Source organism: Silurus meridionalis, chromosome 11, assembly GCF_014805685.1.
Source record: "Silurus meridionalis isolate SWU-2019-XX chromosome 11, ASM1480568v1, whole genome shotgun sequence".
Taxonomy (NCBI): Eukaryota; Metazoa; Chordata; class Actinopteri; order Siluriformes; family Siluridae; genus Silurus; species Silurus meridionalis.
Genome location: NC_060894.1, coordinates 18,472,836 through 18,594,731, shown reverse-complemented (window position 1 = coordinate 18,594,731; position 121,896 = coordinate 18,472,836). Strand labels below are relative to the sequence as shown.

The 121,896-nt window shown below is 36.7% G+C and overlaps 7 protein-coding genes across 12 annotated transcripts in view; 2 read left to right on the top strand and 5 right to left on the bottom strand.

Moving 5' to 3' along the window:
* The first annotated feature begins 1,042 nt into the window (after positions 1-1,042).
* On the top strand, positions 1,043-6,102 carry stoml3b (stomatin (EPB72)-like 3b). The gene is made up of 7 exons (XM_046862045.1): positions 1,043-1,158; positions 2,796-2,899; positions 3,563-3,635; positions 4,110-4,192; positions 5,022-5,225; positions 5,386-5,520; positions 5,724-6,102. Exons 1-7 carry the CDS (start codon positions 1,104-1,106, stop codon positions 5,910-5,912), a joined length of 843 nt encoding a protein of 280 aa, XP_046718001.1. The 5' UTR covers positions 1,043-1,103; the 3' UTR covers positions 5,913-6,102.
* Positions 6,103-6,422: 320 nt separating this feature from the next.
* On the bottom strand, positions 6,423-11,102 carry LOC124393958 (solute carrier family 46 member 3). Of its 3 annotated transcripts, XM_046862042.1 has the most exons (7): positions 10,915-11,102; positions 10,591-10,802; positions 9,529-10,215; positions 8,944-9,190; positions 8,372-8,455; positions 7,467-7,623; positions 6,423-6,771 (listed from the first exon to the last, which is right to left on the bottom strand). In XM_046862042.1, exons 2-7 carry the CDS (start codon positions 10,774-10,776, stop codon positions 6,669-6,671), a joined length of 1,464 nt encoding a protein of 487 aa, XP_046717998.1. In that variant the 5' UTR covers positions 10,777-10,802; positions 10,915-11,102; the 3' UTR covers positions 6,423-6,668. The 3 variants fall into 3 exon arrangements, with proteins under 3 accessions (XP_046717998.1, XP_046718000.1, XP_046717999.1); XM_046862044.1 differs by lacking the exon at positions 7,467-7,623; XM_046862043.1 differs by lacking the exon at positions 10,915-11,102 and having other exon boundaries at positions 9,529-10,250; positions 10,591-10,684.
* Positions 11,103-11,348: 246 nt separating this feature from the next.
* mtus2a (microtubule associated tumor suppressor candidate 2a) lies at positions 11,349-65,866 on the bottom strand. Of its 2 annotated transcripts, none has more exons than XM_046862072.1 (15): positions 65,791-65,866; positions 45,564-47,614; positions 44,609-44,879; positions 40,347-40,553; positions 29,389-29,547; positions 26,700-26,798; positions 23,866-24,155; positions 22,430-22,496; positions 21,369-21,583; positions 18,987-19,092; positions 18,636-18,709; positions 18,389-18,487; positions 18,193-18,312; positions 17,876-17,976; positions 11,349-16,758 (listed from the first exon to the last, which is right to left on the bottom strand). In XM_046862072.1, the coding sequence occupies exons 2-15, from the start codon at positions 47,367-47,369 to the stop codon at positions 16,410-16,412; spliced, it is 3,963 nt and encodes a 1,320-aa protein (XP_046718028.1). In that variant the 5' UTR covers positions 47,370-47,614; positions 65,791-65,866; the 3' UTR covers positions 11,349-16,409. The 2 variants fall into 2 exon arrangements, with proteins under 2 accessions (XP_046718028.1, XP_046718030.1); XM_046862074.1 differs by having other exon boundaries at positions 17,876-17,973.
* Positions 65,867-67,195: 1,329 nt separating this feature from the next.
* Positions 67,196-72,685, bottom strand: LOC124393677 (piggyBac transposable element-derived protein 4-like). 2 transcript variants are annotated; one of them, XM_046861653.1, is made up of 4 exons: positions 72,567-72,685; positions 68,784-69,190; positions 67,754-68,686; positions 67,196-67,624 (listed from the first exon to the last, which is right to left on the bottom strand). In XM_046861653.1, exons 2-4 carry the CDS (start codon positions 69,102-69,104, stop codon positions 67,208-67,210), a joined length of 1,671 nt encoding a protein of 556 aa, XP_046717609.1. In that variant the 5' UTR covers positions 69,105-69,190; positions 72,567-72,685; the 3' UTR covers positions 67,196-67,207. The 2 variants fall into 2 exon arrangements, with proteins under 2 accessions (XP_046717609.1, XP_046717608.1); XM_046861652.1 differs by lacking the exon at positions 72,567-72,685 and having other exon boundaries at positions 68,784-69,351.
* A 1,396-nt stretch (positions 72,686-74,081) lies between these two features.
* slc7a1a (solute carrier family 7 member 1a) lies at positions 74,082-90,404 on the bottom strand. 2 transcript variants are annotated; one of them, XM_046861835.1, is made up of 13 exons: positions 90,273-90,404; positions 85,681-85,756; positions 84,181-84,608; positions 83,494-83,652; positions 83,162-83,333; positions 82,324-82,457; positions 80,878-81,100; positions 79,935-80,074; positions 78,592-78,694; positions 78,067-78,272; positions 77,770-77,921; positions 77,041-77,149; positions 74,082-76,392 (listed from the first exon to the last, which is right to left on the bottom strand). In XM_046861835.1, exons 3-13 carry the CDS (start codon positions 84,548-84,550, stop codon positions 76,205-76,207), a joined length of 1,956 nt encoding a protein of 651 aa, XP_046717791.1. In that variant the 5' UTR covers positions 84,551-84,608; positions 85,681-85,756; positions 90,273-90,404; the 3' UTR covers positions 74,082-76,204. The 2 variants fall into 2 exon arrangements, with proteins under 2 accessions (XP_046717791.1, XP_046717792.1); XM_046861836.1 differs by lacking the exon at positions 79,935-80,074 and adding an exon at positions 79,404-79,540 and having other exon boundaries at positions 90,273-90,403.
* A 1,152-nt stretch (positions 90,405-91,556) lies between these two features.
* paxbp1 (PAX3 and PAX7 binding protein 1) lies at positions 91,557-104,823 on the bottom strand. Its single transcript, XM_046861733.1, has 18 exons — positions 104,368-104,823; positions 102,449-102,571; positions 102,101-102,280; positions 101,784-102,002; positions 101,447-101,550; positions 100,449-100,666; positions 99,842-100,031; positions 97,810-97,933; positions 97,163-97,265; positions 96,382-96,497; positions 95,787-95,986; positions 95,401-95,548; positions 94,923-95,044; positions 94,146-94,222; positions 93,976-94,042; positions 93,057-93,203; positions 92,789-92,943; positions 91,557-92,283 (listed from the first exon to the last, which is right to left on the bottom strand). The coding sequence occupies exons 1-18, from the start codon at positions 104,657-104,659 to the stop codon at positions 92,166-92,168; spliced, it is 2,703 nt and encodes a 900-aa protein (XP_046717689.1). The 5' UTR covers positions 104,660-104,823; the 3' UTR covers positions 91,557-92,165.
* Positions 104,824-108,304: 3,481 nt separating this feature from the next.
* Positions 108,305-121,896, top strand: part of hephl1b (hephaestin-like 1b) — a 17,558-nt gene continuing 3,966 nt past the window's right edge. Inside the window, exons 1-16 of the mRNA XM_046861443.1 lie at positions 108,305-108,497; positions 109,250-109,494; positions 111,857-112,069; positions 113,151-113,375; positions 113,470-113,724; positions 114,106-114,277; positions 114,389-114,519; positions 114,727-114,858; positions 115,674-115,879; positions 116,038-116,182; positions 116,402-116,614; positions 119,040-119,247; positions 119,833-119,972; positions 120,099-120,227; positions 120,541-120,647; positions 121,872-121,896. The exon at positions 121,872-121,896 is cut by the window's right edge and continues 195 nt beyond it. Coding sequence (XP_046717399.1) covers positions 108,325-108,497; positions 109,250-109,494; positions 111,857-112,069; positions 113,151-113,375; positions 113,470-113,724; positions 114,106-114,277; positions 114,389-114,519; positions 114,727-114,858; positions 115,674-115,879; positions 116,038-116,182; positions 116,402-116,614; positions 119,040-119,247; positions 119,833-119,972; positions 120,099-120,227; positions 120,541-120,647; positions 121,872-121,896 — 2,719 coding nt within the window. The 5' untranslated portion in view covers positions 108,305-108,324. The remainder of the gene's footprint in view (positions 108,498-109,249; positions 109,495-111,856; positions 112,070-113,150; positions 113,376-113,469; positions 113,725-114,105; positions 114,278-114,388; positions 114,520-114,726; positions 114,859-115,673; positions 115,880-116,037; positions 116,183-116,401; positions 116,615-119,039; positions 119,248-119,832; positions 119,973-120,098; positions 120,228-120,540; positions 120,648-121,871) is intronic.

Sequence of the window (121,896 nt, the reverse complement as noted above, 5' to 3'; positions counted from 1 at the left end):
TGCTCTGACCCAGTCGTCTAGACATCACAATTCAGCCCTCTTCGAACTCACTCTAATCCTTACGCTTGCCCATTTTTTCTGCTTTTAACACATCAACTTTGAGGACAAAATATTCGCTTGCTGCCTAAAAAATCCTGCCCACTAGCAGGTGCCACGATGAAGAGATAATCAGTGTTTTTCTGCAAACCACAGTTGTAAAGAGTGCTTATTTAAGTATAGTATAAACTTTCTGTCAACTTAAACCAGTCTGGCTTCTTGTAGGGGCTACTCTAACAACGTCTTACTGTAACTGATTAAACTACCTGTGTGTGAGAAAATACTATAAATGGTTAAATAGTTGTGTATGTGGACAACTGACCATAAAACATTTTTTGTAGGACATCCCATTACAAAACTATAGGCATTAATATTCACATTGTGGTCATTTGCACATAAATGAAAATCCCAAAGCTGTTCAATGGGGTCAGGGATCTTTACAGGTCACTTTGAAATGGTCCAACCCTGGCAAACCATGTTTTCATCAACGTTGCTTTGTGCACAGGAGTATTATTTCCAATAAAAGGAAATTGTAAAGCTACAGCCATAAAAAAAAATGTGACATTGTGGCAATGTTTTGAGGAAGAAATACAATTAGGCGATTGATGATCATGTGTCTGCATGTGACTACTTTTGTGCTTATGGTGCAACTACAAAATAAAATCTAAAATATTTCAAATATATAAGCTATCTTCCTTGCATTTTATCTAGGTATTAGTGACTAGGTAAGTAAACAATTAACATCCTTTTGATTGGTCAGAATTTGGGAGGCATTAAGATACTAGGATTGGAAGGGAAGTCACAGGAAGGAGGGATGATTTTTATTGCTTTAATGAGTAATCGATGGATAATTAACATACATAATTTAGCAATTCAAACAAGAGTCTAAATTCATATCTCCAGCAGTATTAGAGTAAAGTCACAAGGCTGTTTTCTCTATCTCTATCTGATATGTTTCGTAATAGCACTCCATCCATAAAGCCACACCTCTTCAGCACATAATGTTTTAAAGCAAGAACCACTTCCCTACCTCTACTCATACAAAACCTCTACGGGGACACTGCTTTATGAAAATGGAGGGCCAAATAGAAAGAGGAAATGCAAGCAAGCAAGATCTGATTAGTAAGTCGATATGTCATTTTCTATTTTACTTTTCACTCTTTTTCATTTAATCTCATTTTGTCACCATTTGACCTTGCATGACAATATGAACATCTATTATGAAAATTTGAATCATGCCATGTTTAATTTGTTTTAAAAGCCGCTCTGGGAACCTGTTCCCTACTTATTCCTTTCTACACCGTTTAAGTTTGTATTTACTCAGCTCAGGAGTGTCAATAATGTGATTGTGATGAGTTTGATTGGAGACTGTGCCATTGCACCTGCACACAAATTCAATAAAGCAGCTCAGAAATCACAAGAAGTAGAAAACGTATATAGTTTTTAACATTATATATCTAGTATATGCTTATTTATATACATTTCTTTTATACTTACAATTAAAACGCATAAACAATTTTCTTTAAATTTTATACTGAATACTTTTATACTGTGTTTCTTAATAATTAAAAGTTGACAGAACTAAATTCTAACTACACAGAAAATGTTTAACCATAGAACAAATAAAATTGGATTGTTACTAAATATCAGGTTGGAAAAGCAGCGTGTAGAGCAAACACTGCACAGGAAAGGGTTAGATATCTAAAAAGCACAGCAGTGGTCTTCATCAGACCTACCCTATTTATGATTTTACTATGTACTGAGCAAACAGTGATTTTTTCTAGGCCACTGCCTTAGAAACTTTACTCCCACACGTAAATATGCACATGAACCGTGAACCCTCTTTTGTTGCCCTGGTTGCATGTTTTAAAAAAGAGGGTAAGGTACAATAGAAGGAAATACCACTGTAATTGAAACCTAAGAGCTTGGAAACACATAGATGGAAATGATATTGAGAGCAAAAAATTCAATACTGTACAAAAATACAATTTCCTAATTATTTATTTTAGTACAAAAATTATATATAAATCTTTAACTCCAGTCTTTTATTATAAAGATTCAACCCTAAAAGTCTGACCACAGTTTATATGGCTCTCCTGTGTTCAGATGAATACATGAATATAAAATCTTGGACAATTCACAATTATTGCACTGAATATGAGAAAGGAAACAAAGCTTTAGCAGTGCTTTTTAAAACACACCCTCTTTGTCATATCCTGCACACAAAGAGTGCAATGCTCTGTCTGTATCAGAACATGATATAAACAACTACCAGAAATCAGTGCGTATTAAAAGGAAACTCTCACAGGATGTGAATTGCTCTGTAACCAGAACACGTTTAAGTCTTGTGACTCAGCCAAGGTTCCTAATATTCACTTAGTTGTGAAAGGAAAAAGTAAAATACAAATCTTATAATCGTATTATCTTAAAGTACATTTTCCATAAATAAGTTTTGTCACTAATATTAAAACTAAATGTATTCAAAACAGATACTGCAGAGAGAAATTGGCATCAAAAAGACAGAAAGAAAATGTTTGGAAAAGTGTACAAGTTCTTCCAGGATAAATGCCACTGACCCATCAGAAATTAACTTAAAAAATGTATTTGTATTATATTTTAGAAATGAAGTCTTTGTGAAAGCTTTATTTAACTATTCTGTGTAGTGTAAATGTAAATAGTATGAATGCAATCGTCACTGAACTCTCTCTCTCTCTCTCTCTCTCTCTCTCTCTTTCTCTCTCTCATTTTCTTGGTTATAGATGAAAATAAACGGGGCCTTGGTGTCTGTGGATGGATCCTTGTTGCTCTGTCTACTTTCTTCACAGTGCTTTTTTTCCCAATCACAATCTTTATTAGTCTCAAGGTACAAAAACAAACAGATTTAATTCCACGAGGAATTGACTGTGTATGTTCAATGTATCTGACAAAATATCAAAAAGTACAGGCACAGAGTTGGTATTTTAAGGCTTGGCTATTCACTCAAGATGTGGTTATGGATGATAATCAGCATCAATTTTGTCAGCTTCAGAAATGGTACACAATGGTATTTATTGTAAAAGAAACATGAAATTGAAACATTTCTCATATTGCTTAAAAATATTTTTATTAAGGAATCTCTTTATATATATAAAGTTTTAGCATTCTGAAACAGATCAAAAGGGCTAGGAAGAATGATGCATGAGCATACTACACTTCTGCACAATGATGATCAGAGTTGTAAAAGTCAAAACTGATTGATTTAAAGCTTCATCATCCATAATAACAAGCTTATTGGAATGCTTGTAAGAGAAAAAGCTCTTTCTGAGGGCGTCCCAAAAAATGTATAACCTGAACTTTAGCAAGCATCATTAGAACAGAAATAAATACAATAATAAATCATGACGATGTATCCATACCTACACAACTGTCACCTTTAGAACTACCAAATAATTTTTACTTATTAAAGAACATAGTAATTTTTTTAATGATAACCAATTCCAATATGCAATATCAGCAATTCCAATAATGTTCTATTACACTTTTACAGATTGTTAAAGAATATGAACGAGCTGTAATATTCAGACTTGGCCGCATTACAGCTAGAAGGCCAAAAGGACCAGGTAAGCCTACTACTTTTCCATGATTTCATGCCTTTCAGTGTTCGGTTAAACTATTTACTGTAGTTAATGCTGCTTTTAGATGATTGGATGAAGAACTCTCCATAATTTATTTCCAGTGACAAAATTAAAGGAAAATATAACATAAAATGTCACATATTCAGAATCTTTTATACATGGGCTGAAAACCATAGCAAATGATTTTATTTATATTAATTTCATTTTCATCAGTGATTTAGTGTACAAAATCAGTGACATTACCTTCATGGAACAAGAAATTATCACAATAACTTTACATTGATTTCTATTTATTTTTGCCTTTGAAAGGATGAGTTTGATATTAAATATGCAAAAAGAAAAAAAAAACCTTTTCCCCCCGATTTTAATTTTCTTCTCAAATGTTAATATTAAAATTAATGTGCAATAAAAAACATACATAAATAAATACCTGTGTCTGTTTCCCCCCGTCATTTCTAGGTATCTTCTTCATCCTTCCCTGCACTGACAGCTTTATAAAGGTTGACATGAGAACAGTATCATTTGACATTCCTCCTCAAGAGGTATGCAAAATCAAATTCATAATATAATATATACTGTACAGTCATTTACATTTAGAGATTTAACATAGGATGTATACACTATATAGACAAAAAGCTGTTACCACAAAGTCAGAAGCACAATTTAATTGGGTGTCTTCATGCAAGTAAATGCAAACCTGTTCCAGCATGACAATGCCCCCTTGTGCACAAAGCCAGCTTCATGAAGATTTACAAGGTTTGCATGGGTTGGATTGGAAGATCTTGAGTGGCCTGCTTTAGAGCTCCTCATTCTACACCAGTACCTGATTTTATAAAGGATAAATGAGCAAAGATCTCCTCAAGCACACTCCAAAATCTAGTGCAACATCTTTACAGAAGAGTGAAGATTAATATAATAGCAAATAGGGACTAATTGTAGGGAATGGTCAATAAAGCATGTACGATTCTTATGCTTAGGTGTTCACAAACCTTTTCCATATAGTGCCCTTTATGACATTATACAGTATATACACTGACGTTATAACAATGATAGCATCAACGACACGAAGAAAATCGGCATCTGGCATCAGAGCCAATATCCATAGTGTGGAATGAGACCTATTCCTATTACCTGTTGGCAGAGTCATGGCAAAAAAGGCAGTAGAGAGAGAGCTCATTGTATTTCAGACTGGAGAAGTGTGTTGATTGCTAAAAGGCAGACATTTGAATCAATGAAATACACAAACTGTTAAATACAGTGTTTATTTAAATCTTTTGTTAAAAAAAACCCCACTAGTAATCTTTAACTTAAGCACATACATTTTGTATTTTAATGTTACTTTTCTCCCTCATCAACCCTCTTTTTTTATAGATTTTGACAAAGGACTCTGTGACAGTAAGTGTGGACGGAGTGGTGTATTTCCGAGTGAGCGATCCCATCGCCTCAGTGGCAAATGTCACCAATGCTGATCAGTCCACACGTCTGCTTGCCCAGACAACACTAAGGAACGTCCTGGGCACCAAAAACCTAGCTGAGGTTCTGTCAGACCGTGAGGGTATCTCTCACAGCATGCAGGTAGAAAAAAAGGGCACAGATGTAGTACATAAGTAAATAACTTGTAGTCCATTGTCAAATTTTTATCCATTTACTGTGACTAAGAAAAGATTACTGATGTCTAATGTCTTTAATAACATTTTTATAATCCCACCTAATGCAACCCACTCACTTTCTGCAGTCTTCTTTGGACGAGGCAACGGACTCTTGGGGCATTAAGGTGGAGCGTGTGGAGATGAAGGACGTGAAACTTCCTCAACAGCTTCAGAGGGCTATGGCAGCCGAGGCTGAGGCAGCCCGTGAGGCTAGAGCTAAGGTCAGAGTCTTCAACCAGCAAGTGTTCTAATTATTTTTACACGCGAACATTTTGGTTCTGTAATATTCTGATAGGATATTTGCCTTTTATACAAACCTCCAAAGTATCTGAAATTGTTGATAACAGTTTATAAATCACTACAAATATGAAGTGAATTGCTCTTATTTTTTCTGAAATTTTAAACTACGTCTTTTGTTGTACAGGTGATCGCAGCAGAGGGAGAGATGAACGCTTCCCGTGCTCTGAAAGAAGCTTCTCTGGTGATCGCTGAATCACCCTCTGCCCTACAGCTACGCTATTTGCAGACCCTCGGCACCATCGCTACTGAGAAGAACTCCACTATCATCTTCCCCCTGCCCATAGATATCATGGGTCATTTCATGAAAAAGTGAAGTCCAGATAATCGCAAATAGAAATGTTTACATTTTACCTATTGATTGAGATCACAATTTAGTACTTGCTTTAATTGCAAAAAAAAAATGACATCTTAATGACTGCAATGCTGTATATTATTGCTGGAATTGTGTATTATTCTGTGTAAAAAGGCATACAAAAAACAATAAGCAGTTGAATTATATCTACCATATTGCAGTGTTCATTGGAAGTGTTATAATGGGGAGGGGCAATTCTTTTGAGTGTGCAGTTCCATTACTTCTGAAAGGCATATATTTTACAATATAACAATAAGTAAGTACTGGTTCTTGGCAGATAACAGATTTACTGTATATTACAATGAATTATTGTAATATGTGATACATAACAGTTTGAACAATGTTTTAAAAATAAGAATTATATATTTTATATATATATATATATATATATATATATATATATATATATATATATATATATATATATATATATATATATATATAGAATATGTTTTAATTTGTCTTAAATGTTTTTAATGACATCATATCTAATTGGATAGCTTGATACATTAATAAAATATATAAAAAGCTTCTAATAATTCATTATTTTAAAACATTAAGTGACAGTATTATGTCACAATAAAAAAATGAAAAATTACAAAGTTACAAACTAAGGTGTAAAACATACTAAAACACATAGTATGTTAACATCATTAATGCTGTGCCTATTTCACTAAGTGCACTACACTGTAGACAACTGTCTCAATAATAATGTAGTTAATAGTGAGATATCTCAGATCCTGTGCTGTCCACACTGTCATCTTCAGAGGTCAGGATTTTGGTCTCCTCCACATTGTCCAGCCGTAGGCAGAGCATAACACTAAAGAACAAATATTAAGGAACATTTGGTATGAAGAATGCTGATGCTGTTTTAGATAGAAAGGGATAAAACGTGTGGAGTGCTGTGCAGTGATGGTGCAGTGAGAGGTGGTCAGATACTCTTAAACCAAAGTTGATTATTTTCCAGTAACATTACATCCTGAAGTATTTTATTCTTGTTATAGCACAGCTATTTGCCAAAAAGTAAAAAAAAATGTACTATTGAATGCCATGTCAGGTTTAAGCATCACTAGTTAGATGGAAAAGTAATTGTCTCACCAACTTGTAAAAAGAGAGATAAAAAAAGCTTTTCTTTTTGAAAAGAAAAAAAAAACAGAAAGCACAAAGTCCTGACTCCTGAGTAAAGACTTTCTAGAAGAAAAAAAAAACACTTCTGTTTCCAAAGTGGAGACCCCTTCTCTAAAAATATTCTATTCTATTCTATTCTATTCTATTCTATTCTATTCTATTCTATTCTATTCTATTCTATTCTATTCTATTCTTGTGATAATATAATACTACATTTCATTGTTGAATAACAATTATATTATCTGTCTATTATTAGCCTTTAAATGGATTGAATTCATGATAAAAATGACTGATATTATTTAGGCTTGAGAACAGTCCTAATTAGAATTAGAAAAGGCTCAGGGAGCTAATTGGCGGTTAGAACTATTAAAATTAAATTTAACTCACCCCATGAGTAATGCAGGTATTAAGGTAAGACAAGCAGCTAGAAGGAACGTGAACCCAGAAAACCATGAGATGGAAGCAGCATAGATGCTACTAAACACTGGGAATGCCACCCCCATACTTAGCATTTCCACAAAGGCCACACATGCAAACACAGCACCTATAGATGTGTTCGAGAGAGAGGAAGAAAAACACATGATCTTTTTTTGCCTGTTTGTCACATTGTTTCTGCAAATTATTAGTGCCATTTAGTGATTAAAGCTGGAAAACAAAATCAAATTTGGTCTTTTTTGCCTGTTACTTCTTTTAAAGATAGATATTTTGATATTCAATAGATTAAAATGTCAATAAACTTTAACAGTGTATAGAAAATGCTGATATATCATTTATTTTACAAGTTTTTCTGTTTTTTGGGGGATTCTGTTGATTATCAGTGTAATATTCATTGGCCATTCTCAAAATGTGATTTGGTTTTTCTCAGTTTATGAAATAACCATGCAATAAGAACAAAATATCTTCTAAATATTAATTAAAAATAAAAAAATACAGTAAACAGTGGAATACTCTGGGAAATGGAGTGGAAAAATATTTAGTAATATACATAGTCATATTTAGGCATTGTTGTATAGACCTACTGCATCTCATATAGTAAAGATTTGTTGTATTAGTGCAATGCCTACTTTCAAACAAGAGACTTTTAGTCATTTATTCATTCAACATGTGTAGCCACTTGACCTCAATTCTAGTGGTTCCAATGCCAAATTCTCCAATACTCGGTGCATAGCAGGAGAATTCACATCAGACATTGCAGGGTACCATGCACATACTCATTTACTCCTAAAGCATAACCAATATGCCTATCTGGTTAATACGAGGAAACTTGAAATGAACCCAGGAAACCTTGTTACCTTGTTCAGAGCTCAGCACCAGTTTGGACAACATAGACCGCAACACAGGAGCAGGCATGATGGACAGGAGAAGAGGAAGGCGCACTGCAAAGCCACAACACATTAAGGCTGAACGCTTTTTGCATTTCATGCACTTATACACTTTTCTGTATAGTTATCTATTTCTTTAATTAATATTTTGGATTAATTGTAATAGAACATTAGCTTTTATACAAACAAAAAAAACCATCATTGGTGATCATTCAATCATTGGTGAACTTAGAAAAACCAACAAATTTTATGGAACAGTTTTCATGCTGTTAACGAGAACGCTATTATATATAACTAAAGAACCGAAGAAAAAATAAAGCGAAAATGAATGTTAGTAATAAGGAAAATCAGTTTGCTTGGTACATAGCATGCAAAAACCCTAGTCCAGGCAGTTATTTAGCAGAAAGTCCATTTTACAACAGAAGTAACAGCAGAAACAATAAGCTAGTGTGTTCTTACTGCTTTCAAAAATTATTTTTTAAACTCACGAAATCCTTCTATCTATCTATCTTCTATCTTGCTCACTAGTTCATTTTACTTACCCAAAAACATAAGCAGGGTGGTCTTTGCAAAAGAGGCCATTAAGAAGCCAGTGGCCACGCTTAACAGCCCAAGCAGAATGATATGGGCATCAGGCAGCCATCGTGAGAGCAAGGACACACCAGCATAACTGCTCAGGTAGATCAGAGTGTTAAGAGCAGAGCCACAACCAATGAGCACCTCACTCCAACACAATGGTGGATTCAGCTCATACAGGAGAAAGCTGGACATGCCACCTAATTTGCACACCTGAGAAATAATAGCCATATTAATAGTAATATTTACATTAATGCCACTGGTAAACATTTTGCAGCAGTGCTTTACTATTTTAGTGTGTTACCCTCTGACTGACACAATTAATTTTGAATATGAGATTTATATAGTTATACAATAATGTTAAAAGGTTGTTTCAACATTTTGTACACCACCCTTACTCTTTTACCTTCAACACACTTTTAATTTTCTATGACACAGTTTATTGAATTGGAACTATTTTAGTTAAATTGTGCTATTTCTTTTGTATGCATAAAATCAACTGTGTACCTATCATGAAATGCAAACAAAATGTAGATAATTTTTTTCATTACCTTGTAGAAGACAAAAGCACTGAGGATAAGCAGCAGCCGGACATTTCTTCTCTTTGTAGAAGCTGCAAAAAGCAGGTAGATGCCATGAAAGCGTCCGGTCAAGACCTGAAACCTAGCTAGATGAGGAGATTCATCAACTGCCCTATGGCTAGAAGAGTTCTGATTAGTGGTCAGGTTTTGAACTGAAGGAACCTGGGGCTCCTTCAGGATGACCAGCACATAAACCAGATCGACCAGATGAAGTATGGATGCTGAGAGGAATGGCCAGCTGAATCCAGTGGCTTGAATATAAAACCCAGTGCAAAGAGAGCCTAAACCAGACAACAAACCAAGGACCATGTCTAGCCGGGCCATTCGAACAGTCTTCTCTCTTTGTCTCTTTTCACTCAGGTCTTGTCCACAGCAGTCAGCCACATAGGAGAAACAGCCTCCAATCAGAGTGCTTGTACCCCCCATAAAACCAGTGAAAAAAGCAGAACCCAGTAGGTAGCTGAGGCTGAGGGAGTATTTGCTCACTATGAAGTTTGTGAGTGTGAAGAGAGCACTGCCCACCAAAGGGGGCACCATGGCCACCTTGCGGCCATGGGAGTCACTGTATGAAACCAAAAACAGTGAGGACACCAAGCTGGGAAAGAGGAAGTAAAGCTCAATCTGGATAAGGAAGTGTGATGTCTCTCTCTGCACAGCCTGCCATTCAAACAAGTGCATTGTGTTAGCTGAGACTGGAAACAGATCAAATGACAGATAATTATGACAAAAAAAGAGTTTTTTTTAAATGATTCAAAAGATTAGATTGAATGACAAAAACTTAGCTTTCCTGTTTTGAAATAAAAGGTGTTTATGAGCAGTTCCTGGACATAAAATTTTGCTTTCCATTGAAATCGTGATTATTTTGGTGTCTAAAATTTCATTTTATGTACTCATGATAAACCATGTAATAGTGCAAAACAGTCCCTGTTCATCTTCTACCCATATATAAAAGTTAACAATATGACAAAGCAAACTTCGTAACTATAATCTTAGATTAGAGAAAGCCAAGGCGTGTACATGTATGAAACGTACCTGATGAATACTCAGATTAGTGAAGTTGTTGGAGCAGTGAGACTGGTTTATACTGACTGGATACGGAGAACCACTGAGCTGTTCCCAAAGCCTTCTATAGACATACTGCTCTAATAGCGGGTAGGTCATAAACATGGCAAAGGCATGCAGACCCACCACAGGCTCGATCACAGTCCAACATCCCATCTCACTTCATGCTCTGCGCTCTGGTACTGTGTAGTGACAAGCAGGAAAATTCAATTGCTTCATAAAGGAATATAATGCATCAGAGATTAATCCAATCCAGACCAAGGAAACATAAGAAGGCATCCCAGCGATTCTTACCTGATGAAACTAGATTGAGATTCAATTCCAGCCATTTCCACTGTTCAGTTAATTCTTCACCATACGCTTTCCTTCAGAATTTAGAACCTCTGTGTGTCCCTTTTTTGTTTCTTTTCTTGTGACATAAATGACTGTCTCTTTAAAAAGGTGAACATCGAGAGCTAACCAAAGCAAACACCTGCACTGAAGCTCTGACGCTTTGTGTAGAGGTAGCCCATCCCCAAAGAAATACTCCTTTGTGTGTGTGTGTGTATGTGTGTGTGTGTGTGTGTGTGTGTGTGTGTATACAGTACATGTATATGAGGTATACCAATGTACAAATGGTTCAGCATAAAGGATGAGTAAAAGACGTCTACATACATTGAAAATTTATTACACATTTATAAGCAATAAATCATTTTTTACATGTAAAGCTGAAAGTAATGTGTGTTTTCTATACAGATTTCATGTTTCTTCTTTCTTTAACAGGGTATCCTTGGTTCCATTATTTGTTTTCCTTTCTCTCTCCCTTAAGAATGTGAGGAACAGATATAGAGATATCAAGGGAAAATGTTTTTGGCAAATGAGATTCTATTACTCACTTCTTTATTCATAAACTGGTTGCCAGAATGTACTGTGTTTCGATTCCCATAATGGACACAAAAATACATTTAATATTGTAACATCTTGCACTGGTCTTAATTAATATAATATTCTATATATTTTTTTGTTTCTTCTATTGTTTCTGTTCTAAAGCTCTTAGCATTGAATTGGCTTTTGTGTGTGTGTGTGTGTGCATATCTTAGTGTTATATAGCATATATAAAAATAATGTACATCACACATATTTGTGCTTCTGGCCCCATAAACACACACCAACTCTTTCTGATTTACTACTGTACCATTTTATTTAATATCCACCCATCCCAAAAGTGCATACAAATGCTTTTAGATATAAATACTTTCCATTCCTTAAGATTACTAGTAACTAAGCTACAGTTACAGATACAGTTACAGTGTTGACTATCACAAAAGAAAGATACAAAAAAAGAAAAAAAAGCACATACACAGAAGTGAGATGATCTGTGCAGACAAACATGCACTGCTGATTCCTATGATGATAAATATTATGTACATAAACGGTAAGATTGTCCACAAACATGGAGTCTGTGGGCAGTGATGTTTTTGTTCATGAGATTTAAGTTTCAGTTCTGTAGAAAAGCGTCAGTCCCTGATCCAGTTTTTACCCATGATGCAGTAGCAAAAGGTTGTCAGTAGTCAGAAACTGAGGTAATCATAACCCCTTAAACTTTTAGTGTAATAATCAGTTGAATTTTTTAAAGAACTATGAATTAATTAGTAAAACTAATAAGGAGGGCTAGGATTGTGCGTTTGTACAAATTAACATGTCCTGGAGTTTAAGGGGTTAAAATATTAATAAAAAATACTTACAGCATTCCGTTTGGATTTTATATTTAATAACATTTATAACTGTAGACAATATTATGTAACGTATATCCAGGTTTTGTCTAGCTGAAGCTCAAATGTCAATGGTAGTATGCTCCTAAAGTGCAAATCAGGATGTTTTGAACAATTTTTTGGAGTAATATTAATTTTATATATTTCACATCACAGCTTGTTGGTGTTGAAGGTAGAAATGTTTCTTTGTTCAATACTGATATTCTGAACCATTCATTAATTTCTAGTCATAAACAGAGATTTTGAAATATGTAGCTGATCTCTAAAAAACATTTTGATTCAAGAGTTAAAATATGTTGTTTAGGTTCTGGAGAGACTTACAATATAAGAGGCAGAACAAATTCTCTGAATGTTCATATGTGTGAAGTAATGAAAACAAATTAACTTAATGAGCAGTGATAATCATAAAACATTCAAAGAACTGCAGTCATATCACTGTTAAAAACCTCCTCTGTTTTTGCTGTGAGACAGTAAATAAAGGCACATTAATCCAATGTCTATTAGATTAAACTGTTCTTGTTTTATGTCTTCTAATATTGATTTTTAATAATCCATATGCTGGTATAACAGCTGTTATGTAAGAAAAAGTATATTGCATTCAATATACAAAATTTTGAAAGAAATTTACTTAACCGTTTTCAGAAATGTCTTTTAAATGCTACCTGTAATGTTAATAGATAAAATTATAGGTCCTTTTGTAATGTTTGATGTAACCTTGTAATCTGTGATAACTGGGTTGTATTAGCAAAAAACAGAGGATTTTAAACAACAGGTTTTAACAACAGAGATAAACTACGTTACTGACAAAACATTGTAAAAATAAAATGAACAAGTCAAGCCACGATACAACATGCAGTTGTACAATTTCAAACGCAAAACCAATACAATTCAAAAAATTTCCATATAAGGTAAAAAAATATTCTCTAACCAAAGCCGTTCCCATTCCCAAAAAAGTGTGCTTATCAACAAATCAACATTGTTAAGAAATAATAAGTAGTGTACGCTGTTTTTAAGAAAGCAAAAAAGGAAACAGCTTTTCATTCTTGCTAGCTGTCCTCTGATTTTACCTATGAAAAGCACCATCAGACATTGAGATTCTAGAAAAAATACCGGTAAACATTCTTTAAATGCAGTATCAAAATTGATATCAGAAACTGGAATACCTTTGAAACAGGTAAATATATGACCAAACACTGGATCTTAAAAAAATTCCAATTTTAAAAATTGTGTGGTGTCAGTTATCAAAAAATGAATAGATGAATTTATTTTTTCTCGCTTAATGTTCTGTTTTGAAATACAATCTTTACAGTTCCCACTGTGAAATATTTTGTTGAATTATTTGCTCAGTCTTCGTGAATTATATTCAATTACTTTTCATCACTACTTGGAATTTTATTGCTATAAAAAAATGGACTAGGGCAATAGTGAATCAATTGTCAGTAAGTTATTACTAAAAAACATTCTGGGTATATTTCTATATCTAATGAAACATGCTTTTTCATTATAAATAAATAAAAACCCACCATTATTAAAAAAAATCCCTGAAAGATAAAGTTACAATGGCATTTTAAGACATTTTTAGGCTACATTCTCTTCTAGTTCTATTTATTCAGAGAGGATCATTTCTATAAGTAATGCTACTCTACACAGTTAATAATAAGGGTTAATATAAGTACAGATAAAAAGAGCTTCAACTGGTCAACATTACAATAAAAACAAATGAATTAGCCTGTCATTCTCAATTGACTGTGTTTCGCCAGTGAAGAACAACACGTTTACTGTCTCGTTGGTAAAACAGCAGTACACATAAAAAGTGTTTTTGGGTAACTACTGAAGTGTAGTTCATTCCTAATTTTATGTATATGGAAGCTTTTGGACCAGAGTCTTAGTATCTGTATTTACTACAATCCCAATATTTCACAAAAGAAAGCCTGGACGGCTTTAAACAACACATGCACATTAGCAAAATTCCATTACAACACCCTACAAATATTACTATCAAAAATGACTAATAGCAACATTTACATGAAAATCTTGTAGTGTCTTTATGCGCTGCCTGTGTGCTGTGTGGTGTGGTTACCACATACCGAGAGACAGAACTTATGTGCAGCCTGTAAGAAAGTAGATGTGTACATGGTGACTTAGGGTCATGACCCTGAGAGGCAGCCATTACAGAAAAGACTGGAAGACCAGAGAAAATGTTTAAATATTAGCTTATTGGGTTGTTTGAGGTTAAACAAAATTGACGTTACCAGGCCAAACTGTTGACCTCCAATGATCACGCAAACAAACGGCAACCAGTTACAATGTTCTAAAACCTCAGATTCTAAGTTTGTTTGTTGGAGCATGATGTCATAGACCTCCGGCAGGCCAATATGAAGACCTGGATACACCACGGGTAAAATCAACATATTTTTGAGTATTATACAAAAACATTTTAATTTCAGTGCAGTAAGCGTTATGAAGAATATTTAATATAATACTAGTGTTCATTCTGACTGGCTGTTGTGGGACCTTAACTGACTGGGAATGTACATTTATATGTTTTAAAGTATTTGTCTGTCTCCTTATGTTTGAGATGTTGGAATTTTTGGAAGTTATTTAAAGATGAATAGGAGGTCCCTGGTGGTCTAGTGGTTAGGATGCGGCGCTCTCACCACTGTGGCCCGCGTTCAATCCCTGGTCAGGGAACCAACCCCAGCCACTTTCAGTGCCGGTCCCAAGCCCGGATAAATGGGGAGGGTTGCGTTAGGAAGGACATCCAGGGTAAAAACATGTCCCAATTCAAACGTGCGGAGGATCCGCTGTGGCGACCCCTAATGGGAGAAGCCGAAAGAAAGTTATTAAAAGATGAATAGAAATAACAAATGCTTAGCCATCCATTATTTCAGAAATGTCTTTCTTCCTGTCTTCTGTTTTTATTGATCTGTTTTGAAGATGTGCTTCGTTTCAGCCAGACCAGAGATGATCAGCTCCACCCAATCAATTATACAGTATAGCGTCAACAGAGGGTTTTCAGCAAAATTGTATTAACAAACGTCAAATGTGTAAACAAATGTGTACTGTATATTAAACATTTTTCTGAAACTAAGTCGATTACCATATTTACGTTTGTTTCATACTATAACATTTTGTTGAAAAGACTATTGCTTCATACCATGTTATCTGCAATCACTATCATTATGCTCACTTGTTTTTCCATCAGCTTCTTTTTCAGCATTTTTAGATGGTACACTGAGTGATTTATTATAGTATTTAAAGGCAATAATTATATAGAAAGCATATGAGCACTACTTTTTGTAAAGGTTTTTAGATGTGCTTCATATGCAGCACCAGAATTATTACCCAGTGTTCTATTGACTGACTCAGGTTTTAGGGTTTTCAGGTGCACAGGCCTATAGAAATAAGGCAGCAAGGTACATTTAGCCTACTTGCACTGTACATTGACACCTAAGACTCCATCTTTTCCTCCACCAGTGCATCCAGACTTTAAGGCCTGCCAGAGACCTGAACCATGACCCATGCAAAACTGTACAGTCTTAATATAAAAGCACAGTAATGATAGAGTCTATGATTACATATTGAGATCAAAACGTACAGAATGTTCTTGTTTTGTTGATAACCTGCTGGTGTGCTGATCACTAAGAAAGCTGAGAAAGTGTGGGTTTGGATTAAACATTTTTTTAGCTGTAGTATAGTGTTATGCTTGGCCCCTCTGTGTCCTGCCTTAGTATTAGCAGGCTGTAGGACTGAAATGCACTGCAAAGTGCTATAGAACAATCAGTACAATCAGAAGTGATGCATGTACACTGGTTTAAAAGTTGACATATTGAAAAACTTTCAGAAGAAACAGACAGGGTCAGAACCTCTATCTGGTCTCTTAACTCAGACGGAGACGTTTTTCTAGTCAAAATCATTGAGCAACAATAATCTTTAACATCACACAAGTACAGCACTTTAAAAAGACTGAAAGACAATAAGGAGTGATGTAACAGGAAATATTAATAACAGCTGATATGCTCGTTGTTGCCAGAGAGCTTATCTAGATAGTGTCTTGGCATTAGGGACTCGTGCTGGGGAGCTCCTGGCTGATGGCGAGGCTCTGTGAGTTGGAGTACCTGGGCCAGGAGAATTCACTTTATGTGCAGGAGTGCAGGGTCCAGAGGAATAAGAGTGTGTGGGAGTTCCAGGGCTGGGGGAACCAGGGAAGGGGGGATTGTCAAACCCTGCGAAGAACACCCTGTGGCTAGGGGAGGAGGATGGAGAGAGATGAGGACTGGTTTGCAGAAGCCACAGCAGCTCTTCGTTGTTACGGCTCAGGCGCTTCTTTTCATTGGACTCTCTCTCGACATGCTCCTGCAGGTTAGCATTCTCCTCCGAAAGCTGCCTAGGATAGGCATCACATACACACAGTCTCAATCACACAATACATTTCATCACTCTGATGTTCTCTCTCTCTCTCTCTCTCTCTCTCTCTCTCTCTCTCTCTCTCTCTCTCTCTCAGCTCACATGTGTACAACATTGTCTACTTTTTTTAACAAGAAGCCTTCAACATTTACAGAGTAATAAAATGTTCAAAGCTGTAAATGTATTCAGCCATTTAAATTCAGGTAGATATGTAAACAGATCCACAATTATCCACATTTGGAATTGTGTTGTCGAAGGTGATTTCTTTCGTTATCACACCACATATTAGAGAAGGTAAGATTCACGTATTCGCTTTGGTGCATCGGCATAAAAGTTAACGATGTGATGCGTCAAATTAAAAACAAATTCATCGGATAGAAGTTTGCATTTGTATCGCAATGCATCCTTTTTTAACATATTTGCATCGTAAAAAACGATTTATTTTTAAATAATCATTAGTAGATGCAATATAATTGTATTAGTTCCAAAGTGACCAATCATTTATGACCAATATTTTATATGTAGATAGATTTCTCCGCGCTGTCTCAGCAGCGTATTGTTACTATGTAAATATAATGTATCACAACACTACGAAAAACGAGGCGTGTCCTGATAGTCACATAGAATACAGATTAACATGGCAGAGGTAGAGCTGCATCTTCCTGCAGACAGAACAGGAAAAATAACGTCTAGTTTTTATTTACATAATCTTTGGTCTTTTTTTTGCACTGGAAAGGCCTGTTTGTGAAAGGACCATGCGTTATAAGCTAGAAGGCACTTAAGTATATTTTTTATTTGTTGTCTGTCTGAACCAAATAAATAAAAGTACCATATAACTATCTGTACCATATTGAATTGCATAGCATCATATTTTTTCCATTGCATCGTATTGCATTGAAGCACATTGTATTTAATCAAATCGAAATCAGATCACACTGCATCATAATAGTGGTGAATCATATCGCATCGCATCAGTGGTTGCTACAAGCTTTTGCATTTATGTACTAATTGTTTTAGAATCTATTACAAAAAAATGCATGCTTGATTATTGAAAAAGGAGCTTTCTACAAAAAAAAAGGAAACCTGGTGAGGATTACCTCGACAGGGCAACTTTGCAGTCAATGCGGGCCTTCAGATCCTCATTTTGCTGTTGGAGAACCTGCACCTTCTCCTCCAGATATATGTTCTTTTGGGCCTGCTCAAATGATCAGATAACCACAGGGCTCCCCATTAAATTCTTACACACTTCATTCACATCCACTGTTTCATAGAACACTGTTATTAGAGAAGTGTTATTTGTGCCATCACAACCTTTTAAATCTGCATATCCTCACAGCATAAACTAAACCCCCTGACCTTCCTAAGAGATCAACATAGAAATGGGCTGATATAGGAATTTTACTTCAGAACTTACCACTTTCTCCAGGTGACAGATCTTCCTCTCCTGGTCATGTATCTGCTGGTTTTTCATCTCAAGAACCTCCTTCAGACTCTTAAGGTCTTGCTCAATGTGCTGGTATGGGGCGAGAGCATCCTAAAAACAGATGAATAAACCCAATTATAAACACACCCAAATGATTTAAATGTAACATTTTGCAAATAAAATGTACCAATATCTGCTCATCTGCACTCTTCCTTAGTGCCTCTTCAAAGCGTTTGGCTTTGTCTTGTAAGGCTCGGTTTTGAAATGTCAGCATGTCAACTTGATCCTAAAACACATGCACATTTCAGAGTAAACACCTGAAATGGTTTCTGTTCGAGGCCAACCTGTCTTAATGCCATGATGTCACTATATTAATCGATCTAATATTTATGTAAAAAATCGAAAGCTTGTCGTTTAACTGCATGAGGCCTTACCTGAAGGGCGCGTTTATGTGTTTCAAAATCATTCTGTAGAGTAGCTTTCTGTTTTTCATGGGCTTTCCTTAGGTCTGAAATCAGAACATAATACAAGACGAAACAAAAGTATTATGGTATTCTGCCTACATTTGTAAACACCAAGTAAAAGTACTCTTATTTCAATAAAGTTGTACTTAAACACATGTAAACAAGTACGTAAGTAATTACAATACGTCAAACAAAACATACTTTAGTAAAAGTAAAATTATAGATTTTAAAAACTATTTTAAAAAGTAAAATTACACAAAAAAAATTACTGAACAACAACTAATGCAAGTAAATGTGGTAAACACATATGAACATACACACCTCTCATGGCCCTGGCATGTTCCTCCTGCAGACTTGACATGGTCATGTTGTGCATGGTTCTTAGGTCATCTAAGGTTGACTCATGCTGAGCAGTTAACTCTTCAATCTGCAAAAAAAAAGACTTTAGTCCTGAGAACTGGTGTTATATATATATATATATATATATTAGGACTGTCAATCTATTAGAATATTTAATTGTGATTAAGCGCACAATGGCTCCCTTCCAAACGAGCTGAACAGCTTCTACGCCTGTTTGGAAGAGCAGAACAAAGACCATCCTTCCTCCCAACAACCAGGTACTTTGTCTCTCCAATGCTGACTTGAGGAAAGCTCGAAGCAGAGTCAACTCATGTAAAGCTGCAAGACCAGACAAAATTCCTGGCGGAGTGCTCATAGGATGTGCAGACCAACTGGCAAATGTTCTCACCGACATGTTCAACACCTCTCTGAGCAGCGCTGTTGTCCCAAAGTGCTTCAAGACAACAGCCATTGTCCCCATGCCGAAGAAACCATCTGTGTCCTGCCTCAATGACTACTGTCTCTTTGTATTTATTCCTATCATCATGAAGTGCTTCGAAAGGCTCGTCATGAAACACATAAAGACCCTTCATGTTTGGGAACTGTACCATCTCGGATCGGAAGACCCTACAGAGGACAGTGAGAACGGCTGAGAAGATCATCAGGGTTTTTCTTCCTTCCATCATGGACATGTATACCACATGCTGCATCCGTAAAGCCACCAGCATTGTGGCCACACACACACCCTCACACACTCTTTACTCTCCTGCCATTTGGAAAAAGGTACATGATCATTCGGACTCTCACATCCAAACAGTTTTTCCCACAAGCCATTCGACTTCTCAACATAAAGGAACTGCACTGATACACAAACAAAATCAACAACAACAAAAAAAAAAACAATAAAAAAATACCTGCACAAACTGCTGTTTGCACACTTCTGATGAAAGAAAAATTTACATCCAGCCAAATGTTTACATGTACAGTATTTTTCTTGATTTGTATATGGACAATCCCTTTTGCACAACCTCTGTAGTGTTTTTTTGCACACAACCTCACGTTCTTCCTGTATATGGACAATCCTTCTCACACAACCAACTGTACTGGTCAGCACTACTATGTTACTGTTTTTCCCTGTGTTGTCTCTTGTGCTTTTTGGGTTTTTTGCACATAATGTTGCACATTAGCACTTTGTGTTGTTTGTTTAGACTAATGTGTACTTCTGTGTTCCTTGTATTCCTTTTTGCTAATTTATGTTGTTGCTGTAGCACCTTGATCTTGGGGAAACCTTGTTTAGTTTTACTGTGTATTGTACTGTGTATGGTTGAAATGACAATAAAGCCGACTTGACTTGACTTGACTTGACTTGACTTAGTTGACATGAGTGAACTCGATTAGTGAAAACGATTAATCTCAACCTTATCACACATTTTTTTCTGTTCTAAAGGTACCTTAAATTAATACTTTTCAAGTTTTTAATACTTAAATCAACATGGCCATGGACAATAATGGATGCTTTATGCAAATGTGAAACCAAACTTAACATAAAGAATGAACATCAGGAAAGAAAAAAAAACATTAATGGAATAACCTGGTCATTCAGCATATTCAAGTAGTCAGCTGACCTCATTCTTTGGGTACATAATGTTGCTGAACTGAGACCTGGCCAACTGCAGCAGCCCCAGAGTACTGCCCCCATGGGTATATATATACACACTGCCCAGCCAAAAAAAAAAGTATATACAGTATATATAGTGTGTGTGATGTACATTTTCCTTTTCTATTATTAGCTGTGCCCTTTCCTTTGGGAGAAGGCAAAAAATAAAATAAAACAGGATCAGCATTTTAAGGCCAAATTCTTTGGCTGGAGAACTGCTTAGAACTGCATACCTCCCAAAAGCTTTCTTTACATTTTTTTTAAGTCCGAATGTCTCATAACAGAAACTGATTTCCAATTATTACATTCCATCTTACGATGATATTGTTCAGGGCTTATTCACCTAAAGATAAGAAGGGCTAAAAACATGCACTGTATTTCAGTTATAAAGTGGGAACTCCTGATTAGGGGCAATTTTTTTTTTTTTTTTGTTACAATACTTTATAAATCCCATGGGGAAATTGTTATTTCGTCACATATCCCAGCAATGTAGGAAACGGGGATCAAAGTGCAGGGTCAGCCATCTTACAGTACTCCTGGAGCCAAAGGGTTACGAGTCTTTCACACGGCCCCCAAGACTGGTAGCTTAGAAATACCGGGGCTTGAACCTCCCCTAAATCTCGTTTTTATTTCCATAAATACTATGTTGACAATGAAAGGGTTAAACAGCTGTACTGGTGGCCTTACACACCCGCACCCGCACACACCTGCTCCTGTTGCTGGGTTCGCAGTTCCTCCACGTGTGACTGGTGCTCGGCTCTCAAGTGGTCTGTGTCGGAGGCATGCCGTGTTCTGAGTTCTTCCTCCAGAGTGGCGAGCTCAGCCTCCTGCTGCTCCTGGAGCTCTTTCAGCTGCAGATTGAAACTCTGCTCCAGTGCAGACTTTTCCTGCTGTAGAAGCTCCCATCGTGTTGCCGTGCAAACTGTGGCCATGAGAAAGCATGTTTTCTTTTTATTTAACAAATCCTGTTTCAGACCAGGAAAGTGGTAAATAACATGGTAATTTCTGTGATATTATGATTTTTGGCGAGAGTAGGGAGGTTGGAATGAGCCTGGAGAAGTGGAGGTACATGCTGGAGAGAAGTGGAATGAAAGTCAGTAGGAGTAAGATGTGAGGGAAAACATGCAGGTGGTTGGTTTAAAAGATGCAGATGCAGAGGACAGGGTGACATGGAGATGATTATCAGCTATGGTGACCCCTAAGAACATTTTTAGATGAGTCACTTTTGTGCGAACAGTTTTTCAATGAAAATCAGTTCTGCTACAGTATTTTTGAGTGTTTAGTTGATCAGCTACTTTGCTTGGCCCACATATGGACTACAGTCCCACATATGGACTACAGTGCCCCAGGCATATGAAACCCCACCCATCAAATCTCTTCAAACATTCATAACAATTCATAAGAACAGTCATGAATTTAAGAGGGTAAATTTATGAATAATACAAAATTGTATGTTTTGAGAATCTAAAGGCAGATATGTATTTTTTTATGTTTTATCAAATGTCAAACCTTTTTCTATCCTGATAATAAAAGTGAGGCTGCTTACCATATTTATGTATTTTTTGTTTCATACTGTAATGGTGACAAGAATATTGATTCAAACTATGCTATCTTTAAAGTCACCTCTATCATTATACTCATCTTTCCATCAGCTTCTTTTTCAGCGAGTCCAAAGTTCAACGAGGTCAAAGGTTTTAACTCACATATGTTTACAAACGATTAAAGGTACAGGTGTGGGTTTTTTTTTTTATAATTAGGCAGACCTTACCCACTTCCTCCTGAATCTGGCAGAGCTCCAGAGACAACTCCTTCTCCTTCTGCTCAGCATTTTCACTCTGGAATGCAAACAAACACCTCAACATATCTTATCATCCTGAGCAACACCTACTCACTTTCCAGTTGATTACTATAGTGTCATGGCCTGAACAATGAAAGCATATTTTAAGTATATTTCATTATACAATATTTACTGTACTATACACTAGACAGACAGACAGACAGACAGACAAACAGACAGACAGACAGACAGACAGACAGACAGACAGACAGACAGACAGATAGACAGATAGATAGATAGATAGATAGATAGATAGATAGATAGATAGATGATATAAATGATAGAATTGTGCAAAGTTCTGATAAATATGCAAATATATGTGTAGCATCTAATCTATATATGTAAATATATAATATATTATAATATTTTTTGTAAAAAAAAAAACTAATTAGTCTTGATTACTTCACATTAAAAATGTTTGTCACAAAATATACCTTCATTATTATCTACACCAATATTTGGCAAGAGTTTAATTTTATTCTTATTTTTGGTCATATGGAAATGGCCTAATTACTTAATAGTTATATGCATTTATAATTGTTTAGTATGATGCTCTAGTGAATTAGAAATATAAATTGTCAGTGTGTATGTCTACCTAGATCTGCTGGTGTGTGTGTGTGTGTGTGTGTGTGTGTGTGTGTGTGTGTGTTTATATTGACATGTCTGCCATCTTACTTAATAAGGCACCTCATTAGCAAAAAAAATAAAAATTGTTGAAAAATTAATTATAAGGACACTGTAAAGGCACATACTTTCAGAGATGAGTTTTTCTTTATCTATCACATCAAATAAGTCCGTGAAACTCTTAACAATTATCTTATGAGCTGAATCAAATATGTGGCTCTTGAGGATCAACACCTCGGAAAAAACAATACAAAGAGCTAAGGAAGAACTAAATTATTCAAACTGCACTATCCTTTGTTGACACCAGGGGGCACTTTGTAAAAGTCAGCCTATATGGATTCTGCCAAATTGAGTTCAAATCAGATTTTTTTATTGAAAATATTATCTGCTTAGCAAAGTAAGTTTTTGATATTCTTTACAGGGAGTTTATTTCAATGTTAAAACAAATAATTTGAGCTAAATTTGTGTGCAGTCTAAACTGAGCAAGATACTTAAAGATATAGTGGAGAACAGGTTTACCATTTTGTTTCTAATAATGTCTGGAAGAATATCTGACCTTAATATAACAAACCGCCTTTGTGCAAGCATTATTTGTACTATTATTATATACCGAAGAGCTCTCTTAAAAACTGTACAATGCCACTGCAGCATACAACCCAGACAAAATGACATGCTTATACAATAAATAATTCATCTAATTTACTGAGTTCGTTACTTTTCATGCTGAATTCTACTCTCAATACCTTCAGACAGAAGTGCTGGCTGCAGATTGCCAAGACATCCAAACTCAACATGGTCTTTTTCAGCTCAGCCCGGAGAGCCAGAAGTTGTTCATTCTGCTCCTTGCATTGAGACTGCAGCTGCAACACCTCCTCTTCTCGCTTCTCCTGCTCCTCTCGCTCTTTTTCCTTTCTCTGTGCCTCTTCTTTTTTCTTTTCCAAGCTTGGGGACACGCTGCGTCCTGTAACTGGCACGCTTGAACCCCCAGGAACTCCAGGGACTCGTGCTGCTGCTGCCCTCTGTCTCTGCAGAACTGGAGAAAAAAAGACCGGGTTTCATGCAGAAGTTAAAAGAAGTGTCACAGATCATAAACTGGGTTTCTCTCTGAGGACCTGATGAGTTCAGTTTAACACAGCTTTTTTTCGTTTGTTAGATATGAGCAGTGGGGGATGAATTACACAAACCATGTGGTACAGTTACAGTATTCCTCTCAAAATGTTCTGGTTGCTGTTAAACTGATGCTGAACTGTATGTTGGTGATAAGTAGATACCAGCAAGCTGCAATCAAAACAAGTTCAAAACAGAGAATATACTGTACAAACCCCTATTGTGACGTGTGTGTGTGTCCAAAATGCTAAATGACACAAAGGCAATTTTGTGACATCACTGATTTCTGTCTGTTCAGCTAAGAGCAGGCAGCAAGAAATCTGTCTAGCAGCTTTTTTTTTTCAATTACTTTTTTACTGACTGATAAACATGCTGACCGATTACAGGAGCACAAGTCAGAGAGACATAAAGTGCTGCCAGAGAGATCATGTTTTTAAATCGCTAATTACTCACACACCCACATCCACCACATTGTTCATACACACACATGACCAAATGCATGTGTATGTGATTCACGCAACCAGAATGGTTTTCCCTATAGACATGGAGACATCGCTATGACAACAGAAGAAAAGTCTTGGTATTAAAGCAGGTCTAATAAAAGGGTAGAGAATGTTTCTCACAACTCAGAGGTGACAGAAGCTTTTAAGCAAAGAGATGCCACTCATGGGAGAGAGAATGACAAAGAGAGAGAGAAAGAAATCATCTGTAGGTTCATCTGCAGGTCAGCCTATTGTATGTTACTGTATGTGTTTTCACTTTTACAGATTTATACACTAATTTATTGTAATATACAAACACAAGTAGCACTTAATGGTATGTATATGTATGTAAATGTGCAGAATCAGGATCATACCGCAGCTACAGTAGATTTCAAGGAACAGAACCCATCTAAAATCTCTTTAATATATACTTTATAATAGAATAAATCCCCTCAAATATAATGTACACACCCCTATAGTAACATGCAGTGGTGGACGAAATACACAAAGCATGTACTTGAGTAAAAGTAGATTATAGTAAACTATGACTCCAGTAAAAGTAAAAATTCTCCCTTTAAACTTTCACTTGAGTAAACGTACAAAGGTATTTGCCTTCAAATGTACTTAAGTATCCAAAGTACTATGATGTATTATGGCTATAATGTCTAATAATCGATATCACAAGACTCTTAGCTTAATCATCTCAGTTTAAGTGAAAAGACTCTTATGTTGCTCTCAGCACACCAAACTATTAATGGAATGATATTAATGAGACAACCACTGATTGATATCTGTTAAAATGATCACAAACCCAAAACCTTCTTTTCAATAACTTGGCCACAGTTGCTGAGTCAGGAGTTTCTTTCATCATGTATTCCTCCCAAAATGCTTGATGTTGAACTGATGCTAAACTGTATGTTTGTGCTAAGTAGATACCATCAACCTGGCAATGGTGGTTCTAGCTTGAATGATGCCCTATGTTAAACACACCATGACCCAATTCTCCCTCAAAAGTCGAATTGATTTGGTTCAGCTTTGAAAAGCTCCTCTCTGCTCCAGATACTGTAACTGGATGAGTAAGCCATATTCTCAGAGCAGTACACAAATGTGGACGAGTTGGAAAGGCACACAGCTGTATATAAAAGGTCCCACAGTTAACAGTGCATGTCAGAGCACAAACCGAGCCATGAAGTCCAAGGAATTGTCTGTAGACCTCCGAGACAGGATTGTTTCGAGACACAGATCTGGGGAATGGTAAAGAATAAATTCTACAGCATTGAAGGTCTCAGTGAGCACAGTGGTCACCGTCATCCATAAGTGAAAGAAGTTTGGAACCACCAGGACTTTTCCTAGAGCAGGTCACAATCAGGGGAGAAGTGTCTTTGTCAGGGAGGTGACCAAGAACCCAATGATCACTCTGTGTATCTCTGTGAAGAGAGGAACCTTACAGGAGAATAACCATCTCTGCAGCACTCGACCAATCCGGCCTGTATGGTAGAGTGGCCAGACGGAAGCCACTCCTCAGTAAAAGGCACCTGACAGCACGCTTAGAGTTTGCCAGAAGGCACATGAAGAACTCTCATACCATAATTCTTTAGTCTGATGAAACAGAGATTGAACTACTGCTTCTAGGTAGGAGTTTTAAGGCCTATTGTTAATTATTTAGCCAGAAATCATTATCTTGACTTAATAGTTTGGTCATTTAAAGAGAGTATGCAGAATGATCTATGATGCATGTAATATATTTTTTGTTAGGTTTGTTACCTGTAATCTACATAAGGCATAAAGTCTTTAATCAGCAATTTTATGTACTTCTTGTGAAATGTACATTTTCATTGGAAATCTGATTTGAGTTTATTAAAATATTCTTCCTTTAATCAATCCTTTTTATTGTCAAACATATCCTGGCAAGATATCATTTAATATCAAATGCTGATCACAGAAAAAGTTGAATGATGAAGTTGCTACTGTAAAACATCTTTTCTTACCTGGTGATTGAGGTTTGGGTGAAACAACAGCCAGACGCTTTGGGGACGAGAGTGCCGAATGAGAGCCTTCAGAAGTCTTTTGAAAGTCTTTGCGAGAACCTAATTATACATAAACAGTAAACAGTAAATGAATAATTAGTGAAATGCAATTAGTGACAGAAGAGGGTACTATGCTATACTGGCCACATACAGTAAATGTGTCAGAGAGCTATAGTTCTATAAACATGCTTCCTTTTTTATCTCCTTCTATGGGTTACTTGTTGGCTGTGATACCATGGAGAAAGATCAATTTCAATAAGGTGCAGTCAGGCACTAAATGAGCCAGTCTCACGCTTCTTTAATACCATAGCCTAGCTGGAATGACACGCTATGACCCTGACACACACTAGTGCACCCTAATGCGTCTCTCTACCTGCACTCGTTGTGCCGATTCCACAAAATCTCCTATGAAATTGCATCAAACGAAATGCAGTGTGGCATTTCCTAGTACCCTTTATCATTAAATTTAAACTGAATTCAAGTTCAAATAAATCTAATAATATTATTTTACAAGATACTTGTGATGATACTGATCTAGTCATTATTAACAATTAATAATAATAATAACCACAGTATAATAAAGCATCATATAAACCATCTAATTTTGGGTCCTAAAACTCCGAACACATCTCTACATGAAGTAAACAACCACACAACTAGGCCCCCAGGTGCGATAGCACTAAATCCAGATGCTCCCAAACCCCTAACGTCATCATGTATACTCCACACCATCCTCTCAAAATAAATCCCAACACTTGAGGCAAGAAACCGGTGTGAATTTAAGTACTAGAGCAATTACTTCATTCTGTCCTTTTTTAGAAGCATTGTCTATACTAGAGACTTTAAAAGAGTTCTGTACTAATTATTGCCAAAAGCCACCAACAGGAGCTCCTGCTAAGATTTAAACCCATTTTAAGACTCCCACTGGGTTAGTAGCTTTGGCAGCCCTCAGCAGACCTGACTTTATGCTCCTATATGGCTACATGCACTGAAGGAAGAGGAAACTGTGTTTAAATATTTATGAGCTGAAGAGTGAGAGTGGCACAAGCCTGTTAAAAGTATAGGATCCAGGTCATGTTTTTGCTATCGAAGACTTTTGTATGTCATTGCTCATAATGTAGAAAAGCAAGTGAACATTTTGTCCTCAAAGTTGATGTTGATGCTCGATGGGTCAGGACTGTTTTGGCAGCAAAAGGGGGACCAAAACGATATTAGGCAAGTGTTCATAATGTCATGCCTAATCAGTGTATATTCTATACACATTTGATTCCAAGATTGCATGCAAGCTTAATAATCATTTTATATGAAAATATGACAAAGATGGATTGCTTAACAACTAATGCAGGCAATTTTAGTATATCAGAAATATGTAGATGACCATTTTTTTTGGTGAAGATAGTGTGTAAACAACCTGTCATAAAAATATCTTTCACTTTATTTACAGGTTCTAGTTGGATCAATGTTCATTAGATCATATGTAGTCTACCAGCTCTTCTCTGCTTCTGTCAATTTCAGAATCGGTTCTACTTGCACATTCTGTGACATGATGTTGAAAGTTAGATAAACATTCTCTGGCATGCTTTGCATATACCCCTGTTGCCTGGTGTGTTGCCGATGCCTGATCCTGACACACTTCTCCTGGTCCTCTCACCCTGGGACCTGTCTGATTCATCCTGATGCTCTACTTCTGATTCTCTGGAGGTTTCTTTACTTTTAACTTCATCACCACTGCTGTGGATGGTCCCAGATGGATACTCTTGGTTTTACATTTCCAAAAAACAATGTATACCCATGACTCATTTTTTTCATCTTACCTTATGAATGTAGACTTAAGAATCGCTGCTGTAATAATAGAGATTGTGAGACCCATGGAAAACGTGCTTTTAACACAATTCTATTAGCTTTTAGTCCCCTACTATAGACTGATTTGTAGTCCTACTACTTGGTGTCACCCAGAAGAGGATGGAGCTCAGATTTTGCATCTGAGTGTTTTCCCTAAGGGTTATCTTCCTTAGGGGCATTTTTACCCTTCAATGCCACCTCTGGCTTGCTCATTAGGGATCTAAATATAAATCTTCTATATTGCCAAATGTCTATAAGGCTGCTTTGTGAGTGCAGTTTCAGGAATTAATATTGTATTGAATTAAAATGCTTTTGAGAAACAGCTGATAGACTTGCGAATTACAGTCTAAAGATGATTAAAAAGGAGATAACGTGTTGGCCCAGATTTAATCTCTTTAGTTGTGGAAAATTAACGCTTCACAGCCCAGCAGGTATACACCATTGTTTATTCCTCCCACTTCAATGCCTGCTAGATTAATGACATCATGGTTGCTGTGGTCACTGAAGTCATTATTCATGCTTGACAATCTGTCCTTACTCCTCAGCTTGACACTTAGTGACAATGATGTGCCTCAATAACAGAAGCTCCCATGGGTTTTAAAATCTCCCATCCGCAGGGAAACTTTGTTGACCTTATACAGTGGTTAGGGCTTTATCTTGAAACAATGATACACTATTGCTTTAGTATAGATTTGGAGTGGAGGTCTGTTCATTGGATAAACTGAAGTAAGTCTGGTTGTGTGGATTTCTTTTTTCATCATAATATCGTGGAAAATAATAGATTCTCAGACTCTTTTTATGTTCTTACCGACTGGGGAGCCTGGTGGAGGAGGTAGCAGTGGGCGGCGGGTGGGAACAGGAGTGCTGGGGGGCTGTGGGCTGCTGCGGCATGGCACTCTCTGCCCCTCTCCACATGAAGCTGTAATCACCCTGTGGAAAGGGGGGTCGTCGGTGACACTGCCTGGACCTATTACCAAACAAAAAAACAAATCTCTTAGCACATTATTAACAATAAAAGGCAAGCAGTCTGATCATGATTTCCTTAAACCTGCTTTTAGTGTCAGTAACTCCATAGCTTTCATCTAAGCAAGCATCTAGCCTTTTCTTTTCTTGTTTGATTAGCATTTTTGCTCTTGAAATCATACAGTGCACCTCAGTAACCTCTGTTACCCTACCTAGCTTGTACCCTGTCTGAAGTAAGCCTCAATATTTGTAATAAATTGCAGCTGCTTTTGTGTCATGGTGCTGCTCTGATGTCTTTATTATACATCACCATGGCAGCAGGTTTCCTAGCAAGATTAAGGAGAAGGAGAGGATCACCTTGACCTGCTGGTTACTCAAAATCAAGAAAATAAAGCAGGTGTACCAATGCCATGTCAGCCCATGCTACTAGGTAGGATGTATCCTTTTAAAACATCAGCATGTGTCACCTTCTGGAACTGAACACTGAGGCAAAGAGCATTGGTGGCACAGAAATATTCTGTGTAAGTATATAAATGATAGAGAAATACTGTATACAGAACACCAAGGACAACAAGCACACCCCTCTAGAACACTGCAGGAAGAATAAGGGATGATTGTTCGAACACAAAATGAGCTGCCATCTAGTTATCTGGCATATGAGTTCTGTGATCTTGAGACAAGAGTTTAATTTCCTGTCATAATATTTCCCAATTACACACTCCAAATTATGCACAATATGTAAATGTGTAAAGAGCTGTGCACCAGCCAGTGGCTTAATAAATGTTGGCACACATAACAAACAGTACCACAAAGAGCCAACCTCTTTCTCCTAGAAGAGAAAATGAAATCCTTAATTAACCTTAAACTTATACACACATGTGTACTTATACACTTGAAGAATACAAGTTCTGAAGAGAACCAACTGCAGAGATGACTTTACTTCTAATAAATGCAGTGTTGACATTTTCCTTATAACGAAGACAAATGCACAACTGAGTAAACACACACGATTCTGTTTCTGACTCGAAAAGATGGCATTTTAAGGAAATCAAAAACATGTAATTTGATTTCATGGAAATCAGAGAAGGAAATTAAGCCATCAGCATTTTTTGTCTCAGGTAGAAGCATTTAGAGAACACACAGGGTGGCAGAACAAAAGAAAGCAGTATCTTGGGAGCGGGACGGAGGGGGAAGGGGAAAGAAAGAGAAAGATGAGGTTTTGTGGTGGGGTGAGGATGAGGGGTGTCATGATGTAAATGTAAACCGTTGTAGAAGAAATTATGAGAAGTTGCTATACAGAGACAAGAAAGAAGAGGGCTACAGGGATAAATAGTCTATGAAGAGGATATAGACTGTGAGAGAAAGCAGCAACTAAAGGGTAAAAGAAAGAAAAAATTATGGTAAGAAAGTCAATAAAACAAGAGAAGGAAAGAGGAGATTTAAGATACAACTGACAAATAAAACAAATGAAAACTGGCCAGACTTTCAAAGAGAATCTGTAATTCTTTTTTTCAACACAGCGAGTATTCCAGTATGGCAAACACACCACAGAAGTGCCACCATAATGAAATAGGCTGCAATGCATTATTAACCATGAACCATCAAGCCAACGCCCATCTTGCAATGACAGTGGCTGCAGGACTGTAAAGATTATGCAAAGCAATCCATCTACTGCCACATGTCAACACCAGCCAGTAGAGTGGAAAGGAGAGCATCAAGCCCCCCAGAATGTCAATCAAATACTTCGGTCCAAGTCAGGGCAAACTGACAGACAACCAAGTAGTCATTTTTATTAAAGGTATAAGCAGAATCATCAAATTAAAGAGAAATTGAGTAAAAAAAGACAGAAATATAGGATTGGAATGCCGCTGAAAAACTCCATAAACAGCTCACATACTTTATGGTGCCAATGTTCCTTCACAGTAAGCTAAAAGCCAAATAATGGACCCTATACAAAACACATTGAACTGAGTAAAAGTACTGGTGGTGTATTAATGATTCACTTGCATAACTTTTTTTTATGTATTAAAACTACAATTGGCACAACAGTTCTGAAAATCTTTTTTTTAACAATTATTACAATAACAATAACCAACTTGACTGTATGTAAGTAAAGTAAATGTAGCTGAATAACTAACTTGGCTAAATGCTCTAGAAGTTTTAGTAGAATGCTAAGTTTGATAGCTTACATCTTAATTTGCTAATATTTTTTAACTACATAGTTATCTATTGGGCTAAAGTAACACTTAAATATATATATATATATATATATATATATATATATATATATATATATATATATATTTCTTTTTATAGCCTTTATTTGTTACATATATATTACAGCACAGTGAAATGTTTCTTCGCATATCCCAGTTTTGCTTGGAAACTGGGGTCAGAGCACAGGGTCAGCCATGATACAGCACCCCTGGAGCACAGAGGGTTAAGGGCCTTGCTCAAGGGCCCAAGAGTGGCAACTTGGCAATACCAGGGCTTGAACCCCCGACCTTCCGATCAGTAATCTAGCGCCTTAACCACTGGAGCTACCACTCCCATATTTACTAACTCAACAGGTGATTGCTACCAAACATGGAAGTTTATTACAAATCTTTCATCTTGCAAACATTTACAAATTTGCTAGCTAATCTGGCTTGCTTAGCAAGCCAATGGCCTACTTGTGTAGGTTTCCAAAAGTTGAACATTAAGCTATAAACTATAAGATATATTGGCTGTAAAAAAAACTGAGATTTTTGGGTAAGGAAACATATAATTTGCAGATCATTATAAATCTGTTCACTTTAAAAACTGTAAAACTTTGAAAATGCCTTCTGGGCCATGGATGCTCATTATACTCACTGTCTCAGACATTGCTACTTGAAGCATTAGGTAACTGAAGAGTGGACTTTACTTTGATTGTTTTGAAGATTTGTATAAACTATATTTCTAATATGGCTTACAATCTTTTCTCTTGCTTAATCACTCTTTCATTTTAAAGCACAATCTTAGTAAATGTTGCACTCAAATACACATAGTTTGTTACTTGTAACATAACAGAAAGGAGCATGTTTAGGACACTTAGCAGGTGAAACTCATATGCCAGAGAATTGGGGGAAAAAATATGGCGGGAGAAACAATACATGTCAAGGTAACATTCTTAGAGACAAAAAGTGTAGATCCACCGGAGTATAGCACAGCTCCGCTCTGGCAGACTGACAGAGACGGACAGTCTCAGTGGTACAAATTGAGGAAGCAGCAGAACGGGGTATCGTCAGTGGCTTTGCAACTGGCATAAAAACAGCTGACATGCAAGGGGTTAAGCACAAAAGCTGTGGGGGTCTGAATGGTGAAAAATCTTTATTACAAAAAATAATTTTTAGAAGAAAATAGTACATACTCTTGAGATATATACATGATACTCTTGCATTTTGTAGCAATCTACATTAATCCAGTGTAGACCTGCATACAGAACAACAAATAGAAATAACCATAACTGTTTAACAGAGGATAGTTGACTAACATACTTGCAATTGAAAGGCTACCACTCCACAGCTGGTTTTAGCCACTGAACATACAACACTCAACCAAGTGGAGAATATACCTACTTAATTCTAGGCTAATTCTCTACAGAAAAAGTAGGACTATATTAAAACTGGTTACCTAACTAAACCAAGAGATTGGCAACAATGTGTCGCTTATCTTCAAAGCTCCTAAAGGATAACGTTTGGTACGTCCATCACCTTGTGAATTATATTTCAGATGAGAAGCCTTTTTTCTCATCTGAGAAGTGAGTACAAATAACTCACGGCTCAGCTGGTGGAGGATATTATCTTACATCGCACTCAACTGTAAAATATGGGCATTCCTAGTGACATTCCTATTCGTCTAGCAATTATTCATTTTGGATAGCGTAATTATTGTTTACAATCCCAAGTGATGAGTAAAAAGGAAAGCAGGGATCAGTGAACTTCTAGTGGTGAGAATTTCTATAATATATGATTAATCTACTTTATATGTATTTCTTAATCCCAATATAATTTGAAAAAGCATGCCGATACCCAAACTGCAACAATTCACAGACCCACACAAAAGTAATGTATGTAAAGAGGAGAAGGAATTGAGGATGACTAGTCATGCAAGACTTTAAAACATACAAGCAGGACATGTTTGACAAGTGGACTCAGATTGGTATCCAGTCGCTGTTTAAACTGGAGCAGTGAGATCTGATATTTCACTATATGGATGGACTTTGGCATCATTAGAGCTTAGATGGAATTTCAATAAAATTTTATTACAGCTATCGATAAGAGGGAGTTGAAGAGGACCAGCATTTCAGCACCATATGATTTATTTGTGCAGGTGGGCAACATCTTCAGCATGTGGGAGACTCTCTCATGAAGCCCGTTCATTTCGGACTAAAACTTTAATATAGAAGCGCAGTAGAAACACCTGCGCAAAATATATTTTGGCTTTTAAAGTTGTAGAACTCTGGATTTTCACATTTCAGGCAGTGTGTGTGTGTGTGTGTGTGTGTGTGTGTGTGTGTGTGTGTGTGTGTGTGTTTGTGTGTGTATATGTGTGTGTGAAGTTAGCTATAGGCTCCAAAGGCTGTTAAAATTTGCTTACAGCCCAGGAATTGGAGGAAAGTAATTATTTAGCAAGTTTATGATTTTTCAAAAGGATTCCACTTCACACAGGCTGTTGCTGAGCAGCATTTCCAATAGACCACCATGCACCATGAATTAAGTGACTCACTATAGTGAGAATCTTATAATCGACTTCTGATATTTAACATGGGCATGTAACACTTAGCACTATGATTCTGATAGGACGATATAAAAATGCAGTGTTGACTGAGCTGCCTTGTGTGAGCTTGTGCATGTGTGTGTGTGTGTGTGTGTGTGTGTGCGTTTGTGTGTGGGGGGTTGGGGCGATTGAGGTGTTGCCCTTGAAGAACCATCTGCTCTCATAACTAACAATGGCTCACACAACCAAGTGTGTGATAACATTTCCATTCTCATTGAACATTAAAACTGGCAATCCCATTAAAACTGGCAATCCTCACACAAATATTTTCCTCACTTTTCATCGCTTGCAGCATGATTTCTTACTCTTTTCACTCCTTCACTATTCTTATACCTCACCGGTTTGTTCTCTCTTCCAGATGATTTCTCTGAGATGTAATATGCTGAACCGCTACATTTCACTGTGCACTCAATCATAGCTTGGCAATTGGAAAGGTTGGGCTTGGACAGCATAAATACTCATTTACTCTAGACATGAAGAAGTGCTAATGTGATTAAAACTTAAACCCATATTCGTATTTTAAAAAAGTCATTTAAATGAAACTCGTGTCCAATAAAGATATCCATCACCAGACTCTTCACCATGGTCTTCTCCACTTCGGTTTTTATTTTATGAATGATAGCCACAAAGCCACCTGGGAGTTTTAGTTAACAGACAGTCAATATCTTTATAGAATGACTGTCGGGCCCAATGGTGTGTGAGCACATGTAGACGATCTGTGCACACTCTGAAACACACACTTCCTTGAAAATCAATCAAAATTGTATCACCTTGACTCAAGGCCATTTTTTAATGTCTGGGTGTGTGAATATAAGAGAAAATCCACCTACTGTATCAGTGGCGATGCTGTGCCACAGAACTTTAGAATGCAAACTTTTTTTTAAATAACCGTGCTAATTAGCACAAGCACAATAATCCGTCAATTGTGCTACTTGAAATCTAAAGTTATTTTTTTGTCAATTGTCCATCAGTACATTTACCCAGACTACAGTATCAAAGGCTTCAGCCTGCAAATGGTTGATACCTCAAAAAGTAAACAAATGTGCACAAATGTCTTGTAATACTGTAATGTTCATAATGCCTGTTTTGCCTAAGTGCATTATCAACATAAAGTGTATTATAATGCATAAGGGCAGACATAGGGCACAACTATGACTAGCACAGATTAATTAAATATATTTATTTAAAACACAAATTGGCCTAATGAAAGCACATTATCTGCACACATTACAATTTCAAGATCTCGAAAATGCCATTTAAAAATTGTCAATATGCCATGTTGTGTTGTGTTAACTTTTCAATAGTGTCAAAAAAACCCAAATTAGTGCTATATATATATATGTGCTAAATCACCACTAAATGATATATTTATATTGTTTTTAATATTGATTAATATTGATGAATTTTAAAAACCCGTCCAACAATTTTTGTCAATAATTTGACCGATATTAGCTAATTATTCAGTCAGGCAGAGAAAGAAAAAGGTTGGTGCAGTTGATCCAGCAGAAAATAATAATAGTTTTCTTGAACAATTTGGAGACAAAAAACTAGAATGTTAACCTTTTCCGGTTTCCCACACATACACATATGCGCCTTTGTTTGAATTATTTATCATCCATTGGAAAAACAGACATTTTTAGGACATTGTCAAATTAAAAAGAACTCCACTAATATAAATATTTTTATTTAGGCCAAGTTATGAAATCCGTTCAAAATGTAGAAGGAAATAAAATGAATTACAAAAATATATATATTGTAGGTGTCTTACAGCCTGACAAGAATCATAGCAACAGTACAAAGTGAATAAAAGAGTCACCTTTATATCTCACGACACTCATGACTAGATCCTTACTAGTGCAATATCAACTTACATAGCGAACACTGTGTGCCCAGTAACACAGAATAAGAGAATACAATACCTGCCAGCCATTTGTTCACTCCCCTGACAGAAAAACAGTAATAGAAAACTTTCCTACCCATCAGTCCTGCACACTCACTGACTGCTTATATCTAAAGAAGAAAATAACACTAAAAGGGAAGTATAAAATAAAGCAAAATGATTGTCTTATGCACAGAAAATAAGATGAAAACTGCACCCTGAACATTTTTAAGAGTCAAGATGCAGCACATCATTTTTCTTTCCTTTCCTACACACACAAACAGTGGGGGTGTGTCTTCCACCATTGCATAAAAGCTTCTGTTACCAGAGGATTCGTTAAGGTCAAACGATGCTGGAGCCTTTTAACATCTCACTGCAAGAGACCAGCTTCAAACAGAATCAACAGAGTAGACATTTAACCCTAGCGAACTAAGTCTTTTATTATTTATTCACCAAAACTGTAAATGCAGAAACTGTTCACAGAACATGCACATACAAGTTCATATTACAGAGATCAACAACTAAACAACACTGGTTAAGTTTGATAAATGGCAACTAAATATATCCAAAAAAGTATATATTTTTGCTAAATGCACAATAAATTTGTATATATACATTTCAATCATGTATTCAATTCAATCGTGTATATATATATATATACATATATATATATATATATATATATATATATATATATATATATATATATATTGTTAGCAATTATCAACAATAATTGCTAACAATAAACCATCATAAACCATTAGACAAAAATAAATAAGCTATATACTACATAGTAGATATACCATTCAGATATGATTCTTGGGTTAAATATATACTGTACCTAGCTTGGTGTAATTCCACCTTCCCATTCAAAATCTACCATCTTGTGCAATGATAGAAACATAGAAGAATTATTCATTTGAAATTAAGAAAAGCAACATTCAGAACCTATAATGTATTTGTACAGACAAACAGCAGGCACTATGTTAAAATAAAAAAAAAAGTGTGGGATAACTTCTTTAGTGTGCTGGTAAGTGTGATGATATTCATGATAAACTTGATAGGCATGATAATGTAAACAGTGAGGAAAATGATATGTCACTGTACAGTATGTGTGGATGTGAACATGAATGAAAATCTGTTAAAAGAAAAGAGGCGATGAAAAACTGACCTGATTTAACTTAAGAGTACTAAATAGCCATTATGATTATGGGTAGCACCATAGCACAGTTGTAATGATGGCAGTTAATGGTAAAATATTGAGGATATTGTTGGTGAAAGACTATGACCCTGATTGCTATATCTGGGTGACAATATAGAATAAAAGTCAGTGGGTTAGTTAGTATGTTTGCAAGTAATGAAGTAATATATGATTTGGGATCACTCTGTGGCTGGAAATGATAAAAAAAAGTGTTTATAATCTTGCAGGCATAGTAGGGGATGTAACATTCTATAAACAACAATTTAATTGGTCTGATAGTGTTAAAGACTTTGAGAGATACACTTTGACTATCACACTACTCATGTGTCCAACATGTAAAAAAACTTCCAAACAATTTCTGCAGTAGGGTTTGCAAAGTCATCAGCAGACGTGGCAAACAATACTTAGACAAACAATACTTACATAGAGTATAACGTTTGGCTTATGATATGAAAGCTACGATACGACTATGATACGAATTAAACTGGAAGCACCTTTAACAAGAATGTACAAATAAATGTGAGCTAGCTTCAGAATCTATTTCTATGAACAAAGTACATTATTTGGCCTATAATAAAACCATATTGTGTCTAAAATGTCACCCAATATTAACTCAATTGTGTGAACATACTGCATTCAGAATACACTGATCAGGTAAAACATTATGACCACCTGACTAATATTGTGTAGGTCTTCCATTTGCTGCCAAAACAGTCCATGTACTGTGGCATGGTATTAAAGTAGAGGACTGGATATACATTAAGAGGGAAGTAAGAGATCAATAGTGAGTTAAGGCTAAAGCAGGACTGGCTGTAATGACAGATTAATCAATCCACCTGCTTCTGCAATAATATTCCACACTCCACAATTCAAACCTATTTATCCAATTACAAGTTGGCCTGGCCCTATCGGCTAGAACTCACAAATCGATCAAGCCTCATTCAGTCTCAGAAGCCTGAACTCACTGAAGACTAAGGTGCTTTTGACAATTCTGAATCAATAATTTGCACCATTACAACCAGCCCAAGATACAATCTAGTAACCCCAGAAGCTCTGTTTGCTTAAGAAGATACAGTAGATGATCTATGTGTGACGTTCTCATAGGGCGTGTTGACTGTCAGTGGATAAATCAATGCATGTAATGTATATATTTGAACACATGTTTGTCAGTGGTCTAGTATGTGATGTAGTAATGTAATGGCAAAATGGTCTGAGGTTTGGGTTACAAAGATTGGATCAGGTGGTACACTGCAAAATTCACATATTGCCAATATTTTATAGTGTGGATTTGTTCTTGTTAGTTTGTTTTGCATGTTTATTCATATTTTAACATGGGCTTATTTAGTCCACTGTGTTATACTGCAGATATTTATTATTTAAGCAAGCCAGTGGAAAAAAAGCTAGGCCATATTCAGTACCAGTAAGATAAGGTTAAAAAACTCTTTGGGTTAAATATTGCTTGTGTTGTGAGTGACATTACAGTATGGGATATAATTGCATTTCACTGGTGTAATCTGCTGGCACCACACATCAATTAACCAGTATTCCTTTTTTTTCTAGTTACAGAGCAATCAACATAATTAGCATCTAGAGCTTATAATTGGTCATAGCATGCAGTCAGGAGAGTGATTAATTTGGCCTTAAGCAATGCAGCCTTAAAAAGCCCAATTTGGCAGCACTATAAACATTGCAAACATAGCTTATGCATGTTCCATAATCTTCTGCATACAGCGAAAATATGAAATTTCTAATCTGTCTTGCTGAGTTGATTAGATAAGGGATAAGAGGATTTTATATGTAAAAGAAGAGCTACATTAAATATCTATTAGATGTAAACTGTGATATATATGGCGGTAGTATTTATGTTTTGCTGACTGGGTGCTATTTAGCTCTTTGCATTGCGATCGCATTCTCAGGTTCAGCCTACCATATGAGAAGAAGGGAAAAAAAGCTGTTAAAATTAAACCCCATGCTGGTTTCTTTACTGATTCCAGTCTCTCACACCTTAACTAGAGATTTCACACAATCACCCCCCACACTTTTTTCATTTTTCACTCTCCCTCTCACTTTTCCTACTCTACTATGATAGTTAAAAGGTTCTAAGTCCTGAGAGACAAGTGGCCATGACGTAATTCGCAAAGACTCTTTGGGACACACAGACATTAAATGCAACCAACTGTAACTAACAACACTTATGTAGGTTAGATTAAAAACACATGGTGGAAGCAGCTAACCTTTTGTAAAAAGTGTCAGTCAGGGACAAAAAAAACTGTGAAAGCCAACTACTACAGTGCCAGTTTCTTATGTATGCAAAGCCATAGCTACCTTGTCCATTGTTACAAATGGCCTAAAATAAGCATCACAGTACACATATTATTTGTGTGATAGATCATTTTCAGCACAGCAGTGACCCTGAGTTGATTTTAAAACAACTCAATACCACAGAACAGAATGTCAACTAAAAATAGCCAGGCAAGAAAAATCCTGTGGTCAGAGACTGACATACATTTTTATTTTTTATTTTTTTATAGCACATGACATTGTCTATGGGAATAAATGAGCTATAGTCTATAAATCCTTACAAGCTATAAATAGGTAAATGTATCTAATAAACTGGCCAAAACACATTTTTGACACATTTTTTAAATGCTAAACACAACTGATGTAAAAACACACAAACTATTGCTATATCTAATGTATGTCTCTGCTGTACTGAGAATGCCCTACCACCAAAACATCAGCTGTTCAGTGGTCCTATGGGGATCCTTCTCAATTTCTTTAAAGGGAAAAGGGGTGCCAAATTTTAGCATGATCAACCGATGGGCTGTGGTTGATAATGTAATGTCCAAAAAACCACAAATAATAAATCATGAGATATATATTTGGTAAGTAATTTGCATATTACAATCTCTCAGTAACTTACGATGTGCTGGTCTGCACGGATCACTTCGTGTGCTGTCAGTGGAATGGTTGCTGGAGGCAGAGGACACACTGGAGCTGCGGACAAAGCCAAAGGCAGCAAGGCGTGCTGCGGGGAGGCGGGAATACCCAGGAGGTCGCAGGCCTGATGCCGCTGGTTTGGGCAAAAGAGATTTGACACCCAGTTCTGCTGATTGTGCCTTCCATTGGTCTAAATAAAATGAACAAAAAGTTATTAGAGGAAACTAAGGCAAAGAGTATCTCTAACATGTCCCGTAAGAGAGAGCAGCACTGATAGTCAACTGATAGTCGAATCGTGTGTGTGTGTGTGTGTGTGTGTGTGTGTGTGTGTGTGTGTGTGTGTGTGTGTATAGAACATCACTCAAAGATATAGAAGAGAATGCATAAAAGCATTTTGGATAAATAAACCTAAAAAAAATACCATAAATAACAACTGGATTTGCGTTTCTCCAGAGATGGGAAGTAATGAAATACAAATACTATTTTACTTTAGTAGATTTTTCTTGTATAAGTACTTCACTATTTATTTTTGGACAACTTTTTACTTTCACTCACTACATTTTTTTACACAAATATTTGTATTTTCTACTTCTTACATTTTCAAACCAGGCTCGTTACTTTCGTTACTATCTGGTGAAATGGGTACTTTTGCTATCTCTGCATTTCACAAGCACAATGTGACATCAATGCACCGAAAAACAATCAAAAAGTAATTTACATAATTAAATTAGATCAGAATATATTTTAACAGAATCTCCCAGACATTGTTAAATATTTAAATCCCTGCCACCAAGATGCTTCTGGGTCGGTCACGGATCATGGAAAGGGAAACGGGGTGGTCAGATTTATTCATGCATGTTAAAAATATTTATTAAAATCTACTATTTTTTTTTCACATTTTTATTTATAGGAATATCCTATCAAGCTGTACATGAACAAATTTTGGAGAAAACCAGTAGTTCTATGTGAAATCAGACATTGAGCACCCCCATATAAACAAAATGGCATGATCCGCATTTTATAACACCTCTGCCAAGATTGGTAGTCCAATCAGGCTAAAGCATTGAATCTTTAACTATTTGGGGTCATCCCTAGTGCATAAACATGTGCATAAATATCTTAAGTGCATTAGGTCCTGACATATTGTCTGATCCTATGTACAGCAGTTGCTCTGATTACATTATCCACTTCTACAAAGTGCAGAATTTTTTTTATAGTTCCATCTGATCATCATTGTTTGCTATACTAAAAATCTAGCTTCCTACATCCAGCAGATATCTCTAAAACTCCAGCAAAAAAGCCCTGGTCTGCATCACTTCAACTGCTTAGTCCAGCACAAATAACTGATTTGTCAGCAATTTTTTTTAACACTCTATAACATTCTGCATATTTCTTGAGCCCTTTCCACCAGCAAAAGCTGTAAAAGCATGTTCTCACTCTGGCATGCTCTAAAGGGTGTTAAATATAACAGTGTCAAAAACTGAAGGTCTTCAGAAAACCTGAAGCATAAATTATGTGCCCATGGGTCTTGTATTGGGAGCATGACCGCAGTCTTCAAGCAAAACTCAAGTACACAAGTGAGCCCCCTCATTGCATCCAAACACCTCGAATTAAGCTTATATCTCACTGTCTTTCTGCGTCTACAGTGGTCTTTTATTTTTATTACTTTTATTCTTGACCTAACTCTACAACACTGTGCAAAAATAGTTTAGATAATGAGTTTTTCCAATGTATATTTTGCTGTTGCCAGTTTTATATTTGTAACTGGTCTGGGGGTTTCTCATCATCTTATCTCATCATCCTTCTAATGATGGTATTTAGAAAAGCATCAGAGCAACTAGCACACAGATTTATTTATTTTTTAGAATTTAACCCTTTAAGAACCTCATCATCAGCATATTTAAGGAACAATGGAACTAAATTAGCTGCTGTCACAGATTTATCTTAAAATGCCAATCTTCTGACAGAAGAATTCTTGTATGATGTGTGATTTTTTTGTCTACAGCTGCAAAATTCAGGATGATAACCATATATCGTAAATGCATCTTAAGATGGTAGACAATGTACAGTATTAAAAGAAATCGCAACACATACAAACATGCGCTATATTCCTAGGGGTGAAGTTATGCCACCTTTCTTAGGAGACGGCTGGCCCTGCATCGGGCAATGATTTGGGGCAGCTGCGAGTATGATCCTCTTCTGACTTTCGGGAATAAATCCTTTCTACTTCTCCCTCCACTGAATCTTGCAACTGGAGTGCTGCATAATGCATTCTGAATGAACACCTCAAGAGGAGCACAAATCATGGCTTTCTCTCAAGATGTCTTTATTTTCTATTCTCTGATGCCATAATTTCAAGAAAAACTCTTTGTGAAGAAACTGCATATGTGTGTATGAGGTACACACACACACACACACACACACACACACACACACACACACATCAGGATTTTTAATGAAACTGCAGCTAGTTCTCGCCTTGGAGCAAAAGTTGTGATCATTAAAGATAAATGTGTTCCAGCTTCCTCCCTTAGCCCTCCCACCATCGTTGCCCCCCCACCACCTCCCTCTGTCTCTTCATAGTCTAGGGGGGAAAACCGATGTCTCATAAACATTCATTTCCAAACCATGTGTTACATGCATCTGCTTTCCCATCAGAGCAAATTAAAGATTCATAATGCTTTGCTTGATTATTACCTTCTGAAGCAGTTTGACTTTTTGTAGGAATTTTCAAAGGAGAACGAGATCTCCTTCCTTTACTGGGCTAAAAGGTGTTATTTGAATATTTGAAAGTTACTTAAATGAGAAATTAATGCCGTTTTTGGATTATGGAAATAAAAAATTTATTGATTTGTCATTAAGCTTTAAATTGCTGGAATGTATTACTACAAAGCAGCATGTTCTCTGCTTTATCAAATGCCAACTAATGTTGAATGAAATTTTAACATTATATATATATATATATATATATATATATATATATATATATATATATATATATATATATAAAAGATGTGCTTTCATAATATGCACTTGCAACTGTAGTATAATTACTGAATGTACTATGTAAAATAGTGCAAAATATATTTTCTCATGTATTCTGTTTGATTTTGTAAAAAATGTGAAAGTAGGCTAATGACTACCTGGAGGTGTTGTTTAGTTTCTCCATATTACAAATTTCTCTTTTAGTACAATATTTCCAGTACTCTATTTTCAAGCCCTCAGTTTGCCTGAACTGTATTTTCTTTAAACAGTTGTGGGTTTCAGAGTGCTGTTCCAAATCATTACACTGCAGCAGGCCAGCAGTACACAGGCACTGCTATTTGATCAATACATAACAGTTAAATCTAACTGGCTAGCAGTAGCTTAAAACAAGTTCTCGTTGACATGTTTTGCTCTTTTATCTACTATTCAGCTTGTTACACAGCCTTAGCTTCTCATTTAAAGTGTGCACTCTCAGTTGTGAGATTGATCTGCTTAAAAGAGAACAAAGCAACAAAACCCACATTGCAAAAAAAATGTAAAAAAGGTTGTAGTGGTATTTTTCTTTCACCCCATTAGAGGGCAAAACTGTAAAATCAGTCTGTTTAGACACCATAGAGAAACAAGTATATCAGCAAATGAACATAAGAAATTCTAAAAATCTCCTGACTGTACATTAAAATGACTCTACATATAACAGGTATATACTGCCTCAAGTGATGCTGTAAAAATATTATTTGTTTTGCACCTTACAGACTTGCAGATCCCCTGGTGTACACAGCACAGGAAAAAACCCATCTATCATTTTTTGGTGAAGGCATAATATAATGATATGCACATTATCAACCCCATGGCTCAGTGATATGAAAATGTAAGTTGGAAAAGATGGAGTAGTGTGCTTCTGTCTAATTAGCACCAAAATACATAATAATAATTCAGCTTTTCAATATGCTGAGAAACATATACGCGCAATAACAGGATGCTTCTGTAGCATATAAAAATTCAGCAGCACCTACACTCCACACAAAAAACAGCTAAATTCTGTCAGGGGGAACATTCCATCAGAGAACATTTTCTCCCATGGCAACCTAATAATGATTTATTGTCAAGTTAAGTGTTAAAGTGTTCTGCTCTGTATCTCTAACCTTTTCACCTCCAATCTACCACAGCTCCACACCAGACTCATGCATTTCTAACGAATTCCCATACATTTTTTGTAGCTTCATTTCTGTTTTTTTCCCAGTAAAATAAAACGGGCATTACCTGAACTCTCTGGTGGGCTTTGAGTGGATGGGGTCACTAATGAGGTGGCTTGCGCAGTCACTGATGGGGTCACTGCCTGTACAGGTTGACTGAGAGCTAGAGGTGACTTCTGAGCTGTGAAGATCCTACTCTTAGCAGCAGCAGCAGATTGAGACTTGTTGACAGCACCCACACCAAGCTGGGGTCTCAATGTTCGAGGAGGCTGTATTAATCCCCCTGTTTCTTGAGTAACTGTCTGGGATTCTGGGAGATCCTTGGCTCCAGAGGAAATCTAAAATGAGGCAAAAGACAAACTCAATATTTTTAATGTAGTTGTTTTGAGATGCATGCATTTTTTTATACATTCTTATCAAAAAACAAAATTGTATATGGCTTAAGAACACTAATATGTAATATGCAATACCAGGTAGGTGCCTGATCCCCCTGATACCAGCATTACACAAAATACGAAGCCACTACTATTTTGTCATCTGTTATGAGAAAAACACAACCCTAATCATTTTCATTGACTGTGGTAAAGGTGGACTGATAAATTGTGCCTATGAACAAAAGGACAACAATAACTAAAAAAATATGTCAGGTAATCCTTATTAAAAACAAACAAAAATAATGAACAATGATGGATGTAATAAACTGAAAACTGTTTCATCTAATGCACAAGCCAGTGCTTCTCTTGCTTTTTTTAAGCACCATCTTTATAGTCATCATAAAATGTACTCCTTAGTGTCAAGCACTTGCTTAATGTTTACCTTATTAATATAGATTTATTTCTAGTTGCCATAACTATCCAAACAGTAAACAATGACTAAAGACACTATTAATTTTTTCAAGCAAGGTGACCTTAAAATTCTTAACACTAGCCAATACATATTCCTAGACAAGCTAAAATTGTATAAAATATTTATATTGCATATTAGAATGAATCAACTGGATTGTTGGTGTGGAAGTTCCTTACCGCTGCAGGCACATATCTGTTGCCTAGCGAGCCATAAAAGTTGTTCGTCCTCCCTATGGCTTTGTTGGGCATGGTATGGCTGGAAGGCTTTGTCCCAGACACTGCTGCTTCAGGAGACATATATCGAGCCTTCTGCAACTCCTGTCGATACTTGTCAAACAGAATGTTAGAGGCACTCAGCACTGGAGCACCAGGAGGGTCCTCTGCTGGTGCTTTGGGGGTTGGAGAACTTGTGGAGGTTGAGAGTTTGGTGGGCAGTGAGGAGACTTCATATAAACTATCAGTGGCCTGAGGCTTAATCTGTGGGCTCTTGCGTATATAGGTGATGATTTTAGGTCGGACACTTTTGGGCTTTGGGGGGCACTTGGGTGGAGATGTTGTTGCCGTAGAGCTTTGTTGGGGTACAGGGTTTTGGACATTCATGTTAATTGTGGTTTTGACTGGAGTCCTCAGGCCAGAACCGTACCCTTGAGAAACACCATAACCCAGCTGTGGGCCTCGAGTAGGCACTCTGGATCTCCCAGGAGAATTTGGAGTCTGTCTCTGAGGAGACCCTGTACTCTTAGGAGATGAAATTGTTGAAGGCCTGGTAGGGCTGCTGTATGCTCTGCGGCTCAAAAGACTCTTCCTGTCCAGGGCACTGGCTGTATTTTCAGCTGAACCCTGCCTTCTGAGGATAGTGCCTACCTTGGTAGAAATCTGGCTGGCTTGGATCCCTGAGCCTGAGCTAAGAGACTGGGTATTATTATTGTTAATCTGCACTTGGTCCTTTAGGTCTGGGTGATAGGGGCTGTTATTAGGACCTCTGTCTGAGGAAGGGGAAGGCTGTTCTCCTCTGGGGTTGTCTTTGTATGCAGGATGTCCTGAGGTTAACTTTGGCTCCATTCCTGGAGAGAGTGGACGTACAAGCTGCCTGCAAGAAGGTGGCACTCTTTCAAAGTTTCTCTGGAATTTGGAAGACAGGACATTCTCCTGCGGTTTGTAGCTTTTTTCTGTACTCCAGCACTGCCTGTCTGTCACACAGTCGCCGTTTTCAGTGCTCGATCTACTCTCATGTGTTGGATCCTGAGGCAGAATTGTAAAACTATGAATCTGGTCCCTCTTTCTGGGTTGTTCTTTGCTCTGCGTGGAAAGCATAAGGGATTTATTTGTGGATGGCTGCTGAAACCGGCACTTCTCTGAGGTAGCTTTGCTGGATAGGGAAGAAGGACACTGTGTATTTCCTGCACTTTCAAGAGCGCTGGCCAAGCTCCCACTGAGGTTGCTTACTGTTGAAAAGGTTGGAACGAAGACATTGCTCTCGGAGTTACTACGTGTCTCTCTTAGGATCCTTCTTCCTCCAGACCGAGAGGCAGACGTCCTGAGGTCCAGAGGCTGAGTGCTTTGATCTAAATCTATATCCTCACTGTGGTTGGCATTTTGGTCTGTTTTGCCTATGTCCACATATGTGAGGGCAGAATGTCTTTGACAAAAGTCTTTCTTTGTTCGTTCTTTGCTTGTATCATGATCCCTCACGTCTCTCTCTGTTAGAAAAGCTTCCATCTCCTGACACTCTAACAATTCAAACTCCTCCAGCTCTGGGTCCTCGCTGTGGGCATGTGTGCCCCAAATAATAATCCTTTCCTGAGTGCTGCCTTGTGACAACAGGGGAGGTATTAAACCTTCCCTCTCAGTGTGGTTTTCCTCCATGGGGATTTGGTTAGCATTGGCATCTCCATCAGTATAGACAAAAGGCTGCGTATTGTTGTTCTTTATTTCCTTATGCATACTGTCACAAGGGCTCCCTATGTTGTTTTCCTCACTCATGTTACACAAGTACAATGATTTCTCTCAACAGCATCCCACTGCTTTTGGATCCATTAAAGGCTTCATTCTCTTATTGGCTTTTATGTTTAGTATTTAAATCTAATTTCACATATTTTCCATCTTTGTTGGAGGTTGGGGACATTTGTTGGGTCTAAAGTTATTTTATTTCATCAGCTGGACATAGTGTTTGATTTTATTACATTTTTAGAATTAATTAGAACCATCACCATCCATTGTGCTTAACCCTGCATGAAGAGAGGGGGGAAGAGAGAGAGAGAGACAAATAAAATGATAAATACAGTAGCTTATATCTAAATGTATACCTTACATGTATCAATAGCAGATAAATCTAAGCTTATTATTTAGTGGTATTTGAGTTTCATCCTAAAATTTGCATTCTGAAAATAAAGACATATCATAACAACATATTTAAAATTTTGCTATTAACAATGTATTTTGTTCCTTTCCTAACAAAACCACACTTTTTCTTTAAACAAAATGGTATGTTTTAAGACTTTTAAGAGTTTTAAGAATTCATTATTATTTTAAATACTTATTTTGTTTCATGCATTATTTTTGAGTTTATCATGAGAAAGAAATTGTGATTTCACCTGTCTATAAAAGATTTCAAGTCTCAAAGTAAAACAACTCCAAGAATTTCATATATTTTAGGTGCCTATAGATTTGGTGAATGTGCTTACGCGGAGACCTCAAGGTCACAAGAAGGACAAGCATATTTTTGCTTCAGTAGGCTTTTATGACTTTCTGTTATATTGAATGCACCATATTAAATAAATACAGTGTACAAATATTATTATGTGGAACAATTCTGGGGGTTATTTGATTAAATTAGCAGAATAATAAATTAAGACAATTCAGCAATATAGTAAGTTAGTAAGCCCGATCATACAAATTCAAGGAGGAGAGTAGAATGACCACACCATCCAGACAATGGACAGCAAAAAGCAATAAAATAAAAAAAATAAGCAAATAAACAAACAAAAGTTGAACAAATATTCCTCCTACTATACTGCAAGATGAAAGATTACCCACACTCATACCAGATACTTCTATGCATAAATCCTTATGCTAAGGGATATTTGATGTGGACAATCACAAATTTTTCCTTCTTTTCTTTTTCTATATTGATAGCTTTAGCTCTAAAACTGAAGGTTTCCTTTTGTTAACGGTTTTTGAACACTTGAAAAGACAGGCATATTAACTATATAATGTACTCATGAGGAATCCTTGGTCTAAGGGCTGATTGCTTATGATAATCTAATGATAGGTATAATTTGATATAACAATTTGATTAGAGCCAAAAACCATAAACAGCCTCAACACAGCACCTGATTGATGAGACATAATATTGATAGTACATATTGTTATCCTCCTATTGTCCTTCAACTTATGGGAAGTTAAAGGTTTTAGAATTTAGGTCATGTTCTTCTACTATATAAAGCATATTATTATCTCATCTCGTATCATCGTCTTGTCTTCCATCTCTATTCTGTATTATAGTATTTTTCACATTTTGCATCTAATGCATAGGAGAAGTTTATTTCATGGTACACAGAGTAGGAAAGTCCCAACATGCAACAAGTCCCAGTAACTATTCTAACATGCTGCAATCTCTACAATAACTCCAACATCATTCTAACATTCACTATGTAAGTACAAAATGTGTTTTCATGAATAAAATCATCGCACTAAGCTGAAGTGCAGAATGTCAGAATTCATTTAATATGTTTCGATCTGTGATATCTGCTTGCTAATTGATCATTTTGATGCATAGAGTATAATATTTGTGTGCTTAGCAATACAGCCCATTTATCAAGCTAGTTCTTTATGTTAAACTGTGTGAAGCTTCAAAAAATGAGCAGGTGGTGTTTGTGTCTCAGGATACCTGCTGCCAACTTAGGACACAGCAGACATGCCAGGAAAAAAAAGATAAGAAGGAAAAAAGTCTTCCCATTGACATACTGCGTCTCTGTTGAAATTAAAAGATCAGTTTGTCATGAAATAAAACCATGGTCAAGCCTTGTCAACTTCTCCACCTGACCTTGAAAGAAAGGCAGATGCTCATTCATGAAGATATTGAATAAATTTGCCTCACATATCCTGGTTTGTTAGAACACCAGGATCAGAGTTTATGGTCAGCCATGATAGGACACCAGAAAGAGATGGATAAGGGACCAAACGGCAACTCATCAGCACAGTGATTCGAATTAATGACCTTTTAATCAATAGGGCAAAACCTTAAACACTGAACCATCAATGCCAAGTATTTTCCTGACTATAGATCACAGAAAAGGTGTGACTGTAAATCAAGTAAGCAATATGGAGAATGAATTAAAAATGAATTATTTAAAAGATTGAGCAGATGGAGGGAAGCCAGGGAAAACATAAAAGAAGAAGAAGAAAAAAAAGACCAGATTAGGAAAAGCAGCAATGCATGTGATCTGACAGTCAAAACAGTACATTGGTGTTGATAGATTAATGAAAATATAGTCTTTAAACGTTAAGAGACTCACAAAGGCCTGCAAGAGCAGGTTACCAAAAACAAAAAAAAGGGATTTAATATCATTTATATGTATGAACGTAACCGTAAAACCAAATGAACTGAAATAAACTGTTAAAATTCTAGTTGCTTTTTATGCTCATTTATGAAGATATTGAGTATATTTGCCTCACATATCCTGGCTTGTTAGAACACCAGGATCAGAGTGCATGCTCAGCCATGATAGGACACCACAAGAAAAAAGATGGATAAGGGAATAACAGGAAACTCGACAGAACAGTGATTTGAATTAATGACCTTCTGATCAATAGGGCAGAACCTTAACTACTGAACCATCAATGCAAAGTATTTCGTGAATATCAATCCCACAAAACCTTACTGATGACTATAAACGAGTTATGTATGCATCAAACTACAACATTGGCTAGCAAGTTTAATAAAAATAATTTTGCAATATTCTACACAAAAACAACAAAAACAGAATCCTAGGGGTTTTTTTTCTTCAAGACTTGTGCCTGTAGCATGGTGTCTCTGCACATGAATACACACATGCTTAGCTTTCTGAAAGAAAGAAAGAAAGAAAGAAAGAAAGAAAGAAAGAAAGAAAGAAAGAAAGAAAGAAAGAAAGAAAGAAAGAAAGAAAGAAAGAAAATATACAGGGAAAAGGCCCCAGGTGTGCTAAATTAATCAATAAACCTGTACCTTCTCCCTAAACACCATCCTCCTGTAGGAAACTAAACCACTCCTGCAGCTGTTACAGCTAGTTACACTGCATGCCCAAAAAGCATGTGATTCTAATTAATGTAAACAAGTTAGAGATTCATATGGCACAAATGCAAAATAAACAAAATGAGAAAATTCATTACATTAAAGCATGCAATGCAAGATGCATTTATTTGGTTAGGTTTCATATAGTGCACACAAAGCCCTCAAAATATATCAGAACCATTGTAGAGAATTTATAACATCAATTAAACAATCTGAAACACACCCCTAAAGGATCGTTCTGAATCTGAAGTAAGCTGGAGCTTAGCCGAGTCCCTGCTGTGTACAAAACACATCTGCACAGCTTGCAATTACGTCACTACCCTTTGCTTTTCCCACCTTTCATCTTACAATTACACCATCTTTGTCATCCTTCACACTTTTTTTTACTTTTCACCTCGCCAAAAAAGGAAGCAGACGAGACAGAGATGTCAAACGAAACTAAAAACTGTTTAAATTCTAGTTGTTTTTTCTTGTATATACAAGGAAATATATACAGTATTCCCTTGTAAAAGTGTATAATCTCATAAAGCCCTTATTAGCCTTATAATGCTAGCATAGTATTGCTTGTTTGACATTGTAATTCTAACACAAAAAAAGGCATTTTTTCCCCCTTAATTTTTATATTCATTTAAATTTAAGGGCAACTATGCAATGTTGGTTGCGGTGCCGGTGGTTTTCATATGTGACCACAAAAAAAACAAAAACAAAGTCGATATGAAAATCAATAGCCAGTGAAATATGCAAACAGGATCAATATTCACCATATAAATCACAGTGTATTGTAATTTACTACACTAAAACATAGCTATAAAAGCAATAAACCAAAAACCATTTATTGATCAGGAGCAATTAAAAATGAATCTTAATTTTCTGACATGTTCCATTTTATTGTTTATTGTTTTTTCAGTGCATGTGACAGGGTTAATCATAGTGATATGAGTAGAGTGAACAGGATATGAAGGAGTCCAGTGATGAGACTGGATATGAGGAAGAGAGTGAGGTTGCTCAGAGACTTGGCCAGGTTTATTAGCTTGTTTGTGCAGTGGCAGGCGCTCTCTGGCCCTCAATGGAGCTAATTAACCTTAGCCTAAAGTTAGCAACAGAGACCTCCTGGAGCTGAGGTGTTGAGTGCTGCCTGAACTAGTCTTCAGCTCAAGGCTTCACATTTTCCTCTTAACACATCTCATTTATAGCTCTCTCTCTCTCTCTCTCTCTCTCTCTCTCTCTCTCTTGTGCTCACATTTCTTCTTTTTCTACTAAACTCATACATAACCATGTATTAGTTTTTTCTAATGCATTGGGGCTCTCTTTTATATTCAAGGAAATACATTACAGGCTGTCCAATCTTTTTTATACGATTAATTTCCCTGTGGATTTTGTTAACTAAATTGCCTGTAAGAAGTGGTAGCATTGGAATTGTGATGTATGTTACAATTCAAAGCATACTGATATAGCCAGAGTCAGAATAAAGAGTCTGTCTCGTCTGCACTCATCTGGTTTGGAAACGTAAGATTAATTCCCAAGTTGACCTAACCTCCACTTAATAATATTAGGAAATTAATAGTGCGCATTTCTCCAAGCAGTTACCCAATCAATCCAATGAGTTTAAGGATATGGTGCTAATTAATAGAAAGCATGAGCGTTCCCAGCATTATTGATGAGCCTTGGTGTTCACCTCTATATTTTTGAGGTCACTTATCCACAGCGCAAGGGTATGCATGGAAATTGAAAGGGCAGTTAAGCTACACTTGTGCAACCAACCTTAATTCAGCAAAACTGATGATAATTGAAGAGACATGTTTTTCTGTCTTGGACTTAGTGTATGCTTGTCAGTCATTGCCAAGAGTGAAATTCTGTAGTAGAGAAACAACTGAATGAAATACAATGGCAATAACTATGTGGCACAGTGTGAGAGCATGGTATAATTAGGAAGAATCTGGAGTATTGGGCTTCGATTATATTTCTGAGTTTAAAAAGAGAAATTAAACTCATCTGAAAAAATTGCAGGAGTTAAAATATGCAGTAATACTGCAAGGATATAAAAATATATTGATATTTCAGGAGAAATTTTTAGTTTTGGCATACTAACCTATATTACAGATCTCTTGCCTGTAAAAACGGAGTTAAATATAACCAGATAAATTGCACTTTGCAATACAAATGTTTGACTAGAACATAAATGAACTGGTAATTTTCAAATCACATCTGAATTAGAAGGCTGTTTATTTGTATAATAATATTAAATCTTAATACACAATCAAATTGATTACAAAAGTATTTTAAGGTATTTTAGTTTTGAGTAGTTAGCGATTTAAAAAATATCACTTAAAGATTGTGATTTTGGGGACTGTGGATTTAAAATAAAGCTCAGTTTTCTATCTCCATCAAAATGTTCAAAATAGTTAGGTAGCTATTCCAAGGTAATTCTATATAATATGATTTTTGTTGTATTTTGAAATTGACATTTGTTTCCCGTCATTCCCCATTATTCCATACATAGGATTTCTCTGTCAGGTTGTGGAGACTAGATGTCATAATGTATAAGAATTTGATGTAAAAAAAAAAAAAAAAAAAAAAGGGCATATATTCCTGGTCTTACATCAAGTTTGGCCCTCAAAATTAGTACAGGTACCATAATTTAAGCGCAAGCAGAGCAAAATCTGCTTGTCTGGGATGATTTCCATATTTTAGGCAAAATAAAATGTCTGTGCACTGCGAGATAGGGTTATAGAGGAATTAACCAATGTAACACAGTAAAACTGGCATTTCCACACTAACAAAGAGGGACCCTCAAATTAAAAAGCATAGCCTACGAAAATAGTACAGTACAGCTCTGATCACTTTAGCATAATCTAAAAAAATATATATACTTGACAAAGTTACCTATCTCACATTACAAGCCGTATGCCACAGCCTATGACTGCATAGTCATGGGCAAATTTACTTTGAAGTTAGTGTTCAATCAGGATGAATAATTTCAGTAAGTGCAGAAAATTATACACAATTTTAGCAGTGTGTGGGGGTTTTTCTGCATAGGCTACATGGCAGCTGACACCAGACTTCATTACTGAGAGAAATGCCACTGATCCATGTTTTCAATTGCTATTCAATCTAGGGCCAAGTGGCTGAAGCAAGTATATGCTTGTTGGCAGCTTACAAGCAGCAGATTGTCTCCTCCAACATCATGGCTGCAGTATGGCCAGCATGGGTCATAGCTACTGTAGCAAATACTTACATTTTCTAAACATTTTGATTTGAATTAAAGTTTATATTCAAACCATGTTGCCTTTAAAGGTCTAACAACATATGCAAAAGGAAATGCAAACAACCCTCCACAGTAATTCACCTTAATATTAATTTATTCATCTGCCCCAACCAAATGCTGTGGTTGGAAGTTGCATATAAGAGATTTTTGGCACCCTTCTAGCAGGGAACAGTAAATATTTGCATCCTGCATGCTGATACAGGAGAGTGATTTTTGGGCCAGCTGGTTTTTTTTTGTATTGAATATCATGTGGGTCAGCTGACTAATAGCAGAATATGCAGATGTGTGGTAATTTTAATGCATTTAAAAACTAAACTATTATATTATGTGGTTACAGTTTGGAGAAGAACCACATACGGCTGAAAAATATGGAGTCTCAATACTTTTGACCAGGTAGTGCATGTGTGTAACTGTTTATTGGCCTGAAAAAATCTGTGGTGAGCAAGAAAACGATTTTTTTTTTAGCAGATTAACCCTAAATACAGAACAACATAACATTAATAAACCATCAACCTAGGACATATTACCAAAACAATTACACTAGAATCAGCCATGTTACACAAGGCATCTACATACAATAACTGCATTTTCTTTTAGCAGCACTGAGTGGCTTTATGATGCAGACAGGGTCTTTATATACAATGAGGTCTTTGAGACTTGAAATACTGTTATTATGAAAATGATTCCCAGGGAAACACCTTAAGATGTTGATTGCTATGACAACAGGGCGTCTGAGCAAGTGCTGGGAAGCTTTTACTCAAAGTTCAAAACCTGGGAGAAGGTTAAAGGCTAGAGTTTAGATTAATAAGAAAAAAATTAATCTGCGTCTTCTGAAAACAATAAAAACAACTAGCATTAACAATGCAGATTATACATTTGAAATTATAGATTTTTTATTTGGTGTGCTCTGTTAATGTATAAAGACAATTTGTTTAAACAGTTTCTTTCACGGTTCTTGTGGGATCTGTGGTGGCCATAAAATTATAATATAAAATTTATATTATATAAAATTTTCCCCAAAATCACTGGTCACAAATTTTTGTTTGTTCTGGGGATGTCCACAGACTTTCCCAAGCCCATTGTTGCTACTTTTCTACCAACACAATTCCTCTGCAGGTTTCTGGCCTGTGCCATTTCGTAAACCCTTACACAGCAGACAAGACCCACCCTGGAGAACGTTTTTTCAAGCGCAACAAGCTACAACACTAACATTTCCAGTAACTTCTGTAAAAGGAAACAAAATATCTGAAAAAAGGGGTTTAGCAGAGGTGAAGACAAAACATCCATTCTTCTGTTAATATGGTCTTCAATAGAGACCCAAGATAGCTCACAATTTTAAAAAGGTGCATGAGGAGATGTGGAAGAAATGTCAGATAACAGCTTTGTGAGCAAATCTTGAACAAAAATAAATAAAAGTAAAGAGATCATAAAAAGGTGTTTAGCAAAAGCAGCAGTGGACTGGACATGTAGTCAAATAGAAACAGAGCTCAAAACCCTTACATCAGGGTTTATGCATCAAATCTGTGGAAACTCATGTTGGTTTTCTGGGTCGTTCACTCATCCCAGCACTGGTCAAGGTTTAAAACAAGAAATCAAACCAGTTTACAAGTATCCTCAGCGTCTCTTTCCATTCGGATCAATGCCTAGACAATATCCTTGTAAAGCCACCTGAACTCATACTTCTTATTTAATACTTTTCATAATGCTTCATCTGTGTGTAATTACACTGCGACATCGTTTATTGTCACTTCATCTTACTGATAATTACTGGCCTTTTAATTCTCTCATATAAGAATCACAGAAAGCAGAAGACGAAGAAATTAATTTAGTAAAAAAAAGAGTCACCTGTCACTGAGCAAATGAAGCTGTCAATCACATCACCTGTACGGAAAATAAATTACCCACATATTAAATATGAATGCTGAAATTGGAATGAGCAAGGAGATTTTCTCACAAGGCGTGCACACAAAGTGCTATATGGATCATTTGAGTGTTTAGTGGATAGAAGAGAGCTGGAAAAAGATGAGGATATGAGATGAAGAGATAAGATGAGAGGACAGAAGCAGGATCACAATCCAAATCCCTGCAGCTTTTCACTGTACACACTGACTGCACAGTAGTGACATTTACCCAAATATCATTATTACAGATAACCCAATGCTCTAGTATACAACATTAACACACTGTAACCTCCATGTTACTGGACTCTAGCATTAGAGGACTTCTTGCATATTATATCTCAAAAGTCATAATTCACATTTTAGCATATTTTAAACACATTCAATCCATATGATACACTATTCATGCAACATAACAGGTGTTATACCCACAGTAGGTTTACTGTATGCATGATATCCAGCAATGCATTGCAGGGAATTAGGTCAGTAATCCATGCCAAATGGACAGCTGGCGCATTGACAAGGAAATAAATTACACTTGACTTAACGTTGACCATTGTGAGAACAATGTGCTAGAATATTTAAATAGACAAACTATAGATCGGGCAAAAAAAAATGTTTTATTCTATTCTATTCTATTTTATTCTATTCTATTCTATTCTATTCTATTCTATTCTATTCTATTCTAATCTATTCTATTCTATTCTTTTGTGACTCCAAAAATAAAAATAGCCAATGACTGAAAAAGCGTACTAGAAAAATATAATAGACAAAAAGTATACCCTATATCATGTTGTAGTTAATAAATGGCAAAAATATTGATTATTATAAAGAATATTATTTATTATATGATTTGATTTACAGATGCACCCATGTGATTTTGATTACAGATCAAATTCTGAACTATTAAATGCAGAACATTTTTCCACTGTACACCCCCATTACTTTCCCAAAATATTTATGAACCCTTTCTATTCATCCTGTACTTCCTTACCATTCATTTTTCCAGCTCTTCATGCTACACCGAATGGAATCCATATTTCACAGACACACACACCGACACACACTACTTGAGCCCAATGTCCCGCTCCATTGCACATCACAGAGACCACCACATGCCCCTCCACGTACACACACAATTTCCATAGCAAATATCCAACCTTAATTACCATCTATCCTTTACCTCCTAGTCCTCTATTTTTTCTAACCTGCTTTCATTTTCAATTAGTGAGACCTTCTAATATTATCTGGTTTAATTGCTTTGGGGTACCTCAAACCAAAACACACGAAAGTAGTGCACTTATGCTTACTGAATCACAAATGAAGGGTAGATCAGAGTGTTGGGGGCAGACATGAGGGAGACAAAAAGACTTCATCAGAGCTGATGAAAGCGCAGACTCAGCAGCTGCAGTGCAGATGCACGACACATCGATAAAAAAAAAAGAAAAACCCTCTAAATCCCTTTTCGCTCACAGACCAGACACTCCATGACCTCCGGAAACTAAGAACATAGATCTGTGTAAAAATAAATAAATAAAAAATAGAGGATGTAAATGAAAGTGTGGGTGAACAGTAAAGTAATTTACACCCACACTAATGTAGTGAAATATTTAATAAATAATAATAATAATAATATGTAATGATTAAATATGAGTGCCCACATACTCTAAACACTTTTCTTTTGTCTGTGTGGTTACAGGAGGGTAGTAAGGAAATTTTTATTCTTGTATATTCATATGCTAATTGTACAAAAGTCTATTGAACATACTATACAAACAACCCTATTGAACACCTTTGCGATAAATTGAAACAGGCCTCCTCACCTCTCCTACATCAGGGAATGAACACTAATCTCCACATGCGCAATTTAAAATCTAGAGGAACATCTTCCCAGAAGAGTGGAGAGAATTATAAGAGCAAAATGCGACTAAATGTTGAATGCGATTCTCAAAATGCTCATACTATATTTATGACCAGGTGTCCGCAAACTTTTGGCAATGTAGTGTATGAATACCAAGGTAAGCCATGTTTTAAGTATAAGACAATGAAAAAAAAGAAATGGAAATATAAAGATGACATGTAACATTAGGTAGAATCTTCTAAAAACATTACAATAGGTCTTTTCCAACGCAAGTACAAATGCAAAATTATTTCCAGCTGAACCAATCTGGCTCTCTGCCATTTCACATCGCTCAAATCAAATCAAGCAAATCAGAAGCTCATCATGTCAGGAATAAGTGGCAAAGCACAGAATATTTGTCACTCTGTTGTGTAGGCCCCACAGCAGAAGAAAGCATCACTAAAAATGCAACTGCTGGGAAAGTGCCGCTGGTCTGTATAACAAGATTTCAGTCCTTAGACCCTGAATGAATCCCTCCTGCTAAGCCCTGTGAGCCTCTTGCTACCAAATCCATCCTCATTATGACACATGTACATCCATTTATCAAGCACATAATCAGTAATGAGTTTATCAGAAAAGGCCATGCTGGTGTGAAGGATACAGAGCACAGTGAGACCTTATTGCTGTGTGACCCCCTAATACGATTTAGAAAAAATAAACAGAGACTTAGCAAGCAGCATGCACACAGAAGGGTTAATAATATGAAGATGTACTAATACCCCTTATAGTATTAGTAATATAATAATGATAATAATAAAATAATTCAGTGTTGCATTTAAATGTATGTTATTTGAAACTATCTTTACTAGAAGGAATTATCTTTACTCACAGAAGGAGTATTAATTACTGATATTGATAGTGTGGTGAAATGCTGGATATGTATTGGTTTAGACGTATTATCCAACATATTTTATGCAGAGAATGACACTAATCACATACAGTGATGACAAGTCATAGAGTATCTACATGATAGTTTATGTAACTTGACAGTGGATTGCAAGGGCTTGGTTATAGAAAAGATGGCAATATTTGACCAGATTCAAAAGTTTGGAAATGTACATGGAAAACTGGGATGTGAGTTCTCATTAATAATTAACATTATCGTAGATAAAAGACAGGGAAAAAAACAAAAATCACACAGATTACATTCTGTCACTTAGACAGAAAGAATTTTAATGTTGAGCCGAGCTGCACAGTTCTATAAACAGACTTGCATTACTTTCAAATTAATGACTTCAAATTCTACCAAGTCCACACAATAAAGCAAATGAACACATTTTTGCCAGTAAAATATTTCGCAAAGGAAGCTTTCGCAGTCCTTATACTACTTCAGATTGTCTTTGTGTAATCTGTGCACTTCTGGCATGTAGGTGCCATTATACAGTGCAAAAACCAGTGCAAACACACAGACAGACCCACACACGCACGCACACACACACACACACACACACACACACACACACACACACACACACACACACACACCAGCACACTTTCAGGCAATAGGAACGTTGTTGCCTCTGCTGAGTTTTGACACCACTGTACCGGAGACATAATGAACATATAGCACGTGAACACACACACACACACACACACACACACACACACACACACACACACACACACACACTCACACACTTACACACTCTCACACACATGCATGCGCACCCCTCACTTTTCTGCTCAGAGTCATTTTTGTTTTATAATGGTGTTTTCCCAGCTCTGCTCAACGCCCACTGTCTCCTCACTCATGCTTTTATACTGGAATGATGAAGACTCCTCAACACACACACACACATTTCTTCAACTATTAAAATCATCAGTAATCTATCTGTCTGTCTGTCTGACTGTCTATCTGTCTGTCTGTCCGTCTGTCGTCCGTCCGTCTATCTATATATTCGTTTTCACCATCAACTCTCTGCTCCTGCATGAAGAAAGTGATGCACTAATTAATAATAAAATCTCTTTTGCCACACATTGCTGGGACAAAGGCAAAGCCCAGAGCCCTTCCCCCACATCTCCATCTCTCTTCCTCTCTCCTTCTCTCCCTTGCATTTAGAATGTCTCAGGATGGTGCATATAATTTAATACTAAATTCACAGACGGACACTAGCTCACCAGAGTGAGCTGAAGACAGCGCTTTGAATAAATATGCAGTCTATACACTCAAATCATTAGTCCTCATTACCTTCTTCCAGAACTAAACCCACCCCCAACTCAACCATAATGCATGCCATCTCCACCTGACGGATGTAATCCTGTCCCCTTTGTGCTGGTGTTTGGTTTTTGTCCCTTCTCTCACTACAAGGTTTTTATACACTAGTAAAGTTCTCTGTAACCTCAATCTACACCGTATTCATAATATATTTGAGGCTTTCCCTAAAACAGATGGGTCTTCGACAGTATTATGACAGAACACAGCAGATATCTTTGCAAAATCTGACACTGGCTGCCAACTCTCACAGTCCATCAAATGAAACCTAGTGAGAGGGTAGTGTGTCGGTAAGGTTTCTGTCTTGTTTAATCACCTTCAGTAACGTAAAGCTTCCGTGCTTTTAAATGCAATATCTGTCTACCATTATTTATATTAAATGGGCAGTTACTAAACTGCCAACCGGCAGTGGCCGAATTTCATTAAATAAGTGCCCCTACATGATGTAATTCCAATGCTAGTACCTGTATATCATACTTGTGAAGTATGTGTAAAGTATAGATGCCTTATTGCAAAACTTACTCCATTACAACAGTCACCATTTCTAATATGACCTGAGTAAAAGTCTAAGACTATCTGATTTTAGCAGTACTAAGTATTTTACTCAGATTGAACATAGGCTAAAAGATGCACTATAGAGAGAAAGAGATTCAGCTCCAAGGAGAAAAGCACAGAGGTTAAAGATCTCAGTAGTCTGGACATGAACTGGTGAAGAGCATCTAATAACCATCCAGAATTAGTAAGCATTCTCATTTTCACTTCTCTCTCCTCTTCCTCTCCTGCCAAATGCCATAAAGGTGAATGTGAATGTAAATTAATAAATGTATTGAATATTTTTTAAATAAACAATAGGATCCAAATCCAAAAGCTATTTAGAGGATAAGAATTAATGATGCACTCAGGGGTCTTTCCATTCTATCTCTTCTATTCTATGTTGAAAACACTTCTTTACTTTTTGTATACATTTGTGCTAAGGTACTTCAAATTGAGCTCATATGCACTCTGAACTCTTGCTTATCTTGCTTGTCTTTACAACTTCACTGCAGTCTGTCTGTGGCAAATTTAATTAACTGGATTTATTAAAGTAGAAGGGCCTTGGTCATAAAGGTGACCAAAAGCCCAGTGGCTTAGAAATACTCCATTGGTAAATCAGTAATAGGGGGGTTGCTAAATAAATTACTCTGTCTAATACCAACCATGTAATAAAGCATGGTGGAGGCAGTATCATGTTATACTACTGATACTTAGTGGAAAGATGGGGATACCAGTCAGATTTGATGGAAGAATTAATATAGCTAAATACAAAAAAATCCAGTGCACACAACTTCAGAATAGGGCATATTAAGACTTTTTCAACAAGCACAGCCTAATCCTCAGTTTATGGTTAACACAGAGATTGTTGTAATGTCTAATGAAACAGATAAACTCTAATTAAAACATCATAGTGGTTCTTTAGCACTTGGGATGTGGCAAACACCTGAAGTTTACAGTCAAAACAAAACTGGAAGGCAATCAGGTAATATTTCAGGCAATATATGAATGTCCTTAAATGTCTTAAAAGAAGGATGAAAGTAAAAGGATGGATGAAACAAGCCAAAGAATGGGTGAAAGAAGAATGGAATAACCAACCCAAACCCACATGTGTGAAGCTTAGATGCTTAAAATGAAAACTATGACACAATAAAACACGCAAGCGTGAAGAGTTCTGATAAAAGTAAGTTTATATTGGTGGCTAAAAGACCATTATAGATACATTAATTATGTTTTAATTGCAATAATAATGACCACATTTAGACACAACTGACACAACTGAGCTGAAAATGAGTGATCAATATGACCATCTAACTCAAGAAGCAAATAAAATACAGGCTTAGTAGCAAAACATTTGTTCATTTTGGATAAGTACTATCTGAAAGGTGAAAGGTAGAGCTGAGAAAACAAGGAGAGGAGAGGAGGAAAGAAGAAAAGTAGATGAGGTGAGAGAAGGTGCAGAAAAAAGAAGGGGAGGAAAAGACAGGGGAGGAGAACAACCTGCGTAACACGGTACAGCGGTTGTTGAGGAGAATACACATTTCTGTGTCTCTTCAGAGTCTATAAATCCATTTTACATCTTTGAATTGCATTTTATAGAGGAACAAACAACATGTTTTATCACATATATATTACTGCTATTTAGAATCAGTATTAATACACAATATACTCATGTGTAATTTCCAGTACATTAAACAGCATTACTGTACAACTCTTTTCATATTTAATATACAGCACCAGATACAGTATACAGTACTGACTCAAAACAACTTTTATGAAAGACACCTTAGACTCCAGATATATGCCAGATGTAGATTATATTCTGTACCTGCTATAAAAATGACACTTAGACAGTGACCCTTTAGAGAAGCAGAGTTTTGACTGTTGATGTATGTCCAGTAAACATTTAGATAAAATATCCTTTTCCTTAGTTATTCATATTTACGAGTGTGCTTACTCTAAGAAGATGAGAGCGAGAGAGAGAGAGAGAGAGAGAGAGAGAGAGAGAGAGAGAGAGTTAAATAATTTTATACTAATATCAAATATATGACATATCAAATAAAACCAGGCTGGTGTGTGGGATTGCATTTTGCAGAACCAAGCTTTCATCATGTGGGTACACTCACAAAATCTGAAACTTCAGCCAGAAAAAAACAGCAATGCAGTTCAAACAACACATGATTGCACTCCAGATGCAATGACAGCATCTATTTTCTCTTGAAACAGCAACCGAAAACATGATGGAGTCACTGAAACACTGAACTGTCTTTTAAAGTAGTACTGGAAGTACAAATGCAGAAAGTCATGATTTATGGACCTGCTTCCTGATTCAATTTGTATTTAACATAATTCTTTTTATTTTTGCATTAACAAGCATATCAAACATTATGCATCTGTTATAACCCTGTGACCAATGGAAGTACTTATGGTTTGTGATGAGATGCTTCTTTACTGATGCATAGAGATGTATCCTGTTGGACATGTGTTTGGGGGGAGGGTTTGGGAAGATACAGTGGGGTAAAAGCCAACTGAGAAGAAAAGCAAAACACCTACACACACAACCAGGGAGCAATGGAGGATTAGCTTTCCGTGCACACATTAACCTCCATGACAGTGCATGAGGGACTATATAAATATATAGGATATATTTCTCACATATACGAAGAGTTCAATGAAACGTCCCCCTACCACTTTTAGAATTTGTTGGAGCTCAAAAACATGCTATTTCCTTTAAAGACATCTTCATTCTGGTCTGTCAATGTGGGCATCATGCAGTTGATTCTATTTAACTGACAGGTGGATCACAAACTGAGCAGAAGGCAAAGCCTTTCTAATCTCCTTTAATCGTTCACATAAGTTACTGTGTCCTCTTTGTCTCTATGACCCTCGTCAAACCTTCGGGCTTACCTGTGCTTTGGCTTCTTTTATTTTCAGTTAGTAACCCTTAGGGCAAACTACTGTGCTATGAAATATTGCTAGAGTGAAAAATTAAAGCATTCATTTCTTTCACTGTCCCATAGGAGTGTTGGTATGAGGTATGAGATGTATACGTTTTTGTAATATCCACTCAGGGGCCATATGTGCTACCAGCATTGACAGCAACTAATAAAAATCCTGGTAATGGAAAAAGTGTTAAAGAAGGTTTTACTGCATCTGCTCACACTCAGATAGTACTTGAGAAGGATTTTGCCTTTCATGTATCTCAACTCACACATCCTCAGGTTTGCTGCCAAGTGAAGCCAGTTAGGTCTAAGCTAGAATCAATAGTGGCACTACTGTGGTAATGGTGATGCATAGCGATGTGAAAATGCATTGTAAAAATGAACAATTCCCATCAAAGAAATCAGCATTTCGTGTTTAATGCACTTTTTGCAGACCAGAGGTTTCACTTTCTGCATCCCATAGTGTTCGAATATATAGGGAGCATGTTGGTCACATGATCATAATCTGTTTTAGGGAGTCTGCACCATTAACAGGACAGCCATGTCCTGCTGCAGTCTACAAAGCTCGAGAAGGGAGGAAGGACCTGGATTTTAAACTTTGGAACTCTATTTCCAGTTACAATGAAACCTCAGGTGTTGCTATGGAACTTTCAATCAAAAGGGCATCAAATCTGTGGATAATTTCTACATTAATTTAATTAGTTTTAAGATATGATAAACCTGCACACATGTACTGTAGTGCTTACAATAGTAAACCTCTTTTGTTAGCATTGTTTTATTTCATTTAGTTTCATTCGGACAAAAAAAGAAAACCTGCAAATGCATACACTGCATATGCAAATAGAAATAAAGGTATAAACCTTTGTACTTATCACTGTTACTGGGGTCAAGGGTACAACTGTACCCTTAGCACTGTGCTTTTAGCATGTGCATCATGTTTCACCTGTAAATAAGTGTACAACTGTAAGAATTTAAATGTAATGGCTATTGAATTGAATCATTGGTACACCACAGGCACCTTTCCATATGATGTAAATCCCACAAGAATACATGTTTAATACCTTTGTTTCGGAGAGTGTATGGTTCTGCCTAGAATGAGCAACCAAAGAAATTTGAAGTGTTTTAGATTTAATTATCAATTGACACTATAGTTGAAAAAAATGATAAAAACAGAACACTAATGTAGGCCTTATTGTTAAATTATTAATTATCCTCAATGATCAAGACTTAATACCTGAATAAATGTTGAAAAATTACCAATTTTCAAGGTACTCTCTGGCACTACTGTACATGTTTTATTGTTATATTATGCTGGTCATCTACAACCCCAATTACAAAAAGAAGGATCGGTGAACTTCTGCCCATCTTTACCTTTAAGAGGCTTTTAATATACACTATATATATTCCAATCATGTTAATGACTTCTTGTCGATTAACCTAATTATTTGCATAATGTTCCACCAGTTGTTTCTTTTATGTAACACTTACTTTTCTAGCATTTTCTTGCCCCTGTTCCAACTTTTTATTTTTTTACCTTAAAATTTTACCATTCTTTAGTTTCAAGATTTCAAGATGCTTTCTATGTACAATTGTGAATATATTATGGATTTCTACAATTTGCAATTCATTGCATTCTGTTTTATTATATATATATATATATATATATATATATATATATATATATATATATATATATATATATATATATGTATATATATATGTATATATATATATATATATATATATATATATATATACATATATATATATATATATATATATATATATATATATATATATATATATATATATATATATATATATTTTTTTTTTTTTTTTTTTCTAAATTATTTAGAATTGGGGGGAAAAAAATTCGAATCAGATAAAATACTCACTACATCACAGACACATTATGGACACGCGCAGGTGGCACGTGCGTGCGTAAAGGTTTGACCATTTCCAATACACGCTGCTGAGAACTTTTATAGAATACAAAAGACTGCATTTTTTTCTATAGTTATATAATTTTGTTTTTAGAAAAAGAAAAAGTTAATGCAGTAGACGAAGTGTGATTTTGTGCTCGTGCAGCCAGTGCATCATAAGCTGTCTTTGTTTTCGCCCCTTTAAACGCCCATCAGTCTAACGTGGTGTCTTAGGTGAAACAAAGAATTGCAGCACACACACACACACACATACACACTGCCACACACACCGACACATTCATGCGCAGCACTGAAGAACATGTGGATACGTTGCACTGAATGATCTAATCCTATTACTAGCCTCTATAACATATATAAATAGGATTATTCCGTTATTTTCACAACAGTGCGCAAAGGATGATCAATGCATCCCATTGCAATTCTCACCAAATGGACACTTACCTTAAAACTGTAAAAAAAACCCTTCTTCCCTTGCCGAGGTGTGAGCTGGGTAAAATGCCGCGATGTGATGCTCTAAGCTGAGCATCTTTCTCTCCTGCCCACCTTTCTCTCCTCCCTGATGCGGTCTCAGGTCCTCTTCAGTGTAGCGTGCTGAAATCGCGCCCTCTATCGGTGAAAGCTGTCTGAGAGCTGTCTGATATTGGTAACCCTTGTTGTAGTCTTTGTCTGTCTTGTCAAAAGCAGGAGAGTTTAATGCATGATAATCCAAATGTGTCGAGTATGTGCATCGTTTGCAACTTATAAGTTTGTGGTCACCAGACCATCACATTCATGAGGTTCTTCCCCAAACTGCCACAATGATGGAAGCACTGATTTAATAGGCAGTGCATAATGACAATTTTCCCTGTGCACTAATCAAGCTCAATTATGACACTGTTGACCAAGATGATAATGTGTCCATAAAATTATAACCACATCATGTATGTGGTTAACTAGTTATGGCCACTATGTTTCTGCAGCTTTAATTTGTATATTTTAAGGTGATAGATCAGTCAATCACAAAAAATAAATAAATATATATATATATATATATATTCCACAGTTATTCAACATTATTCCAGTTATTCCACACTTGAGGTGCCATTAAACTCATGTTAATCTTGAAAATGAAGTATTTACCATTTTTAAACATCTAGCAAAACATGCATTTAGACATTTAGGTGTGTTTAACATATCAATAATCTCTGTATCTTTGTTTTTTTGTGTTTTGTTTTGCAGATTATGGCTGCACTTTTCTATGAAACAGGCTTGAGTTTTGGCTATTCTCGTCCATAGGAGTTCATACGAGGATCTCTACTGATTTACTGTAACATTAAGAGGAAGAGAACATTTTTTTCTTCTTCCCATGATTTTCAGTGAAATTCAGATGATGCAACTTACTGTAACTTTTGGAAAAGTGAGATTTGTACTAGATTCACTCATAATGGCAAAGTATTATACTGAATGAACTGTATAAGATAAAGTGTAATCTTAGTGGGCTGGGGAAAACAAAATAGTGTTGTTTTTTTTTGACATTTTACACGTTTAAAATGTCTTTTGCCTTCAATGTACATGCATACTTATTTAGATATATATAAGAGGGACGGTGCATGTAGGACGTTTTGGAGACAAGGCGAGGGAGGTGAGATTGAGATAGTTTGGACATGTGCAGAGAAGGGACCTGGGGTATATCGGTAGAATGCTGAGGATGGAGCCGCCAGGAAGGAGGAAAAGAGGAAGGCCAAAGTGGAGGTTTAAACCAAGGCAGGCCGAACCTTTGTGTGTGACATGGAAACCTTTAGAAATGCCTGCCGTATTTATACAAAAGACACACATTCACAATATATGGATACACAAGTCAGTTTTATTTTAAAGTGTTTTAAACTTTACAGCGTTTGCAAACCCAGTGTCTATCGTCCCTGCATTTGGCACAGGTGTATTTCTGACATGTTGCACAGGTAAATCTGCTGCGATTCCTGTTGCAGCTCTCTTGCACCTGGCACTGCGTTGTCTGTACAGTCCCTGGCACAGCAGCTGCAGCAGCTGCAGCAGCTTTAGCAGCCTGCCTCTGTGCCAATTTTTCCTTGTGCTTCATGAACCGGCAACGAAGTTCCTTAGCTAGAAGACTCAGAAACAATCTTCTTTTGCCTGTCCACCCTGTACATGCCTTGTACAAAATGTAGGCATTCACCGCCGCCAGGTCCAGCATATTATAAAAAAACGCTACTGGCCACCTGCGTGTTGCTGCTCTTACGGAATACATCCGTGCCATTTGGTCCAACACGTCTACACCACACTGTAAAAGAGAGAGAGAGAGAGAGAGAGAGAGAGTCATGAGTATATCTGCTTTTTTTCTATAGGCCTCTATAGTACACATCAGAAAACATTGTAGCACTGGTGTAAAATTATACACACATTCACATACCTTCATGTGGTTATAGTCTGTTATCATGTTGGGTTTCCTCTTTCTGCTGTCACCGATCGTCACGTCTTGGTGCATGGAACTTAGAACACACACAGTCTTGTTTTTTTTAGGTGAATAAATTGTCAAGCAGACACTGCCACTTTTAAGCACTGAAGTGGAGAATAACTCTCGCTGTGCAGTGTCTTTTGCAAGTTGAGGAAGTTCACGCCGGGCTTTATTCACCGTGCCCAGTAGTGTTGTTTTGCGCTGCAGCAGTCTGTGCGACAGTGACATTGAAGTAAAGAAATTGTCCGTCGTGACATTTCTGCCATTATCCAAAAATGGCTCCATCAGATTCATGACCACGTTCTCTGCCAGCCTCTCTCCCTTCTGACGACTGGGGTCCTTTCCCAAGTAAGGAGATGCATTGCAGACATATTTGGTCTCCAAATCCGTGGCCAACCAGAACTTGATCCCAAATTTGTCTGGCTTGGTTGCGATATACTGTGTGAATGGACAACGAACCTTGGTAGGGAACAGCTGTTCATCTATGGTCATGTGTTCACCTGGAGTGAAACTCTCAACACAGTTCTTGATAAAGCGTGTCCAGATGTCGGAGATCGCAGCAAATTTGTCTGTTTTCACCCGTTCTGCCCGCATGTCCTCGTAATCAAATCGAAGGTGTTGCATAATTGAAATGAATCTATCTCGGTACATTATATCTTTGATTACTGGCACCAGAAAGCTTTCTGACCAGCAATCCACAATGGCACCAACGGGACACATGATTGCTCTTACAAACAGAATTGAAATGAATGCCATCAGTTCCTGAACTGCCAAATTCCAGTTCGGCTCTGTTCTGCGGGCTTGATGGACTGTGCACTCCCTGATGGTCTGCAGTATTTCCATGTCTAACAGGCAAAGGAAGCTTTGAAGCACGCTTGTAATTTTACGCTGTCGGAAGATAAACAAATAGAGAATGGTAAATTTACATGAACCTCACTCTAAATGGGTTTATATAAATATCATATGTACTATGGCAATGACAAACCTTAGCAGACTCTGTGGGTCCAGCTTGCGCAGTAAAGCACGAGTGATTTGCTACTACATTGGACATTCCAATGTCCTCCTCTACCCACACAGTGCCGTCTTTTGCCGTCTGGCTCAGACAGGGCTTCCCAGCACCACGGTGCATCTTCCGTGGAGGCATGTCGGATTCTTGTTCCGTCTCCTTTTCGGATTCTTTTGAGGAGGTATCAGTGGCCTGCTGGACAAATGAAATCACTCCTCCATCAGAGTCCATTTCCTGAAGCAAGGCCAAAGCCTGTTGCGCGGAGAGGTTCTTCCTGTGTGGCAGTGATACGGAGGCCATCCTGATGTGCGTTCTCAAAAATGCGAAGAAGAAATGATTCTTCCTTACATACACAGTCACAATGGACAGAATCACACCTTGCAAAGCTGGAGAGATCACACAAAAACAAAATTCACTTTTGGTGTTATAATTCAATGATGGCCAATAAAAATAAAATGGCATCATTTTATTCTGTATGTGTACGAACATGTCAAAAACCATGGACCATACCTTCACTCAGCTTATGACATTTGTGTACAAACATACATTGGAGACTGAAGTGTTAGCAAGTTTTCATTTTATTCATGTCATTGTATTAGCAACTTTTCATTCTGTTTTCACACAATTTTTTATAAATAAAACAGACTTGTGTTTCCATACAATGTGAATGTGTGTCTTTAAAAATTTATTTATCAGACAGCATCAAAATGTTTTAACATCCACATAACAAAATAACTTATTGGTGTAAATTAGATGTTGTTGGTCTATACTTTGAATGTATATTAGAAAAGCTTTTGTCAAACTGTTCTACTTACAGCACACTAATGTCCTTCCCTGACCACCTCTGCTTTTCTTGTTCCTTCTTTTCAATCTCATTTCTCATATCAAATGAACAAAATTATTCTACTTTTAATTAATTATAGAAGCTTGATAATTATGGGTTCTTTTTTGCCATGCTTAGTCAAGGAGAGAAGTCACATCTACAGAAAAGACCCTGCTGCCCTTCTGCACACTGATGCGTTGCTGTACTGTGATGACAGACATTATGGAATTCGGGATGCAGAACAGGATCACTAGCTCAATATTGAAAACCAGTGATGAAGGTTTCTCACTGAATGTGTATTTAACCAACTGTCCTGCATCACCTCACTCTTGTGTTCCTCCTGTTTTGCTTTGTGGGTGTTTTTTGTGCACTCAGGGGTCTTTCCATTCTATCTCTTCTATTCAATTTTCAGTGTTAAAAATGTGACATGAAGCACTTGTGCCAAACATTTGTATGTACTGTACAATGGCTTTGGAGACTAGTCAGCCCTCTTTACTTTTTGCATACAGGTGTGCTAAGGTACTTCAAAATGAGCTCAGATGCACTCTAAACTCTTGCTTTGATTATCTTGAGATGTCTTTACAACTTGACTGCAGTTTGTCTGTGGCGAATTTAATTAACTGGATTTATTAAAGTAGAAGGGCCTTGGTCATGAAGGTGACCAAAAGCCCAGTGGCTTAGAAATACTCCATCGGTAGATCAGATTCGGGAAGGTACAGTGGGGTAAAAGCCAACTGAGAAGAAAAGCAAAACACCTACACACACAACCAGGGAGCAGTGGAGGATTAGCTTTCCGTGCACACATTAACCTCCATGACAGTGCATGAGGGACTATATAAATATATAGGATATATTTCTCACATATCTAAAGAGTTAAATGAAATGTCCCCCTACCACTTTTAGAATTTGTTGGAGCTCAAAAACATGCTATTTCCTTTAAAGACATCTTCATTCTGGTCTGTCAATGTGGGCATCATGCAGTTGATTCTATTTAACTGACAGGTGGATCACAAACTGAGCAGGAGGCAAAGCCTTTCTAATCTCCTTTAATCGTTCACATAAGTTACTGTGTCCTCTTTGTCTCTATGACCCTCGTCAAACCTTCGGGCTTACCTGTGCTTTGGTTTCTTTTATTTTCAGTTAGTAACCCTTAGGGCAAACTACTGTGCTATGAAATATTGCTAGAGTGAAAAATTAAAGCATTGATATCTTTCACTGTCCCATAGGAGTGTTGGTCTGAGGTAAGAGATGTATACGTTTTTGTAATATCCACTCAGGGGCCATATGTGCTACCAGCATTGACAGCAACTAATAAAAATCCTGGTAATGGAAAAAGTGTTAAAGAAGGTTTTACTGCATCTGCTCACACTCAGATAGTACTTGAGAAGGATTTTGCCTTTCATGTACCTCAACTCACACATCCTCAGGTTTGCTGCTAAGTGAAGCCAGTTAGGTCTAAGCTGCAAATGCATACACTGCATATGTAAATAAAAATAAAGGTATAAACCTTTATACTTATCACTGTTACTGGGGTCAAGGGTACAACTGTACCCTTAGCACTGTGCTTTTAGCATGTGCATCATGTTTCACCTGTAAATAAGTGTACAACTGTAAGAATTTAAATGTAATGGCCATTGAATTGAATCATTGGTACACCACAGGCACCTTTCCATATGATGTAAATCCCACAAGAATACATGTTTAATACCTTTGTTTCGGAGAGTGTACGGTTCTGCCTAGAATGAGCAACCAAAGAAATTTGAAGTGTTTTAGATTTAATTATAAATTGCACTATAGTTGAAAAAAATTATAAAAAGAGGAAACACTAATGTAGGCCTTATTTCTTCAAATGTGAAATTTATTGAAAATAAATATTCTCAATGATCAAGACTTAATACCTGAATAAATGTTGAATAATGAGCAATTTTCAAGGTACTTTCTGGCACTACTGTGTGTTTTATTGTTATGCTGGTCATCTACAACCCCAATTACAAAAAGAAGGATCGGTGAACTTCTGCCCATCTTTACCTTTAAGAGGCTTTTTAATATACACTATATATTCCAATTATGTTAATGACTTCTTGTTTATTAACCTAATTATTTGCATAATGTTCCACCAGTTGTTTCTTTTATGTAACACTTACTTTTCTAGCCTTTTCTTACCCCTGTTCCAACATATACATTTTTTTTTCCTTAAAATTTTACCTTTCTTCAGTTTCAAGATTTCAAGATGCACAATTGTGAATATTATGGGTTTCTACAATTTGCAATTCGTTGCATTCTGTTTTTATTTTATTTATAAGAAAAGATAAGATAAGATAAGATAAGATGAGATATACCTTTGTTCGTCCCACAGTGGGGACAGCAGCAGAGGAAAGGAATAATAATAAATAATAATAATAAATGCAAATATATAAAAATATATATTTTTTCTTTTCTAAAATTAATTAGAATTGGGGGAAAAAATTCGAATCAGAAAAAATACGCACTATATCACAGACAGATTATGGACACGCGCAGGTGGCAGGTGGTAAATGTAATTTTATAGAATACAAAAGACTGCATTTTTTTCTATAGTAATATAATTTGTTTTCAGAAAAATAAAAAGTTAATGCAGTAGACGAAGTGTGATTTTGTGCTCGTGCAGCCAGTGCATCATAAGCTGTCTTTGTTTTCGCCCCTTTAAACGCCCATCAGTCTAACGTGGTGTCTTAGGTGAAACAAAGAACTGCAACACACACACTGTCACACACACACTGTCACACACCGACACATTCATGCGCAGCACTGAAGAACATGTGGATACGTTGCACTGAATGATCTAATCCTATTACTAGCCTCTATAACATATATAAATAGGATTATTCCGTTATTTTCACAACAGTGCGCAAAGGATGATCAATGCATCCCATTGCAATTCTCACCAAATGGACACTTACCTTAAAACTGTAAAAAAAAAAAAAAAAACCTTCTTCCCTTGCCGAGGTGTGAGCTGGGTAAAATGCCGCGATGTGATGCTCTAAGCTGAGCATCTTTCTCTCCTGCCCACCTTTCTCTCCTCCCTGATGCGGTCTCAGGTCCTCTTCAGTGTAGCGTGCTGAAATCGCGCCCTCTATCGGTGAAAGCTGTCTGAGAGCTGTCTGATATTGGTAACCCTTGTTGTAGTCTTTGTCTGTCTTGTCAAAAGCAGGAGAGTTTAATGCATGATAATCCAAATGTGTCGAGTATGTGCATCGTTTGCAACTTATAAGTTTGTGGTCACCAGACCATCACATTCATGAGGTTCTTCCCCAAACTGCCACAATGATGGAAGCACTGATTTAATAGGCAGTGCATAATGACAATTTTCCTTCACTGAAGCTGAAGGACCCAGTGTGACAATACCCCTGTGCACAAATCGAGCTCCATGATGACACTGTTGACCAAGATGATAATGTGTCCATAAAATTTTACCCACATCATGTATGTGGTTAACTAGTTATGGCCACTATGTTTCTGCAGCTTTAATTTGTATAATCAATCACAAAAATAAAAAAATATTCCACAGTTATTCCACACTTGAGGTGCCATTGAACTCATGTTAATCTTGAAAATGAAGTATTTATCATTTTTAAACATCTAGGATAACATGCATTTAGATATTTAGGTGTGTTTAACATATCAATAATCTCTGAATCTTTGTTTTTTTGTGTTTTGTCTTTTCTATGAAACAGGCTTGAGTTTTGGCTATTCTCCTTCATAGGAGTTCATACGAGGATCTCTACTGATTTACTGTAACATTAAGAGGAAGAGAACATTTTTTTTCTTCTTTCCATGATTTTCAGTGAAATTCAGATGATGCAACTTACTGTAACTTTTGGAAAAGTGAGATTTGTACTAGATTCACTCATAATGGCAAAGTATTATACTGAATGAACTGTATAAGATAAAGTGTAATCTTAGTGGGCTGGGGAAAACAAAATAGTGTCTTTTTTTACACTTTACACGTTTAAAATGTCTTTTGCCTTCAATGTACATGCATACTTATTTAGATATATATAAGAGGAACAGCGCATGTAGGACGTTTTGGAGACAAGGCGAGGGAGGTGAGATTGAGATGGTTTGGACATGTGCAGAGGAGGGACATGGGGTATATCAGTAGAAAAATGCTGAGGATGGAGCCGCCAGGAAGGAGGAAAAAAAGAAGGCCAAAGTGGAGGTTTATGGATGTGGTGAGGGGAAGACATGCAGGTGGTTGGGGTGAAAGAGGCAGATGTAGAGGACAGGAGGGGTATGGAGAAGGTCCATAAAAAGAGTTACAGTACATCTGTACTGAAATAGCTTACATTGCATCTTCCCTTAATACTTCAATGGCATACTTACACATACAGCAATTATAAGACACTGAACATGTAGTATTGCTATTCGTAAAATACAAGATACAGTTTAAAATATGAGAATAAAAAAATGTACCTAACAATTATATTTTTATTTACAGGACCAAATACAAGGCACAGTGATTTGAGCTACAGCACATCTGAACTGTTCCATGTATACAAACAAAACACCAGAAATGGTTAAAAAAAAAAAGGAAAAAAAAAAAAAAAAAGACACTGTTCTAAAATGGCAAACAAATAAGAACAGTGAGGTGTAAACAGCATAACGTTATTTTAACAGGTACACAGTCAATGGGTTGTAGGATGAATACAAATTTAGTTCTCTTCAGGGGAAAAATAATCCAATAACTCTGGTTTATAATCCTGAAACCAACTCACAGCTCAGCTGGTGGGGGTTTGCATCTAATAGAACTTGCAGAAAGTCTACATCATCAAATATATCTAAAAAGTTCAAATGTGTCAGTTTTTGAATGCAGTTTTTTGGGAAAGTGTTATGACTTAAAAGGAAAAAAAACACTTTAGGATATTGGGGAATAAACAATTTTGTGTCAGTAACAATATGTTTATTCGTTACCCCACTGAATTATGTCTTGCTTTTTATTTTACTGTGGTTAATTGTAACAAATGGAATCAGTGACCTTTTCATTGTGGACTAATGCCAGGTAATAGTGGTTATATAATTACAGGGGGAGTCATTATTACAGGACTGATTTTAGTTACTTGTAATTAAGTTTATCACAAATACTTTGTTTAATCTTTCAGTCTAAGAAATCTATGTAAAGCAACTAATCTGTGCCACAGTGGTTTACCACAGAATACGTCTGCTATATCCTTATATATCATAATTGTAATACAATCAACAATTAACAACCAATAATGGAAAAGTTTGAAACTATCCAAATCCTGAGCAAAAAGGTTTCAGTCCTTTGAACTCTAATCAGAATATTTTTGAGTTGGCTATTTAAATTAGAGGTCAATGTGTCTGCAAACTGGAAACAATTACCCAGTACTGGAAATACACTGCCAGGCCAAAAAAAAATATAAAAAATAAAAAATGTTTTGTCGTTTAGTTTAAAATAAGGAATATTAAAATGTAGTAGAAATGCCAAGAAATGTGGTCAGAAAAGATCTTGCTGTCATGCATAATGCCACCTATACAAGTGTCTTAAGGTCAGGTCTAGGCTCAGCACCGTTATATAAATAAATGGTAACATGACAATAAAAAGTTAGCTAAGAACCTGAATGTGCTGAAATGATCCTATACATGGATTTTTGTTCTTCCAAGTGGCACAGAAACTGTTTGCCAAAATTGGCTGAAATTGTAAAAGAACGATAGAGAGAGTGTAAGAAACCACTTCATCTCCATTGAAAGTCTTTGGGTTATGGTAGAGAAGACCTCCATAAAGTGTTCCAACTTTCCAGTCCACAATTCCAGATCACAGGCAAATGCAAATCTGGATGGAAATAAATGCTTCTTCGCATAAGGCGGCCGAATGAATTCATGCAGTAAAGGCAGTGCAACGAAATTGTGGTCTGTGTGACTTTTTTTTGGCCAAGCAATATATAACCTTTTCGTTTGTGTTCACTACCCCTCCACCAGGTGGCGGTAGCGGTAAAAGGAAACGAGTGCTTTCTATAAATACCAGTGAACTAAATCTGGATCAGAGCAGCTTGAACTAGTAGGTAACATTTCACAAAGAGAGTGCAGGCTCAAACTAAAACCTGAAATATGATCACTAAGTAATGTAAGGAGAAGATTTCATCGTGACTAAACTGTTAAATACAAGTCCAAGGAAGTGTCCCTGCTTCTGCTGCAACACGTGTACTGCATGTGTATGCATTGTTCTGATTCAGATTTAACACGTGTAATATTGTAAATGTGCAATCAGACGACGAAGGCAGCCGTCACTGGTCACCGTGTAAAACTGGACACTCGGTATATAATTGAACCTAACAATAATTACTAATTTGCTTTCAGACAAAATGTCCTTAAGCTGTTTCTTTTGGGTTGTAAATTAGAATGATCAAAAATCACCATCCAACAATAGGGCTTTCAGCCTCTAATAAGGTAGTGAGTTATCTAATCAACCACAAAGTTTCGTCTCCTCATGCTCGGTCTGATAATAGTTTGTGCTCTTCAGCGGCCCTGAGTGTTGCATTTTAGAGAGAAGGCAGAGCTGAAGCTCATTTGATCCTCAGTATCAGAGCGAACCCTCTTCATCTTCACCATCCTCCTGTCTGGTGTAGAGAAACGCCTCTTTTTCAGGGGACATGGCATCCCGTTGTGTATTGGTGGATTTACACACATCAGGCTCTTTGTCTGGACTGGAATGAGTCAGGGCACCTTCAGAGCTGTGCCATATTCCATAACCAAAGTAGATAACAAACCCTGGGAAGTAATGCGTGATAAAGAATGAAAGATGAATTTTTGAACAAATTGAAAACATTACACATTTGTGAACATTTTGCAATTCAGTGACAAGAACATACACTATATAGACAAAAGTATTGGGACACCTGACTTTCCCAGGCATATGTGGTTCTTTCACAAACTTATATTGCAAAGCTGAAGGCACACATTTGTATAGGATATTTTTGCATGTGATAGCATTACATTTTCCTTTCACTTGAACTAGGAGACCCAAACCTGTTCCAGCATGACTATGCCCTTGTGCACAAAGCAAACTTAATGAAGATATACTTTAAATAGGTTGGAGTGGAAGATCTCCTGCTGTAGAGCTCTGACCTCTAACACCTTTGGGATAAATCGTAACACTGACTGCACCTCAGGCCTCCTCAACTCACCTACATCAATACCAATCAGCACAAATCTCCACAAGCACACTTCAAGATCTAGGGGAACATCTTTCCAGAAGAGTGGAGGGAACTATAAGGTCAAATTTTTACAAAATGTGGAATGTAATGCTCAAAAAGTACATGCCACACCAGGTGTCCACAAACATCTGGCAATATAGTGTAGTTTTTAAAGTTTCCTTATAAGAATATAGCTCTCTTTCCATCAAATAATCACACATACCAATGCACATCCACACAGCAAAGCGTATCCAGGTCCCTCTGTCCAGCTGCATCATCAGATACACATTAACAAACATGCTAACCACAGGGAGGAAGGGTAACAGAGGCACCTGCAAGCCAAAATGTCAAATCATTGAAGTGAAGAATACAAAAGTGACATTTTGTAGGAATTGATTTGTAATACAATGTTGGATAAAGCTTGTGTGATTTACTAAATGCCAAAATCATTCACTCTGACAGGTTGTTTATAACCTGTATATAACTCATAAGTCTGTGTGTATTTTATATATGCATATGCAACAATGAAAAATGTATAGCAAAATAATAAATCAACAAGATTCATTAAAATCAACAAGTCTCTGAATCAGGTTACTGTCTGCTGAATTACATGTTCCCCCAGTGTCGATGTTGGTCTCTATAGGTTTTTTGCCTTTGTTAGATTGATTCTAGGTGTAAAAGTCTCGGTTACACGGTGCCCTACAGCCGAGTCTCATCCAGGGTATATTCCAATCTTAAACCCAGTGTTCCTGCAATGATCCTTATATATGTAAAATAACTGGCCAGCCTTATATCTGTGTAATTTATACTGATGACATCATGACCATCATGACATAAATGGTGCAAATCAAAAAAGGTATACATGTCAAGATGTGGATTTCTGGATTTTATCCTTTTGCCCACACAATTGTTCTATATAATAAAACATATAATAATACAGGGCCTTGCTCACCTTAAAAGAGAGCTTGCTTTTATTTTCTGGCTGCCTCCAGATAAGGAAGGTGAGAAGGAGACACACCATTGCAATGACACTGAGCGTTGCTGCGCTCCAGCTTGCGATGCCACCCTGGACAGCCACGATGCAGAAAGTCAGGATCAGGAAACCTACATTGAAAAAAAAACCTTCAGGGACTTCAGAGTATTGTGTACATGTGTGTGTACACCTCCAGCAAATTATACTTAGTAGTTTATGTACAGTATGTTCGTTTTTTTATTCTAGCTACGTATTTTCCTGCATTCATGTCCTTACCAAGCAAGCTTGCACAGATATTGACGGCAGAACTAGAAAGGCCAGATGGCTCGGTGTTATTAGGAAAAAGCAGTGTTTTGAAACTGAAACGTTCCTCGAAGCCAGGCAGAATGCCCATACTCGTAGTACTAAAAGATTCTCTCATCTCCACCTCCTCATTTGTGCTTGCTATCTGGTAGCCCTGAGCGTGCTGATCTGGTTGATACCTGCAACACAAAAATATGCACCTTAAGGTTTTTTCCACAGCGATCCCATTTAATCTCAACACTTTCTCAGTATTGTTTAGTATTTTTTATTAGTGAATGGGATATTTTTTTGGGGATAGATATAGTAGGCAATTTGGATCTACAGTTTCCAAAAAGTATGCATTGTATATTATTGATATTAGACAACAGATGTTGACTTAAAACATGACCTACCATTGTTTCTTGGTGGAAGTAAGTAGAAGTATTTTTTGTGTGAAATGTGTACTGCAATTATTCAGGGTAGTATTTACTGATGACTAGACTGATTTACTCATCTCACCTGAGCACCAGCACACATGCAGCAACCAAAGTGTAAGCCAGGAGTGTGCCGATGGACATAAGATCAACCAGATCCTTCAGGTCAAACAGGAAAGCCATGATAGCTGTGCAGGGACAAAAAGAGCATATCCACAATCTATGACATACTCCCATTATTTGGAAATGAACCTAAAAAAAATAAGTATGTTTTTTTATTTATTTATAGAATGTAACCATGCATCACTCAATGTTACCAGAAATAATTAAATATGTAGAAATTCAATCATCTGTTATAAACTTCCAATGTTTAAAAACACAAACATAGTTTATTAAAATACTACAGACTTGATGAATAATTGACATTGTTGCTTTAGCAATGTTTTCATCTAAATGTTACATCATGGGACATTTTTCCATGCTACGTAGTTTTCACAGACCCATATTCTCTTACATTGTTTAAAGTTTTTTTTTATCATTCTTTGCTCAAGAAAATGCAAACAACGAGAATCTTGACTCCCAGAGAAAGTTTAAACATTATTCACATATCAGCAGGACATTATCTTAAAGGCTTGATTTTGAAAAAAGTGGGAAAACAAAGGGGACTACTAAAACAGTCATTGCTACTAAGATCTACGATGTGCAATGTCAACTTATATCCATGAGTACCATGTGCCAAGTGTTTGTGATGAGTTACGTCGGCCATGGAGGATTAAAGGAACTCACTCCTGTTCTAGAAAGGTCTAAACTCTAAGTTTGTGGTGTAAACAATAACACGGTATCTATGACTACATCAAAGAAAGTTTCCATGTTTCCTCTGGCAGGTGTTGTTCTTACCGGACAATACCCCTGCAGCCATTGTGGCTATGATGGGCGTCTTCCTCTTGCTTACACGTGCCAGAAAAGAGAAGAGAAGTCCATCTCGGGACATGGCATAGATAATACGAGGGAGGGGAAACATGGAACCAAGGAGACTGGGCATGGGAAAATGGATAGATGAGGGGAGGTAATGAAAGGTGTGCATAATAAAGTCAAGTCAAGAAGCTTTTATTGTCATTTCAAACATATGTAGCTTAAGCAGGACACAGTGAAATGAGACAACGTTCCTCCAAAACCCAGGTGCTAATAACAGGCAAAAACAGGAAAGCAGTTGGATTAGTTGTGGGAGACGTGGTGTCTATCGTTTAAAATGTGTTAGGAGGCAATCAAAGTTTCTGACTCCAACAGAGAAACCCAGCAGACACCCAACACCACTTAGACATCAGCAGATACTGCATGCACTTTGGCTGTGCTCAAAAGGATAGGTTTTAAATTGGGTCTTAAACTCAAGACCAGTGCATTGTTAGTAGTATTAAGAGCCTTTCTCACCTGCCAGAAAGCCAGATGTTAGAGAAGCAGATAAGGGGGTTTTTGTTTTGGGGTTGATTTCAGCCATGTATTTGAAGATCAGTCCGTCATCTGCCATTGCCCACAAGACCCGGGGCATTGGGAACATGGCACCAATCAGGCTAGCATGAGAGATTGGGGAGAAGAAAAGGCCATGCCATGCATGTAAAAGAGTGACAAACTACGGCAAAGTGCATTCACAGTCACTGATGAAACCCAAACAGCAGACAGCGCCACCGTGGTTTTAGCAGAATAAGCATTGAACAAAGAGACACAAAGTACAGTGCACTAAATACAACCCTGAATTATTCTGTCTTCTGAGCAAACTAAGGATCATTTTATTGGCTAAAGAAACAAACATTAAATAGTTTGATCAGTACTACATTCTATAAATGTATAAACAGCTGCGTAGCAGAATGGAAAATTCATAGCATCATGCAAGAAATACGATATATAATGGTTATTATGCTGAAACACATGCTTTTAAAGATGTGCTATTAACCAAGGCAAAATATGTACTATATTAGACATTCCTGGAAAAAACCTAGATAAATTAACTTAAAAAAAAAAAACAACAACAACAAGTAATATTTTTAGCTATGGGGTTCATAAATGCAACCTCAGACAAATATACACACGCAACTCCATGCATACATACACAGGGCACAGAACCTGATCACCTCCTTTCATTTCCTGTTACACCTACATTAGTGTGTAATGAGATTTTAGAAGACCATAAAAAAGTTTAGCCCAAATTGATTTTCATTTGGAAGTTCTGCATGTTGCCAGATTTAATATTAATATATCAGTATTGATATTCAAATCATAGAGAAGAAGGAGGACAAGGAGGAAAAGGAGGCAGGGCTGAACTGAACTCTGCTGTTTATACAACATTCTACATGTAAAAACGTAGTTTCATGCTTACCTGGTGGAGAGGGCACACAGAGAGCCTACAGCTACTGCATATGTGGCTCCCTCCCAGCCTACATATTTAAAGGCCACAGGAATTGGGCTTTTCTTGTCCAGCATGTAGTACGGCATCATCATAGTAAGAGCAGCTGATACGCCAAAGTAGGCAACAAAGCAGATGAGGAGAGAGGAGACGATGCCAATGGGAATGGCTCTCTGAGGATTCTTCACCTCCTCACCTAAGAGAAATTTAAGTGGCTTAGGAAAAACTGCAATGTCCTCAAAGCCATTGTATAGCATTGAACATTTTGAGATTTGCTGACCAAAAAAAGGCCTAAAGCCACACAAAATGTACACATTGTAAACCCATCTTATCTCCTAAGAAACAATGGTGAATATGCACTGCAGGCATATTAGAGTTAAAGCATCTGCACCATTTCCTTGTGAAAGGGCTCACAAAGACTATGCATCCATTGTCAACGAAGGCAGGGAAATCCAAATTCATCAAATCTTTAATTTTTTTACATTTTTATTATGTAACAAAACAAGCTTTGTGCTTTGCATAATGACAACCGGTCTGTGAATTCAGCTACATTACAACGATAAAATACACAGTAAAAACTTGAAGTTCACATTTTAATGAACTTATCACACTCCATAATTAATTAACATGCAAATAATTCATTCTATAAGCCCTAGATAGATCATATTATCTGCATTTATTTTCTGTAAGGTTCAGTGTGCTCTGGGGAGAAAGACATGCCCAGGCAAACACAATCCAAGTTCCACCAATCAGAGCTGAAAACACAGGGGTGTGAACTTATACTGAATGTATAATGCTGCTCTTCTGGCAGTAGAAAATGTTGCTTGAATAAGTGTTAAGAAAAAGGGAACCTGTACAGAAGCATCTAACGTGGAGATAACCAGCGTGCTACTGTGTCATAAAAATGTCCTTAAAAATTCTCACTTTTAAGGCTATTCATAACCTTGCCCCTTCCTATTTGTACGATCTTCTCCGTATTAATTTCCTCCTTGTTTTCTTAGATCTTCCTCATCTCTCCTCCTGTTTCTTCTGCTCCTCCCAGCACCATGGGGCGTAGGGAACTCTTGTTGCTCTGCTTCCCAGCTGTGGAACTCTTTACCTCCATACATTAGAGGTAAATACACACATTCTCTTCTTAAATCTTATAGGCCCGGTCACACAGCCAATCATACTCGTATTAAGTCTTTTGTGATTGTTGTTTGTATATCTCATAAGCTGTACACATTGCTTCTAGATGCTGTTTTCTATGCTTTGTCTTGTAACTTATTTTGCGGTGTCCATGAGTGTTTAGAAAGGTGCCTATAAATAAAATGTATTATTATTATTATAAATCTGATCTTAGCCAAATCTGGTTTTAAAAAAACACCAGGTGATTAAAAGTTTCCACTTCCATCCACTGCCTCATATACACATCCTCACCTGTTGTGGCAATGCAGTCAAACCCAACAAATGCATAGAAGCAGGTTGCAGCTCCAGAGAGGACTCCGGTAAAGCCAAACGGCATAAATCCACCCATTCCCAAGCTCTCTGCAAATTCCTTAGACTCTGTTGTACTTTTCATTAAGAAAAAGAAAGAACAAAAAGAACAGATATAACAGAATATTATACATAATATGTTAAATATAGTATTGCTTTATAATGAAATGCAGCACATTTGGTTTTGTTTGTTTGCACTACAGTGCAGTTGAATTCTAAGTTCTTTTTGGTTAAAAGATTGATTAATCTTAGCAGATCTCATAGTAAAGTGAAATTTATCACTTTATCGCTAATAAATAATGCTTTATACTTGTCACATGTGAAATTGTCTCTTCACATATTCCAGCAATGTTAAAAAGTTGGGGTCAGAGCGCAGGGTCTGCTATGATACGGAGCCCCTGAACAAAGAGGGTCTTGGGCCCTTGAACAAGCGGCAGCTTGGTGAAACTAGGGCTTAAACCCCGGACCTCCCAATCAGTAACCCAGAGCCTTAATCACTGAGCTACCACATCACATGTATGACATAGTTCTTTAATAAATAAAAATGATAATCTTTAACTTTTGTAATTTTTTCCCTTATATCATCAAAATGACATTTACCATTTACACTTTACATTGGTAAAATGTGGCACAACCCCACAAAACCCAATCCACTGCCAGTGACCCATAAACCACACACTAATTATCTACTATCAGCATGGAAATAGCTTTAGATTTGATAATGAACCTGCTGTACTGGGAAGCACAACAGAAAGGAGATCAGCTTCTGCATGCTGCTCACTTGAATCCTGAGAAGTTGGTGGCATTGAGAAGCTCATCAGGACTCAGTTGCCAGTTCTTGAGTGTGCCCTTAACCAGGCCTGATACCACCATGAACAGCAGAACCAGGATATTGATGCAGGTGAAAACCTTAGTGACCATGGCGGACTCCTTTACTCCAAATGCCAGCAAGCCTGTGTCAAAAAAGGGAATATTTATAATCCGCATTATAATAATTAGTAATCACACACAAAAAAAATCATAAAAACCATAGGATTAAATTAATTTCTTTTGAAATAAACTTAAATTATGTGTGTGTGAATTGTGTTTGGATTATATGACTTATTAAAGTACCTGTGAGACTCAGTATAATGGCCACTGCGAACACGTCCGGGTAATCAGCCAACACACCTGGGACCTTCATGCTCATGTACTGATGACAAAAGTGCTCAATTTGTTTGCCGATTAGCTCATCGAATGTAGCGCTCCAGGCACGAGCTACACTGGCTGTGCCTTTCCAAATAAAATGTAATACAATTATGTTGCAGGGAAACTGTTCAAAAAATAGTTAAAGTAATGATAAAGTATTTCATAAGGCTGATTTAATGAAAGAAATTCAGAGATTAATCCAGAAAAACAGAACGCAAAATAAAATTTAAATTTGGTGTAACACTTTAAGTTGTTGTATACACTCATAGATCATGTTAATAGGAACACCCGTTTCCCTGCTCATTTATCTGCCTTTAGGTTTAATGTATTGTGCATTCCGAGATGCCTATCTGCTAACCACGGTTGCAAAGAGTGGTGATCTTTCTCAGAACTGACTGGATGCTTTTTTTTCTTTATAAACTACAGATTTTGCTACATGCAAAATCCCAGGCACAGAGCAGGCAGTCTGGCACCAACAACTATTCCAAGTGTTCCTATTAAAATAGCCGGTGAGTGCATATGGACAAAGATAAACACATGGCACATAGTTTTTTTACTTTGACAATAATAATGAACTTAAAGTCTGTATAGGTTCTGCATGTATTGCCTTACCTATGATATAAGAAAGGATCAAATTCCACCCAGTAATGAAGGCCCAGAGCTCTCCTACTGTCACATAGCTGTACAGATAAGCAGAGCCTGTCTTCGGTACCCGTGCCCCGAACTCAGCGTAACACAGGCCAGCCAGCACTGATGCCATGGCAGCGATGAGGAAGGACAGCACGATGGCAGGCCCGGCATTTTCTCGTGCCACTGCCCCCGCAAGGACGTACACTCCAGCTCCAAGAGTACTACCCACTCCCAGAGCCACTAGGTCGAATGTGTTAAGACATCGTGAGAGACGAGAGTCTTCCAAACTGCAGTCCACCACTTTCACCCGCAGTAGCTGCTTGCCAAAACTCAGAAGCTTCTGCAAAACCATGGCTCATCTGATCTGGTTTGATCTGGCTTGATCTAATCCGTTTCCACACACAGCCTACCTAAAGGAATGGCAAGAAATGGAAGTGAACTGGTGTTCGATTTTAATAAATAGTTTGCCAAAAAAATGACTGAATGGTGTGTTACGGTGTATTTCAGAAATTACGGCATTTTTCATCACAAGATGATTTTCAATTGATTGATCCACTCTCATATTGCATGCTGCTTTGTTTGACCCATTTAAGTCACACTAAGATATCCATTTATTATCAATTGTAGATCAGTATTTAAAAAAAAAAGGGAACATTTTGTACCTCCAGCTCTAGTGTACAACCTGGCAGCAATAAGCGGGTGTGTAATGATTTATAGATTAAAAAATCTCCACTCAGGAAAGAACGTCATTCATGTACGCTTATATAAGAAGGCAGGGGAATTAACTTGATCCAAAACAAAAGCAAATACAGGGCATTGTAAAAGCAACTCCAGAATAGTAACAAGGCTTTATAATCAAGAAAAAGATTAACAGTCAAATGATGCAACATCAAACTCTGACTACGTAACATGCTATATAAAAAAGAGAGCAGGTCAGTAATAAGAGTGACACCATAACAACAACAATATTAAACACAAAAAGGCTCACTGGTATTTTACTTGAGAATTGGGTGCTATAAAATGTGTCAGAGATTAATTAAAAGTCAACTTCATGGTCTCTGGCCCTTTAAGGTCTCCCATGTCAAGCACGCATTAGTCTGGACATACCTCTTCAAATTACACTTGCCTACAGTCACGTTTTCTGTACAGTTCAAATTGTACTTAAAACTAAAATTTCTTCATTCATATGAGTTATTCGTAATTTCAGTTATAATAAACTCTAAATAAATGTGTCAGAAATGCATTTTCTTGTAAAAAGTCAGTTTCCTTTCCGTTTTAATAAGACATGCCATGAAGCAAATTGCAATCAGAACAGCTGTTTGGAACAACTGTTTTAAAAAAAGAATTCCACAAAATGAGATTTACCGCCAACACAACACGAAAAAAAAAATCCCCGAAACAAATCAAATTTGTGCACACTAGTGGAAGCCGACCCAATAACCCCTCTACCACAGCAAAGAAGTGAGGATACAAGAGCTTTACCTGCTGTTAGCAAGTGTGAGATCTTTGTATGAACTCCTGTCTGCTCCTGGCGACCCCAATCTCTCTTACTGCTGCCCTACAAATAGAACATTGACACATCACATGTTCAAGTTATTCCAGGCAGACTCTGTGTATATGCGTGTTCACTGAGGCACATTCAGGCCTTCGACTTCCCAAACCGTTCTAAGAAAGACACACTCACGGAAGCCACTGAGGCCAGTGTTTAACTAGACAGCACAAATGGGAAAATGAAAATGGCTGCTGGACTTCAATAGGTTGTACATTGTAAATAGAAAGAAGGGCAGTAGGTACTGAAGAGAACACATACAGCGGGGTGCAAAAGTCAGCAACGAGAAGTTGGAAGTAAACTAGAGGTTTAAGATTTTGAACATTTTACAATAAATAAAGGTGATATGTAATAAAATCCAACATTTAGGATATGTTCTAGGTCAGAATTTAAATTTAACTAAATTTGTGATATTGCAAATACATAATTACAAATCATAAAGTCTTTGTCCATTTCCTAGAAGCATGTGTTCACCAACAGTGCCATGAATTTGATCTAATATGGATTGTCTCCAAAACCTAAAGGTCAGCGGTCTACATCTTTATAGGATGGAACATTTTGCTCAAGTTATGGCTGATAAGATGTACAAATGCTAAACAGAAGCTAGTAGCCTCAAATGCTCCATTAAACTTGTACGTAATTGCGAATGAATTTTAAATTTCTTCTAAGTATTCAGTGTCTGCTCTAAGAGATACCCTCTTGTAGATAACCATTTTTTCAGCCAGATCACACTCATACAATCCAGATCTCCGGAGAACGTATCAGCATGGAATGACATTCCACAGGGGGGGATATAAGGCTATGTGCAGTGTTCATTTATAGTGAGTATGGAAAGAGCTGTGGGCGTTAAATCAATCTAGACAGCTCCAGCTGGAACAGACAGCAAGGTAGATAGAACATGCATTGAACATCTGACATTGCTTGTGTTACTGGACAAGGAGACCACCACTGTCCACACACACACACACACACACACACACACACACACACACACACACACACACACACACACACACACACACACACACAAGATAAATTAAGCAGGTGGGAAGAGCAGGGGTGTGGTGTGTAAATGTCCAATCATTTTGCAGAGCTTTGTTATGGTGTATAACATGCAACACATGATATCAAGGTTCTAGTTAGGTTACTTTTAAGAATTCGAAACACAAACATTAGGAGTCACAGGATTGCTGTGGTCTTTTCTCGTTGGTGACAGGAAAGTAGTATTTTAAAATGTTTTCATGAGCTTATCCTCATGAAAACATTCACGAGCTATGACGTTAGACACTTTTCAGTCGGTCACCTTGATCATATAAAAAACAAATTGTTCTGACCAGCAAAGGCTGGACAAACATACAAACAGGCAATGAGTATAATTATATATATATAGCTATATGAGCTGTCTAGCGTAGATCCAGACCCAAACTTATAAATCAAATATGGCAGTAATATATTCGCATAGAACACTTATAACGGTCATCTGACAGACTTCAAACATAGTTTGGATTTCTGTTGCCTGAAAGGCTTTATAGGAGATTAATATTTTATCGTTATGTCATTATGTTGTAATCTACTCACACCCAACATGTGAAATGCCACAGAACTAAATTGTGTGCCTATGTAATTTAATATCAAGCTTAGATTATGGTGTAAAAAATACACAATATTATACAAACACTGAGAATTCAATGTCAAATGTAGTTATAATGCTTTAGTCAAATTACAGATATGGACAGCTATAATATATGTATCTTGAAATGTCAGGCAGATTTGAACAGAAGCTCAATTTCCAGCTTACATGGGGATCACAGCCAACAGCCAAAAGGGTCAAACATATTAGGATTCAAGATCATACAATGATCCAAATATGGAAACAAATTAGCTGCCTGATTTTGAGAGTGAATTGTCCATAATTACTGGCCCTTACAATAAGCAAAAATGATTGATTTTATGTTTTGTTTTGTACATTCAAATACAATAATACTAAAAACATACTTTTCCAGACAAATTTGGTTCTTTCTCAAACTTCTATCACGAAGTTGTATGTAAATAATTGTATAGGATGTCTTTTAAAGTGCTTGTATTGAATTTCCCTTTCATTTGAATTAGGAGACTCAAACCTGTTCCAACATGACAATGCTCCTGCGCACAAAGCCAGCTTCAAGAAGATGGTTGACACGATTTGTAATGAAAGATCGTGAATGACCTGCTATAAAGCGCTGATCTCAACCCTATTGAAGACCTTTGGGATGAGCTGAAGCAATACCTGCACCCCAGGCTTCCTCATCTCACCTATATCAGTACTTGGCTTTCCAACCACCCTTGTGGATGAATGAGCACAAATCTCTACAAGCATACGATAAAATCTAGTTAAACATATTCCCAGAAGAATTAGATGTTCAAAAACCTTTTATTAAGCTTATGAACAGATGTCAACAAACTTGTGTTCATATATTGTATTTGTTGAAATAATTATTTCTTTCTCAGAAATATGTGCACCAATATAATTGACCCTAAAATCAAAAATTATAGTTCATGTGGTCATTTGTTGTCAAAGCAGCCAATACCCAGAACTGGTAATAAATATGGAGGATCATTGAATACTTTGTGAAAATGGTCTAACAAAAATCTATACTATCAGGAATTCTGCTCAGGGGCAAACACCTAAATTAAACACCTAAATTAAAGAGACACAAAATCAATTCTCTGAGACAGAACACGGAGTGTAAGGTGGGGACACAGACTAAATTATACATTTGCCCATCCTGTGGTTTTGGATCCACCACAACCCTGTGCAGAATAATGTGGTTACAGAAGATGAACCATCAACTGAATAAAAATGAATAATGAATGATTTATCTGATTCGTGCAACCTGATTTCAATCATTATAGAGGAAACAATATAACAACAAACTTGGACCATCTATTATCAGGATAATAAAATAGTTGATAATCTAAAAGAAATGTGGATCTTTGAGCGTGATGCACATAATCTAACAAGTCTATATAACAGGAATTTGACTGTAGTTCACTGAGCAAAATGATTATCAGAACAGAATACAGAATTCAGACAATTTAATCTATTGTGATAATAGTGATAATAAGCATGTCTGCTCTTTTGTGTTATAGGTTTTGCTATTAAAACTCACATTAAATTAAAATTACAATTAAAATGACATTTTTTTTTGTTTTGTTTTTTATTGATGATTCAACTACACTTTTCTACAAGGGTGGGACAAATAAAACTTCCTTTCGGCTTCTCCCATTAGGGGTCGCCACAGCGGATCATCCGCATGTTTGATTTGGCACATGTTTTGGACAAATAAAGACCTTAAATTCATTTCCTACAGGAATCTAAACATTAAGAACAGGACCTAGGGCTCAGTGGTTACTATGTTGGCCTTCTTAACTGAAAGTTATAGGTTTAAACCCCAGCACCCCTGCTTTGCTACTCTTGGGCCCCTGAGCAAGGCCCTTTAACCACAACTGCTTAGTTGTAAGTCACTCTTTACATGTGACTGCAGAACTCATCCATTGATTTTTTTTAAACAATAAACAATGCAAAGAAATGTGATTTTCATTATAGAATATTTTACAAAATATTTGTCAAACATATCTGGTCCTGGTTTTGTGATATTTTAGGTAATGTTTTTGGAGAATTAGTAGATTGGAAAGATCCAAATGCTATTATTAATAATACTATTTATATTGGTTAAGGAAAATAAATAATAGTAATGTGTCTGCAATGCAAGCCTTTATGTAAAAAACAACAACAACAACACAAACAAAAAGGAAATAAAGGGTATATCCAATATTGGTCAAAGTCATATAAACACAGATGTCAGACATGGCCTATTTAAACCATAAAAGCCTATTTACAACATAATCCGTGTTGTTGTGGACACAAAAGAGAGATGGAAAACTCAGATCTTGAAGATAAACAGTTCATTCTCGTGTGTTAAGAATGCATGAGGGGGGTAAAGGGGTAAGGTCACACAATCTTGTGATTATTGGAAATATCTTTTAGACCCAACACAGCTACAGAGCCGCGCATGCGCACTGGCAAATTCACAGTAACAGCTGCAGTTTCTTAACTAACAGTTTGTACTGTAAATACTGAAGATTGTGTATGTGGCAAAACAAAGCTGGCTGAGTCATTTTATTGTATTTATTGTATTATTAGACTTGTGCCTCATTGAATTATGGAATCATACCTTTTTTCAGCCCCCCCCAAACAAACTACAATTTAAGTGTTTGTACAAATGTTATATAAAAGGAAAACTACGTGTAACACAGTCATATTAGGATTTAGATCACTAACACAGACAACTGTTTGGAACCAGAATAGAGAAGTCGACAGGAAATGGTTTGTCAGAATAGGACGCCACCTGTGGTCCATGAAACTTCTTAGGAGAGATGCCAAATACATTTCTACACACGCACGTGCCAAATCACCACGTGGAAGGAAACACTGCAAATGTCAAGATTTTCTGTAGTCAAGAAAAAAAAAAGAAAATAGTCTTACCTTAAATCCACTATCCAGTGAGTGCACGCTCACAGAAAACTCGGTTCCTGCAAAAGGACAGTGTGTTCGAGGTTTTTTTGGCTCAGGGTGGGATTTAAATGGGGCGTTCGCCTCTTTCTTCATCTTTATAGGAGCAAACATCAGCTCCGCCCGAGCTCTGGGACTGGCGGAAAACTTGACCAGATGCCGATGTCATTACCTTCAACCCAGTAGCCCTGATATCATGCTGACTTTATAAAGGACATTATTATTATATTTTATATATGGGTTGACCAAAGCCAACGTTATTATTCATATTAAACATTGAAATATTTATTTAGATATTTTAAGATCCATCTACAAAACTCGATGCAGACCTTAATCTTTTCTACTTTAAAGAAATTTCAGTTACAGTTTTGAGATAGATAGATAGATAGATAGATAGATAGATAGATAGATAGATAGATAGATAGATATACTGCCGCTAAAGTGGGTGTGGCCTAAATATCCAGATGTGATTGTTGATGCAGATGCACGTTAACTTGAAAGCTTAAGGAGTTAAAGCTCAACTTTCAATAATAATTTACAGGGAAAACGATCACTTCCACAGAAGCATAACTTCGATCAATTAAAAACAGTTTATTATTACTACTATTATGCTGGTTTAACAAAAGCCAGAATACTGTTTTTCAGTGAAAAAAATGTAAACGTTACTTCTCTTCTACCGATTTAATGCTCTATCCCTATCTATCTATCTATCCATCCATCCATCCATCCATCCATCCATCCATCCATCCATCCATCTATCTATCTATCCATCTATCTATCTATCTATCTATCATGAAGTCAGTGCCCAATCACCATCTATTTACAAAAAACAGACAGTTACAACTTCACCCCTTTCTTACTTACTCTGGGTGTGGAGTTTTGCACCAGCTAGCACTACTCACATTTTCTTCAGGAACTGTCCTGTTCTAGTTTAATCTACTATCTTCACACTATGGGTTTTTACTATACTAATCCTCCCGAATTAGCGATTCTGAGTACAGCAAAACAAGTGCACTATTATAAATGTGATCTGCAATTACTTCACTCTTTGATCTGCTCTTATAGAAAATGTATTCACCACACAGGTTTGTAAATTCAGCATTGATGATGAACAGATTATTCAGAGGCAAATCAGGCAGGCAAACCAAGTGTCCCGTAAACCCTGAAAAACTGGTACTTCTGACATTTCTACCACTGTCACGGCAATATTAAGAATGGCCCAACACCCAAATAACTGTCAATTACACTACTCGTCTATGCTGGTCTGCATTTCAGTTGATCCTTTTTATTGTTGAAAAAAGTATATACACGTAGAAATACAACTGCACATAATTTTCTTTTTTTGAATGACACTGCTTCCAACAGAGATTTTTATTCAGTTATTAAAACACTCTTGAATCAAAAAATTATTTTTAAAATGCACAATATCATCCTTTTAATGTGAAGTGAATGACAAGAGTTATGGCAGTCATGCAATCAAGTGCTTTTTTACAGCCAAGCTTCATCCGATTGTACTGCAGCAGACAGGTAGATCATCATCAATTGGTTAAAAAAAAGTTGCTCATGAGAAGGAATGAAGCAAGTGAAAAGAATATAAAGCCCACAAACATGAGTAATGAGTTGAAACAGTCCTCTGCAGTTTAAAACAAACCCCTGATAACGTGTCATTCGTTCTCATTTAAATTCTTATGTTAATCGCCCCGAAGCCCAGAGTTGCATACCACCTCAGAAAACAGATGAACAAAAGAAATTCCCAAAGCAAGACATGTACAATATCTACAATTTATACACAGTGCGTTCTAAAGGACCAGGCACTCAGGAGTCATTTTTTTAATCAGCGCTCATCATGTTCATGTTCATCGACTCTCATTTATTCTCCAAAAGGGTCTTAATGTCTTTTATTCCGTTCTCTGTAGAGACAGCGATGACGTGATCTAAAGCATTGAGTCGACCCAGAAGTTTCACTATCTCCTTAATTTGCTCCCTGTGAAGGAAAACGGTAAATAGGTAAAAACACAAACATTAAAAGCAACATTTTTTTCCCGCACTTGTCCTGTTATAAATCACATGTATACACTGATCAGGCATAACATTATGACCACCTGCCTAATCATTTATTGGTCCCACTTTTTACTGCCAAAACAATTCTGACCCGTTGAAGATTAACAGCATTAACGTCTTCAGTTATATATAAGGCTTTATATATAAGCACTGCTATGGTTTTATTGTGCACATTGTACAATGCAAGCATTTCTCTCTCTCTCTCTCTCTCTCTCTCTCTCTCTCATCAGCACTAAAAGTTATCTAGGCATCACTTTTTCCTACTGTAAACATCCCTAATGGATTTCTTGTGTTCCAAGTCCATTTACTCTACAGTGCCTTCAAATCATTCCACTATTATGGTTGCTTTCTTTGCTTTTTCTATCGAGGTATATCATCTAGAAAAATTTAAAGAAAGAAAAATAAATAAATAAATAAATAAAAATCACCTTGCTATCCTCTTGTCCACATCAGAAGCAGTAAAACTGCTACGATACAATGAACTGGCCGTGTGCTTCATGTAGCGGCACAAGTTCTCCAGCTGTGGAAGAGTCTGCTGACCTTTTAAACTGCTGAACCACTGCAAAGGAAAACACTCCACCACCTTCAGGAAGCAGTTAGGAAAAGAGAATTTCAGAACCTGAACTCGGGAAAGCTAATAATGCATTAAACCGGAGTTAATTGAAAGTGTTTAAGCGCAGACTGCATAGCTCATACCTTCCTGCATTTCTCCACGCTGTCCTCTCCAACATCTGTTGACTGTAGTGCTGATAGAATGTAGCGGTTAAGTGTGCTGTCAACAGCAAGCTCCTTCAGACTGTTCTGAGACAGGATGCCATCCCAGTGCAGGATGTTCCCCAGCAGCTGCAAATAAGAGAGAGATTTCCAATAATTACAGCAGGAAAATTTGAAAGTATTCCTTACTCTATGGCTTCTCACTAATTATATATTTTACTTGTTTTATATATATGAACAAATATAAAAAAAAAAAAGAAAGTTTTGTCATAGTTATTCCACTAGGGGGCAAAAAAGAGCAACCATATCATCTCTTGATAATAAAATACCACATGTATTAAGGACTAAATAGACAAGTTTGGGAACCTGACCAAAAGATTTGTCTTATTTTTTCAATATCCTCTCCCTCATTTAGTTAGTATTTCTCTGGGAAGATGTTCCACTAGATTTTGGAGTGTGCCTTTAGAGATTTCTGCTCATTCAGCCACAAGGGTGTTGGTAAACACATACTGATGTAAGTGATGCGAGAAGGTCTGAGGTGCAGTCGGTGTTCATCCCAATTCACCCCAAAGCTATTCAATGGTTTTGAGGTCAGAGCTCTATAGCAACATTTTTCACTCCAACCCATGTACAGAAGCATTGTCAAGCCAAAATTCATTTAAATGCTCCTAATTCAAGTGACGGGAAATTCAATTATACTGCATCCAAAGACATCCTATACGATTTTGTGTCTCTGACTCGGTGGTAACAGTTTGGCAAAAAACCCACATATAGCTGTAAAAGTCAGGTGCCCCGATGCTTTTGTACATAGTGTATTTATTTACATAACCACACCTAGTTATATATTAGTGAGAATTTTAAAATATAGCAGACAGACAGACAAAGTGTGTATTCACATTACCTTCACGGAGGTCCAGAACTGCCTTTGGAAAAAGAGATAAGGACTCGAGTTCTTGTTTTCCATGACACTAAAAGAAAAGACAAAAAAAAAAAAAAACGGAACTCGCTCAGCCATGTGATTTAACATATGTCCAAAAATATGTACCTTTTGATATCTTGCCTAGAACATACCTTTTTGGAAACAGTGGCATGAAGATGTCCTCATCTAACGTGCGTCGTGTGCGTACAACAATTGTTCTTAGCAACTCCTATAAGCATGTGATAAAAAAAATTCAAATTCAGGCAAAAGAAAAAATAAAATAAAAAAATAGGCAAACTTTGTTTATTGTATTTACGCCTTAAATTAAAAATGTATGGGAAAAAAAACATGAAACTCCACATCTAGTTTACACTTGTTTCAAGTATTTTATTATTATTTTTTTTTATAATAATAATTAAAAAAATGCTAATCGCGTGAAATAACTTCAAATTAAAGAGCACAGTGAACATCTAGCCGATAAACAGGACGGTTTAAATGTTCACAAAAACTCAAGGATCGGATAATTTGACAGATCGGCAAAAGAAAAAGGGGAGGAGACAAAGCTAATTTGCTTTTCATTTTCAAAGTTACTGCAAGGAAATGCTCACAAGATTTTTGCTATTTGAGGCCATTGTTGTTTACTGATTATTAACATGTCTCTTTCACGTGAACACGACTGCTCTGCGTAGTTACGAAATGACATAAAAAAGAAATCTCGGCAGGGGAAGAAAAAATGTTTTTCGGTCCATAGTCGTTGAAAAAATGACAATTGATTTGCAAGTAAAATAAAATGAGCAATTAAGCCTCGGTTCACGTGCATGCTGAATCAACTGCGATCCGCTGCACCCAGAGTTACTATTGTAAAAAGGGTTTCCCCACTGTGTTCATGTCCGTGTTAAAGATAACAGAGTAATAGCAGGTATACCAACCTGTGTGTTGCGGTTGTCTCCGTGTAAAATGGTAGGGTAGCCCTTTATTAATCGCCGCATGAAGGCCACCAGTCTGCACGTCTCACTTTGGGACAGTGGATCCCACACCTGCTCCGCCAGCACTGTAAACATCAACCAGAACACGAGACGAAATGAAAAATTACACCACAATAGATCTCACTATTTACAGATCCCCGATTTACGATGTGTACGATGTGTTCCAATGATGCCATTGTAACTTAAAAATATCGAAGGCGCGACATGGTTTAGTCTCTAGTTTAGTGTGTGTGTGTGTGTGTGTGTGTGTGTGTGTGTGTGTGTGTGTGTGTGTGTGTGTGTGGCAGCAGGCACTTAAATGAGATGATAATGAGTAGTAAGAATCACAGAACGCTCAGTGTTTCACTGTCTGTGACTGGAGTCTGATAACTGATAACGATAACATAATAATACATTTATTCCAAGTAGAAATTAGACTGACCTGCGAGTTTAGGAAGTACCACCCTCTCAACGATAGCAGGGAGGAGACCGCTATCAATGTCCTCTTTGTGCCCGGTGCTCTGCTCTTCATAGCCGTAGAACAGCAAAGTCTCAAACCATAGCATGTACTCAAAATTGGGGCAGTCCTCCTACACACAGAAGATGGGATGTCAATAAATAATCTAAATCACTGACGTTCACGGCATTGACCGTGTCGGACACAGAAGATGGAATAAAATAAATTGGCCTTGTTTTAATCAAAGCTTTTATATGTACATTTAAAATACCAAATATTCCCTTTTCTATCGCATAACACAAACTGTATCAATAGCAGTCACTATCAGTTTGCTAACATATATGCAGGGTACTGAAAGGCAAAACGAGTACCTCCAGAGGCGACCATGGGATCAGCTGCAGCCGGATCAGGGGGTTAAAAAGTTTAGGCAGGCACAGGCCGATGTAAGCGTCTCTGTAGCTTGTGAAGTAAAGGTTCTTCCACAATTCAAACCGGGACTTGATGCAGTCTAAGGAATGGAAATCGTCGACGACATCCTCAAACACCTTCTTCGATTCCTTTAAAATGCGATCTAGTGGGAAAAGGGAAAAGTATGAACAGTGGACGTGGTGTGTAACAGTAAATGTATTCGAGCTCTATGGATTCGGTTGCATTTTATGTCCAGCTTCAAAAGTTTCTCTTAACAGGAGAAAATAATGACAAAACCGTATATCGAGTGAGTGAATAAATGAAGGATGAAAGGAATGAAGACATTTGTTAAGGTGTGATGAAAGAAGTAGAACACATCTTTAGAAATGTTAACATTAAACACATATACACACACACACACACACACACACACACACACACACACACATCTGTATTACCCATCTGTTCTAACTGAACTGTGAATTTTGTGTACACACATACAAAGCATGCAAGTTATTATAAAGCAAACCAGTTACACTGACATTTTAAGACAGTTACCTCTTTCTAGGTTGAAGCCTGTTATGTCAGTTGATGTCTCCTCGTCGTCGCTGGACAGTCCCTCCTTGTGTTCGGCTCTCTGTCCGTTCTGTTCTCGAGCCTGTCTGCGGCGAGCTCTGCCAAATTCACAAACGTGGCCCTGTTACTTTTACTCCCTAATGATGGCTTATCAAATACTCATTTATATCTCTTTTAATGCCATGCCAGCAACGGTGGATATTTCCATGGCAAGATAAAGGTGGCTATATAAGATGTCATAGCATTTTACAGGGTTTTAACTATGGCAAAGTTCAATAGTTATATCAAGCCCTTCAGTTTAAGGTTCCAAAAGTGTTCTAGTATTTTCTGTGGTTGTACACGTTGGAAGATTCCTACTTTCTGAGCAGAAAAGCATTGCAGCCCATTAATACGTGTTTTATGGACATTTTGGGGGTTCTTCTCCGTTTAGCAGGAAAGCATGTGTAAGTTTGGAGTGTCAAAGCATCTTGTATATATGGTCTTCTCGTGTCTGGATTCAGAAATGGAAATTGAGGAGTTGTCTTTAGTGTTTGGTTCGATTTGATATCATTTGTTATCAGGTCCCATTCCGTTTTGAGTTTATTATTGGTTTGAATTTCGATGGTAGAATTTTACAGTCTGTGATTTGCATACTGAGATCCTTAGCAGCTTTATTGCCATACAGTCCCATGTGGTTAATCAAATGCGTTCAATTCAACAGTGCACATAGTGTGTTACAACTAATTAATACATCATAATATACATAAAAACAAACATAGGTTACCTTCTGGCCTCACGCTCCGCTACCCTCCGCTGTCTGCTGAGCTCCTGATAGGCTGCACGATCTCTGCCAAAAGGGTCAAGATTTGGAGCCATAACAGCCTTATCTGCAATAGACAGGGTACATATTAATCTCCCATGACCAGGCATGTTCTTCAACTTTACAAGAATCATTTTCTACCTATGTGAACATTCGAAACGTGAGTATTATCATGAAATGTAATCATTCTCATCAAAGTTACTACAGTAAATATGCGTCAAAAAATATTTATGTTCAGGCTCTTATGTAATCTGCATTACATAACTTTGCCCAACTAACTGACTCATACTTACTTACGCTTCACTTTAGCAAAGTTTCACACTGGCTTAGTAATTTCTAACAAGCGATCTGAACTCGTTGTCATTTCAGAACCCGCGCAAACGCACACAAACGAAAGTGGCACACGGAATGCCGGCTACTGAGCGGGCACTTAAACTGTCGGCGTAAAACCGGTCTGCTAAAATAAAGCCATGTGTGCAGCACTGTGACTCTTGACAAACAGGGCAGGGACGACTGGCAGTCTGGCTAAATGTGGCCGCTATCATATAGAAGGAAAAGGAAAATAATGAGGCCGTTCAAATAAACAATAAAAACCTTCAAGATGGACTGACTTGAAAGGCTCGAAAACTCCGATGATTCATCTTTAATATCATCCTGTCTTCTCTGGACTCGCCGCACCGCCCGTTGCCTTAGTAACTGGTGCATTGCAGCCTCCAGCTCCAGAACAGCAGGAACCTGAAAGATACGATAGGTCATGTGACGGCTGCTCCCGGCTGAGAAGTTGGACAGCGCGAGAGAGAGTGAGTGAGTGGCATCGGTGCTCAAGATTCTCTGCATTCTGCTGGGGCACAGGAGAGTCAAATGGCTAGTCAATTTTCTATTTGCTAGCAAATACTAGCACGCAATTTAAACATGTTTGCCTGGTGTGTACTAGGAAGTCGACTGGTAATAAATACGATCGCTTCTACTCAAACTTTTAGAGCTTCGATTTTTGTGCCGCAGCAAATGCAATGAGGTGCCATGTCATGACCTCTTGTGTCCTCTTTTGAGCTGAAATTAAAGATATGCTGTTAAAAAGCTGCTATGGGGAGCACGGCTAAAGGAATTGCTAGACCCACACTGTCTGATCTACTGTGGAAAAACAAACTTCAGATTTTTATTGTAATTGCACAACAATAAAGACTGTAGTGATGCTACGTTTATTTAGGCATTAAAATCTCTGGTGAAGCAAAAGCACTTACAATGGAACGAAAAATAAATATAATATGCAAGTCTCCATCAGAAAATACAAGAAATTTGTGTGCAGTAATGAAAAACAGAAGGAAAAAAAAAAAAGCACAACGATATTGTCCAAATAGATGAGATCATGAATGCTGAAAAGTACAGTCAGATTTTAATTCTGCATGCCGTTCCTTTTGGAAAACGATCCCAAGCACGTAATGTGTTAAATAGCTTTTACGCAAATCTTTACTGAAGTATGTCCATTTGGGGAGACTTCAACTTCACTACATTTCAAAGTCAAATATCTTTTTTCTTAACATAACTGGTCAATCATGCAGCAATCCACCAATCAGGGTCGAGCACGCGCTCCGCTTTGAACTTGTTTTGATTGGCGCTTGGTGTTATCTAATCACCAACATACAGTTCAGCATTAGGAAACGATGGAAGAAACTTCTGAATCGAACTTGCCACAACACCCGTGGCCTTATTTGCGAGAAGGTTTTGGGCTCATGATAATATTAATCGATATCAATCAGTGTTTGACTCAATACCATCATACTATTAATAGATTATTGCACTGAGTAACATTAGAGTCTTTTCACATAAACGGAGTTGATTAAGCAAAAAGTCTTGTTATTAAAAAATGATGATAGGAACATAGTACTTTGGATACTTAAGTACATTTGAAAGCAAATGCTTTTGTACTTTTACTCAAGTGAACATTTTTAAGAAAACACTTTTACTGGAGTAATATTTTACTGAGTATCTACTTTAACTTAAGTACATGATTTGTGTACTTTGTCCACCACTGGTTAAATCATATTTGGAGAGAAAAACATGGATTGGCCTCCACAGAGTCCAGACATGAATATTATAGATGCAGTATGAATTACATGAACAGCGAAAGAACAAAAAGACAAACTCCAGAAAAAGTCTAAAGAACAACTCTGGGAAGTGTTAAATGAAGCTTCTATCTATATAATATACCAGAAGATGACTTCAGAAAACTTCAGGAGTGTCTCCAAAAAACAAAACAAAAAAACAAAGTTCAGGATGGGCTTAATAGAAAGAAAGGGCACAATAAATACTGACTTTTGCTTGAAAAAGCCTTTTTTTTTTGTCTGCATATTTCCTGTATTTTCTATTTGCATTTTAATAAAGAGAGCAAACAATAAATATGGATGGTCATTTAAACTTGAAGATCAAGATTGGCTTGTAAAAAAGGACCAAAAAATTTAGATTATAGAATAACTTTAATTCGACAAATGTATTCTATGCAATTAATCAAATTGTGATATCTACGGTTGGCCACCAACAATACTGTATGTCAGGAAAGATCATTTACATTCAAACGTAAAATAAAGACAGCAGTCAAGCTTACATGGTGGGAAGGGGGAAGACGGTCTCTAGGGATTTTCTTACCTTTTCACTGAAACACTCAAGCAAGTCTCGAACATACCCTCGCATTTCTTGCAAGAATTTATACTGCTCTGCGACATGCTGCGAGGACCCCTCCAGCTGCAGGATGCTACTTTCGGAAGCCTGCAGCTCCTCTTGAATCTGCTCATAGCGCCGGGCGCTGGCATCGCGGCCCTGACGCATGGAGCTCAGCCTGGCATACAGGAGAAACATGTCAGATCCTATGGTCCTTGCAGAGCAGCGTACTACACCTGAGCCTGTGACTTCTACTTACACGCTCACACAAGCATGTCCAACCCTGATCTGGTAGCTCTGACACCCTGCAAAATTAGTTCTTATACTAATCTGACATGACGGGCATATTACATACTTCGCCAGCTTTGTTAGCTAGATCTGGTTTAAATGAGGAAATTTAAGATCTTTCTTTTCCTTTATTGCATTTTCATTGACTTTCTCTCTGTCTCCAAAAATAAATATCATGTAGGAAGGAAAACCCATATGTGGAAGTTGTATTGTATCTGTATCGAATATGGCTGGAGTTTACTCTACGTAGAGGTCAGATTAAAGTAGACAGGGGGAAGTAAAGAAGAGCAAGTTGCCCTGAGCCTACCTGTCCATGAGCCGTTTCTTTACCAGAGCTGTAGTGATAGGAGTGAGGCTGCTGCTTGGGATTGGGTAGGGCACAGCGTTCTCCGCTTTCACAGGCTTTACACTTTCTGGCCCGATTGCTGTGTATCCATAGGGCATGCTATACGGTGCTGCATACTGCTGGTTCTCGTAGCTAGTGTGATAATACACGTTCGTGTCCTCTGGTTGACTGGTTTGGACCTGAATGGGCAACAGTCAGAAATGGCAGGTTGAGTAATTTTTCTTACCTCAGATTTTCAAGATGGCTCTAGGAAGCATTTGGTATATTAGAAAAAAATATTCATTTACCCCTGACTGCAGAACCAATGGACAAATGAGTAAAGCCAGAGTTAAATCCAAAGTCAAAGGGAAAGAGATACTGCAGTGGGTTTCATGATTGAGAAGTATGCTGTTATATAGAGCTCAGTTTTTCCAAATTAATCAGCACCAATAGTTGATTGCTGGAACTATCGTCAAAAATCCATACAGATAGTTTTTCCGCCTTCCGGTCCGCTGTCATTACGAGAGCGGCCTCTAGAGGCAAAACACTGACATCATGTGCTGTTTCCTTTTTTCCACGCCGGCTGCACGGAGTGCACTACATAATGTTTATCATTTAGTAATTATATAATTATACTCATTAATATATTCATATTTTTTTCATTTAGCACATTTTCATGCCTCAATAGTGTTCTTTATTCTTACAATAAAGTTCAGTACTATTTTAAATAGAGCGTTATGTTTGTTTAAGTACGATCCAACCTAGCTATCTGTAAAATCGTTTTTTCTCTACTTTTGAATATACAGTTCTGCATTGTTGAATGCTTCTGGCAAACCTCTAACCTTTCGATGGTTCCGATTATTAAAATACTTATATCGGTTCCAGCACTACGCCCCCTGGGTTTTTGGTTCTGCAGCAAAAATCTAGCAAACCCGATTTCCCAAAGCAGTGGGATAAATAAAAAACAAAAAGGAGCTCACCTGGGGGATGCTAATGCCTTTCCGGATCTGCTCCTGTTCCCAGCGGGTGACTTCTTCATCGTGTCCTTCAGTATTCAAGGCCTCATCATCGCTGCACTCAATACCTGCATTGGCACAAACACATCATTACCCTCAATATTTCACATTTACAGCTCACCAATCACTTTTACCATCTAACATTATTTTTCCTAAACACCAAACCAACCAGAGCAAAAATACACACCAGAGGATTACATTACCAGCTAAAAAAAAAAACTCATCAGAAAATACATCAGCGGTTTAAAAACTGACCTCTGATGGCAGCAAAATCTCATACACATCGATACAGCACACTTACCGATTTCCTCTGCTATTTTCTGACGTTGGGTCTTTTGTTTGACGCCACTGAACACGATCCTCTTCTCGTCTTCGTCGTCACTGCCACCTTGCTCATCTTCCCGGACCAGCCGCTTACTTGACGCCTCTGTCTCCACGAGCGGAGCTTCGCCTCCAAGCTCCCGCGCCATCTGCCGCCGTTTGCGGGCCGCGTGAATGAAGGCTGCGTCTGGAATCTCACCTGAAGGGAGAGTTACATTGCTAAATGCTTATGTGCCCACATCCTGAACAAAACATGAAGCATAGAGCATAAAAGCATTGAAGGGGGTTAGAACAAACCTGGTCGGAGGGAGCTAAGTGCAGACAGAGCCTGAGAGAATTCTCCTCCTTGCTTGGTTTCATTCTCTTCGACCTGTTCTTCATTACTGTCCACCTCCATCTCACCTTCCCCTTGTTCACTGCTGCCTCTGCTGTCCACTGGCTCCTCTTTAATAACCACTCCAGACAAAAAGTGACCGCCTGATAAATAATAAAGCCTATTTATGTACAGGCCCTTGCCATGGCCACAGATCCTTAAACTCTGATCATTTCACTACAATGACACTATGTTATTCACCTGTCAGGGGTTTTAACCTAATATCAGAGTGGTGTATATAAAATAGTGATGAGAATTGAACTGTTACGTACCATCGAGTTGTGTCTTTTCGTGCACAACATGGCTGGTCTTTTCCTCTCTGTACTCCTTCTTGAGTTGTTTCACAATCTTCTTACTGTGATTCGACTTCTTCACCCTGAACACTTCAGTGTCGTCTGAAATCGGGGGAAAAAAACAGAATGAAATATCACCAAATATAAGGTGCATGTAAGGAACAGTTTGAATATTGTTTTATTTAATGGAGAAAAAAAAGGGAGGTTATTTAGAACAGATTATTCGGTTAACCGTAACCATCAGCGTATCAGTTAATGAAGAAGCTGGTGGCTAAAATAGACGAATTCAAATCATCAAAAGCTCATTCAACAATTGTGTCATTCTGCAACGAAATAATTAATATTTTTCATCACTCTAATGGGGCTATTTATTCATTATTAGTAACGCTTTAAGAAAATAGGGAACGATGGTACAAATTGGTTTATGATGTATGCTTACAGGTTTTCACTAAACCCAAAAACTTTCTGAAAAAGCATGGAGAAAAAAAAAGAAGAAAATTCAGAAATCAGAAGAAATGATTGGACCGAAGGAGAAGTCATGGTATCCTACTAATTTTCCTCTACTTGGTAAAATTGGAATGATCCAAATAATTCCAATTGAAAGAGAGATGCTTTCTTAATCATTACAGCACTGAATTTTCATTTTCTAATATTTGGTTATGTTGCAGGAGAGCCTCTGGGCCACCATGCCATCGTGTCCTGAAACAAGCAAAAACATGTGAAATGAGGGCAGAAAAGCTGAAACCTCGACCAGTGACTTCCTGATGTTGACGAGTGCACAAGGATGATGTTCTACATTAGAAACAAGGACACTTCAACAAGCTATTCAAAGTAAGCTATTTTAAAGCTACATTTCAGACTAGATTATAAAGCATTCCTTTCCCAATGACAGCTGAAGGAACATGACTCAAAGTGACTGTTTGCGACAACTGTTCAGCGATGTGAAAAACTGAAAAACGTTTTATGTTTTGCACACAAGGAGCAACAACCAATGAGAGTGAAGACAGTAAAGGGATCTAGGGTTAGGGTTAGGGTAGAATCCTGATCTTCTTGGAAGTGAGTTTTGGTGTTAAAAAAACTACTTTACATTAGAATACATAAATGCACTTTACTGCAGGATTAACTCACCGTTTATTACAATAGCTCTACATTTTTATCTATTCTAGCCTTGGACTCTGGATTGGAAAGTCATAAGACCAAATCCCAGCAATACCAAACTGCCACTGCTTCACCCTCGGTTTTAAGTCGCTCTGAATTGTAATATAAATGTCAGTGAGGCTTCTGGGCAACCAAAATATGCGATACGGCCAGGGTTAAATCAATCATACATACAGAAATACAATTAAAGCTTGAATTAATAAAGAACACAATCCCACATAAAGTGGGACCAGTCATGATTTTGGACATGCAGCTAATTGATCAGGGGATTCTGAAGACTGGGTTGTTTATTAAATTAATCAAGCACCAGAATATTTCAGGTGAAATCCTGTCTGCCTCTGCCAGAAGGTTACAATAGGACTGTACATGGATCCTTCAAAACAATGACACTAATCCCAGTAGATCATTGTGTGATAGTATTATACTTTTATTTCTACTTTTTTGGTATTTAATGTGAGGGGGGAAATATATATATAATTTATTATTAACCCAAATTAACTCCAAGTGAATGAGACACGATGTGTACCAATCATTTTCTGCTATCTTCACGATCTGCTATTGCGAATTCTTGATAGTCTCTGTCGTGCACAGGCTGAATCCCAAACAGCGCCTTTCTCCCTATAGAAACGCACTTCTTACTGAATTTAGACTACTCATTTCTGTACCCTATCTAGTGCACTTACACTATTTTAGACGCTCGTTTGAAATTCAGCCCTGCTATAATATACAACCCATTCTACCTTCTTCGTCGTTGAAGCTGAGCAGACTGGCTTTCGGTTCTTCTCGGTTTTCCTTCTTCTTTTTCTTGTCTTTAGGAAGCTTCATGGCTCCCGTCTGAACTCCATTTCCGTGACTATTGACGGCGCTGATGGTGGTAAGCGTCTCGGCGCCGGTTGTGTGGGTAGTGTCCCCTCCGGGCCCGCATGGCTGCGGCTGAGGCGCTTCTTGCCCCGGCTCATCCTGGATCTCGTCTTTCTCTTCGTCGGATTCGTTCCGGCGTCTGAAGTTGCAGCGTTTTGCTTTTTTGAACATGGCGAGGAAGCAACAAGCCCAGCTGCAGTGCGACGTGAGAATTTATTTCTGCAAGGCGCCTAAAACGAGCGTAAACCACTCACTAAAATCCACCATCTTCCCTACTCGTTCAATTGCTTCTTCTTCGGTGGTGTTTTCGACATCCGATTCTGTTTTACACAGCGGACTCGGTGCTGCCACCCAGCGGAACTCACTATATATTTATTATTATTTATTTTTACTATCTATCCATCCCGAAGGGCCAATTGTAAGGGAGTTTCACTATTGTGATGGTGTGTAGTGTGATTCTTGCTGATCATTGGCCTTTTATGCTCTTGATGGAGAACGGTGCACTGTGAGGTCACATTCGATGGCGTCTGGCACTTTGGAGAGGTGTTCTCTTTACGGATGAATCCCGGTTATCACTGTACATGGCAAAATGCTTGAGGCAAATGGTACTGACTGGTCTTCGGACCCCCCAATACAGTAAAACTGCACATTTTAGAGTGGACTTTAATTGTGGCCCTGTGCAATAATCATGCTGTCTAATCAGCACCTTGATACGCCACACCTGTGAGGTGGATGGATTATCTCCGCAAAGGAGAAGAGCTCACTAACACAGATTTAGGCAGATTTGTGATCAATATTTGAGAAAAACAGGCCTTTTCTGTACATAGACAAAGTCTTAGATCTTTGAGTTCAGCTCATGAAAAATTGGGGGAAAAACAAAAGTTGTTTTCTCATCATCACAACTTAACAATAGGTTAGTTATTTGTCAGGTTCTCATCTGAGACACCTCTCTCAATCTTTTTCTTCTTTCGGCTTCTCCCATTAGGGGTCGCCACAGCGGATCATCCGTCTCTATACCCTCCTGTCCTTTACATCTGCTTCTTTCAAACCAACTACCTGCATGTCTTCCATCACCACATCCATAAACCTTCTTCATCCTTAAGATAACGTAAGATTATGTTGATGTTTTTATGTTGAGATCGTGAGAAAACTGTCGTGATAAGAAAAAACATTTGTTATATCGAGAAAATTAAGTCCTGATCACGAGAAAACAACTTATGTTACAATCATTAGAAAATGAGAAAACATCCCTTAAGTCGAAATTATGAGAAAATGAAGTCGTGATCATGAGAAAACAAGAAAGATTTTTTTTTTTATAATGCATGGCCTCTTAGGACTTTTCTATTACAGTGCTTACAATGGTAACACTTTTACCAAAAAAGACTGGCAGGTTGCACACCTGGACATGCAAGGTAGACAGCCTTTTATCAGTTTTATTCTAACTGTGTTTTATAAAAATGGAATTAAAAATGAAAATTATTATTTTGTTATTAAACATTTAGTTAACACTTTTTAAAAACATTTTTAAGTTCTTGTCAAATGTTTCCCAGCATGTTTTTTGCAGGTGCTTTCCAGGTCCTTTTCTGTAACATGACAAGCTGTGGTTTTTGAGAGAGAGAGAGAGAGAGAGAGAGAGAGAGAGAGAGAGAGAGAAGTAGGTGCTGGTTAGGGAACACTTGTATTGTACATATAACATATGTAATAACAAGAACTAACTTGTCTCACAGACGATTTACAACATTGAATACATCTATATACTGTGTATAATTTATTTGTGATGAATTATTCATAAATTAAACTTTGCAATCGTTGGAAAATTGTGGAGTTACAAAATCCACACATGCTGTTATATGAAAAGAATACACTTTGATATAACCCCATGGTCTATTGTGTGTTCTTTGTTACGTGCAGGAGAAAACGAGACACCAAACATGACAACCTGAAATTTTTGGAAGAGAAGGAAAACACCTTGTTGTCGCTTGAAAATGATCTACATGTTTTCTTACCAAGTTTCTTTCATACAGTAAAATGAAACTGGACACTCTAATGGGCCGGTTTGGGATTTGTGGTGTAACAGTCTATTAGATGATATTCCTGCGCACATGGTGCAATTTATACCTCTGACGCACAACATTCACATTCGCTTTTTTTTCTCGATTTAGGTTTGGGGGCTTGATTTAGTCCTAGGATCTGTTGAATAACAGCTGCCAATTTGACAAACAACCTTTAAAGAACAATAAGTAGATGCTTTCTTACGTAGTTTTGGAGATCTTGAACTTGAAAAAGTGTTCGATCCCCATAAATGTTGTCAGATTTATTTCAAATACAGCAAGCCACAAACTGTTCCAGATATTATATTTACTTCATACCAAAATCTATTATATTTTATCACCAATATTTATGTTTTTAAGTGATTTTAACCCAGATTTGCTCCAGAGTCCTTCGGTTGTATTTTCTTTATTCTCAGTGAAGTTTAGATCTAGATCAGGAAATCTTTTTAGTTTTTTAACCAATCTGTCATTGTTTTTGGGGCCACTGTCGTCTTATTTTGTGTGCTTGGTGGCCGGAACTGTTGCATCCAACATGACTACATACTACAATACGAAGTAAGAAAACTATTTAAATCAATTTATAACAGAACTGTTTATTTTTATTGACAATTGAATTATGTTGCATTATTGATCATACCACTGTGTTTTTTTTTCACACTAAGAAATATGTCAGTAATTTGAAGTATATACTTTATATTACTGGTTTTGGGAGTTTATTTGCTCATTTAAATATCATATTTGAATTTAAAACATTTAAAACAGTGTAATTAATGAACGAGGAAATATTTCAAATAAGAAACCTTAAAATTAGCCTAAAATTAGTTCAAGAAAGAAATTAAAACACTAAAAGATCAATAAGTCCAAAGTTAAGCTAAAACATATTAAGAAGTTTTCTACTAAAAATGTTTCATTTCAGTAGAAAGAGATTAAAAATGGAAATAAGTATTAAACAAAACACTAAAAAAAATCCAAAAAACAGGTTAATTAATTATATTTATATTGCATTTGACAATAAGTCATTTCATTGTAAATCAATTGATCTTTTCTTCAGTTCTGCTGTTTTTTCCTGAAAACAACAACAACAACAACAAATCATTAATTCTTTATTTTCTTACCATAACAAAAGTTGTTTTTTCTGAAATTTGGACTGTGAAAAGAAACAGAAAAATTCAAAGGAAACACATCAAATATAAAGAGAATGGATTAACCTAAGTTTAGAAATTAATAAATATATTTATATATGTTTATAACACACACACACACACACACACACACACACACACACACACACACACACACACACACACACACACATATACTATATAAATTTTTTTAAATGTGCCATACATGTGTAAACATGTTCCACAGTTTTGAAACTGGAAATGTACTGTACTGTATATTATGGGGACAAAATTAAATTTATATTTTACTTCAAAAGGATAAAATTAATTTTATAAGTAAAGCTAGGCTTTAGATGTGCTTATACAGAGAATCAGTCTCCAGCTTGACCTTAACGTGGTATAAGAATCCAACATGTACATTTCTGTATAAGTCTACTATTTAAAGTCAGTCAAGTGATTTATCTCATGTAAACTTCTCAGGTAAATGTGTGATACTGGCATCTCTCTAATTGGTCCATGCTTTCTGTTCTGAGAAGCACAGTTCCTCATACTTGTGGGTGTTTCACATAGGCTGATCTCTGCAGTTAGCCGTCACCTCCCTTATCATTATCCACTGCATATCTTTCAGTGCACCTCACAAATATTTCACACTGCAGCTTACACTATGGACTTTCAGATAAATCAATGGTGTTTATTTAGTATAATCAGTTTCTACACTCACTTTGGACAAAATGAAGGCATCACTCGAAATTTCTTCATCGGGATCAGAGAAGAGAATTGGGATTACGCACCACTCGGTTATAACCACATCACTGGGAAACCAGTTACTCAAGATGAGTAAGTATAATATTTTGTCATTTATTTTGTAATATGTTATTGTTTTATGCTTGGCTTAATATATCAATTTCACAATATTGCACTACACCACACAACACTGCCAAAAAAACAAGAAAAACTCTGAGATAAATTGCTATGTGATATGGCTTCAAAGGAAATATGCTATTGAACAGTATTTTTATATAATCTAAATGTAGGGTAGATAGCAATTATTGAAAGATGATCCATTATTTCTAGAAAAGCAAGGCAGACATGATATATTAAAAGCTTGCTGAACTAAAAGTGAAAGTATTCATCCAAATAAATACACAATGAAAGGTACATTGCTGCTGCTTTTATAGTGTCACTGACCAAAACACTATAATGTGAGGAAGACTTTAGAATATCTAAAAAAAAATATAATAATGATAAAGTTGTAGTATTTCTACATTCTATTACAAGTACAGTATGTAGAAAAATAATGAAATACAATCTAAACCTGTTTCCACACATGGAATTATTTTGCCGTGACTATTTAAGATGCATTACCACTCGGCTTAAGTTTCATTTACACAAATTATTCTTACACTCCCTTTTTAATTCAATTCAGTTCAGGATAATTTGATACCAGTATTTCCCCTTTGAAAGAGAATATATAAATATATAAACCACATTTAGTTTCATATTGAATTCCCTGAAGTTCTTCAATGTACAGAAAATAATGCTGTTGTACCGATATTAGAAACCATTGTGGTTTTTTTGTTGTATTCTAGACACGCATCATTTTTCCTACTTCAAGGGCCCCATCGAATTGGCCATGTTTATAAGAAAGCCATATTCAGGCAGTACACTGATGCAACATACACACAGGAGATCCCCAAACCTGCTTGGTTGGGATACCTGGGGCCTATCATTCGGGCTGAAGTTGATGATGTTGTAATGGTCCACCTGAAGAACTTTGCCATCAGAAGATATTCAATTCACCCACATGGAATCCACTATAATAAAGACTCAGAGGGTAAAATGTCTCCATAATTTTTTTAACATATAAAAAATACATTGAAAATGAATGCCTTTATAAAAGAACTGCAATAAAGCAGGAAGAAGACTTTGTCAACATGCTATGGCATTTATTCAGTAGCTCAGCTTCATTTCTCACATAATGTGGCTGTGGTAAGTATGGTTTGGTTTTTGTTACTTGTAAACAACACCTGTTCTCCTTAAAGAAAAAAGGTTTAGGTAAATGTGAAATATCATGAAGGATGCTTTGCGTCATAATGCAGCCATTATCTCCTATGTAGGACATCCTCTTTCTTCAGTTTATTCAAATTATTTAGACGAGACATGATAAGGTCTTGATAATGACTCAGCGTTTTCTTTATCTTTTATTGTCTCTTTGTCAGTATTTTTTTTTCTCTTAGTAGTGCACTGACACCTAATATGAGGGAAAAACTTGTACCATAAAGTCGGAGCTCACTTGGTCCTATTGTTACTCCTTCAAAGGGACATTGAACTAAAGACATCCTGAAAATGAGCCAACATCCGACACTGGCAACACTGAATTCCTTGAGACTGATAAGACCATGAAGTATCATATCATCAGTGAAACACACACACACACACACACCACACACAAGCAAGATGTATACTAGCAGTATTGATGCTTCACTGGCATTAGGGAACAGTCTTAAAATAATTTTGGAAAATTGCATACAATTGACTTATAAGTCAAAATTATGAAAATTTCAGTCATTGATTAATTTAATCAACAATTTTGTCTGTGAAAAGAAGTTTGGCTTCTTATAATATACAAAATATAGTCATAACACAATTAGAATACTACAGTCAACTACTTTACAATTAGTCAGTCTTAGTAGCCTAGAGTTTGCAGATCACACTGCAAAGTAATAGCACTCAACTGTACTTAAGTAGCTTTTTTAATGTATTTGTACTTTAGTTAAATATTTTATTTGAGGAATAATGTACTTTAAATGAACTATAACTAAAAGTCTAATATCTTCCTTTTTAACTCATATACATTTAGCAAAATCAGTTGTTCCTTTTTATTTATTAGCAGATAAAATCCGATCTGGTCAATCCACCAATCAGGGTCGAGCGCACGCTCTGTTTTGATTAGCGCTTGGTGTATCTACTTATCACCAACATACAGTTCAGCGTCAGTTCAACAGCAAGCAGAACATTTTAGAGTAAAAAATTATGAAAGAAACCCCTGACTCTAATTTGCCACAACACCCGTGGCCTTATTTGCATGATTTTTAGAAGTAGTTGAAAAGAAGTTTTTTGGCACATGATCATTTTAATAGACATCAATCAGTGTTTGACTCATTAATATCATTCTATTGGTGTGCTAGAATCTATCATATAAACTTGGTTGATTAAGCATAATAAATAATGTCTATAAATAAATCATTTGAAGGCAAATACTTTTGAAATACAAATGTATTTTTACTCAAGTGAAAGTTTAAAGCGAGCACTTTTACTTTAGTGGAGTAATATTTTACCGAGTGTATCTCTATTTGAACTCAAGTACATGGTTTGTGTACTTCATCCACCACTGGTGCTCTGAATCAGCAAAAAAAGAGTTTGTCTTTACGCGTTTTATAACGAATGCACTTCTTTTACAGCTAACAGCCAAATGATGTTATATTTATGATTCATTATGATGAATATTCATTATAATTCACTTATTGATAAACATTAAATTGGTAACAGGCAAACACATTTAACAGGACATGTTTAATCCTGTATTTGATTAACAAATAATTTATATTTATGAAACATACAGTATCTCAAAAAAGTGAGTTCACCCATAACATTTCAGCAACGTTTTCAGTATATATTCTCAAGGGACAATACTATAGAAATTCCACTTGTTTATACTTTAGAGCAGTCAGTATGCAGCTTGTATAGCAGTACAGATTTTACTGTCTAAAAATAACTCAGCATACAGGAATTATTGCCAAAATAGCTGCCAACTAAAGTGATAACAACTGTATGTTTTGTAACCATGCAAAGCCACATGTCCTATTCATCGTGTTATTGATTCTTATTCTTGACAGGCCCATTCAAAGTATTTTGTATTAGAGCAATAAAAATGTGGTGATTTGAGTACGATTCTCTCATACTGACCACTGGTGTTCAACATGGTACCTCATGGCAAAGACTCTTTTAGAGGATTTGAGAATTAGAATTGTTGCATTCCACTAAGATCTCCTCGGCTATAAGATGATCGGTAACTGAAACTGAGTTACAGTACATTGGATAGGGTCATCAACATTGAAATGGTCACAGACATGATTAATCCTGTCTTTAATTAACATATAATTTGTGTAAATGCTAAGATTCATTTGTTGTACTAGGGGCCTTATATCCAGACGATACCTCTGGAGCAAATAAGCAGGATGATGGTGTTCCTCCTGGTGGAAATTACACCTATAGATGGACAGTAAAGCCAGAGTTTGCCCCTACTGATGGTGATGCCAACTGTCTGACTTGGGCCTACCATTCTCATGTGATTGCTTTTAAAGACATCTCTTCTGGGCTCATAGGAGCTCTTCTGACATGCAAGAAAGGTACAGTCAGTCATTAAACACTGTTATTGCAGATAACAGCTATAATTTTTTTTTCCATTAAATAACAGTAGATTTTACACCTATTAACATATTTGGGTTTTAGAAGCATGTGAAAAGCTTGTGTGGGTTTGTTTAGGGAAATGCTCTTCATTTTTGTTACTAATTACCTACGCAAATATTACCCTTATATTATATTATATTATATTATATTATATTATATTATATTATTATATTATATTATATTATATTATATTATATTATATTATTTTATATTATATTATTATATTATATTATATTATATGTTATGTTATATTATATATTATATTTTATTATATTATATTATATTATATTATATTATATTATATTATATTATATTATATTATATTATTTTATATTATATTATTATATTATATTATGTTATGTTATGTTATGTTATGTTATGTTATATATTATATTTTATTATATTATATTATATTATATTATATTATATTATATTATATTATATTATATTATATTATATTATATTATATTATATTATATTATATGTCTAATATAACTGTTCCAACGATTGGTTAATTTCCCAAATTGAAAAACTGTTATTTAGGCAACAGTTGACCTCTAATATATTTTTTCATTTAACTTTTATTTGATTAAACTTTTATTTAATCTTATGTCACTTCAGAAAGATCAGACATGTTCTCTGGAACATTCGGCATTATAAATCTGGGGCACCCTAGGTTACATTTTTATTAAGCAGTTTTTTATTAAGCAGTATTTGTTTATGATGCCCATATGATTTCTGGAGAACATTGTTATTTTGGTAGCAGTAGACAATGATCATTTAGAAATGATAAAAACATGCATAATGAATGTATATTAGATATTACAATAATTATACATTTAATTATCTTTTTGTTCAGAGCATTACACCACTGTGCAGCTGTTCTGTTTTTGTCCATTGGGAGAAAAATTGTTGTTCAGATCTGCATTTGTATTCATTTAGGATGCCGTTTGTTGTCAATCCAAATAAGGTATTTTTTATTGAGTTACACCACTAATACACATGGTTTGTTTCACTCAGGAATCCTGCAGCCTGTTTCCCAAGAGTATAATTCCCAGGCATCATCAGATCTTAATTACTCTCAGGTACGAAGGACGGATGTTGATAAAGACTTCCTTTTATTATTCAGCGTAGTGAATGAAAACCTGAGCTGGTACCTAGATGAAAACATCCAAAACTTCTGTTTGGAGCCAGCTGGTGTCGACCAAGCTGATCCAGACTTTCAACGCTCCAACCAGATGAATGGTAAGCGTTTATTTGTACTTAACTTTGGGCCAATATTTCTTGAATGTCTTAAGCAAAGAAAACTGATACTGTTATTCTTTGTTTTATTTAATAGCTATTAATGGATATGTGTTTGGGAACCTTCCTGGGATTGAGTTGTGCCAGAACAAAAAGGTGTCATGGCATTTTGTGGGCATGGGCAATGAGGTGGATGTCCATTCGGCATATTTTCATGGGCAGACGTTGCTGATTCAGGGACATCGCGTCGACAGTGTCAGCCTGTTTCCTGCTTCTTTCATGACTGCAGTGATGGAGCCCTTAACAATAGGAAAATGGCTCCTGAGCTGTCAGGTTAACAGCCATATAAAAGGTACAGTTTTATTATAATAAATAGAAATAATCAAACAAACAAACAAATAATGTGGAACAAAATTGATATGTTAAGTAGACCGTTAATCTGAAAACATTTTCTTTTTGTTTTCCTTTATTTCTCCCATATTGTGAATGCATAGAGGATTCTATATATTGTATGTACCTTTATAAGATGCCACTGGTAAAAAAAATTAAATAACATTGTGTAATTTCCACAGTTATGTATTTTTGCCTCAAAAATCCATACCTGTCATTTGGTCTATCCATGTGTTCAGTGCAGTATGCGGGATTTGTAAATATACAGTACAGTGAACCAATGTGAGTTTTGTGCTTCTACCCAGCCGTGTTGTCATAATGGAGTAATGATGCTTTTGTGCAGATGGTATGCAGGCATTCTTCAGTGTTTCACAGTGTGCTGGGGTGACAAACTCGTCCACTACTTTGAATGGGATAGTGAGGAAGTACTTCATTGCTGCTGAGCTGGTTCAGTGGAACTATGCCCCATCAGGGATAGACAGTTTGACTAATGTTTCACTGAATGAAAGTGGGAGGTATGAAGTTATTTTACACTAATACATTTGTTTGACTTTTACAGTTTTTGTCTATCTTTTTGCATCATTTAAAGATTCTAAAGAAACTACATTCTTTTTTGCTCTTTGTAGCCATTCAGAGATATTTTTCGGAAAGGGCAACGGTCGTCTCGGTGGAGAATATACAAAGGTGGTATATAGAGCATACACTGATGAAACATTTGCAAATACCACCAGCATGGATGCACACCTGGGCATATTAGGTATACTTTAAAAGTTTACATTGATTTTACAGTTATAAGTATAAAAATTGTTGTAAATGAAAACATCTTTATATCAGAACAGTGTGGAGATTATAACCTGATAAAATGTCACAGATACAGTCGATTTCTGCACATCATTCAGATACAGTAGATTCATTCAAAATAGGAGTTTTTGTATTTTTACTAGTTGCATTCGTTCTTTTTCAGGTCCTGTATTAAAAGCTGAGGTTGGGGATACTTTAGAGGTCACATTTCTGAACAAGGCTGATAGAAATTACAGCATCGAGCCCCATGGCCTTCAATACACAAAGGAATCTGAGGGAGCTCAATATGAAGATGGTGAGAGGGCAGTGACACAGATTTAAAAACAAGTCTCTTCTCGTTTACGTGCCTTGATATATTTTATTGGTGTAATTCCATTTTATGTTGAGGATGAGATCTAGCTGGTAACAAATATCCTATTGTCAAGGTTTAAAATGTACGGTTTTATAAGTAAAAGTTCAATAATTTTAATGAAAATTATGACAGGCACTTCTATTAACACCTTTTTGTTTTTGTTTTTTTACCACTATGACAAAACTTTGACTTAGTTTGGGAGTGCCCTTGTTTAGGACTTCTTCTTCAGGTTGCTTTGTAATGATGTCACATGCCCCAGTAATAGTTTATCTATATATGAAAGTAAAAATTCAAGACTTTAAATATATAAACTCTGAGACTCCAGGTGGTGTGTTTCTTGGCCCTACATTAAATAGGAAGTTTTATAGAATTTTATATAAATAATTTTGCAAAAATTGCTGATTGCTGTATTTATCCTGTATACTGTGTGTACTGGTGTAATTTCATTGGATGCAACACTGGCTTGTGACCATAGATTTTGTTATAGCGGGACAGCATTAACAAGGAAATAATTTTAACCAATAAAAAGTCTCTGGCACACGACTTATGCTAGACCTACCTAGTGATTTTTTTTGGTAATAGGCAGTTGACAACATACAGTCATTCAGCATACAATTCATTAGCTAGATTTTGGGTGGTAATTATATATAACTGCCTTGAACATTTGTTCATCAATATCAGCCCATTAAATATCAGAATCCACACAAACAACACAAATCCTTCCCATCAGCCAGGCTTCTTTTACATTTGATTTTTAGGCACAGAGAAAAATGGATCTCACGTGCAGCCAGGGGATTCCTTCAACTACACATGGCATGTGATAGAGGGGCCATCTGACAGTGACCCAGACTGCATCTCATACCTGTACTTCTCCTCCAGTGACGCTATCAGAGACACCAGCTCTGGCCTCTTTGGACCTCTGCTTGTGTGTAAGAGAGGTGCCCTGAACTCCAATAACACCCAGGTATAATTTTCGGTACAGTTTAATGTTACAATGGTGAAAAAAAAAAAGATGCGCATGTAAAAATACAAATATAAAAAAATATATATTTGAGTAATACGTCGCTGTGTGTGTGTAAAATAAACCTAACATTTGAGATTTCAAAACTTCTTTGTTATAAGAAAAATGTGGACAAAGAGTTCTTCCTTGTCTTTTCTGTGATGGATGAAAATCTGAGCTGGTATCTGGAAAAGAACATTGAGATATATGGGACAAATGAATCAGACCCAAAGAATGAAGGATTTCAGGAGAGCAACAAGATGCACGGTAGCCTACGCATTCATTTCACTTAATTATTTCATGCAAGTGATTTTTGAATTTCATTTTTTTACTGTGAATATATGAGTTACTAACAGCTTTAATTTATTCAACATTTCTTTTCTATTTCTTTCAGATAAAAGACTTTTCGTTAATCGCAATGAAAAATATTTTATATTACATTGTTGGCTCATTTTATCTCTGTGTTTCACCTGTTGTGTTTTGCAGCGGTGAATGGTTACATGTATGGAAACCTACCAGGACTGGAGATGTGCAAGGGCGAACAGGTCAGATGGCATATCCTAGGACTTGGCACAGATGTGGATATACATGGAGTTTACTTCCAGGGCAACACATTTCGCAGAAACGGCGTCACCCGTGACACACTCGCTGTGTTTCCACACACTTCTGTCAGGATTTCCATGCAACCAGATACATCCGGTCAGTCGTGTCTGTGGTACATTTGCTTATACTAGTGTGTGGCATTAAAATAAGCTAAAATAAGCAAGATACAAACAATTCAACAGAATTCATCAGTTTTGTGTCAGACAATGAGTGTAAAATTGACAAGTGTGAATGTCAACTTTAATGAACTTACACCTGTACTGTACCGTGACATTTCCCATTTCATCAAGCATAAATTCTACTATAGCCTGACAAAAAATAAAAAGGACAGGAAGAGCTTTATGATCTTATCACCGAAACCAAATTAACATGTCTGTTAGATCCCATTCCAAATAAACTACTGAAAGAAGTGTTACATACAGCTGTTGAGCCTCTTCTGAATATTATTAACTCCTCACTATCTTTAGGTCATGTCCCTAAACCCCTCAAGTTAGCAGTTACCCCTCATTAAGAAACCTAATTTGGACCCAAGCACACTATCAAATTTCAGACCCATTTCAAATCTTCTGTTTATGGCTAAGATTTTAGAAAAGATTGTGTCTGCCTAGTTATGTTCCTACTTACAAGAGAACAATATCTTTGAAGAGTTTCATTCAGGTTTTAGGCCCTAATCATCGCACAGAAACTGCTCTAGTTAAAATCACTAATGACCTGTTTTTAGCTTCAGACCAAGGCTACATATCTTTGTTAGTTTTGCTGGATCTCCTGGATCGTTACAGAACTACATTGGCACTCAGGGACAGGAATTAAGCTCGTTTAAATCCTACCTATCTGATCGTTACCATTTTGTAGATTTAAATGGAGAGCTATCCAGGTAAATGCAAGTAAATTATGGGGTGCCACAAGGTTCAGTTCTAGGACCCCTGCTTTTCACAATATACATGCTTCCCTTGGGAAATATTATTAGAAGGCATGGGATTAGCGTCCACTGGTATGCCGATGATACCCAACTATATATCTCATCTAAACCAGACGATACAGCTCAATTGGCTCGGATAACTGAGTGTGTCAAAGAATTAAAAGATTGGATGACTCATAACTTTTTATTATTAAATTCTGATAAGACAGAGATTTTGCTCATCAGCCCAAAAATCAGTACACAGAAGCTCCAGCATTTCAACCTGCATTTAGAAGGACACAGTCCCTGCTTCTTATAAATGAACTGTCAAGCAGGGTTTTTATATAAGTAAAATGAAGGTTTGAGAGAAGGGTTTTTTTTCTTTTTCTTTTTTTATTCGATTACAATCTAAAAATATACATTTATGCCATTTGGATAAGGCCCATATTCTGAGCGACATCCAGCTATTTGCAATTTTTATACACTGAGCAGTTAAGGGACTTGCTCAGGAGCACAGTAGTGGCAGCTGTTTCTACCCATGTCTTAACACTCTATTGTAACATCTTCCTTTGCAATATTTTTGCTTTACTTTTCAGTTTAATTTCCATGTTTTCTTGCTTTTACATACTGTACATATCATTCCAGTTACTATAAAGGTGTAGTGAAATACTGATCCAAATTACGATTATAAAATATCCTGTCTGGCAGGTGCTACAATCTAATTAACCTGAAGAATTCTGGGCTTGTAGCTTCCCTCACATGGCCTCTTTCACTGTGCGCCGCTGCTGCCCTCTTCTGGCTGGCAGAGGTGTAGCGCAGGCTCTTAAGATTTTGACTTGTTATTAAACATTACATTATATATTCTGAGGGCATGGTTTGGTGGACATGTCCGGAAATTATAGGCATGTTTAGAGAATGTGATTCGTCCAGTATTCTTTTATATAACCACTAGACTTGACTAAATGTGTTTACACCCTTGGTCCGGTTCAGTGGATCAAGTGGTCTAAGATCAATGACTCAAGAGATCAATGATGCATATTTAAGTACATATCAGAGAACAAAATCACAGACCTCTCTAAAGTGACATACCAGCAAAGCCTACTCAAACCTCCTTCAGAATAGGGTTCATTTGTAGGTCATTTTATTTTCCACTTGATTTGTATTTGAAAACAAAATGGTCTTTTCTGCTTCATAATTTCATTAACAGAAAACAATCACCAATACAATCTTGTTTACTTCAGAAAAATGAATTCAGGAAATGAATGGGGATGTCACAGCTCAACCCTTGTGTCCATCATGCCCATATGGCACATCCAGTTGTAGAGACATTCTGTCCCCCATAGAACATGAATGGGGATTGTTTATTCTACTCTATGGCACTATGCCATGATGCACTGTTCTGTTTTTCAACCAAATAATAGCATCATGTCCAGCAAATGTTTTGAGTGACACTATTCATTGTTACACCTATTTATTGTGGAGTTTTTTTTTTTAAAGAACAAGAACTTTTAGTGTTAAAGTGCAGAGAATCACTGATATTAGTCTTTTTTTTTCTTTAGATTAGCAGATGCTTTTCACTGTTGTATTATTTATGCATGTGCATCTGGATGTGTTTGAATACAGGGCTTTTTGAGGTGAGTTGCAGAGTGACTGACCATTACATGGCAGGGATGAAGCAGCAGTACAGAGTGAAGGATTGTGCACAGAGCTTGTCCGTTTCTCCCTCCGCTCCCACAGCGCACTATTACATCTCTGCAGAAGAGCTAGAGTGGGACTACTCACCAAGTCGCACCTGGGAGCTACAGCTCTTCAACACTACAGAAGCAGATAGGTACGAACAATTACATATAGAGAAAATGCAGAAATGGTGTGAAGCATTGGACAGTAGATTGCCTAAAATAGCACTTCTGTATAGAATGGAATTATACAACAGAAAATGCAAAAAAAAAAGCATCTATATTATTTACAGTATTCTATAACTATGCAAACTGATATATAAAGTATTTTTTTTCCATTATAAAACACCAGTAATGTCTGGATAACAAATGACACATTAAATGCTCCAGTCAGTATTTTTTCTTCTATTGCAAAACAATATGGTCTTAAAGTAAATTTTGAAGGATTTTGATATAAAAAATATTGATCCAAACAATATCTACATTTATCTGAAATGTAGTTAAACTACTTTTGCAAGCCACTGTATATTTAAATGCAATTACAAAAAGACTAATGTTTGACTTATTTTCCCATTTCTTGAAATAAAAATACAAATAAATCATTATGTGAATAAAACCTTGTTAAACTCAACATAATTAACCGAAATTAAACTAAATAGCTTCATCATTCCAGGTGTTGCTTTGATGACTTTATTACTGTTGCACCCTTTATGGAAATTGTAATGGATATTTTGCTTTAGTCCAGGCAGTGTGTTTGTGGGGTCCGGTAACAACAGGCTCGGCTCCAAATATAAAAAAGTGGTTTATAGGGAGTACACAAATGCCACCTTCATCACCAAGAAGCAGCGTCAGGCTACAGAGAAACATCTGGAAATACTCGGTATGAAGATATGGCATTAATGCTTTGGGCGCTATTTGTTAATTGTCACATAGTCATCTTTAATATGTTGCTCTTTGTGTGTGTGTGTGTGTGTGTGTGTGTGTGTGTTTGGGCAAATTCTGTTAGGTCCGATCATCAGGGCAGAGGTTGGTGAAGTTCTTCATATTACATTTTTTAATAAGGCAAGTCGTCCATACTCTATCCAGCCTCATGGAGTGAAAAGTTTACCTCAGAATCCAGCAGCTGTGTTGCCTGGTGAGAAATCCTCCGCTTCATATTGCAAAGTCTTTCTTATTACACTGATAACATGTTCTTTATAACTGATTTAATGTTATATAGTTATATATTTATATTGGCTTTAAACATATACAGTGGTAGAGTCCAAAATCTGAAACTTAATTTCAGTCATTTATTACACTAAGTTAAAGAGCTCAGTAGATACGACTGACACTGACAATATGACAATATTTTGAATTCTACAAGACGTCATTTTGGATATAATAAAAACATATTTTGTATAAAAAAAGAATGATTTTTTTAAATATAAGGATGTCGTCATACACTGCAGGAAAAATGAGTACGTACCAGTGGATTGTTCCGGAGGGTTCCGGCCCAGGCGTCTCCGATCCGAACTGCATCACGTTTGCTTACTACTCTACTGTGGATTTTATTAAGGTGATCTCTTACGAGAAGTTTATGAATTCATGTACATTATACACCCTTATGTTAGATTTTTTAAATGATAAACTAGGTATATTATTCTTTATACACTGATCAAGCATAATATTAAAATCAAATCAAATTTTATAAAGCATAATATTATGACATAATAATCACTTCTTCATGGCAACTGTTAGTGGGTGGGATTTATTAGGCAGCAGGTGAACATTTCATCCTCTGCTGTGGTCAGTGTCTATCAAAAGTGCTCCAAGGAAGGAACAGTGGTGAACCAGTGACAGGGTCACGGGCAGCTGAGGCTCAATGATGCATGTGGGGAGCGAATGCTGGTGCATGTGGTCCAATCCAACAGACAAGCTCCTGTAGCTCAAATTGCTGTAGAAGTTAATACTGTTAATGTTTATTGGGTTTTAACTGTTTTGGCAGCAAAAAGGGGGACCAACACAATATTAGGCAGGTGGTCATAATGTAATGCGTTGTATATACATGTTTTTACATAAGTCATATAAGATGACTAAATGGGTGATTATGGATCGAAACATTAACAATAAAATAGGCAGGTAGGAAAAAAAGTATGTTTGACTAATAATTGTGAATGCTATCATTTATTGTTTTGTTGATGCATTAGCATGAAACCTGAATGCGTGTTGTTCTTTAATATACTGATCAACACGATTAGTGCAGTAGCGCTAACTTTCCACAGCGAGGCAGCAGCGAGTAATTAGAAGCGTTACAATTTGCTTAAATAACAAATAAATTAATATTTTGTCTTTATAAAACCTACCTTACACAACAAATTAAATACATCCATCTATTCATCCATCCATTCATCCATCCATCCATCCATCTGTCCTTCTTCTAAAAAGAATTAAATTAAATTCAGTGACACTTTTTTTTTGCCAAATCCCAAAACCAACCAAAAAAACTATCTTGGAAAAAACGTGTTCATGGAGCTTTGTGTATCATTTTGGGGCATGTTAGTTCCAGTGAAGGGAAAGTGTAAAGCTGTAACATACAATAATGTTTGTGGAAATAGTTTGAGGAAGTCCAGAATATAGGCGTGATGGCCAGGTGTCCAGAAACTATTTGGGAATATAGTCAATATTACATCATTACTGCTCACACACTATGTCAAACGTCACGGCAGATAGACTATAGACTATTTTTGACATTATGAGCTGAACAACTTGTTTGATGATTGTTGTTGAATTGGGTATTTAGGACACAGTCAGTGGGCTCATCGGAC

Excerpts from the sequence above, each read along its gene's own strand:
- LOC124393958 (XM_046862042.1), bottom strand. The coding sequence starts at position 10,776 with ATGGGATGTTGGACTGTGATCGAGCCTGTGGTGGGTCTGCATGCCTTT. Across the intron at positions 9,191-9,528 it reads GTGCTTTTGTCTTCTACAAG|GTGTGCAAATTAGGTGGCAT; the intron begins GTAATGAAAAAA and ends ATTATTTCTCAG. Across the intron at positions 8,456-8,943 it reads CACCCTGCTTATGTTTTTGG|TGCGCCTTCCTCTTCTCCTG; the intron begins GTAAGTAAAATG and ends GTGGCTTTGCAG.
- slc7a1a (XM_046861835.1), bottom strand. The coding sequence starts at position 84,550 with ATGGTTTTGCAGAAGCTTCTGAGTTTTGGCAAGCAGCTACTGCGGGTG. Across the intron at positions 80,075-80,877 it reads CTGTGTGCCCTCTCCACCAG|CCTGATTGGTGCCATGTTCC; the intron begins GTAAGCATGAAA and ends CTCTCATGCTAG. Across the intron at positions 78,273-78,591 it reads GCATGTGTGCTGGTGCTCAG|GTATCAACCAGATCAGCACG; the intron begins GTGAGATGAGTA and ends TTTGTGTTGCAG.
- paxbp1 (XM_046861733.1), bottom strand. The coding sequence starts at position 104,659 with ATGTTCAAAAAAGCAAAACGCTGCAACTTCAGACGCCGGAACGAATCC. Across the intron at positions 102,003-102,100 it reads ACTTAGCTCCCTCCGACCAG|GTGAGATTCCAGACGCAGCC; the intron begins GTTTGTTCTAAC and ends CTCTCCCTTCAG. Across the intron at positions 101,551-101,783 it reads GAAAATAGCAGAGGAAATCG|GTATTGAGTGCAGCGATGAT; the intron begins GTAAGTGTGCTG and ends GTGCCAATGCAG.
- stoml3b (XM_046862045.1), top strand. The coding sequence starts at position 1,104 with ATGAAAATGGAGGGCCAAATAGAAAGAGGAAATGCAAGCAAGCAAGAT. Across the intron at positions 1,159-2,795 it reads AAGCAAGCAAGATCTGATTA|ATGAAAATAAACGGGGCCTT; the intron begins GTAAGTCGATAT and ends TCTTGGTTATAG. Across the intron at positions 4,193-5,021 it reads TTGACATTCCTCCTCAAGAG|ATTTTGACAAAGGACTCTGT; the intron begins GTATGCAAAATC and ends CTTTTTTTATAG.
- LOC124393677 (XM_046861652.1), bottom strand. The coding sequence starts at position 69,305 with ATGGTTTTTGACATGTTCGTACACATACAGAATAAAATGATGCCATTT. Across the intron at positions 68,687-68,783 it reads GACCCACAGAGTCTGCTAAG|CGTAAAATTACAAGCGTGCT; the intron begins GTTTGTCATTGC and ends ATCTTCCGACAG. Across the intron at positions 67,625-67,753 it reads CAGACTATAACCACATGAAG|TGTGGTGTAGACGTGTTGGA; the intron begins GTATGTGAATGT and ends TCTCTTTTACAG.
- mtus2a (XM_046862072.1), bottom strand. The coding sequence starts at position 47,369 with ATGAGTGAGGAAAACAACATAGGGAGCCCTTGTGACAGTATGCATAAG. Across the intron at positions 21,584-22,429 it reads CCAGATTCAGGAGGAAGTGG|TTTGCACGGCAACACGATGG; the intron begins GTAAGGTCTGCC and ends TCATGGCCACAG. Across the intron at positions 16,759-17,875 it reads TGCAAAGTTGCCCTGTCGAG|GCAGCTTTCGGAGGAGAATG; the intron begins GTAATCCTCACC and ends TGCCTATCCTAG.